We start from the raw sequence: 141,845 nt of genomic DNA on the forward strand, positions 1-141,845 counted from the left end.
ACCCTAGCTCGAATCAGGAAAAGATATTATTGGCCGCATATGGCTAAAGAGGTGAAGTCCTATGTTAAAAAATGCACAATTTGTCAAGAGAGCAAGCCCAGTAACCAATCGCAGCATCTAATTATGGGGAAGCAAAGAGTAACCACAAAACCTTTCCAAATAGTGGCCATAGATTACATACAGTCGTTACCTAGAAGTAAGTTAGGAAACTGCCACCTACTAATAGTGATGGATCTCTTTTCAAAATATAGTTTGCTGTTTCCGGTTCGCAAGATTTCCACAACCTCGGTGCTGGGATGGGAACACTCACTTGCGAAGAGTTACACTCACTTGCTGTTTTCTCAGCTCAGAAGCGTGCTATCAAGAAACGATGTATGGACGACTTTTGGCTTGTGGTTTTGTCTAAAAGTTTGTCGAATAGAGTACGGGTCGCAAACCCATACCTAAGTCGTGACAGAGCTGCGAAAGCGACTCTCCACGAGGTGAGTGTAATTTACATTCACCTCGTGGAGAGTTGCCTTCGCAGCTCCCTCACGTCTTCGATATTCGTGTGCGACCCATACTTTGTTCGGCAAACTTTTAGACAAAATCAAAAGGCAAAAGTCGTCCATACATCGTTTCTTGATAGCACGCTTCTGAGCTGAGAAAACAGCAAGTGAGTGTAACGCTTCGCAAGTGAGTGTTCCCATCCCTGCCTCGGTGATCAAAATTTTAGAGGAAAACTGGTTCCGTCGATACGGAGTACCCGAATGTTTGATTTCGGACAATGCTTCAACCTTTCTGTCGAAAGAGTTCAAGTCCCTGCTGGAGAAATATAATATTCAACATTGGGCTAATTCACGACATCATAGTCAAGCAAATCCCGTTGAAAGACTAAATCGAACCGTCAACGCTTGTATTCGAACTTACGTCCGGGAAAACCAAACCCTGTGGGACAGCCGAATCTCAGAAGTGGAACATGTCCTAAATACCACACCCCACAGTTCCACAGGATTTTCTCCTTATAAGATCCTTTTTGGCCACGAAGTCACCGGGAGAGGCGATGAACATAGGGTAGACAGGGATAAAGTAGACGTTTCGGATGCTGAAAGGCTCGAAAACAAGCTTAAAATCGATCAATCTATTCGAGACATGGTTGTCAAGAATTTACATAAACAATACAACAAAAACTCACAATATTACAATCTACGTAGGAAACATGTTGCTCCGGTGTACTCCGTTGGCCAAAAAGTATATAAACGAAACTTTAAACAGTCTTCTGCCATAGATAAATTTAACGCGAAGCTTGCACCGTCGTACATTCCTTGCATGGTCAAAGCCCGGGTGAGGACGAGTTCCTACGAGCTGACAGATGATGCAGGCAAATCCCTAGGAATCTTCTCCGCCGCGGATCTGAAGCCTCGAACCTGAAAACAAACAAGAATATTTACCAGTTAGATCTCCTGATTTTTGTCAATGAAATATTTACGTTTCAATTAAAATCAACACAGAATACTTAGCTGCAACTGCTGAAGAATCGTCCACTTTAAAACAGAAGTCACTCCGGTACTGCAGACTGGATACTGAAACACTAGAGAATGAAGAGATTAGAACCAATGTTTTGATTGCAGAATGCAATTTGAAACTGATTGGGGACGGAGGTCAATTACCTGGAACGGAAGTTTCCTTAATCCTCGGAATGTTTTTTGCGGTTGAAATCCCTATAAAACAGTACAAGTGCCATCAAAACCGATCAATGAATAACAAATACCGGATTTCGACCCGTTTTAGAGTGCTCAAACGAAGTAAACTTTTCGCGAATTCAGTAACAAATTTTGAAAACGACGTATAATCAATGGTGTAGCATTGATTATACGTCGTTTTCAAAATTTGTTACTGAATTGATGAAATTTTTGTAAACATAGGAGGCAATTGACAGATGAAGTAACTCACATTATGACAGATTGTTTAGCAAGAATCCTATTTTTTTGCTCTTTCCATGTAGAAAGAGAGAACCAAAACAAAGAAGAGATTGTAGTCAGTGGCTAAAATAGTTTGGTTTTACACATGGTAAAAACCGGCAAACAAAATGACCTTCTGTGTTGAAAACGAGTTAGCTGGTAAAGTTCTAGCAAGTTTTATGTCGTTTTCGTCCCGGTCGGGGAGGTATTGTAACCGATGGTTTCAAGCTTCAACTCGTAACTTTATCACGAGACATCAACAATCAATTTACCCCCTTAACTGCAACCCTGTGCTATGCTTACTGAGCTACAAGAAAGTCACTCTTTCTCCCAACACCCAACCCACGGTACCACTCACTATGAGGGAGTTTGTTAACAGCGGTGTGAACTGTGGCAAAAGACACTCAGCCGCAGGAGGCAGTCATAGGTAGGGCGAGGGGCATGGCACTGCCGAATACGAAATGCATGAACACGACGAATTCGGATTCGTTCGTGTGCCTTATGGAAAATAATTTTTTTTTAATTAATTTTTAATTATTGTACGGTAGCGAGCTTGGCAAATAGCACTGTAACGATTATTCTGTCCCAACCGCTCAAGCGAGTAGAAAGTGCGCGCCGGGAATTCAAACTACGAAGTACGCAAAAAGTGCGAGTACATGGTGGTGATTTTTTTAACATGTTTTTTTGTTCTTTAATCTGTAGGGCTAGTGCGGTTAGTACTTTCTTAAAGTAAAGTTAGTAAACTTAAAACTATCCAAGTACGGTTAAGGTGAGTTAGTGTATTAGAAGCTAAAAATGTATAGAAAACCTAAAATCTATTGTTCTTAAATCTAGGGTAAAGTGGCACATTATCGCCCAACACTTACCGTGCTCATCAAATTAGGATAGATCGTGAAAGAAAAAGGTAATTTCCATGCACTATTACAAATAAGCGGTTAATTGCGAAAAATAAAAAGCGGTTTGTGTGGTAGGTGTCAAAATTATGTGGCAAAATCTAATCGGCGTACATAGGTCCACGAGGGGCCTTTTTCTTTTATTTTAACAGCTTTTGTCTGGCGGAGACCATTCAAGTTGCCAGACAAAGAGACAAAAGGGACGGAAGCCTACCACGGAAGCGCCGATTTTTTTTTTTTGCCGATTGCCTTCAGAATCACCGCCATCTTGTCTGGAGGGCATAGGCCAGTAATCGCCATCTCGTTTGAAGAGCTTCGGGCCTAATCCCCTCGCTAATCCCACGATTTGGGCCAACCAGTGCCTGAATTCAGGACCATTCGACGAGTTTCAAACGACCCTCAACGTTTGCTGGAATTTCCCCATCCGGCTGGGAATTTCGCATCATCTTTCCCCCTCCTCTAAAGGAACTTCTGTGAGTTGAGGCCGGAAATCTGCGCTGTTACCCTAGACCACCTCCGGGGTTCATCGTCGCCACTAGAAATCGCCCGGTTTCGGAAAGCAGCCATCGCTAGAAATTTTCCACGTAAACCAAAACCCACGCAAAACCGCAAGTAAAATGTAAAATGTGACGTCACAATTAGAATAAGCTAAAACCCAAAAGTTTATATATTTGTAAAATTGTTAATATATGTATGTGCATGAGAAAATTGGGTTTTTCAAATTAAGAATAATGTATTGATTTTTTGATTTTATACGAAAGAGCACCTTTTTCTAAGCCAGTATGATTTTTTTCAGATTTTTAGAACTTTATTTTGATACCTAAATTCAATTACAAAGAGATTTTTTAAATCACCTTTTGACAGCTGGGCAACTGCTTGACAGCTCCACCCAGTACAAAATGCGACGAGGGGTGATTCGACAAATCGCTCCCATACAAACTTTAAATCGATTTTTAAATAGGTTCCCGGGCACCATAATTCATGAAAATTTGGATTTCGGCTCAGTTTGGCATGTAGATTCGGAATATGGAATTATCTCAACACCACTAAAGTTTAAAGGCATTTTAATGTGTCGAAAAATCTCACCACTGTGCTAAATTGGTCCCGTTTATTTTTTACAGTGTGGCTTTTGAGCGAAAGGTAAACCATAAGACGCTATCCGTGGGTGTTATCCTTCAGCAGTACTTATGGATATAGCCTCATTATGAGTTCCCGCTGGAGATGGATTTCTGAGTGTAGTTGAGTTGTTGTACTGATCCAGCATTCCGACCCTGTGATTACTGTATCCACTGAGCATAGTACCGGGGGGGTTACACATGCAGTTCCATGAACTGTTCTTTCTAGTACTACATACATAAACAGACGCTCATACATATATGTATACTTACACGGTTGTACGCCATTTCCCGGAAACCTATTTACCAAAAAGACGTCTCCCGGAAAATAGTGCCACACTATTTTTTTTTTTAATCTACCGTATGTGTTGTACATAAAATAATAATTAAATAATACGAATTTGGCAGCATTGATATTCGAAGAATATTCTTTGATTGGAAAAATGATGGATCATTTGTTGTATAATAGGGTCTGGGACCATTTGGGTAGGGGGGGGGCTATTTTGGGCACTTGCTGCTATAATTCAATCAAAGTTGAATCAATTGACTTGAATTTTCGAAATCAAGTCAATTGGTTTCAAATTGACTGAGTTATAACAGCAAGTGCCCAAAATAGCCCCCTGCTCAAATGGTCCCTGATATGTCCATTTAGTTAATTATTTTTAGAGTGCTTTTACTGTTTCTGTGATTGGGAAAAGGTTGTTTGATGCCAGGCTAAATGTGCCTCTTAGAAAAAGCTCTAAAAACTTGATAGTGGTAAACGGTTCCAGTTTGAAGGTTGCTGGAGAGGCGGTTGTTTTGGTTGAATTTCGAAATATGCAAAAGAATTTGAAACTTTTGGTATTGGACAGTAATCATGATTTTATTCCTCTGATAGGCAGAACATGGTTGGATGTTTTTTTTTCAACTGGCGCAATTTTTTCGTCAACTTAGTACCTGTTAATAATGTAGGGCATAAGAATGATGAATTAATGGATATTATTAAAGAACAATTTTTTGACATCTTTGTCAAAGACTTTTCATCTCCTATCAAAGGTTACGAAGCCGAACTGGTTTTAAAAACAGACACATCTATTTTTAGGAAAGCTTAGGGGCCGTCCATATACCACGTGGACAGCTTAGAGGGGGGAGGGGGATTGAGAGAAGTCCACGCTTGTCCATGGAGAGGGGGGTGGGGTTCTGTCAAATGTCCACGTGGACAGCATTTAAAAATAAAAAAAGCAAGCGTAACGTAATCATTTTAAAATTTCACTGGCCAAATTTCTAAAACAAAATATCAAAAATCCAAACACTTGTAAGTTTTGTATCAAGGATTTCGAAATAAAGCGTCAATCATAACAGTATTGAAGTGGGCTTGTGGATAAGGCTTTGGATCGCCAATTCGGATACGACGGGTTCGATTCCCGTTTGGGTTGGGATCTTTTCTCGACATCCCTGGGCATAGTGTATCATTGTCTTTGCCTATAGAATATACAAATACAATATACAAACTCATACAATGACCGAAAATCGGAATTTTCGACTATATGAATTTCTCGAAATTTCATTTCAATTTTCTGAACTATTTCAATATTATAAAATATGTGTGGGAGTTCTCAAAACTTGCTTATGCGAGGTATGTACTTCAAACGGAATCGCTCAAGTAATTTTAGTTCAGTGTATTATTTTTCCGCGGGATGGTCAAGCAATTTAACACAGCAAGCCCCATTTGATTTGACGTTTCGTTTCAGTTCCGTACTAGGATTTGGAATAAAGCGACGCTTTATTATTTCTTGAGCGATTCATTGCCTGAATTTTTCACGCATCGAGATAGGCCAAGAAATTTCTTGCAATCTACGTACTAACCATTACTTTGGCGAGTTAGTTTGTTTCAACTAAAAATCAGCATTACAATAAAAACCAATGTGAATAAACTAGAAAGCTGTATAATAGTCTTAATTTAGTTAACCATAAATTATATTTAATACATTGTTTACAAAGAACATTTTTACCTCAAGAAAAAAAAATCTCAAAATCAATTTCTACCACTTTTTTTTTCAAAAATATAGAATTTTTTTTTTCTGATGTCCACGTGGACATCAGGGGGAGGGGGGTAGGGGTCAACGAAAAGTCCACGCTTGTTCACGGAGAGGGGGGAGGGGGTACAAAATCAGCATTTTTCTGTCCACGTGGTATATGGACGGCTTTTATGACGTTCCCTATAGACTAAGGGATAAAGTTTTAGATTATTTAGATAGATTGGAAAAAGAGAATGTTATAACTCCGATACAAACAAGCGAATGGGCATCTCCCGTAATAGTTGTAATGAAAAAGAACGGTGATATTCGATTGGTAATTGATTGTAAGGTTTCAATCAACAAACTCATTATTCCTAACACTTATCCTTTACCTGTAGCTCAAGACTTGGCTCAAGACCTTTTTGCTGGATTGGCAGGATGTAAAGTATTTTTCGCACTTGATTTAGAAGGCGCTTATACACAGTTGCCATTAACAAAACGTTCAAGGAAGTTCATGGTGATAAGTACAATTAGGTCTTTTTATATACCGTCAAATGGGGTAACTTGCAACACTTTTCGACTTTGAAGCAACATCATTGAAAATCTAAACATTTCAAACATGCGGTAAAGCATCGTAGCATAGCATAGCATAGCATAGCATGAATACTTGCACAAATCTTGGGTGGAGTTGCAAAGTTGAATATATCCATTGACATTGCTGATGTCGCTACTATCTATAATGTCATAGACCCACTCAGCTCCACACACCTGGCCAAGTCCTTGCAAGCATTTATAAATCCCTTCATCAACTTAGAAAGAGCCCAGAACTGAAGCAGCTTCCAATAGATGAATGGATGTTGAAAATAGCGAATTTTCAACTTAAATGCAATTATATAACAAATGTATAACAGAGGTAGAATTATTCATAAATAAATAATATTGGAAAGATCTCACCAATTGTGGTCCGATATTCAGGTTCTTCACATGGAGTCTTGGCAGAAATATTTCTGATTTGCCTCATTTTTCTTCGAGTGAGACATGACACATGCGCAGCAACAGTATGTTTTCACACGCATGTTTTTCACTGATTTTCTTCATTTGTTTCTTCTTGTCTATTTCATTTCTACATATTCTAATGTAACTTTAGTAGCTTATCGGCTACGCCCTCGACCGACGACCGTGATTTCCAGAGCGATAAAAAAGGGTATTGCTGCGAACCAATCAAACTACGACAGAAAATCTAAAGCTCTTTCATAATCGATTTCCGGGAATTTTGCTACCACAAATAGATTTACTTGCCAGCGGTGGCCACTTGTAAATGTGAAAAATGTGAATTTTACTCACTACTTAAATACCTGCTTTTCAACAAATGTCATGACAACATTCGAAATAGAAGAAAACTTCACACATGGCCCGATTCAAGTACACAAATTCACAGCTCTGCTGCTGTCACAACAGCAGCTTATCCCCAACACTTTTTTCCAGCACTGCATTTACCCTCTTCAACACACACCCACATAGCCTAAACAATCGGAACCACTTTCTGGAAATTCAGACCAGTGGACACTTTACGGCTGGTTTCTTTCGTTTGTTTGCAAGCTGGGATCGGCCCGCGTTTCATGCACCGGAAAACGTCATACTCACGATGGATCACATGCACAATTTTTGATCGACTTTCACATTTCAAATTTGCTCGGAACCCTCTGCAAAAAAAACCGTTTTCCCAACATCACTCCGGCGGATTCCGTAACCGATATCGTAACTCGGTAGACTTAGAACCACGAAATTTGCTCTATTGGCCTCGATAATCGCGGACACGAAAAAACATGACAGCGAAAACAATTAAACACCCGCACGCGCTCCAGAATATTCGAAGGTTGGTATATTATTCAGAAAAATGCCGTGCAGCAACACTTCGAAGATCCATCAAATAAAAAAAAATACGTACCGCTATTGAATTATATTGTTTTGGCTCAAAACCCTGCGGCGCACCAGCGAAATGTTCACGGCGCACGGGCGCACCAGGGCTCCACGGCCAAACATGCGGTAAAGCATCGTGTACACTAATTACCACGAGTAGAATGCTATGCAGAACTTCATTTATTAAAATACGTTGCCACTTAAACAGGAGGTGTGAAATACATGCTTGTTGCAAGTTACCCCATCTGTGGGGTAACTTGCAACATATGACATGAAGCTAAGTTACACACTTAATTTTGATTACCGAGTTCGGTAATTTTTTGACGAGATTAAAACTGCTGAGCACCGAACTCGTTCAGCAAAAATGCATTGTTTACCTTTTCCATACGATTTTGACAGTTGTTTTACTGAACCTCAGTAAAATCGATTACTGAAACTACCGAGATCGTACTGCTGTTATTATGCGTTGCGCGAAAATTTGTACGCGCAAGCGCCCATACATCTCCGCCTGTAAGAAAAATCATTTTGGTGTTTTCGGCGCAGTATTCCTTGGCCAATTCGCGCACTTATTGTAGAAGACACCATAACGATTAGACATACCAGCGGAGGACTATTAACGATTTTGCACCATTTTCGCTCTCTATTTTCTTGCAACGGGTAATATAATCTCGTCAAAAAAGTACCGAACAGGCAATTCAGAAATAAGTGTGTAGCTACCATTAAAGTGCACTAATATTTTATTTCTTGATCATACTATAAGTTTTTGAAGTAATGCATGAAAATGCTTTGAAAAGATGTAAACTAACCAATTAAACTATTTTTTCCCTTAAGGGTTGGTAGTTATTATAAGTGAGAGTATATCGTTCCATAGCAGGTCTTAGTCCCTCAAATATAAAATATTTATGAATCTCATGACTCAGTACTAGTTACAAAATGTCAACAATGCTCAATGTAATTTGTTGGAAAGGTGAGTCATCATTTTCAGTATGAAGTGGTGTTTGGCTACTTCAGCTCAAATTACATGTTTTAAACACCCATTCAACTATTTACAAACTATAAAAGCCGTCAATTTGGGCATTCTATTGAAATAGTTCTGTCAATCTAGGTTCAGATTAGATTTTGGGGATTGTTTTAGAAGGTTCATAAACTGAATTAAACTTCCATTAAGGTGAAACATGAATGAAGTTTCAAAATATGAAAGTCTTTAACAATGTTTGAAAGACACGTGTAAAAAAAATGGTAAAATTGAGTGGATATTTGAAGATGAACACGTTATGTTATCAATAAATGATTCATTTCGATTATTTTTATCCAAAATATCCTAAAAAGAAAACAAATTATAGAATGTTTTATTGATTTCAACTGTTGCAAGTTACCGCATAGTGGTTGTCGAATATGATTATGTTTTTTTACACTACTTAGTCGATAAATTTATCAAACTTTAATCGTTCAGCTAAGCTTACTATTAGGTACACTAACTGCAAGCAAGGTCATCATACTTATCGCACTTACCATAGGAGAGAGGTAAAGCACGATTTTCATACTTGTTTTTATGGCATAAAATGGACAAACCGTTTTAACAGTGTAGCTGAACAATAAACAAAGAAACCAAACTGATTTTTTCACTAAAATGATCTTTGGTACACATAATTTTGATAACCGAAACGGTGAAGCATACTAGCATAGACTAATTTCAAGACCTCGATGTACCAAAGAAATCCATTTAATTTTCTGTGTCCAGTCCGGTACCCAATAAATATTCATTACCGTGTATTTTTTTCCGTGTAAATTGCCTTTTGTGTAAATTATATTAAGCGTGTTACACCGATCTGACCACTCAGAAAAAAATAAAGTCCTAAATGACTATTTTCTATGCAAAATGCCGCTTCTCCTGGGTTCATGCATAAAATGACTAAAGCACAGATAGTCAGAGCTGTACTAAATCGTGTTTAGTTCCAAAATGCATATTTTTTAGTAAAATGTTCAGATTTGGTATTCCGTTGAAAATGCATAATTTTTATGCATTTTGAATCTAAATTTTAGCCATTCTGATGGGCACCTGATAATTTAAAATAAAACGCTTGTTTTAGGCCGTTCGCAATGCTGTTTTATCTTGTATGGCGAGTTTTAAAAATTTTAAAACTCGCCATACAAAATAAAACAGCATTGCGAACGGTCTTAGTAAATTAGGCATGTTTATCTAAAAAAACGAGACAATAAGCTATTTATTTGAAGCCGTGATCAGAGACCCCATTAGTAGGGCATAAAAGCGCATGGAAAATGTAGAAAAATGCCATTTTCAAATCTGTTGGAGCACCCCTAGACACTTTTTGAGATGAGTTTGAATTTTAATAATATATGAAGGTTTGACGCGAGCTTTAGAAATCATCATAAACACTGTTTAAATACAATATCTTTGAAATGCAATTTTGTGCACCGCTGAAATTTTCACAGATCTGAGAAGTAACTTTGATAAAGAACTAGTCAAAATTTCAGCCTATTACGACATTCCATTTCATTGATACATATCCGGGGAAAATCAAATATGACTTATATAATACAAATCCTTGAAGTTTTCTCTTAATTAAATCACAAAAAGCTAGCCCCTATCCTTATCTTATCATAACAAAATAACTATTTTACTTTGATTTGACTTCGAAATGCTACACTTTTGATCTATATAATTGAATTCAAATTTTATAGAAGAAAATCCGGTCGATTTTTCAAATTACTAACGTGGTAAGCCTGTGTAAAAATAAAAATAAAATCTAATACATTTAATTTTGCGATCAGTACGGAAATAGTAGTTTACGCAACAAGGTGCAGAATGAAGATTTTTACAGCACGAGTCGTACACGACGGATAATTACGACGAGTGCTGTAAAAATCGAGTTCTGTACCGAGTTGCGTACAACGTTTTTTGCAATTTCATAAATTACCGCTTGAGGATAGTTTTTAACAAAACTTTTCCATCAAACTATCAGTAAGCAGTTCATAGTTCATAGCCTTGTTTAAGAATATCTGATCATAGCAGGTTATACTGTGTAGTTGTCACAATTTTTCAAAACTGCGTCCAGAAAGCATCAAGAAGTTGATCAAAACTGAAAACAGTGCTGTAATGGTTCATTACGCAACGCAAATCAGTGCTGTAATGAACCATTACAGCACTGTTTATTTAGTGTGGGAAAGTAGGCCTTTTCCTGTCAGATTTGCGTGAGGTAAAACAGCCTATTACGATGAGAAATTGCAAAAAAAAACGTTTCCGTGTTTTCGTGGGTTGTCTATATTCACTTAATGTTTCGAAGAACCTCCTAGCCAAGGTGGTAAAATTGATAACTTTATTGAATAAAACAAACCTATTTCAATACAATGAATTGAAGCTGGCATTGTGCAGAAAACATGGCTTGAGTTCACGACTGTTCAAAACAATACAACCCTAAAAAATTGCAAGCCAAAAATGAGAACATTCTCCATTTACTATAAGTAATAGTACAAGCACTGTTGTTTTCATCACATGTTAGTTAGTTTCACAATACAGAATGTGTATGTTGGGGCATTACCCTTTAAGACACTTTTATGAAATTAATTGATTTTTTCATGTAGTAAAATATTTCCAATCTTAATTTCAAGCTCAATAATGTCCTCCACGATTGTAATATTGCTTTATAAGTTCCAGCGGCATAGGGTCTGGAACCATTTGGGCAGGATCACCTATTTTGGGCACTTGTGTCTATGACTCTGATTGACTTGATTTTTGAGAAACGATCAGATACGCTAGTATCTGTGGGCTGGGCGGAATAGGTTCCAAGTGGACTACGCGTTCGAAGGAAGGAATTAAACGGCAAACGAAAGTAATTTGTCGGAAACGAATTATAAAAGCACGCGGTACTTGGAAAAGCTTTATTACTTATGACATTAGCGAAAACAAGGTTAATATGAGTTCAGGTATGCTCAGTTATATCGGTCAATGAGGTTTATGCTCTAGGTATGGCAGACGCACTGCCGGGAATGAGGGGTGCACCGTTGTACTCCTAACACTCCTCCTCAACGGTCAGCCCTCTGAAGTCCTAATCCGAGTGACGTTGAAAACCGATGATGTTTCACGGCTCCAAGTGGCTTCGTTAGCAAGTCGGCTTTCATCTCGTCGGTTTGACAGTACTCCAATTTTACGGTTCCTCGCTCACACAGGTCTTTGATGAAGCAGCGCTTTGTCTCCACGTGTTTGGATCTCTTGCTGATCCTCGCTGATTGCGCGAAAGCGAGACAGCCCTGATTGTCTTCGCGGACTGTTGTCGCAGTAGTCTCCTTCTCGCCTAAATCGTTCAACAAACGCCTCATCCAAAGAATCTCCTGGCATGTCTCCCCCAACGCAATAAATTCCGCCTCCATGGAGGAGAGGCTAACGCAGTCCTGGCGACGGCTCGTCCACGACACGGCGCCACCAGCAAAGAACGCTATAGAACCAGTCATTGATTTCCGGGTCCCTGGGTCTCCAGCCCAGTCCACGTCCGAGTACGCAACTAGATTGTTGGTCTCTGCTCCTCCCAGCTTCAGTTTCCAATCGGCAGTACCTTTTAGGTACCGGACCATCCGCTTGGCGGCCGTCCAATCGCTCTCGGTAGGCGCAGCAAACTTTCTGCCCGAAATCGACGCGCTGGCAGCAATGTCGGGTCTTGCACACACTGCTACGTACATCAGCGCCCCGACTCCTGCAGCGGAATCCAGTTCACCTTGTCGTCCATCGAATCCGGCACAGCTCTCCGTTGGTGCTGAGGCATGGTTTCCTCCTCCTCAAGCTTCAGAAACTTGGCGTCGCGGCTAATCGTCACCTTCTCCGTCTCGAGGTCCACGAAACGGTAGCCCTTATGCTGTTCGGAATAGCCAATGAATGTCATTTTTCGTGCCTTACTGTCGAACTTTCCACGCTTCGAGTCCGCAACCGAACACCTTGAGGTAATTCAGGTTGGGTTTCCGCCCAAACCACTTCTCGAACGGCGTGCAACTAACCGATCGTGACGGCAACCGGTTTTGCAAGTGGGCGGCCGCCATCACGGCCTCCCCCCAATACTTTTTCTCCAGCTTGGCATCGATGAGCATGGCGGTTGCCATCTCCTGCAGGTAGCGGTTTCTTCTTTCGGCGACTCCGTTTTGTTGAGGAGTGTAGGCGGTTGTGTATTCCGCCTTTATACCCTCCCGCACAAAGAAACTCTGCAAGCGCTCATTGCAGTACTCGCCGCCGCTATCTGACCTCACTACCTTTGGTTTCCTCCCGAAAAGTGTTTCCACGTACCTGACATACTCCATCAGCTTATCCGGGGCCTCGGACTTCTTGGCCAACAGGTACACAACAGCATACCTGCTGTGATCATCGATGACAGTCATGAGAAAACGATTGCCGCTCGGTGTGGGTGTACGCATCGGACCGCACAAGTCTGTGTGCACCAGGTCCAACACGTCCGACGTCTTCTTCGCTGCTGTCTTCGGAATCGGCGTTCTCGAGAGCTTTCCTTCGATGCACGGTTCGCAAGTCAAGCGAATCCCGCAGTCCTTGACCACCACTCCATTGCAGAGGTTCTCCTTGACCATCTTCTCCACGGCTGCCGGGTCCCGATGACCGAACCTTCGGTGCCATTGGTGTTGGCACGACTCATTGTGCTGCTTGCACTGCGCTTCCATCGCGGACTCCGAAATCCTCAAGATGAACAAGCTTCCACTACGGTCACCTGTGGCGACAACTTTGCCAGCGTTGTTGGCGATCTCACAGCCCTTCTGCATGAATGCAACGGAAAAACCTCTCTCGGTCAACTGTGCCACCGATAGCAGGCTGCTGTTCAGCGTTGGCACGTACAGGACGTCTGTCAGGGTAATTTCCGTCACGCCGCCACATCCACTCACACCGCTCAATCTGCAGTCACCCGATCCCAGTGACTTCACTGTGGTGCCATTCGCGAGGACCACGTTTGGAGTTCCGTTCTCCACGAACGATGTGTACAGCGACCTTTGATTCGTCATGTGTCGGCTAGCGCCGCTGTCGACCACCCAGCGGCTCTCGGGATGCTCGTCTCCAACAAGGAATAGAACCGCACTCGAATGTTCCGTGGTAGCTTGCTTCGCCTTCGGGTTGCCCTTCTGTTTTTCACGAGGTTTCTCCTCGCCGCTTTGCTTCTGCAGGTACAGACGGCAGTTTCGTCGCAGGTGTCCCTTTTTCTTGCAGAAAAAGCATACTTTCTCTGCCGCTGCTGCGCCTCCGCCGCTGCTAGTCTTCGCTTGGCTCTTCATGGCCCTTGCTTCTCCGGAAGATCCACCGGCGCGCTCCCTGCGCCGCTCGTATTCATCGAGCAGTTTGGACTTCACATATTCCACCGTCAATTCATCGTTCGGGCGACTTTCGAGCGCCGTCGCAAGTCCCCAGTAGGATTCAGGAAGGCCTCGCAGCATCATCGCAATCTTCATGGAGGTGTCCATATCGTGGCCGGCACTTTCCATTCGATCGAAAAGGGCCTCTATCTCGAACAGGTGGCTCTCAAGGTCTCCTCCTTCGCGCAGGTTCAGGTTACAGAGTCGTCTCAGCAGCGTTACTCTCGAGGTCACTGTGATCTTCTCGTGATGCTTCTGCAGCTGGTCCCAGAATTCACGGGCACTCGCTGCCGTCTTCACGAGGTTGTACTGGCTGTCCTCTATGCACAACCCCATGGTAGCCTTCGCCTTCTGGTCGTCTCGCGTCCACTGTGCTGTTTCCGGCTCCGGTTTGATGGAATCGATCACATACCAGAGCTCCTCTCTGGTGAGCAGCATTTCCATTCTAAACTTCCAGGATTGCCAGTTCTGGTTGTTTAGTTTGGAAAATTTGTTGATCGCATCCATGCTGCTGCACTCGCCTTGGCACTCGCGACGACGACGACGACGAAAACGTAAACAAACTTTTCCGGATCAACCGAACCGACCGAAGAACACTTTCGAAACGAAATTTTCGCACGGAAAAACGCAATTCCTTCGCTACTTCCACTGGGCACATAACCTGTGCGCTGGGCGGAATAGCCCGGTCAACCATTTCACAAATTTCGTGAAAGTTCTTTACCAAAATATAAAGAATAACGTCGACTATTCTTTACTGATTATTACTTTACATATATTCAAACAACTTCATCGATCGATAACGAAACATGAAAAATGTCCTTTATCGGTCAAAAGATAAAAACCTTTACCGAAACGTAACTTAATTTCGTTAAATTTCATGTTGTCGCTTGAACTTTGGTTTTCTTCGTGAATATTTATCGGAACATATTCAATTTCCGATATCAACGTAACTTTGCATATTGATATCGAAGAACAAAGATTAGTCACGACACTCCTTTACCGTTCTGTTCGGTATCGTTGGGTGAAGCTTAGTAAAGGTGTTCTGATATCTCATATGACAGGAGCAATGTTTTGGTTTTGCTCGAATTAGAAAAAAATAAAATGAAACCAAGGATAAATCAAGATGGTTACTCCTTGGATTTCTCCGAGCTCGAAAATACAATGGAAAATGCTTCCTAGGTCCGGATTAGGCCACAGCTCACCGGATTGCTCCCCGGGACAGCAACATCAGTAGAAATACATATTGGTAGGTATTCTGGTCGTTTTATTGGCAGTAGGACGCCACCGCCGTGTTGCGTTATTTCCGTTCACCGGCAAAACTCACTCCGTTCGGGAACCCTGTGAAAGATCCGAACTTTATTTGATTATAATTATGTTTTATTTGATTAATTATGGTTTCTCATTATGATGTTTATTCAGTTCGTCAAAGCCGGATACATTTTTTTAAAATTCTGTTGTGGCTTTTTAAACTGCTAAAGGCTAGTAATTTTTTGGGTATTTGAATGCATTTGGCCACCCATAATCATTGTAATACCGTGTGACTCAGTAAGTAACTATATAAACATAACATCTCCCAGTTCCTATAAATGTAAGTTCAATTCCCAATTTAGGAAATGATAACAAAAAAAATCATAATAAACATGAACAGGAAGAGTGGGTGGTGGGTGAGGTGGCTTTTTTTAGCTTTTTGAATGATTATGACAGGTCGGTAAAGTCGAGGGTAAAGTAGAACCCACTATTTTTAATATCGATGTGTCGTCAAAAATATTTATCAATCGATATCGAAGTAACTTGGTTGTTCCCGGTCAACCATTTCACAAACTTCGTTAAAGTTCTTTACCAAAATATAAAGATAAATGTCGACTATTCTTTACTAATAATTTCGTTACATATATTCAAACAACTTCATCGACCGATAACAAAACTTGAATAATGACCTTTATCGTTCATATGATAAAAATCGGTACCGAAACGTAACTAGATTTCGTGTAACTCTATGTTATCGCTAACGCTTTAGTTTTCTTCACGAGTATGTATCGGAATATATTCAATTTCCGACATCAATGTAACTTTGCACATTGGTATCGAAACACAAAGATTAGTCACGATACTTCTTTACCATTCTGTTTGGTATCGTTGGGCGAAGCTGAACAAAGGCATTCTAATACCTCCAATGACAGGAGCAATGTTTTGGTTTTGCTCGAATTGAAAAAAAAAAGAAACCAATATTGAATCAGGACCAGAACGGTTTCTCCCAGCATAGATTAAACGCTTCCTAGGTCCGGATTAGGCCGCATCTCACCGGATTGCTCTCGGGGACAGCAACGTAGGCAGGGAATGTATGCTAGTGGTAGGTATTTTGGACAGATAATGGCAGCAGGAAGTCACTCCTGAGGCCACACTGTGTTGGATGAGTTACGTTTTCCAGCAAAACTCACTCCCGCGCGCGGGGACCTTGTTTGTTTTATTGGCCAAATATGGTCCAACAATGATTCAGTTCGCCAATGGCGGGGTAATTATTTTTAATGATTCTGATGTGCATTTCGAAACTGCTAAAGGTTAGTAGTTTGTTCGAAAAATGAATGCATTTAATCACTCATATTCATAGCAATAGCTTGCGGTTCAGTAAATAAGTATGAACATGATATCTTCAAGCTCCTGTAAGTGAAGTTCAAATCCCAATTTAGGAAATAATTGCATAAAAACTCATGTACACATAGGAGGCGAGAGATGTGGGTTGCTATTTTTAACTTTATGACAAATTTTTTGTGAGTCGATAATACAGAACCCACTATTTTTGTATCGTTAAATCGATAACGTTTTTTATTATTCGTTATCGATGGAACTTCAATTTTATTTAAATTTCTTCAAGAAACGATGACGATCGCTATCGATTTCGAATATGAACGTCTTTAAAGGTCTTCATAAAGAAATGTAAAGGTATCTAAAGAAATGGTTGACCGGGATTATTTAAATTTCTTTATGAAACGATGTCGATCGCTATCGATTTTCGGTATGAACGTCTTTGAAGGTCGTTATAAAGAAATGTAAAGATTTTTAAAGAAATGGTTGATCGGGAGGTTCTAAGTGGACTACGCGTTCGAAGGAAGGAATTAAACGGCAAACGAAAGTAATTTGTCGGAAACGAATTATAAAAGCACGCGGTACTTGGAAAAGCTTTATTACTTATGACATTAGCGAAAACAAGGTTAATATGAGTTCAGGTATGCTCAGTTATATCGGTCAATGAGGTTTATGCTCTAGGTATGGCAGACGCACTGCCGGGAATGAGGGGTGCACCGTTGTACTCCTAACAGTATCTAGCTATCTAGTATCTAGCTATGTGCAACAAGTCAATCCAAACGACTGAGTTATAGCAGCAAGTGCCCAAAAAAGGTGCTCCTGCCTAAATGATCCTAGACCCTATTTGTTAGTAAAGTGTTAAATATTATCTATCCAGAAGCACTAAGGCGAGTTAATATAATTTATTTAGTCCAAATAGTCCAAATTTGTTTCAATGCACAGGTCATTGGAATTTGAATATATTTTCCGCATCGTATTTAATTTTTTAAGAACATGGAACTGCTTGATATCCACCAGGTCAGGTAATCTGGAACTGGAACGGTTACTAAGGTGCACACCAAATCATTGAAAAGCATTCTCATCCATATGCGATATAGGGTATTGGTTCCCTTATTAATCATGTTAATCATTTATATTTTTGTATTTTTTGTTAGAAGTGAGCACGCATGAAAACAAAAAGAACGGAATCAATCGGTGCCATAATCGCTTGTTTTCGAACAGGATGAATATGGGAGCGTGAGATTACTGATGGCACACATACCCTATAGATATTTAAATTTGGGCACGACTCGAAATTCGATCAAAACAAAATACTTCCTTGAATAAAGTGGACGAAGTGTATTTTGCCTGAATTGTGATCCTAATCCATCACATTCAAAATCGCAGTTTATTGGTATTTAAACATGATTATGAAAGTAACATTTGATATCAAATGTTACAATAAACTTTGTTCATTTTCATAAGCGACAAAACAGTTTTTAAAAACTGCAATTAGAACTTAAAATTTATTTGGAAGAGTTTTTCCTTAAAACACCCATTTTGACCAAAATGAATTAATCTAACTTTCTTCCTGTGAATCCTTTGTAATCATATCCTAAAATTTCTCGTATAGCTTTCCAAAATCATACTGAGTTAAATCAGATGTTTGAAATACAATTTTCATCTTCTTCAGTCAGAGACTGAAAAATACATTAACACTAGAAAATGGACGTCACATCTAGTGACCTAATGGAGAACTTGTAAAGAAACGTTTTCTCCTACTGGAGCGGAAATCCATTCAATATTCTGAGGCGTTCGAAGTATCCGAAAGACTGACGCTTCACGGAATTAACGCATAGAAGTTTTTTTTAAATGGATATGAATATGGGCGTGCTTTATGGGATTATATAAAAACAAAACCTAAAAGATTTTCACTATATAAGTCAGAGTTAAGCTTTCGCGGATATGCATCAACGAAACGGAATGTCGTATAGCGCATTTAGTTCACCACTGGACTACCCGGATAAAAACTTACCATAGGGTGTCTGGTGAAAACCATTCCTGCACCATACAGTGTACCAGCTACAATAAAGTGTATTGTTATGATATGGTTCGCTATACTATACATTTACATTGGATTTTTATGTAACAATATATTATACTGTTTTTTTTACGTTTGAACCATTCACTTTTCCGAAACATTATTTTTCCGTGAATTTTTAATTATTTCTGGTGTTTGATTTGAATAGGTCGTATGTTTGCTGTGATTCCTATATGCAGATTCAACCTATTCAAATCGAACACCAGATTTATTCAGTTTAAGATTTTTTCCGTGCTTTGTTTTGTTGATGTTTGTGACTTTTTTGATGCAAAGGAAAGTAAAGAGAAAAAAGTGAATAAGTTGAAACATCAATATAAAGTCAATAACATGTTTAAATCAATGGTAAACCAGATGTCCTAGGAACTGCAGGTCCAAGCAGGGGTCCAAGAGATATGGCAGGCAAGGTGTGTAGAGTGCGATGAGAGAAATACGAATGTAGGCCAACCCGGAAAGATGCAGGTCAGATTACCGTGAATCAGTGGATGAGTTCAACACTATTCTTGCTGTATTTGCATTTAGGGGAGTTTTCTCCTCTTCTCTCACGTGAACTTGCCTTCGACCACAATCGAATCAAATGCGATTGACAAACTTTATCTTTGACGTAGAGCAATCTTTAACATATGGACTGGAGTGAACACTGAAATGACTTTTAATATAGGTTCGTCTGCGGGTTCGCTTTTAACCTCGCTTTTAACCTAACTTATATTTGAATCGAACTTGACAGTTATCTCATGAGTTGTTATGTATTTCAAACTTTAGTCAAACTGGTGCCTCAATATTGCAATAACAATTAAGCACGCTGTAATGATACTTATGTACCTCGTCACCCACTTCATGCAACTACATTAGTGGTCTAATAACACTTGGCGCGCTCGGCATAGTTCCATCATGCCGCTCAAAGTGTTGCCACAAATAATGATAAGTTTGCAAAACCCGGTTATCTGGCTGGTGGGGCATGGGAGCCTAAGCTTCAACTGTTAATGCAATCAGAGACTACTCAGACTTAGACGTGGGCGATCCTAAATATGAAGGGTTATCCAAAACGCTCTGGAGAATTCCCAAAGCGCATTCTAATAAATCTAGTAAGCCTAAGGTGCCATTAACAGGAGGAAAATGACAAGATAATATAACAATATATGGCTTATGTAATGTAAAACAATACAGCATAACAAAAGAGAACCATTCCAAAACCATTTGATTAAATGTATAACCAGTAGTGAAATTACAATTAAAAACAATTTATTTACGGTACATTTTATTGTTTGAAACCATTCATGTACCATACAATGTACGGTATATTTAAACCCACGTATCAGTATTTTGAACAATTCATTAACAATAAAATGTATGGTTTTGCAAAAAAATATATATGGAGAAAAATATTTTTTTATATTGTTACGATACTTAACAACCTGTATAATATATTGTAAAAATCTTATTTACAATTCACGGTATGGTGTTTACATTACATCTAATTGTTTTTGTATTTTTTATTTTTACAGTGGTGACTATTGTAAAAATATGGTTCTAAATAGTACTGTTACAATACAACGTTCGGTTTTTCTACTGTATTTTTTATTCGGGTATCGCACTAGTTTTCACGAGTGCGAAAACGCAAATAAAAGTGCGCGATGGCATCAAATCAACTCGGTGTCTTCAGAGCACTTATTCAGCATAGATTGAAGAAATAGTGCGCTGAAGACATCAACTTGATTTGATGCTATCGCGCACTTTTATTTACGTTTTCGCACTTATGAAGACTGAGTGCGCAGTCCAGTGGTGAACAAAATGCGGTATAATAGGCTGAAATTTTGGCTAGACTTTTATCAAAGCTGCTACTAAGATCTGTGCAAATTTCAGCGGTGCAAAAAACTGTATTTCAAAGATATTGTATTTCAAATGTGTTTATGATGATTCCTAAAGCTCTTGTCGAACCTTCAAAAATTAATAAAATTCAAACTCATCTCAAAAAGTTTCTAGGGGTGCTCCAACAGATTTGAAAATGGCATTTTTCTACATTTTTCATGCGCTTTTATGCCCTACTAATGGGGTCTCTGATCACGGCAAAAGTTTTTTTTTTTGTCGAACAGTGTTATTTTGGTTCCAATGGGGACACTATAAGTGGATTCTCCTTGATGTTCCATCATCCTTCTTGAAGCGATGAGCTTTGCGGCAAGTTTGGGAGGAACGTTGATAATCCACGCAGTTTGAAGGCAGCCAAGCTGCTGTAAGCAGTTCCGATGTGGTCTTCCCACGATATTAACAATTTGTCGAAGTTTTTCTGTTGCTTCCGGTCGAACTGAAGTTGTGGAGTCCAGATCTTGGTTCGGGTTACAGGCACGCCAGATGCTCGCAGGGATCGGCACAGGCATCTGAAAATCTTACGGAGAAGCTGAAATGTTAAGCATCTTAAAGTTAATTCGTGTTTAATTACCTTCTCCAGGAAAATCTCGCTCACCATCTTTGGTACAGCCACAACTTTGAAAATGGAAATTTTGAAACTGACGCTCTAATTTTTATGCATCAACAAATACTAAACTTCAGATATTCATTACGTGCTTAAAAATTAAGCATCAAATGCATATTTTTCAGAATTTGCTGTGCATAAATGTAACTTAGTAGTTGGATGAATAAAATATAGTCATTTTGTAACTTTTCCAATTTCTGAGTGACAGTTCTGACAGTAATGGACTAAACATAAATTACGTAAAGTGGGTACCGAGGATTGTTCACAATCTGCGAACTTGACTGCGGAAGAAATCGCGACCATGACGCCGTTGATACAGGTTGATACTAGCTTTCAATATTATGAAAAAATAGTTCACATTTAATGTATGTCATACACGCTAACCTGAAACTACCCTTCGCCTGGGTCGATTCTACCCGGATTTTCATGTTGTTAGCAGTTGTCAAAATCTGGGTAACCCGAAGACCCAGATTTCTTGAATCTGGGTACAGATCTGGGTAATTGGCACTTTTGTTGGCTTGGGCAGACACAGCGCAAGTGGAAACGCAGACACCGGATTCGGAAGAACAACGAAGAAACTCGTTTTAACTCGCGTTACAGAAAAGATTGCTTTATTAACGTGTTCGATTATAAACGGAAGTTACAGTTATGGGAAAAATGAATTTGACACTTGTCTTTCTTTCTATTAACGTTGGCAACAGTGCTAAATGTGCTTACTTCTCAAAAGGTCCTATTCGTGATTCGATGAGGGATTGGACAGTGCAAAAGGAGCGACGATTGATTACGTTCTTCACTCCTCCTCAATCTCTGCTTCTCTGCAGCACAGTCCTAAGCGTTTCGAAAAGTATTGATGCTTGATTGGCCCAATCGGTTTCGTCAAAACGTCAGCGTTCATGTTCTCTGTCGGACAATACTTAAGCACTACCACCTCATTGTCGCAAAGGTCTTTCACATAGTGGCGCTTTGTTTCAATGTGCTTTGACCGCTTACTGCATCGTTCGGATGTCGCAAAGCTTATACAGCCTTGGTTGTCTTCCAGAACCAGCGTGGGCTGCGTCTGTATCTCACCCAAGTCCCTGAGCAACCTTCGGAGCCATACGACCTCCTGGCACGTCTCCGTCAAAGCCACGTACTCGGCCTCTGTTGTAGATAGCGTGACGCAGTCTTGTCGGCGACTGGCCCAAGAAACTGCTCCTCCTGCCAGGTATACCACATATCCCGTCGTAGATTTCCTTGTCGACCTGTCGCCAGCCCAGTCGGAGTCCGAAAAAGCAACCAAACCGTCTTGCTGCCCGTTTCCGAGCCTAAGTCGCCAATCCTTTGTTGCTTTGAGATACCGGACTACCCTTTTGACGGCTGTCCAGTCAGCCTCTGTTGGTGAACTGAAACGCCTTCCCAGGATAGCTGTGCTAGCTGCGATGTCTGGGCGAGCACATACAGCAATGTACAAAAGGGAACCTACTGCACTTCTGAACTTGGTGGTGTCTGCTAATGGCTTGCTTGCTGACTCGTCCTTGATGTAACCTATCTCCATAGGTGATTTGGCTGTTTTTGCTTCGTTGAGTCCAAGACGAGAGATCAAATTCTCAATGTTCTGCTTTAGGCTGAGACTGTAGATGTCACCGTCCTTATGTATTTCCAAGCCCAAGAAGAACTTAACGTTTCCGAGGCAAGTTACTTCGAAGTGTTGACGTAACTGTGCGTAAACCCTGTTGATCTCCTCCTCACATTCGCAGCCCACCAAGAAATCATCAACATAGACAATTATGTAGACTTTCTTCCCATTCCTTGTCGCTACGAACAAGCACGGGTCCGCAGAACTAGGCTTGAATCCCATATCGATCAACACACTGTTCAGCTTCTGATTCCAACACCTAGCACTTTGTTTCAGTCCGTATATGCTTCGACGAAGCCTACAGACCATCTCCTCCTTTCCGCGTTCCTCGTAGCCTTGGGGTTGACGCATGTAGATCTCCTCGTCGATCTCACCATACAGGTAGGCGGTGCGGATATCCAAATGCTTCAGCACCAACTTTCTTCTTCCAGCTAGTGCCAGCAGCGTCCTCAGTGTAGCGTGCTTCGTGACGGGGGCAAATACTTCGTCGTAGTCCACACCAAGACACTGAGAGAAGCCCAGTGCAACTACTCGAGCTTTGAACCTTGCCACTTCTCCTGACTAGTTTCGCTTAACCTTGTACACCCATCGACTACCAATAACCCGCTTGCCAGCCGGTAGGGGGACAAGCTGCCATGTACCATTGTCGAAGTGTGACTGCATCTCACTGTCCATGGCTTCCTTCCAAAATCCACTGTTGACACTGTTCACTGCTTCTTTGTAGTTTGTTGGCTCGCTAGCATCTTCAGTGACCTTACCGACCACGAAGTCGGATAGTCGCTCCGGCAAAACACCTCGGGTTCGACGGCTTGATTTTCTGGCTCGGTCTTCACGGCCTGAGCACTCATTTTCCTCCTGCTTCACATTCAGCGGATCCACTGCGTTCGGAACATCGTCCAGGTCGAAGAACTCTTCACATTCACTTGCCACACTGCTGCCATCTTCGGGAACATCGGGACCAACGCCTTCTTTGGAAGCTACGCCTTCCTCTGATTCCGTAAACCATTCCACTTCGGCTGGATCAGCAGATGATGCCTTCTCTTCAGATGATCCGTCATTGAGCTCGAGGAATCTGGCGTCACGGCTTATCGTTATTCTGTCCGTCGAAGTATCTTGGGCCTTATTGGTTACCTCTGCGAGCTTCAGCTTGTACAAGCATCCGGATCGATCTCCTACGACCACAGCCTTACCGATAGCATCTATTATCTTACAGCCACCAGCATCGAACACCGCAGTAAACCCTTTAGCAGCCAACCGATCAACTGATATGAGGCCACTCGTGAGGGATGGCACGAACAACACATCTTCCAGCTTCACCTCAATCGGCTGTCCGTCACCATCTTCACCCATGATCACCGCTTCACCACGACCAACCGTTTTCGCACTTTTACCGTCTGCCAAGATCACATTGGGTCCGTTTTTCTCACAGAACTTTGTAAAATATCGCTTCTCGTTGGTCATGTGGCAACTGGCACCACTGTCAATGATCCACGAACTCTTCTCATTATTGCCGACCATAAAGCACACACTACCACAACGCTCTTCGGTAACCTGCTTCGCGTTGGATTTTTCATCGGACTTCTTCTTGTCACTCTTTTCACCATTTCTCTTCTTCTGTTGCCACAGGTGGCAGTTTCGCCGTAGATGCCCAGGCTTTTTGCAATAAAAACAAACCCTGTCCGCAGCCATCGCCGGGGCACCATCCTTCATACTTTTCATCGCTTTCACTGCACTTCCCGAGTCACCCGAACGTTCTTTCTTCCGCTCGTATTCATCGAGCAATTTCGTTTTAACCAACTGCATTGTTAAATCAGCGTCAGGGCGGCTCTCGAGGGCCGTCACTAATCCTCCGTAGGAATCAGGTAGACTCCGTAGTATCATCGCGATACGCAAGGAATCTTCCAACGTTTGACCCGCCGCGGTTAATCTCTCGAAGAGGTCATCCAAAACCATCAAGTGACTCTCCTCGAGATTCAGGCTGCACAGACGTTTTAACAAAGAAACGCGCGACGTCATTGTGGTTTTCTCGTGATACAACCGTAAACTGTCCCAAAAGTCTTTAGCACTACTCGCGTCTTTTACGATTGCCAACTGATTGTCCTCTATGCATAGGCCAATCGTAGCACGGGCCTTTCGATCGTCCTTTAGCCATGCATCAGTAACGGGATTCACTCGCGGCTCACTCACGACGTGCCATAGTTCTTCGCGGGTCAGCAGCATCTCCATTCTAAATTTCCAAATCTGCCAATTGTTATTGGACAGTTTGGCGAAGGAGAATTTGCTCGCGTCGGCCATGTTTACGCGCACCGGCCGAACAAACCGAACACAACTTTTCACGTCAAAAAACTTCCTCTAGCTCCGGAATTTCACGGGGCCCACAACCTGTTGGTTTGGGCAGACACAGCGCAAGTGGAAACGCAGACACCGGATTCGGAAGAACAACGAAGAAACTCGTTTTAACTCGCGTTACAGAAAAGATTGCTTTATTAACGTGTTCGATTATAAACGGAAGTTACAGTTATGGGAAAAATGAATTTGACACTTGTCTTTCTTTCTATTAACGTTGGCAACAGTGCTAAATGTGCTTACTTCTCAAAAGGTCCTATTCGTGATTCGATGAGGGATTGGACAGTGCAAAGGGAGCGACGATTGATTACGTTCTTCAACTTTGTCACTTTCCGGCTTGAGAATATGGCAGCGGTCAGGAGAACGCTGGAAATTATGGATGTTTCCACGACAAATATGAGGATAAATGACGGAAAAACAGTGAAAATCTTCTGGAGAACTGTTTTCCTGCATCAGGTAAGTAAACAGCACGGGAATTGGCAACTTTTTATAAAAAATCTAAATTTGAAATAAATTAACAAAATCAAGGCCCCGGAGGAGCTGGGTACCGGTTACCCAGATTTTGCCACCAGCATCAGTAACCCAGATTTGAGTAAAGGTGCCTTTACTCAGATTAGAGTAACTGCAGTATTGCTCAATCTGGGTCGCTTTGACACCAATCTGGGTAACTGAGGGTTAGCGTGTAGTGTTGCAAGTTACACCGCTGTTGCAAGTAACCCCGTTTGACGGTACAATAGATTGCCTCAGGGGGCTTCCTCTAGTGCGTCTATTTTTCAGCAAATAATAAAGGGCATAGAGCTTGCTGACGTTTATTCACCTCTCTCTTTCAAGCTTGCAGGCGGGATAGGATTTGTTTTCATCGGGAAACCTTTCCTGATGACAACAAATCCTATTCCGCCTGTATGTTTGAAAGAGAAAGGTGAATAAACGTCAGCAACCTCTATTGATAATGTTCATGTCTAGTTGGATGATGTTCTCATAGCAGGTAAGAATTTAGAAGATTGCAGACGAAAACTTTTTATTGTTTTGGATAGATTGTCCAAAGCAAATATTAAGGTGAATTGAGATAAATGTCAATTCTTTGTGACTAGTTTGGAATACCTGGGGCATGTAATTAGCGAAAAAGGTTTGTCGCCGTGTACAGATAAAATTGCCACAATTAAAAATGCCAAAACACCAACAAACGTAACTGAGCTCAAATCGTTTTTGGGACTAATTAACTACTATAACAGGTTCATTCCGGGGTTGTCTTCCAAGTTACACTGCTTGTATAACTTGTTGAAGAAAGAAGTCATATTTATTTGGGATGATGAGTGTAACAAAACCTTTGAAAGTTCAAAGAAATTACTTCTAGAAACAAATTTTCTTGAGTTTTTTGATCCCAGAAAACCAGTCATCGTAGTTTCTGATGCTTCTGGTTATGGGTTTGGAGGAGTTATTGCACATTCTGTGGATGGATTAGAGAAACCCATTAAGGACTGTCCATTAAAGAAAGTGGACATCTGTTAACCAATAGTTTAGAGTTAAAACTAAACAAAAAAAATGTGAATTTTTGCTCAGTGTGTAAAAACATTGTTCACTTCGGCAATACATTCAAAGAAAACAGAAAAAGTAAGAAATTTCGAGCGATACGTCGTATTAGCTTTGCGACCAGCAGATTAATTCTGCACAAATGGTGTTCCTAAAAATTGTCGTTTCGAGCTAGGTGCTGCGAATAGAAACGGTTTTATTTTTCAAGCTAGCTAACACACACCAACACACTCCCGGCACACAGCTTGTAAACACGCACGAGCGTTCAATTTTCTTGCAAACACCTCTCTCAGCGCAGTTGTCAAACATGCCGTCGCGACGCTGTTCGGAAATGGTAAACATGATCAATCCACCATTATTCCAGTTTTGTTTTCGTGTGCAAAGTTTATTATTTTCCATTCGCGATGGAAATTTTGATGGATAGTTATTACAAAATTAGCTGAAAAGGGTTCAAAACAATGTTTATCCTTCTCCTCGCTTTCCAACGGATTGACAGCGGCAAATGGAGATATCGTGACTACAGTTTTGATTATATCCGCAGCACCTAGATAACAATACTCTTCAATCAAGCACACAGGTACAACAAGGTTTAACATAACCTCTATCTTCAATGTTTGGCTCCCAATGTTTGGCTCCCGCAGAGAGAGCATATTGAGTCAGTCCGCGATACTCAGGTTTCGAGAATTTGCTTACTAATACACACACTAAGATTTTTTCGCCGAATCTCGGCAAATAATTTGCCGAGATTGGCACCGCCGAGTGCTCGGCAATCATCTCAGCAAAAAATGAATTTACCGGGATCTCGGCAATCGCAAAACTGGCAGCTGTTACTTTTTTGCCGAGATTCTTAGTAAACCAAATTACTGAATCTCGGCAGTTTTTATTTGTTTTGATTGCGTTTAGAAAAGAAGAAGAAAAAGAACATGAACAATATTAGATTCAATGAAAAAGTAATAAAATCAAACATTTTCATCATATTTATTGCTTGACTAAGGCGTAAATTGTGAAATTTATTCTTTTATTGCCACTGTACCACACCGGAATTCGTCATCATTGTCCAAAAGGTTCAGGTCAAACACTACATGCACCAGGTCTCTCAACACAACTTCTTTCGTTCTGCAATAAAAAAAATCAGATTAGAACATTCATCTACTTACGTATAAACAATTTCTTCCTTTCTTACAATTTCCCGTTTTCCTTTAACTGGTTGGTAAAGGCAGCCGTATATTTCCGCGAATAAATTAAGTGAAAATCTTAGCGAAGACACATTTGATTCTGCCACTTCAAGTTCTGCAGAATTTGGTTCCGATGGTGCAATCCAAATTGACAGCTCTATTTATTACTGAAATTCGGCAATGCATGGAATAAATGCCGAGAACTCGGTAAAGAACATTACTGATTTCAGCATTTTCTTTGTTTGCTGATTTTCTCAGCAAATAGATCTGTCAAACTTTGCAACTTGAAGATGGTTTGCTGATATCTCAGCAAATTTGTTTGGTAAATCTCAGTAAAGCTGTTTTGATTGCCGAAATATCGGCAAAATCGTACATTGCCGTTCAAGATCAGCAAAATTTTCTGCCGAGCTCAAGAATCAAATTTAAGTGTGCACTTCCGGGACCGCAATTTTTTAACGCTAAGCAGGGGACAGATGTGCCGGATGATGTAGGGTACATCAGAACTGAAAAATTTGGGAAAAAGTTTTTGGTGTGGCAAGCCGATTGTTCATGTGGCATAAAGAGTTCTTCGTATTTCACAACGGGAACAATCAACGGTGAAAATAACAGAAAGGAATGCATAAAAAACGACTTCTACCCATCTACCGAAAACATACGGATCCTCTTTTGTTTTAGGCGGATCTGGCATCCGCTTATTACGCTTCTTCTACACTAGAGATGCTCAAGACGGAAAAAGTAGATTTTGTCGAAAAATGGCAAAATCCACAAAACTTGTCTGAACAGCGCCATGTGGAAAGATACCGGACAACAATTAAGGGGCATCTCAAGAAAGATGGAAGAGAAGCAAGCTCTGTTGATTGCTTCAAAAAAAATTGGTCTGCGGCACAACGAAAAGTTACGGAGAAAGTTGTGCAGAATCTTATTGGAGGTATCAAGAGGAAAGTCCGAGCGTTCTTCCGAAAAGCAAAGTAAATGTTCAAACTCACGTGAATTCGGCCACATGTATGTTCATTGTCATTTATAAAAAATAAGCTCATGAATTTGTTCGAAAATACATATTTTTTATTGAAAAACAGGTGTCCACTTTCTTTAATGAACAGTCCTTAGTTTTACGTCATTTTCACTAAACTCTGCTCAAAAGAAATACCCAATACTCCATTTAGAGGCGCTTGCACTAGTATGCACAGTCAAAAAATTCCATAAATTTCTTTATGGACAGAAGTTCACGGTGTTTACCGACCACAAACCACTTGTAGGAATTTTCGGCAAGGAGGGTAAGAATGCAATTTTTGTGACAAGACTACAGCGATATATATTGGAATTGTCAATATACGATTTTGATATCCAGTACAGGCCTTCTGCAAAAATGGGTAATGCCGATTTTTGTTCGCGTTTTCCATTGGAGCAGTTGGTTCCTCAAGATCTGGATTTGGATTGTATCAAGCACATTAATCTCAGCAATGATTGTCCAATTGACTTTACAAGTATTGCGAAAAACACCAGAGCTGATTCTTTCCTACAACGTATTATGACTTTCATACGCCATGGTTGGCCAAAACGGGTAGAGAATAATTTCAAAGATATCTTTGCAAATCAACAGGACTTGGAAATAGTTGAAGGTTGTTTGTTATATCAGGATAAAGTAATAATACCGCAGAATTTACAGAGTGAAATTTTAAAACTTCTACATGCTAATCATATTGGAATTGTAAAAATGAAGCAATTGGCAAGACGTTCTGTATACTGGTACGGAATTAATGCTGATATTGGAAAATTTGTCAGTGAACGTGATGCTTGTGCTAGTATGGCAGTGCACACAAGGAAGAACATTGAATCAAAATGGACACCTTCCACAAGACCATTTGGTAGAGTGCATATCGGCTTTTTCTACTTTAAGCATCATGTTTTCTTACTGATCGTAGACAGTTTTTCAAAATGGGTGGAAGTTGAATGGATGAAAAATGGAACATCGTGTTCAAAAGTTATCAACAATGGGCCTCCATTCAATGCTCATGATTTTAAGAACTTTCTTGAAAGGCAGGAAATAAGAGTTCTAAACAGTCCTCCGTACCATCCAGCCAGTAATGGTCAGGCACAGAGACTTGTACGCATTGTTAAAAATGTTTTGAAAAAGTTGCTTCTTGATCCAGAATACATGCATATGGAGTTGGAGGACCTGATAAACGTTTTTTTAATCAATTCTAGGAATAATAGTCTGACAATGGAAGGGTTCTTCCCTTCCGAAAAAGTTTTAGCATATACCCCAAAAGTGTTAATCGATTTGATTAATCCAAAACGACATACTAACAATAATAATATGCAAACTAAAACCAATAACGCCAATGATGAAACAAATAACAGAGCTATGGCTAATAAGACCAATGAGATTCATAAAGATCCTATGGATAATCTGATGGCGGGAGATATTTTGTGGTACTAAAACCATGATCCCCGCCACCAGGCTAAATGATTGAAAGCGCATTTTATTTATAAAACGTATATGTAAAAATATTTTGCAGATCACGATTGGAAACGACGTAACAACAACGGCTCACAGGAGTCAAGTCAAAATCGCTAAGGATGTTAACAGTGGGGCTGGTCGCAGGATGGTGGTACATGTTGATCCTCTTGTCGATAATCCAGATCCATTGCCACAAAGAACGAGCGACGAGGAGGAGCCTTTCCTTGGTTTCCCGGCGAGTTTCCCGGAGCACGAGATGGGAGGAGCCAGGTCGTTAACGGATAAACCGAGTCGAAAGCGAAAGATAGAGAGTGGGTTGGCACTCGATGGCCTGCCACAGCGTTTAAAGAGAACGCGAAGAAATAACTTAAGGAGTGAATTCGAGTACTTTTGAATGTAAACTAGTGATCTAATAATTTTGATAGATACCATTGGGAATAACTTTCTTATTTTTTTTTTTTTTGTATTTATAGTTGAACGAACAACCTCTATAAGGGGAAGGACTGATATGTCCATTTAGTTAATTATTTTAGAGTGCTTTTACCATAAAGGTAAATCGTGTAATGATCATACACTGCAAAAACTGCAAATATGTATTCTATGTGAAAATTCACATCGATCCAATTGACCTTCCCACTCATACATTTTATAACCTCAAATATGATCAACATATTTGTTGTCCATGCTTTAGGAGATTAGTTTCACAAATAGTTGGTATGTGTCAACACCCATAGCAAAAAATATGTATGAACACACATAATAACAATGCATGGCGTCTGAGTCAGCCGTCCGCGATGTGCAAAGTGAAAAAATGGCAACTGAAACGCGTTTACATTAAAAAAATACTGCAGGAGTTGCAGCTCCCAGTGAAGTTATTTTACTAAAATCATAGCGGCTATGTACACTGGAACAACAAAAAGTCTTCCTCAATCGCTGGAAATCGAAAAATCATTGGAAACTCGGGAATTTTCAAGAGTTTTCATAGTTCGAAACATCACTCGGAGCTGCAAAGTTGACCGATTGGTCACTCACTGGTGGTTAACAATCAACCAACATTTCCGTGCATTTCAGTGTCTGGATCTTTTCAAGGACGCTCTTGGCTTTGTTTTAAAATCAATTCTACAGTTTAATGGATCAAACTTGTAAAATTAATCCCCGGTAAAACTTCTATTCTCCCATATAAAAACCATATGAGCACATCTATTAATTTTATTTGTTATTTATTCTGTATTGTTTTTATGTGTAATCACACATCAGAACGATAAATATCAACAAACAGTTCGTTATTGACGGTTTCCCCCCTTATCGAACGCGACGATTTGAAACCGTCGCGGATGAAACCGTCGCCAGAGTCGTCGCAGCCAATCAGCAGGCGGGAATCTGACGTTTCTCCGATCTCACTAACACAAACAGCAGCAGAAATGGTGCTTGATTCGTTGCGATGATTCAGAAATGCCGACTGGAAGTTGGCAGCGCGTTTTGTTATGAAAGCAACATACAATATGTGTGTCACACATAAACAGTATTTGTCTAGGCAAATTGCAAAAATATATGTGTACGAAACATGAAATAAATATTTGCAGTTTTTGCAGTGTACTTATAATGGGTATATTCGGGATTGAGTGTACAACAAATGTCAAATGAGATTATATAGCAAAAGCCATCGAATGAGCCTCTGCACGAATTTGCCCTGTCCTGCTCACTACCACAGAAAATTTTGAAAACAGCGCGCACAGTAAAAGTCACATTTGACTTTTACTGTGCGAACTGTTTTCAAGTTTTCTGTGGGAGTGAGCAGTACGCCAGTTTCGTGCAGAGGCTCATAGACCGTCCGATCACTGTCGGGCTCTCTTGGATTCTAGACACCAATCGTGCTACACGCATCTCTACCAGCTCCGAAAACCTAGCTTCAACCAGTGTTCTTAACCTACCTTTTTCAACCGTATATTAAGTGGTTCTTCCGCGCTAGTTTACCTTGGCCGTTTTTCTAAATAGTAATACGTAAGACTAGTCCCAGGCCCTACATAGGCGGGTCGCAATTTTTGCATTGAAGAAAATTTTCACAAATCTGGAGCTCAATTTAAATAGGTCGTATGTGCTTTTGTCGATATAAAATTCGATCAGTTTATTTTAGTTATTGTATCAATATGGAAGATATTTTTGAGACTTTTAATGACGGAAAGGAAAGCTTATTTTGTGAGGATTCTGCTGTATGTATCAACTTTGTTCAATTTCAACGGTTTTCGCTACAATAAGTAAATCCAACTGATCTAATTTTTAATCGACAAAAGCACATACGACCTCGAGCTCCAGAAATAGTAAATTCCTCCTTCTTTTTACATAGGGTATCGCGCCACTTGGGCGGTGGCTTCTATATTCGTCTGTTTTCCACTATAACTCAGTCAATTTTGAACCAATTGACTTGAAATGTTGTACACGGGTAGATACTATACCTATCTCACCGCATTCCAAAAATTGTGTCAATTGGTTCAAATTTGACTGAGTTATAGCGGAAAACAGACGAAAATAGAAGCCATCGCCCAAGTGGCGCGATTCCCTAGGCTGTTTCTTCGAGTTATCTTTTAAAATAGTTTTCGCGTCAACCTGCCAATGTTTTCATCTAATAATTGCCCTTCTTTTAAACATAGGCTGTTCTTTCTAGTTACACTGTAAGGATAGTTGTTGGCATTCAACTAGTAATATCATCATAGGATATGTTCCCTTCTTTTATTAATATGTCGTTCTTTTGAGTTTATTGTTAAGCTGCTAACTTTATCTTCAAATATTCTTCTTCTCCTTTTAAACATTTCTGGCTTAGACTGAGACAAGACAAGATAATTTGCATTACGAAAAGATCATGGGCCGACCGGGAATCGAACCCAGTACCCTCAGTATGGTCTTGTTGAATACCCGCGCGTTAACGACTTCGGCTACATGGGCCAGCACAGGCATAGACGCACGCACAAATGTACATACCATTAACTAATAGTTCACGCTTCTTAGTATCATGAACTCTTTTTACAAACTCACACACAATCTTCTAATAGTTCACCCTTCTTATTTTCATGAAGAGTTCGAGAAAGGCCGAAACAGGTGAGGCTGAAATCACAAATGTTTGGATACATAAGGCTGAATCTCAAAAATATCAAAAGCCTGTAGTTGAAAATTGAAATAGTGATACGGCTAGTTTTCAATTGGTGTCGTTAATACAAAAGCAGTCGCTTACAAAACCGTTCTTGCAGTACTACGCTCATAAGCATAATATCATTCGATTTTTATACGCAGTATACAGTGATTCCCAGGTGTCACATAGTCGTGATAGTATGTCTCAAAAGAATAGACTATGCTAAAAAGAATGACAAATCTCTTATGAGAATATTTTCAACGACGTATGCATTCTAGAATATTCATTATTTTCTATCTTCAGCCTTTTCTTATTGCAACCTTAAGTAAGGCTTACATTGTTACAGCCTTATGTGCATTCAGCACTTTGAGATTCAGCCTTAAGCTATCAGTACACACTTTGCCAAGTGTGCTGATTTTTCCACACGCATAAAACAGCACTCAAATATCCACTTTATATTTTAGGTGTTAAGTCGATTTTAAAACTGATGTTTGCCTGTTGGTTAATGTTTCCGTTCTTTCGCATACATGCACAGATGCACAAACAAATTCGGGTCGGTCATAAACCACTTAGACATTTTGGAAGAGGGAGGTCTGGTCAAAGTCCACGCTCCATACAATTTTCGAAATTTTGTATGTTCAAAAGATTACAAGAGAGAGAAGGGGGATCTGACATGTTCAAATTTTGGTTTTCGTGGTTTATAAACGACCCCTTACACACAATAATCTATAATAGTTCACCCTTCTTAGTTCAATGAATAGTTTTTTTTTCGAATTGGTACAAACCGCGAAATGGCTGACCGCGAAACGGTGCACACCGCAAAGTGGTCCACCGCGAAACGGTATAGACCGCGAAGCGGCATACCGCGAAATGGTATCATCCGCGAAATGTCATACCGCGAAATGGCACACCGCGAAATAGGTTACCGCGAAGTGGTTTACCGCGTAATGTTATACAATCGTTTTTACGACATAACCTCTACTTTTAATCGCCAATAAGGCATTTTATGAGACGTTTCAAATCAGCTGTTTTTTTAATGTTTACCAGCTTTGAAGTCCAACCGGTGGGCCCATTTATTTACATTTTCGTTAGCATAACATGTGATACGGGCCCATCCAATAAACGGGGTTCATTTATCTGCAAAAATGCGTCAAACCGCCCACTATGGTTGTATACCATTTAACCGAAAACCATTTCGCGGAATTTTTTTTCGCGGTGTAACATTTCGCGGAATGAACCATTCCACCGAATACCATTTCGCGGAATGACTATTCGCGGAATGTACTGTTTCGCGGAATACCATTTCGCGGAATTTAATATTTTGCATATCATAGTGGAATAACAAATTATTTCCTCTGCTAAACTTTACTACACCCATTACCGATTCATGCGCAATCATAATTACCTTAGCTCAGTGATTGTATTGAATTATGTTAAATCTGATACCTCTCTGAAAAACATTTACCTTCTTTAATTCGTAAGGCTGTTCTTAAGAGTTCTGAACGTCAGGCCCTAGAACATTATGCCGAATGTGATTAGGTCAAATGTAAATAAGAGCGAATGGACATTAGGCGTAATGACCAACAAGTCATCGTTGTCACATAGATTGTACCTGCAAGCGTTAGCAACATCAGATTTTTTTCCTTCTTTAAAATAAGACTGTTCTTTCCAGTAACATTGTTGTTTAGCGACCGAATTGCTTAGTTTTTCATCATTTACCTTCTTTTTTATCAAGGACTGTTCATGTGTTGTGCAATTTGCGGCGATCAAATTGATAACTTTACAGAATATTTGACCTTCTTTTGATAACAGGCTGTTCTTTCAAATTACACTGTTGAAAATTTTGGCTGGCGATTAAACTGCTAACTTCATCTGAGAGAGTTTTTTTTTTCTTAGCTAACTTATGTGAGTGAGTTTTTTGGTAACTAGGCTGCTGACCCTACAGTTGAAAATTCATCCTTCTTTAAATCAATGGATGTTCTTTCGAGTTGCACTGTTAAGTTGTTAAATGGCGGTCCTACTGCTAACTCCGTATGAGATTTGTTCTTCTTCTTTAAATAAGTTGTCTTTTCTAATAAAACATGCTGGTGATGAAACTGATACCTACATCTGATATTTTTCTTCTTTTAAGAATAGGTTGTTATTTTTTAAGTTAAAGTGCTGCAGTGTTGTTTGGTGACCCAGAAACAAACTCATTCTTCTGAGATTCATCCTCCTTCTAATAATAGGCAAATCTTTCAAGGCACATTATCCAATTGGTGTAACATCTATTCAGCCCAATGATTGTTCGACTTAATGTCCATTCAGCGTAATATCCTTCGGCCTAATGTCCCAGCATCATAATTCTGGATTTGAACCTGCTTTTCAGCTTCCAGACATTCGCCCTTATTGATTGAAAGCGTTATACGTCAAAATGTTGTTATTAGTTGACCGATGACCGCGTAACCCTTAAGCTAAGTAGCAATCCTTAGTCATAACATTACCAGCTACCTCTGTTTTTGTATCTAACTAGCTTATAATTGTATAATGACTATAAAAATAACTCCCATTTTTGTGTCACAGGTTTATAAGTCTTATAAACATACACTGTTTTTCACAAATACCTATGCTGTTATTTTTATTCAGAAAATTTTCCTTCTTCTGATCACATCTTGTTCTTTCATGAGTGTTTTGTATTACTTTTTTGTATAACAACTGCTAAATAAATATTATAAGAGAATTACCCTTCTTTTATTAATAGGCTGTTCCTTCAAATTTGACTGTAATAAAAAATGACATTTCATTCGAAATGTTGATCAGTGCTGATTAGAATTTTAAATCTTTTCCGTTTCCGCGAAACGGTACATTCCGCCAAATGGTTTTCGACGAAATGGTGCATTCCGCGAAATGGTCCATTCCGCCAAATGTCATTCCGCGAAATGTTACACCGCGAAAAGGAATTCCGCGAAATGGTTTTCGGCGAAATGTTATACAATCGCCCACTATAATTAATATCCGTAGACCGTGGGGATGTTTTTTCATCTACTAGTGACATCATACAGCTCGGGGGATTCATACATGCCGCATTAGAAACCGAAACATCTCTGCCAGCAAAAATCTGATTAGCGCTCACCACATGTTATGCTACTTTTCGCGAAAACAAAAATATCAAATGTAAACACTAACAATGAGCGGCCCACCGGTAGAACGTCTCGTAAAATAGCTTATAGCAGAAACTGATTCAATGTAAAATGCTTGTTTGAACATTTCATGAGGTCAGTCAAGCCGATCAATGTTACCCCGCTGATCAATGATACCCCGTTTTACGGTAATATTTTTTTAGCCAACTTCAGTTTGCCTGAACGTATCGGCTACACGTATGCCGTTTTATTTTTCGCCCGCACCACTACACCATTCAAATGTTTCGTTTCGTCCGATCTCAGGAAAGAGGGGTTTCCATACAGATGAAGTTGCGGGGGCAGTGCTTGAAATTCAGTGAATATGAATGGTACGATCAGTCATCAGCGCCAACCACCCCTACGAACGAACACGCACAGGGAGCAAAGAGAACCCGAGCCAACCGCGACCACTATTCCTCATCGGTCGGTTGGCTGGTGAAGCATATCGACTGGTAACGATTATTTCTCACTTGCTGCGGTGAGGCTGAAGATGCGTAAATGATTCAGTGGATTTATGTTTTGCTCAAAACTTGTAAAAACAATCAATTTGTCCATAAGAGAATGATGGACGTGACTATTATAATCGATTTAATTCGAGTTTATGTCATTTGCACTGTAATAACGTGATAAAAATCAAGTATATTCATTGCCGTATACACCGGCGAAGAGAGAGATTCAGAGAGCCGCACGGCGCTGAATCGTCGTCCCTCACTCTCACTCATATTTTTTATTGCTCCCGCTCCCACTTGCTTCTGAAGCATGTTAGCCAATGAAGGCATATTGCTACCGCTTTGGGTTGAAAAGCGCCAGTCAAAGAAGCGCAAATTTTGATTCGTCTGCGGTAAAACGCTTCAATTTTCAAGCGCTGTGCGGGGGACTTCTCTAGGGAGCTGCATGACAAAAAAAAACACAGTAGAAAGGCAGTACCGTCAAGGCGCCATTCACCGTGGGGGCTCCATTCACCGTGTGCCTTCGAGTGTTTTTTCATTATTTCCATATTATGATTGAATGATATGACAATTTCCCTTCAATTTCACCAATACAACACTAATGTATTGTTACCATGCCATAACGCTTATTAGAAACATTTAAAAGTATCATTTTGACACTAAAGTGTGTTTACATGAAGCGGGTTTCTGCTGGTTCACTGCATTCATAGTGAAAAAAACGAAAACTGCGCTAAGGTGATTTAAGCGATAAACTAAATGTAGTAACGTTTTTATTCCACCAAGAAGCAATTAAATTCACATATCAGGTATGTATCTTGCATTACCGACGTAAGTTTAACAAGAAAGTACGATTACTCGTACTTTTTAATTGAAACAAAAAGGCACGGTAAATGGGTACCCTAAAAATCAATGGTCTCCATTCACCGTGCCCCATATTGTCCCATATATCTAGAAAAAATCGAAAATTTGAACAATCGTTTTTCTAATAAAATCTTGCAAGTTATTACTTGAAATGAATTTAAACGAAGAAAATTCCCTTGGCTGGGTTGTTTTGATCATTTTTAAACAAAGTAGAATAAAATTTCTCATACACGGTGAATGGATCCCTACTACCACGGTGAATGGTGACCTACCACGGAATTAGGCGACCTTACTACCCTTTACTAATTGTACTATATCACCAAATTTTGTGAAAATTTTCTACTTCTGTGGATATTGCTTTAATTTTATCCTATAATGAAGGCAATTAAAAGCGGCACCAACAATGTTTATAAGACTGGTGTCAAATGACAGCCCTTATTTGCCCCGAATCTTCTTAGATCCACGGTGAATGGTGCCTTGACGGTACGACGTTTGCCGGGACAGCCTGACAGATCTATATAAAAATGAGTCACGGGGTAGGATGCAAACTCCTGTCCAATTTTCATTCATAAATTCGGCTCGTAAAATGGACTATTGTGTTTTATGGAATTTTGAATTTAAATTACCTTACCAAATCAGGGACCTGAATAATTTCGGAGCGACAAAAAAAAAACAGAAGCGACTGAAAAATCTGAATAGTTTGCCATATAGTTTGTGATTTATTTAGACGCAGAATCTTTATAATGGTTTCATTAAATGAAAAAAAAATATAAATTATCAAATTATTTTAATGCTAGTCTTCAAATTGTTTCAGCTCATATTCCAGACTACGTCCCAAATTGGACTATCACACTTTTTTTTGGTACGCTTAAAAAGTGTGACAAAAGTGCACATTTGCCTCGGATCGTCTCGCCGTCTTCGGTGCACTTATTCCTCCATTTACAAGGAATAAGTGCACCGAAGACCTCAACTCGATCCCACGTGGCCCGGCGCTGCAATCACATCCAAAGTGTGATGCACACTATTGTATCAGCCCATTTTGGGGTGCAGTCAGCAATAATATTTTTTAGGATTTAGGCACTGAAAGTTGTATTCATTTATTTGTATGAGGTTATAATTGAACGCTTTTTACACACTGTGCACTACAAAAAGGCATGTCCTTTTTAATACAGAATCGCCCCCCAATAAGTGACTTGCCACACCCTTTACCATTACAAAGAAAACACATCCCATGCCAATGTATATTATTCCAGGCGACTCCTTGTTCAGTTGGTCCAATAGTTGCGTGGCAAAAATAACAAGTTTTTGCAAAATATGTATCATAACAGTTCAAGCAGAGCGGCATACTAGAATTAACATCAGGAACGTACTGTTGACCAGCAAGTGGTGCATCGCAATGATAGCAGCAGAAATGTCTAATGTGAAATGTTGCTCCTTCTGCTGCTGTATATTCCTTGGTAAAGATCAACTCGTCACATGCGGCACAACGTGGAATTTTCAGTATGTTTGCTAAATCACGTCCACAATATACCTGGCCATCGTGGAAAAAATACACTAAATCGGCAAGCAATTCATTACATTTGTAACATTTGAAGCACTGAGGATGCCAAGCTGCATTCGATCCCACTCTCTCAGCTTTAACAACTACTTCACCGAGGGTAATGGCTTTCAAACACCCACTGCAGGTAGCATGACTCCAAGGTAAAGATCCTTGATTTGAAGAATTCCTATTTTCTAATATAGCACTTCTCGATCGGAACTCGTCGTTTAGTTTAGGCTCCGTCTGACTTTCGGTTTGTTTGATAGGTCCTGGGTATGTGGAATAATTGGGAGTTGGCGGGACTGATTCGAATTTGGAATCATCACTATGGGCGATATGCATTTTTGACATTTGATCTGCTATTGATGACTCGACCGTTGGATTATGTTCAAATTCGATTTGCTCAAAGAGATGCGGCTCCGGGTGAGCAATATACCTTGCAAGATCTTTTCTGAAACTATCATCATTACGGTATTCATTGCGGATCATCATGATCGAGTCTAATAATAAGTCACCGGCAAAATTGATACCGCGATTGTTCAATCGTTGCAACAATGTGTCATATATTGGGCCATTGATAACAACACTTTCAAGAATTAAATGATCAATTCCTGTATTGGCGATCTTTTCATAGGTCGGACGCGATATTTTAGAGGTACATAATAGTTTATCGGTTTTTGGGATGTTTGAAGATAGATGCAGAGGCATGCTTAATTGCTTTCCGTGGTTCAGCGCATCTTGCAAATCCGGATTTGCCAATAGTGATGAGAGTATCGGATCTTCACATTGTGCAGTTTTAGTTGCTTGTATTGTATCAGGTACCTCAGCTGCAGTCACTCCGAATGAAGAGAGATCAGATCCTTTGACAAAATTTATTATATCTTTCTGAAAGCAATTTACTCCCTCGTAACTAATGAATTTCTCACGGAACATATCTAGCGACCGCAAAACTGAATCTTCAGCATAGTTTATACCAGACCTTTGTAGTTTTGAGAAAAGTTCATCATACAATGGGCCATTTATTACTGCGCTTTTCACGACTTCAGAATTTAGTTTTATGCTTTCCAGGAATGTTTTTGAAGCTGCAGGCAGGAGTGAACTACTTTGAAAGTCAGGTATCAAAGGTTTGCGTGAAATGATAAGTTTACATCCGTTAGTTGGTTTTTGTAAAATTGTCTTTAGAGCTTCGGAATCTAGAATACTAGCAAGAACGTTATCTTTCTTCATAGCAGCCAAACACTGGCGGGTATATGTGTTAGGCACTTTTGTATTTTTCGATGCATTTTCCTGTTGCTTGGATTGGGCAGAATATTTGAACGAAGATTCTGGTTTAGTAGATATATTTAGATATTTATTGATTTCAGCTTGAAATTTAGGATTGCGTTCATACTCTTTTCTAAATTGATATAAAGGTCCCATAATATTGCAACTGTTCTCAAAAGACACTCTTTGCAACTTTAAGGCTTTTATAACGTTGTCTATTTCTGATGCTTGTTCTACTGCGGTTCGAATGGCTTCTGAATTAACTTTCATCAGTTTCAACTTATACTTAATTTTGTCCGACAAATAAAGACTTGTATTAAAGTCTGGTTCTAACGGCTCACTCAAAATGCATATTTGTTGACCAGCATTTTGTGGATCTTCGAGAAGAGCTTTCCTCACGGGCTCCGAAGATAGAATATAATTCAAAAGTTTGCCCGTTGGACTTCTTCCAGGAAGTGACTGTTCAAGATCCAATAACTGTGGATGGTTAGCAACAGTTAATGAACGCTCTTGTTTGTCACCAATTCTTACTACGATTCCCTGTCCAACGCAATTTTTTTTTATTTTTTCGACATAGTGCACCAACTGTGTTGCTTCTTTTTCTGACAAATTATGACACAAAGCTGCATCCAGATCATGTGGAGGCACTTGGTACTCGAGCTGTTGCCTACGTTTCTTCGCCGCATTGCTACCAACTATTGGAATGTTTTGTTCGCCAATTTTGGACATATAGTCGGAGGCTAATTCGGCAGTAACATTTGGAGGAATCCAATCTAGTTGCACAAGCTTGTCAGCAAGTTCGGATATTTTTATATCTGCAAGAGAGAAAAATCAAACGAAAAATTTCATTAGAAAAATAAATAGGCACGTACAGTATCTAACTCTGTACAAAAATTCAAATCAATCGGTTTGAAATTGACTTAGTTATAGCGACAAGTGCCCAAAATAGGTACATCTGCCCAAATAGTACAAGACCCTAATTCATAGGTAGTTTAGAATAAATACATATAGGACACCTTCCATGCACGTCTACGCCAATGCTGTTCAAACTCAATTGTTTGACCCAAACTTTCCGAAATATGAAAATCCAAGTTTTAAACATAGTCGCTAAATGGCCTGGACGCAACTCGAAGAGGGAGATCATTTATTCGAAGGCGATTCTGGATATCGAAATACAGTGAAAGTTCGTTGCACTATTCAATTTCTTAGTCCAGTTGGTGACAGACCTAGTGAGGTGGGCTGAGTTTTCAGCTGACAAATAATCTCTAAAGAAAAACGAACACTGTTTGTATTACTATTGATTTATGATCATGTATGGCATTTTAAACTTAAGGTACCATCAGGGTACCAGATTCCGCTCATCTTAGGCCAGTTTCGCAGAAAAACATCATCTGTTGAATGACTGTTAAGCCAATTTGTAATGTTTTTCCATTTTCTGTTAGTTCAATCTTAGTGCAATCAGATATAAATCAAGACTTATGTAAAACTTTTCATAAAAGTATGATTTTATTACATTTGGTTTGAGACCAAAGTGGTCCTAATTCCGCTCACGAACAAATTTATGCCATCTTTTAAATAGACTTTTGCGGAAAAGTGCATTATTTTTGCAACTCTATGTTTTTACAATTATTTTTTCCTGTTCCGTAGGAGTGTCCTCCTCTCTCTCCTCTTCTTGGCGTAACGTCCTCACTGGGACAAAGCCTGCTTCTCAGCTTAGTGTTCTATGAGCACTTCCACAGTTATTAACTGAGAGCTTCCTCTGCCAATGACCATTTTGCATGTGTATATCGTGTGGCAGGCACGAAGATACTCTATGCCCAAGGAAGTCAAGGAAATTTCCTTTACGAAAAGATCCTGGACCGACCGGGAATCGAACTCCGTAGGAGTGTATAATAGGGATTAAACACACTGTGTACTAAAATCGGCAGATTTTACGACTTTGACGTATTTTTTTTGCGTGAGCGGTTATTGGAACACATGAAATTAGCTACAGCTTTTTTGGGCCCAATAGCCAAAAAATTCATTGTTTTGTTTTTAAAATTTTTGTTATCCGGTAAATATTGCATAAAATGGCTTTGCTCTCGTCTAATTTATATTGTCCAAGAATATCAGCACCGAAAAGAGTGTATTTATGCGTGTAAACTTGATTCTTGCAACAGTGAGCGGCTATTGCGTCATGAGCGGCTACTGGTACACTGACGGTACCTATATGGTTCTACTCAATTTAAACCGTTAAAATAAAAAATCTGTTATTCGTACACCTGGGCCCTGTAGCATAATCGGGCTAATAATATTAGCTACAAGTTACAAGTAACAATTACTAATATTACAAGTGCTAATAATTTGTGTTGCATAAAGGCTCAATTTTCCACTAATATTATTAGCACTTGTAATATTAGTGACCATGAAAATACAAGTTGTTTTGGTTCATTTACCTGTCAAAATTCATCCGACAGTTCACTATTAATTTGAAATGGCAGTTGATGTTTGTTTATATTCTGCATTTTCCGCGTAACATCCGGGAATAACTTCATTTTATTCCGAAGTTTTTCATTCTTTATACGATAGATGAAGAAAAACATATGCTGTTTGGATAATTTTCGGCCGCTCTGACGAAATATTTTTTTACAAAGTATGTCACTGCAAGTACCTAGATTTTTAGTAAAATGTCCCAAAGATTTAATAGTAATGGTTGAAAAACAATATATAAAGATTTAGCAACATGTATTATGCTTCTTGTTAAAATCCCAAGTGATCTGGGATGCAAAAATTGAGCTTTTACCTACTTTTATATGTCGCAACTCGATTCGATTTAGTGTATGTATATTGTAGCTCTTGATTAGCTTAATGATGCGCAATACAAGCAATTGATTCAAATTTATTTCGCATCTGCAACTTTACCTGTGCTTATGCAGTGACCATAATAACCATAACTTTACCAAGAACCTCCAATCAAAGATGGGTATTGTAGAAACTTTGGAGATCTTGAGAGACTCAGCAGAAATTATATTTTGGATACAAAGTGTACATCAACGCAATTTTCTCTTCAATGAGTTTCGAATACATACTGCCAAATTTAATCGTCGAAAACTGGAATTAAGGTTGACATGTTAGATAAATAATATCTTTTGAGTTCATCAAAATGGTAAATCGATATATTCAAAACTAAATATGACTTCTGCAATACTTTAAATCTAACTTGTAAATTATTTTACAAGACCTTTGAGACTTGTAATCAAAAGTACAAGTCATAGCTAATATTTTATACTTGTAGTTTGTTTATGCAACATACACTTGTAAATTCTACTAATAATATTAGTCCATCCGACTTGTAGTATTGGACTTGTAACTTGTACTTGTAGTATTTTTATGCAACAGAAAATTATAAGTTACAAGCTACAAGACTAATATTATTAGTAAAATTTTCATTATGCTACAGGCCCCTGGATAAATTTTATTCAATAAATATGAATCGTCGCTTCCTTTATTTTATTCCAAAGTCGCATTTCTCCTCCGGTGACCTCCACTCCAGGCAGTTGATCCTGCATTAATGGAAGAACCTTTCGGGTAACTCCAATGAATTGGCAATGATGCCCAAGGTGATATCTGGTGGAATGACCGGACTTGAGAATTGTCTAATCCTGGACCCGGTAGCACTTACGGCGATTAAAGCTCGCTCGGGACCTTCCTGCGTGAAGGCAATTGTTTTGTACAAATTCTGCAAACAGCAGGACGAATTATTTTCGCCTTCCTTTTGTGGAACCTCTCGCAGTCAGGCGGAATGAGGCTCATGCTGTTGGGTTCAAAGCGAATTCTGGAAAATAATTTAAATACATTCTATGAATTATACCACAAAAAAAAACAAAATAAGGTAATCATTCAAGACTTACCCCTTTATTCCATACCGCTGCACTGCCGTGAATCGCATATCAGTCCCATCTTTGCTGGATTTCCTATGCAAATGGGACAGGTATGCGATTCACGGCAGTGCAGGTGCTTTAAACTATTTACCGCAGCAGTTTTTTTGTTTTCCCTTAGCTCACGACTGGTCACACGAGTTTTTGCTTTTTTTTTCCTAAAAAAAAACTACAAACTTCGGTCGTTAGAAATACCAATGTGTGCAACTATTTGACAAACTGTTGAATTTAAGTGGCATACAGTGAAATAGGGTAAGGGAGGTATTTTGGACCCCTTTAGGAAGTGAATGAACAATTCAGCGGAAAAAGAAAGTTTCCACTTCAAAATATGGAAAATTTCAGTAGGCATTACGTAGAGCAACATGTTTTCTGTCGAAAAAGGCCAAACAGAACTTAAAATTGTTGTTGTAAATACAAGAAATATCAAAACTCCTGAAGGATCTCGGGCTTCTATTTTGGACCACCTGATTTTATTTTGGACCACCAAGTGCACATATTTTGGCCCACCAAATTAAACTTCAATTGATTGATGAAATGAAAGCCACCTCAGCAAAAATTTAAACATAGTTAAAACTACGTGAAGTTTACATCTTTTCTATTCATTTCTTAAGGCAGGGAACGTTCAAAAATTACGTAACGGTAAAAAAAAGATGAAATTTTGTTGCAATTGCCAGTATTTACGTAGTATGATGTTTCATAAAACATGTTACGCAAAACGTGTATTTATTAACCATTGCATGACGTCAGTCACCATGCATAAATTACGTAACGCTTCATAGAAGTGTGAAAGTCTAGTGATTTTGCTAAATATAAAGGTGTTCCACACATATTGTAATGAGTGCAAAGGCCTTCAAAAATGAAGTAATTCGCATGATTCGTAAATTGTCAAACATACATAACACATTGTCTCAGTCATCAACTGATTGCCGAGAAGGACAAATTTTCTAATCATCCAAACTTAACACCTGAAAATTTCAACTTGTCGAAAAGTTGTTAGGACACAAATCGAATCAAAATTTTTAACTTGGCGAAAAGTTGTTAGAACAAATCGAACCCACAACAATCTCATTGTAAAATAAACGTATCACAACCCAGATCACGGGAGGTCCCAACTTATTCTATTTATCTGTTTTTAGAGTACGTTACATTGGCATGAATATTTTCTCCCTTTAGAAGGAACTGGAGAGATGGATCTGACAGGTGGTCCAAAATATGTCCACATCTGATTATGTTGAACATATTTTGGCCATACCTCAAACCACAATTTTGGTAAATATTATCGCTCCACCGAGGTTAATAACAGTTTATTTTGAGTTCTTACAAGGCCCTAGCTACATTCAAATGAAATAAATATTTATTTGTAAAATTTAATACCTCTTCGAAACCGACTACAAATTTGTCACCTTCTTTGTTTTTGGTGCTTTTCCGTGCGTTTCATTGGAAGTGAAAACATTTTCTCTATTTTTGATACTGAACAGCATGTTTAACTGACATCCAAAATATAGGTCATCACATAGTTGAATACTTTTCGTGTTCCAATAAAAAATTACCAAGATTTAGTAGAGATTTTGTGAAAAATATCATAAAAGTCCCTAGGTGGGCCAAAATACCTGCCCGGTCCAAAATACCTCCACTACCCTACACATGTGTTGGTGTATTCCGCAAACATAACTACAAACAAATTGAGAAATGGTCATTCCATATTGCCATCATGTCTCACGAGTTTTCATGGCTATAACATTTGACAGTTTCTGCACAATATGGCATACTGTTACAACTTGATATGCGTTATGTAGACTGTTCTTAATGATCGGATGCTACGAGTTTCATAGTGTTCAACCGAAAAGCACCTGGGGCCTGTAGCATAATGAAAATTTTACTAATAATATTAGTCTTGTAGCTTGTAACTTATAATTTTCTGTTGCATAAAAATACTACAAGTACAAGTTACAAGTCCAATACTACAAGTCGGTTGGACTAATATTATTAGTAGAATTTACAAGTGTATGTTGCATAAACAAACTACAAGTATAAAATATTAGCTATGACTTGTACTTTTGATTACAAGTCTCAAAGGTCTTGTAAAATAATTTACAAGTTAGATTTAAAGTATTGCAGAAGTCATATTTAGTTTTGAATATATCGATTTACCATTTTCATGAAATTAAAAGATATTATTTATCTAACATGTCAACCTTAATTCTAGTTTTCGACGATTAAATTTGGCAGTATGTATTCGAAACTCATTGAAGAGAAAATTGCGTTGATGTACACTTTGTATCCAAAATATAATTTCTGCTGAGTCTCTCAAGTTCTCCAAAATTTCTACAATACCCATCTTTGATTGGAGGTTCTTGGTAAAGTTATATATTATGGTCACTGCATAAGCACAGGTAAAGTTGCAGATGCGAAATAAATTTGAATCAATTGCTTGTATTGCGCATCATTAAGCTAATCAAGAGCTACAATATACATATACTAACTCGAATCGAGTTGCGACATATAAAAGTAGGTAAAAGCTCAATTTTTGCATCCCAGATCGCTTCGGATTTTAACAAGAAGCATAATACATGTTGCTAAATCTTTATACATTGTTTTTCAACCAGTACTATTAAATCTTTGGGAGATTTTACATACTAAAAATCTAGGTACTTGCAGTGCCATACTTTGTAAAAAAATATTTCGTCAGAGCGGCCGAAAATAATCCAAACAGCACATGCTTTTCTTCATCTATCGTATAAAGAATGCAAAACTTCGGGATAAATGAAGTTATTTCCGGATGTTACGCGGAAAATGCAGAATATAAACAAACATCAACTGCCATTTCAAATTAATAGTGAACTGTCGGATGAATTTTGACAGGTAAATGAACCAAAACAACTTGTATTTTCATGGTCACTAATATTACAAGTGCTAATAATATTAGTGGAAAATTGAGCCTTTATGCAACACAAATTATTAGCACTTATAATATTAGTACTTGTAACTTGTAACTTGTAGCCAATATTATTAGCCCGATTATGCTACAGGGCCCTGATCGTGGTACAGTAACATTAACATATAGAGAAGACATATTGTTTGGAGTGAATTCCAAACTGTAATTTTCTATGCGGGATTTTTTTTTATTTTTTATTTTTTTTTGGGTTTTCAGTTAAAGCTGCGTGACAGCTTGTTTGTCAAGACTGAACCCGTAATTCAAATTGCATCTCTACAAAGACCAATGTTTAGACGGAATAGGCTATGTTGCCCAATTTAACATTAAATTTTACATTGTGCCCATGCTACATTGTGTAGATGTATTAGTCATGTCCACCATCAGTCATGTAAAGTCTATGAAGCTATCAGAATAAATCTTTATCCGCGGTACCTGAAGCACCAGGAATGTTTATACCCTTGCTATTACTTCTTGGAAATAACATAACACAAAATGCTGTTTATGCTGACAACTGTGCCAATACTATCTCCAAGAAATATTATGTAAAATGTATAATCGAATCAATTACGGTCAAATACCAATTGAAGACGAATAACCTTTACTGCGATAACACCTATGTGTTGAAATTAGCATTTCTTAATTTCAAAACCGTTTTACTCTCAGTGTAGGAAAATGCTGTCAGTGCCATGCTGGCAGTGACCACGTACGTACGTGGCCACGTGGCCCGGGTTGTAAGGGTGTGAACCATTTCGCTTGTTCGTTGAACTTTTAGTTAAAATCTGACACTTGGATAGTTATTTTGAAAATAACCCTACTCGCGAGCAGGGTTAGTCTTGACAGTTCGATAGTTATTTTTTGTTCGCAATTATTTGGCTGCGTACTGTATTTTGTTCCAAATAACTACTCCTATGTCAAATTTCAAATGGGCTACCGTCGTGGTTATTTTTTAACTTTTCGATGGCAAATAACTATCCAAGTGTCAAATTTTAACTAAAAGTTAAACGAACAAGCGAAATGGTTCACACCCTTACAGGCAAGGAGAATACATTTTACTAAGGTGGCGCAGATAAACATTGCAAACCACTGGTTGTCTCTTCCATTCTTCTGGTGTTCTTATGGAACTGAAATAGTGACGTCACTATTTTAGATGCATAAGAACACCAGAAGAGTGGAAGAGACAACCAGTGGTTTGCAATGTTTATCTGCGCCACCTTAGTAAAATGTACACGGAACCGCCAAACTACCCAAAATTGAGTTCTTTTGACGCAATCCCATAGTTCCGCCCAATAAGCCAAATTTGAGTAAATCGATTAAACTCACACTAGGTAAATTGCCTTTACCTCCAGCAAAAAAATATACTTAAGAGTAGGTAAATTCAACCCAAGACCCCCCCTCATTCAACTCAAATTTGAGTATACCTACATTTACTCAAAATTGGCTTATTGGGCTCAAGGACCCTCATTGGGTAGACGCATCTCTGTTTGTTTTTGATAACATCGGTGGGGGAAAGAGGGAAAACAACCTAATTTTGGGTAACTAGTTTATTCGATATACTCAGCTTTGAGTAAAATCGACCCAAAAATTAGGTAGTTTGATTTCTCCGTGTATTCTCCTTGGTTTACAGGAGTTAAAAAGCCAACTGTCAGAGAGGTGGCGGGCAGAGATGTCCATATCCTCAGTGTGGGAAAGAGAAATAGAAAATACACCACTCACGCTGTGCATCTGAACAGGAGCCCTTCTCTTATATGTGGATCCACCAATGCGATTCGGATGCGCGCAAGCTTGGTGGGTAGAAATAAATCTCTTAGCTCCCTGAGCACTAGGCCACACAACAGTGCGGCGAGAGCGATTTCAAATTCTCTTCGGTGAAAGTGTAAAAAATCACCCGGGTGCGCGCTCCAGTGAGGTTTTTGCGCCAGAGTGCGCGCTGCGGTGAAACGCCGGAGAGTTCTCGCCCCGGCGACACCATGGTGATAATTCGGTGACTGCTGGGTGAAAACACGGGAGAGCGCCGGAGAGCGATGCGCGCGAAAGAGTGAGCCACACTCGATCCAAGGCGGACGAGCAAGAGCACGCACTAGCGCTTGGTCTACCTACCACCCAAAACAAGAGAAACTGGCTTCTTGGTGTGGTGAAAAATGTTGCTATCCCCAGTGTGGTCGATAAACTGACGCCGCAGTGAATCGCTACGGTGAAATGCCATCTCTGTATGTGCTTAGTATGGCCAAGGTGCCCTTGCTGGCACCCTTTCAAAAAATATGACATGTTCAGGATAGGACATGCGAAACAAAATCGTCAATGTCCCGGGTGTCACGATCAAGGAACTTGTTACGCTATCGATGAATAAATTCGGTGCATCTGTGTGGCCTTCGCTCTGCAACTAATATTCATTCACATAGCGTGCGTCGACTCATACGCGAATAAGATGATCGTCATCCGCTTTTTGGGATGATTGCCGTATGACTGATTGGTCATTCGAAAACACGATTTTGGTAATTTGGACTGGATGGTCGGACAAATCAGTCGATTTCGGGATGGGGTTTTCGTTCAGTGTAGGAGTGCTCACGCACACAAATGCACTGATGTGCGACCAGGCTTATGCATCGATAGAGTAGTTAGGTTGTCATGCATTTAGTGGCAGGGCATGGCTCATGTAGCATTCAGATCGATTAATCGATTCAGGCGCTCACGCTGTTATGCCAGCTTACATTAAGTAAGTTTAATAAACGTTCTAATGAACTGTTTTTGTAGAGTTTTTCTCTCTGAAAGAACTCTCCTTTTCACTAAAGGGTCCTGGGACAAATATTTCAGGTGGAGATTTCCACAATATTTGTTCCATCAATTGCATCGTTGTTGTCCGCTTTGGTACTTGTAATAATTACATCTGGTGGAGATTTCCACAGTAATAATTACAAGAGGTTTAAGTCGGACGGTCCGGGCATCCACTAAATCTCATTTTTCAACAGGTTATGGGCCCAGGCAACGCGTGCCTGGAAATTTTTTTTTTTTTTTTTTGAAAGATTGAATCTGGTGGAGTTATCCGCATGAACATTTTAGAATGATTTAATCTGGTGGAGTCATCCGCATGGAAACTTTTGAATAATTTACTGTGGTGAAGCTATCCACATGATAATTTTTGACCGATTTATTCTGGTGGAGATATCCGCGTGAGCATTTTAACCAATTTACCCTGGTGGAGATATCTGTGTGAACATTTTTAACCGATTTACTCTGGTGGAGATATCCGCATGAAAATTTTTAATTGATTTATTGTGGTGGAGTTATCCGCGTGAACAATTTTGAATTATTTACTCTGGTGGAGTTATCCGCGTGAGAAATATTTTGATATTTGGTATCTGGTGGAGAATTCCGCATGGGCACTGTATAGTGCAAGATGTTTTTTTTTTGAGATAGTTGAATGCTTAGGAGTTTATGACGTCGGGCGGAGATATCCGTAAGTATTTTGACCTACTGTGAGGAATGTTGTTGAGCAGGTTTGCATAATGGACAACAGACTGAGAAGTACGATTCTACCAACATTCAATGGAGATGACAAACGTTATCCTTTTTGGAAAAAGCGTATGGAAAACTATTTCAGACTAGATGACTTACTTTATGTCTTTGAGAGAACTCCGTTGGAGGAGGAATATGCTTCGCCTGGTATCATTGCTTCTCCACAAGCAGAGAACCAGCTTAAGGTGAAACTGGAAGCATTTCCTCATTTTTTTGGTTTTTGATTTTTTATTGAATAACGAAGCAGTATTTTCAAAATCGGTTTTCGTGCACATGTAGAGTATGGATCAGGGTATCTTCTGAATTTTTTACGCTGTAGAAAATGTTTTTCGTTATTGCAGAAACCATTTTTTAGTGAAATTTTGTTCAAAAATGGTTTCTGCAAAAACGAAAAACATTTTCTCTCGCGTAAAAAAATCAGAAGATACCCTGATCCATACTCTACATGTGCACGAAAACTGATTTTGAAAATATTGCTTCGGTATTTAATAAAAAATCAAAAACCAAAAAATGAGGAAATGGATCCAGTTTCGCCTTAAGGCAAAAATGGCTAAGAGACTTAAAGATGATTTTCAAGTTGTTAATGACTTGATGTTTTGCTTGGATGACGAACCCATGGGGCATGTTTTGAACTGTGAATATGCCAAAGATTGATACACTTGATGAAGTATATTTGCCCAAAGGTGTGAATGCAATGCTTGGGCTGCGATCACAGCTTTACCTGCTTAAAAACAGGAAATTTACGACTCTAAAAGAATTATTTTCAACACATGAAGACTTGATTCGGCAGCCTAATCTTATGGGAGAAGAAGTTTCTCGCCAAGACCAAATCAATACTCTTTTGGCTGCTATTCCTGAAAAATTCAGTCATATTTTGGGAGCTCTTGCAGTTATGAGAAAAGACGACCTGATGAATATGACTTTGCTTCAGGTTCAGCGCATATTCATTGATGCTGACATCAGTGTATCCGAATTAGTTGATCAGCAACCAGTGGCTTATAGAATGACAAATGGTTGGAAGAAGGAAGCAAAACCAAAGCAGCAGCAACATCGCAAAATGCTGAGGTGCCACGAGTGTGGCAAACTTGGTCACATACGCCGCTTTTGCGATGAGTATTGTCATAAACCACAGGAGACAGCCCATGTGACGACAAACACTTCAAAGTATCACCAGCAGTGTGACGTAGCCAGTCTTGTGCATTATCACCATCATAACACAAAAAAGCCGCAACATCAACATTGCCCTTCTTCCTCCATCAACGCTACATCCGACCGTCTCTATGTTGCTAACGAACACATTCGAGACGAACGCATTGATACGGTGGCTGCCGCCGCCACGCTCTTTCTCTGCAAATCTCTTGAGTAGCCGAACGCTTCTTAACAGTCGTTCCGACGCAGAGCTATATCACTCACTGCTGGGTGACTCTCGTCTGAAAATGCCAGGATGAAGGTCAATTTGTTAAGTAGTATTGCATGGCGCAGCAAACACAAACATAGCACGCCCTATGAATAGAATGCAAAGCGTAGAACAAAAACTCGCTTCGGTGTTTCATCGTGTGGTTCGAAAACAAGAGTCGATCGCTGCTGTTGGATGTGGTTGACTCTGCATTGAACGAGGATTGGCTTGAGTGGCTTTTGCGTGAATCGATTATGTTTTGATGGACTGCGTTTGTCGTATGAAGTGATGGTTAGAGCGAGTGTCATTCGACATTGACCATCCTGAAACTGCACAACCCTGGACGTAGCCCTCACTACCAACGAAAGTTATGATTGCATGATGCGTGTGCCATTCAGTCTTATGGACACAGACACGCAGAATCGTGTCGGAGTGAAACGACAACGAGCCGGTCTTCCCTGGCTTCAGCAGTTGAAGGAAGATATTCAAATTCGGCATGATGAAGAGCAGGTTAAGAAACAGCGAATCTGCGGTGAGCCCTTTTGGGAACTACCGGTTGTCATGTCAGTGTGTACTCCATCCAACTTCGCCATGGAATCAGGGGAAGATATTTCTCAGGAAAGTGAGGCTTCGAGAGATTTGAATTCATCGAAAGGTGAAATAACAGAGGAAGCAATACGTCACAGCTGTTCATCAGAAGATGATAGTTCATCGATAGATGATGTTGGTTCGCCAGAAGGCGATGTTGGTCCACCAATAGATGATGATAGAGGTTCATCGATAGATGATGGTGAAGGTTCATCGATAGATGATAATAGTGGTTCATCGATACATGATTTTGGTTCACCAGAAGGTGATGGAGATTCATTGACGGATGATGTCGATGGTTCATCGATAGATGATTTTGGTTCACCAGAAGGTGATGGAGATTCATCGACGGATGATGTCGATGGTTCATCGATAGATGATTATGGAGGTTCATCGTTAGATGATTATGGTTCACCAGAAGGTGATGAAGGTTCATCGATAGATGATAATAGACGCTCATCGTTAGGTGATTATGGTTTACCAGAAGGTTCATCGACGGATGATGTCGATGGTTCATCGATAGATGATTTTGGGTCACCAGAAGAGCGATTCCAAGCAACAGCATCAAAATTAAGGAAATTTTTTAATTCATGATTTTCTATTGAACTGAAACTTTGCACAGTTTTTCAGTTCCATCTAAATCGCCATTTTTCGATATCAAATTTTTATTTAGAGCCACGACTAACTTTTCAAAAGGGTGTATGTGAAAATGGTTCAAAAATATTCAAAAATATGCACAGCAAAAACGGATTGTTCGATTGTTATGAATTTTTCAGCAAAGTTAGATAACTAAATGGTGATTTCTAAGAAAATATACACTGTGAAAAAAAATCTTTTTTATCATTGAAAAATATCATTTTTGTCACAAAAACTCAAATATCTCAAAACCCTATCTTTTTACCAACTTGAATTTTTTAGGGAAAACTGTCCATTGTATTAGCAATCTACCATAAAAATTTGGTGATGGTAAACTAAAAAACAAAAAAGTTATAACATTTCAAAAATTTCACAATTTTTACATTTAGTAAAAAAATAAATTTTCTGTGTAAATTATTTCGGCCGGAAATCGCGATTTGATGCTGATTTTATTGTTCAACAAAGTTAGACAACTATATGGTGATTCCTAAGAAAATATACACTGTGAAAAAAAATCTTTTTTAACATTAAAAAATATCATTTTTGTCACAAAAACTCAAATATCTCAAAACCCTACTTTTTTACCAACGTAATTTTTTAGAGAAAACGGACCATTGTATTAGCAATCTACCATAAAAATTTGGTGATGATAAACTTATTAACAAAAAAGTTATGACAATTCAAACATTTCACAATTTTCACATTTAGTAATAATTTTTTTTAGTGTAAATTATTTCGACCGGAAATCGCAGTTTGATGCTGATTTTATTGTTAATGGCCTTGCGTGAGTAAAACAAGTTGTTTTTATTATATATTATATCTATCTATATCTATATATATATAAAAATGCAGTGGCATACGTGGGACCGCGCATAGCTTGCAAACGGAAGGTCCGATTTTGATCGTCTTAGTTTTGTTCTGTTAGTTTTCACCCAAGGAAGGTTTATGAGGTGAAAAGCATGGAAAAAATGAGAGTTTTTGAAAATTGAACATCCATACTTTGTGACCGGGGGGACTTGGTCTTGGATAGAAACTTGAAACGTCAAAAAAACGCAGTAGGCAAGACAAAGTTTGCCGGGTACAGCTAGTATACATATAATATACTATGCACAGTAATGTTCCGATTTTATCACGCTCTCCGCGCATTGGTCGTTTATTCATTAATTTGCTGTTACATTTGAGGACAAGTGTTTTCCCTCTTCTTCAAGATGAATGTTGAAATCATGTTTTGCAACGTTAAAAATATTGAAATGGGTATAGATGTTGAAGAATATTTCAAAGCATTTTTGAAAAGGGGCGTAATTAAATTGTTTAAACAGATGTCGCTGATGGTACGGTGGCATGACTCTCTGCACGTAGCACTTCTGGCAATTTCTCAGTTGTTGTCGTTTTTGAACTTCCTGCGCCCTGCTTTACCGATGATATACAGATGGCTCGTTTGTCAAATTCTAGACGGCTGGACGTGCAAATGCGTGGACATTTGGGTTTATCTATGGTGCTTTCGGTGAGATTTCGTAACTCTTTTGAACATTTTTTTTTTCATCAAACGGTCTACAAGAGAGCGTTGAGTTGAAGACCTTTGAGAAAGCGATTGTTCATGTTGTTCGTTAGATTATAATAAACAAAATCACTTATTAGTTTTAACTGACTAGTTTGGTGTTGGTGGGTGGCTGAAGAAAAAATTCACTATACAATTTTTAATATCCATAGCGGTAGTATTTTTTTGCTTTTTCGTGAGCATTGTCATGGTATGTATACAGACAAACATACGTAACACTGACGAAATTTTCATTGACCACGCCTTTAACGATCATTTTGAATCTTGGTTGTAGCTTTCATAACCAGAAGAGCGCCCATCGTTTTTCTTTGCGTTTGACGTTTCACACTAGCGCCTTCTGATGACGATATTGCACAACGCAGTGTGTTCGGGTCGGAATTTCGGATCAACAAACCGTTTTTGAAAATCAGCCGTTTTACGTTATGGCAGATCAAACTGTAATTAATAAATTAACCGTATCGTCAATAATCATACAATTTAGCATTTCTTAATTCAAATGAGTAAACACTTACAATTTTAGTTTGTTTTCCTCCTCTAAACGGCTTTCCTTCCACCTTCCTATTCAGGCGACGCAATCACCTATTGAATCGTTACATTTGTGTTTTAGGCCATATCAAACAAATTCAAGAAAATTAAACTTACGAATTTTGTCCTTTTTAAATTCAGTTTAGGCCCACTGTGTAGACGGTCTCGTCCTCGTCGTGCGTGTCTGAGTTCTGTTATCAATATTATGTTTATATCTACTTCTTTTGATTTTCAAAATAATTTACCTAGTTTCAGAGTCTGCTGTCCAACCTGTCTTATTCCGTCGGGTCTCAATTGTCCAACCACTCCAACCTATACAACATCCGCGGCTCGAAAATAGATATTTGTATGTGATCGTCCAACCGAACCTGATCCGTATTTCGGCAACTGATCACCCACAAAACTATCTTTAATGCAAACTCCTTTCTAATCACTAAATAAACCTTTTCTCTTCTGTTTCTATTTTTTACCTCTAACATCCGCAATCGTAAAATGGAATCTTCCCAACTAATTCACTTTCTTCCTTTCTTTGTTTTTATTTACCTTATTATTTACCTCCTACCTTTGACAGCTATCTGTCTCTCTCTCCTTCTCATGTCATCTCTACTGTCACTCTGACACCTGTCAACCGACACTTACGCTCGCTGCCTCATCGTCCAAATCATGCCGTGTGGTAACCGGCGCTCGTGCAGTGCTGCCAGAACATTCCCCGGCCCGTAACTCTGTCCCGGAGGCCTCATCCGGCTCAGGGTTACCACAGTCTATCTCCATCCTGGCCAGCTTCACTGTTGCTCGCTTGTACCTTCCAGTGCTGGTACGCACCCACGCTTGACGGATTCTTCCGTCGCCGGACGCGATGACCTCTTCAACTACTCCACGGACCCAGCACTTCCGGTTAGCACCCTCGACCACGTACACTACCTCTCCAACTCGCAATGGCCTCGATTCGCCGAACCACTTTGTCCTCTGGTTCAACGATGGCACGTACTCCTTGATCCATCGTTCCCAAATTACGCTGGCTAACTGCTGCGAACGCTGGAACGCGTCCCGAAGGGCCTCCGCTGGTTGAGGAGGAAACCGCGTCACACACGGTTGGTTCGGAGATGCACCCCTCAGAAAATGGTTTGGAGTGAGTGCTTCTGCTTCTACAGACTCCTGCGACACGTATGTCAGTGGACGGGAGTTGATGATGTCCTCCGCTTCAACGATCGCTGTCTGCAGAATCTCGTCCGTTAACTTTCTTCCGTCATCAAGCGCGGTGAGCGCTTCCTTCACCGAACGTACCAACCGCTCCCAAACGCCACCCATGTGCGGTGCGGCCGGGGGGTTGAACGTCCACTTCGTCCTCGCGTTCGTCAGTTGGTCTGCACAGTCATCGCTGATGCCCTGCACAGACTCCACTACTTCCTTGCTGGCTCCTCGGAGATTCGTCCCGTTGTCCGAGAAAAACTCGACCGGCCAGCCACGGCGGCCGATGAACCGGTGTATCGCCATCAAACAAGATTGCGTCGTTAGTCCAAACGCCACCTCCAGATGCACTGCGCGTGTTACCATGCAGGTGAACAGCGCGATCCACCTCTTCTCCGTTCTGCGCCCTATGGTCACGTCGAACGGCCCCAGGTAATCGACTCCGACGTAGCTGAACGGCCGTAGATTCGGCGTTAGTCGCTGCACTGGCAGTGCCGCCATTCTTGGAATTTCCGGACGACATCGATATACCTTGCACCATACACAGGAAGCTGCCACTTTCCGAACTACAGCATCGACGTGGAGAATGTAGAACAGCTGCCGCAATTCATTCTTCACCGCCTGACGGTATCCATGGCCACTCCGCTCGTGGTAATGCTGAACGATCAGCTGCGTAATCCGATGGTTGTCCGGTAGAATCACCGGAAATCGTAGGTCGAACGGTAGAAATTCCGCCCTCTCGGTTCGGCCTTCAATCCGAATCAATCCATCCTCATCGATCATCGGAGTCAGCTTGTACAGCGGACTGGACCTCTCGATTGCTATCCATCGGTCCACCGATCGGTGGACCACAGCACTTTCAGCTCGTCGATGAAGCTCTCCGACTGCGCTACTTTTAAAAGACACCGCTCTGCCTTCTCATACTCCTCTTGTTTCAGTGGTATGCGAACTGACGCTCCTGCGGATGCCATCCGCACCTTCAGTTGGCCGCTTGTTGCTCGTAGCGTTTCAGCCGGCAGCCTTTCCTTCCTTCGCCTGCAGTTCGACACGAATCGATACACGCAGGCCACTGTTCGTACCAGAACCGTCCACTTCGAAAAGCGGCTCGCGTCCACGAGAACCGCTGGAACCTTCACATCGTGCAGCAGTAGGTGCACGCGTAACTCCTCCGTCGTGTTCGCCGGTGGCATACTCTTCCTCGGCCAATCTTCCTCGCTCTCGTACAGAAATTGCTGTCCTCTCACCCAAGCGCTGCTTGGCTTTGTATCCGGATCCTTGCCCCACTTTGTCAGCTGATCAGCTACGTTCAGCTTCGTGGGCACCCATCGCCAGTCTGCCAGCCTCGTCAGGCTCAGGATCTCTCCGATGCGGAAACCGACGAACTGCTTATACCGACGCTGATCAGATCGAATCCAGGAAAGCACGACCTCTGCATCCACCCAGAACGCCACTTTGGTGATGACGAAATTGTGGTTTTCACGCACCGTTTGCGACATCCGTGCAGCAAGCACCGCTGCCAGAAGTTCCAGTCGCGGAATCGACAGCTGCTTCAACGGCGCCACCTTTGCACGACTGGTCACTAGCGCGCACATCACTTCTCCTCGTACCATGGCTCGGAAATACGCCACGCATCCGTACGCTGTCTCGCTCGCATCCGCAAATATATGCAGCTGCACGTCCTGGATCTCTTCCGACCGTGCACTGCCAAAGTAGCTCTCTGGAAGCTTGAATGCTCGAACTTCGGCCAGAATTTTCGTCCACCGTTTCCATTTGTTGAACGCCGCATCGTCGACCACGTCGTCCCACTGACAGCCTGTCCGCCAAAGATCTTGGATCAGCATCTTTCCTAGTATTGTTACTGGCGCCAGGAATCCCATAGGGTCGAACTGCGCCATCACGATACTGAGCACGATTCGTTTGGTCGGGCGTACTCCTCCTCGAAGGACGGTTGAATACTCTGGTTTCGACGCGGTGGCAAAGCAGAAAGTGTCTTCGACCGTATCCCATACGATTCCCAGCACCCGTTCGTACTCCGTGCTCTTGTCCAGGCTAAAATGAACTGCTGTTTCCCTGCTTCGCTCCCCGAGTTCCTCCAGGACCGCATCTGAATTCGAAACCCAGTTCCTGATGTGAAAGCCACCGCGGGAGTGAACATATTTCACCTCACTAGCTCGCTGGATCGCTTCTTCCACAGTGTCCACGCTATCGTAATAGTCGTCGACGTAGTGACGCTTGACTATCGCTACGGCCGCTTCCGGATACTGTTCCGAATGCTGCTCGGCGTTCAGATTCTTCACATATTGAGCCGAACTGGGTGAGCACGTTGAGCCGAAAGTCGCTACGTCCATAACGTACACCTGCGGAGCTTCGTCACTGTTCGCCCTGAAGAGAAACCGCTGCGCCTGCTTGTCCTCCGATCTGATGCGAATTTGGTGGTACATTTCCTGGATGTCACCACCGAAGGCGATCGGACGTTCTCGGAAATGGCAGATCACTCGTGGCAGCGGAACCAACATATCCGGACCTTTAAGCAGCTCGGAATTCAAGGAGATCCCGTTCACCGACGCAGCAGCGTCCCAAACCAAGCGGACTTTGCCCGGTTTCCTTGGGTTCACCACGACGTTCAGCGGCAGATACCACGCAGTTCCCTGTGGTGTTTCCGCCAGCTCCACATCAGTTGCTTTGTGAGCGTATCCCTTCGACTGGTATTCCTCTATCTGCCGACACACGTTCTCCTTCAGCGCTGGGCTTCGCTCCAACTTCCGATCAAGTGCCTTCATCCTTCGGTCGGCCATAGGGTAACTATCGGGAAATCGCCTTTCGTCGCTTCGCCACAGAAGACCCGTTTCAAAACGATTGCCCACTCGCTTCGTCGTCGACTCGAATATCTGTCGAGCCCGCTTCTCTTCCGATGGCTCTGGTACGGCGAACGATGTATTCGGTGCTTCTTCCAACACGTATTGCTCCCGCATCATGTCATGGAGCTCCTGATTGCTCACTGGTGCGACGGAGTGAAGGTTCAGGTACGTCTGCACCATCGGTCTCCGCTTTTCGGAACCGTAAATCGTCCAGCCCATCTTCGACCGAACGGCGATCGGCTCATTCGGCTTTCCAACCCGTGACTCCAGCGGCGCGAACAGATGCAGATTATCCAGTCCGATGAGGATCGTAGGCACACCTGAGGGAAAGTCCTTTGCCGGCACTCCCGCGAGATGTGAGTATCGCTTGACCACCTCTGCGTACCGAATGTTCTGTTTGGGCAGCTGCAACTCTGATACCGTTCGCGTATTGAACAGCGGATACTTTTCCTTCGAGCCCTTCGCCGACATGGAAATCTCTACAGTCCGAGACTCGTTCTCAAACCGGTTGATATTGCCGGTCCACGTGACTATCAGCGGCTCGAGTGTTCCTTCTGCCTTCAGCCGTTTTGCCACTGCATCATCCACCAGCGTCGCCGACGAACCTTCGTCCAGAAACGCGACGGTATCGTACTGTCGCTTACCGACGTAGAGCGTCACTGACATCATTCGGAAGATAACCGTGCAGTCCGACTTCGCTTTTTGCAGCTGCACTGATTCTTCCACTCGGTGCAGTAGAGGATGATGACCGCCCCGGCAATTCCCCATCATACACCGGATCTTCGACGAACACCGACCTCCACTATGCTTGTTCAGGCAGATTCCACAAAGTTTCTGCCTCTCGACTTCGCGTAGCCGCTCCACGACGTTCATTCGTCTGAACTCATTGCAGTTACGGATGAGATGATCCGTTCGCTTGCATATCCAACATGGCCGGCTGGCCATCTCGCTGCGAGAACCTTCGCTCTGCTTCCGCTCGGATTCGTGCACATGTACAAACTCCTTTCTCCTCGGATTCTCTCTCTCAGGCCGCGCTCGCTCATTCACTGACAGCGTTGAGAACTCCGTCACCTCGGAGACGTCGGAAACGATGTCAGTTGTGAATCGAGTGAACATCCTCAGCGGACTGTCCACTCTGCCGCGCCTATACCGGACCCAATCCAGCTTGTAGCTCGGCGGCAATTTGTCGACCAGCTCCTGCACTAGCATCGGGTTGTTGAGGTGGTCGTTGAGCTGTGCCGCCTCGAGATGATCGCACAATTGCTTAACGGTGATGCCGAAACTTATGAAGGTTTCCAGCCGATCGGCTCTCGGCGCTGGAGCGTTTCTCACCTTCGTCAGCAGCGTCTTCAACAGCTTCTCCGGCTTGCCGAACAAGTTCCGTAAATCTGCAATCACGTCCGGAACTGAGTCTGGTAGAACCAGCCTGCTTCTCACAGCCTCCAGTGCGTCGCCTTGCAAGCAGTCCTGTAGCCGCTTCAGGTTCTCCAGATTCGAAAATCCGCACGCCGCCGTCGTGTATTCGAAGCTGCTAATGAACAGCGGCCAGACTTCTGCTTCTCCCCGAAACTTTGGAAGGTGTTGCGACACTGCTTTTCGAGCAGCTAGTTGCTCCCTGGAGATCCGACCAACGCTTGGCCCTGGCCCTTCAGCACCTCTGCTTCTCCGCAGACTGCTATGCCGGCTGCTTTCCGCTCGATCGTCTCGCTGCTCTCCGTAGATTCGGCCAACTCTTGGCCCCGGCCCGTCAACAACTCTGCTCCTCCGCAGACTGCCACGCCGGCTGCTCTCCGCACGAACGTCTTTAAACGACTCGTCGCTGCTGCTGTCGCCATCACTGTCGCTGTCCTCACTGGTGCCAGCTTCGAATTCCGTGATCACCGGCACTTTCGACATCGGCTTTGGCTTGCCAACTTGCGTCGAGCATCCCGCTCCGAATAGTTCGTCTCCTTTTGGGTACGCTCCCCGAAAATCCGCGGTCGACGGCTTGACGACTGCCGCCGACTGATCCTTCAGCCACTCCTTCACTCTCTTCTTCGGATGGTCCTCCGAAGCTTCACCAACAGCGCTCTCTTGGCCTTTCAGCGCGTTGACTCGGTTGACGCTGCTCGTAAACTGCCTCCGAATCGCTTCCCGCTTCTTCATAAACGCTTGCTCTGCTGCCAGTTGGGCGTCCAGTAACTTCTGTTCGTGCTCCAACTGCTGCTCCTCCATTTCGCGTTGAACCTGGAGTTCCAGCTCACGCATCTCCTGTTCTTGCCTCTGCTGCTCTTCCTTCCACGCCTTCTGCCGAGCAAGTAGCTTCTTCCGCGCCGCCATCTGCTTTGCAAAGGCCTTCTCCTTGGCGAGTTGCTCCTCTTCCAACTGCTTCTCAATCGGATCCACGTCAGAGCCAGCTCCCAGGTCGGACCCTCCATCGCTTCTTTGGCCGGACTTCTTGCTCCGCTTCTTGGCCGCTGCATCCGGAACTTTCAGCTGCTGCGCACTACTTGGGAGACACTGTGGGCACCGCCAATCACTGTTGACAACCCCTTGATCAACACCAGCGCAAGAAAAATGTGCCCAGTGTTGACACTTCCCACATTGGACCCAGTTTACGTCCTCAGACATCGACTCCGACATCGAGCAGAACAAACATTGCTCGGTCTTGGAGGGTGAGGAAGCCATTCCGAAGAATCCGATTTAAAATTTTTGATTTTGTTCGGGTCGGAATTTCGGATCAACAAACCGTTTTTGAAAATCAGCCGTTTTACGTTATGGCAGATCAAACTGTAATTAATAAATTAACCGTATCGTCAATAATCATACAATTTAGCATTTCTTAATTCAAATGAGTAAACACTTACAATTTTAGTTTGTTTTCCTCCTCTAAACGGCTTTCCTTCCACCTTCCTATTCAGGCGACGCAATCACCTATTGAATCGTTACATTTGTGTTTTAGGCCATATCAAACAAATTCAAGAAAATTAAACTTACGAATTTTGTCCTTTTTAAATTCAGTTTAGGCCCACTGTGTAGACGGTCTCGTCCTCGTCGTGCGTGTCTGAGTTCTGTTATCAATATTATGTTTATATCTACTTCTTTTGATTTTCAAAATAATTTACCTAGTTTCAGAGTCTGCTGTCCAACCTGTCTTATTCCGTCGGGTCTCAATTGTCCAACCACTCCAACCTATACAACATCCGCGGCTCGAAAATAGATATTTGTATGTGATCGTCCAACCGAACCTGATCCGTATTTCGGCAACTGATCACCCACAAAACTATCTTTAATGCAAACTCCTTTCTAATCACTAAATAAACCTTTTCTCTTCTGTTTCTATTTTTTACCACTAACATCCGCAATCGTAAAATGGAATCTTCCCAACTAATTCACTTTCTTCCTTTCTTTGTTTTTATTTACCTTATTATTTACCTCCTACCTTTGACAGCTATCTGTCTCTCTCTCCTTCTCATGTCATCTCTACTGTCACTCTGACACCTGTCAACCGACACTTACGCTCGCTGCCTCATCGTCCAAATCATGCCGTGTGGTAACCGGCGCTCGTGCAGTGCTGCCAGAACACAGTGTTTCGTGAAACATTTCCACCAGGTGGTGGTAGTGTGAACTGGGCGATGGATTTTCACTAAAATTGTTCTAGGCGTTTCGTCTGTTTGTCTGTGGTATGTACCTCTTATGCATTTGTTGTTGATGTTACTCGCATTCTTCCGATCATAAAGTCTGTTCTCTAAGAGGTATTTTTTTTTGCAGATAAACTAGACGTTTACGCGTATATAAAACTTTTTTTATACAGCTTTTGTCTTAAAAAAAGTTTAATTCCATTTTTCTTATAATCAACAGTTTTTCAACACTATCAAGGGATTTTTTCACCAGTCACGTACAATAAAAAGTATGACACTCTCAATATTTATGGTCACAACACTGGATCGCGTCTAAGTTTCAAATAGATACTAAAGTAATTATGAATAATCAACTCAAATATCATGAAAACAACTTGTTTAATTCAGGCGGTAGCCTTTACAATAAAATCAGCATCAAAATATAATTCTCGAAATAATTTACACAGAAAAAAATTTTTTTTTGTTACTAAATGTAAAAATTGTGAAATGTTTGAAATGTCATAACTTTTTTATTTATCAGTTTACCATCACCAAAATTTTATGGTAGATAGCTGATATAATGGGCCATTTCCCCTAAAAAAATGACGTTGGTAAAAAGATAGGGTTTTGAGATATTTGAGTTTTTGTGACAAAGATCATATTTTTTACCCTTCTTACACCCATAAGAAGGGTATAAATATCGCTCGAAAAACCGACTTTCGATCCGAGGCCCGGAGGGCCGAGTCTCATATACCAATGAACTCAGCTCGACGAACTGAGCAAATGTCTGTATGTGTGTGTGTGTATGTGTGTATGTGTGTGTGTGTGTATGTGCGTTACAAAAAAAGTCACGCACGTTTCTCAGCCGTCTGTCAACCGATTTGAGTTCTCTTGGAAGCAAATGAAAGCTACTACATCCTAGTAGAACGCTTTTGATTTTTTTTTCGATTGGACGTTTGGTTACCGAGATATCTCTCGAAGAGTACTTATGAGTCATACTTCTAAACTTTTTAAGATTTTTGACCAAGTGTATCATAATAAATATTTCGGCCGTTTGTCAATCGATTTAAGTTCTCTTGGTACCAAATGAAAGCTACAGCATCCTAGTAGATCACCCAAAAATTTTATTGCGATTGGACATTTGGTTACAGAGATATCTTTCGAAGAGTACTTAGGATTTATACAACTAAACTTTTTGAGATTTTTGACCAATTGTATAATAATAAATATCTTAGCCGTCTGTCAACCGATTTCGGTTACCCTGGCACCAAATGAAAGCTACAACATTCTAGTAGAACCCTATACAATTTCATTAGGATTGGACATTTGATTACCGAGATATCTTTCAAAGAGTACTTGGGAGTAATACAGGTTAACTTTTTGAAAGATTTTGGACCAAGGGTACCATAATAAATATCTCAGCCATCTGTCAACCGATTTGGGTTCTCTAAGCACCAAATGAAAGCTACAATAGCCTTGTATAAGGCCCTGAAATTTTATTTCGATTCGACATTTGATTACTGAGATATCTTACGAAGAGTATTTCAATAAATTCTTTCAATAAATTCTTTTTACCCTTCTTACACCCATAAGAAGGGTATAAATATCGCTCGAAAAACCGACTTTCGATCCGAGGCCCGGAGGGCCGAGTCTCATATACCAATGAACTCAGCTCGACGAACTGAGCAAATGTCTGTATGTGTGTGTGTGTATGTGTGTATGTGTGTGTGTGTGTATGTGCGTTACAAAAAAAAGTCACGCACGTTTCTCAGCCGTCTGTCAACCGATTTGAGTTCTCTTGGAAGCAAATGAAAGCTACTACATCCTAGTAGAACGCTATTGAATTTTTTTTCGATTGGACGTTTGGTTACCGAGATATCTCTCGAAGAGTACTTATGAGTCATACTTCTAAACTTTTTAAGATTTTTGACCAAGTGTATCATAATAAATATTTCGACCGTTTGTCAATCGATTTGGGTTCTCTTGGCACCAAATGAAAGCTACAGCATCCTAGTAGATCGCCCAGAAATTTTATTTCGATTGGACATTTGGTTTCAGAGATATCTTTCGAAGAGTACTTCGAATTTATACAACTAAACCTTTTGAGATTTTTGACCAAAAGTATCATAATAAATATCTTAGCCGTCTGTCAACCGATTTCGGTTATCCTGGCACCAAATAAAAGCTACAACATTCTAGTAGAACCCTATACATTTTCATTAGGATTGGACATTTGGTTACCGAGATATCTTTCAAAGAGTACTTGGGAGTAATACAGGTTAACTTTTTGAGATTTTTGACCAAGGGTACCATAATAAATATCTCAGCCGTCTGTCAACCGATTTGGGTTCTCTAAGCAACAAATGAAAGCTACAATATGCTTGTATAAGGCCCTGAAATTTTATTTCGATTCGACATTTGATTACTGAGATATCTTACGTAGAGTATTTCAATAAATTATTTTTTTTATTATATTCACTTGTTATCTTGCATTTGTTTTTGACCAGTGTATGGGAAATTATTTTTCAATAAATAATGCTGATCTCATACAAAGTGTATTCTAGCAGGTTATTGTTTTCAACAAAATTATAATTAACAAATTACAAATACACAGGAATTTTATGAAAACTAACAATATGTTAAATGAAAGCTTTAAATTTATATATTGTGGGAAAAATGCAAGAACTGTACAGCCAAAATAACTAGTTAATGCCAAAACTGATTAACTTAGTAGATGTATCATTTTTGTCCTTTCAACACCATAACCATGAATACCAAGTACTTCGGAGTTAATTTATTCGACTGATTAAGAGATATTAGACAAAGTGCATCTTGCTGATTTTTTTTTATCCATTTGTTAATCGATTCAAGATTATTTGGCAGTTAACAAAAGATACAATATTCCAGAATATGAAAGCTATTTTTTTAACATTCCATATAAGATTCTTGGAGGTATCTGGCATTACTGGTAAGTCCATGGTCTATGCTATTTTGGGAACCATTTCACTAGATGTCAAATCCACAATATTTTCTAGAACTTTTGGCCAATCGCACAAAATAAATTTGCTTAATACGCATAATACAACAATATTTTTAATAAGTGTAAGAAGGGTTCTGTTCACCATGGGTGGATTAAATCGGGTTTTTAAAGTAAAAAAAGATTTTTTTTACAGTGTATTTTCTGAGGAATCATAATTTAGTTATCTAACTTTGCTGAAAAATTCATAACAATCGAACAATCCGTTTTTGCTGTACAGCTTTTAGAATATTTTTGAACCATTTTCGCATACACCCTTTTGAAAAGTTAGTCGTGAGTGAATATGAAGGTTTAATATCGAAAAATGGCAATTTATATGAAATTGAAAAACTGTGCAAAGTTTCAGATATTTTTGAAATGGTCGCTCAGGATCGACTGACATGACTCCGTGGAATTCCTCAGAAGGTGATGTAGGTTCATCGACGGTCGATGTCGATGGTTCATCGATAGATGATGTAGGTTCATCGACGGATGATGTCGATTGTTCATCGATAGATGATTATAAAGGTTCATCGATAGAAGATTTTGAAGGTTAGTGGTTCATCGGTAGATGATTTTGCTTTACCAGAGGGGGATGGACTAGGGGATGGAAGTTCATCGACGGATGACGTCGATGGTTCATCAATAGATGATTTTGGTTCACCAGAAGGTGATGGAGGTTCATCGATAGATGATGATGGAGGTTCAACAATAGATGACGACAGAGGTTCATCGATAGATATTGGTTCGCCAGAAGGGAGTAGAGGTTCATCGATAGTGTAACCCGCGGTTACAATTTTGTACTACATTTATGTACACCACTGTGTTTTGCAACATTTTAATTAGTTTGTTTTTTATGATTTTTTATTTGAAGTTAGTTTTGTCAATTTAGGGAAATAAAATCGTATGTATTTTGTACCGGTGAGGCATTCGACCCCCAAGCTCCCCCACTCCAAGGCACACATCAGCAGCAACAAAGAGCAGAAACAATCGAGTGCGGTGTGTGGTTTGTTTTTGGTCGAGCCGATGACAATTGAACGAGAGAAGTAACGAAACCGTGTAGTGCGACGGACGCGTATTTTAACCCGTTTTAATTACGCCCAGAAAAGTGGTGTTTCGCGTCGAAAGCTGGAAGATTGTTCCCAGCAACGTCGGTAGTGATTCCACGAGTGGTTCACTAGTGAAATAGTGCCGGCCCACGGTTTCGGGTACGAAAAAAGTGCTGTGGAAGTGCAGTGCAAAAGGGTACCGGACCACCGCCATAGTGGGAAGCTAATTGTAAAGGAATTTTCGCTTCCCGGCGGTCTAGTAAAGTGTCCGAAAACCCACCGTCCTCGCTACACGGGCTCAGCCAGTAGAGCCAGTCTCGCCCGTGTAGCTAAACGTCAAGGAGGACGAAGACAGGTAGGTGTAAAGGGGCTCACCACCTGTGGTAGTTGATTGCGGTTACTACCAGAACTGTCTACGGCGAGTAGACAGTTCGGTGTTCATACACCATCGTCGCTAGGGGGGATCCGACAAAGGAGCCCGCTCTTCCCCCTAGCTAACTGACAAGGACGGTTGCTTCGGCAACCCCAGTGCCCAAAGAAGAAGAAGAAGGAGAAGAAGAAAGAAGAAGAAGGAAGGTGCTCCGCATAGACCGTGCGGGAGCGAAACAGCGACCACCACCACCACTGCAGCAAGGGCCCCAACTAGTCGACCGAAGCCAAAGTGCCAAAGGGGAGAAAGGGGCAAAACACTCCTAAGGTCAGATTAAAATATAAGTAATTAAAATTGCACAATTATATATTTTATCAATTAATTTCATCCGAAATCCAGAATTTAGTGGAGGTACCCTGCTTTAGGCCGCCCTGCCGGGTAACAGCGGGTAAGGGCTGAAAGCCTTTCCTTACAATTGGCGCCCAACGTAAATTTTGCGGAAAAATCTGCGATTTTTCCCACTGAGCGAGGGGTACTTCCACCAAAATTTGGATTTTGGGTGGAATAAACACAGTGGTGGGGATATTTTTCACAGTCGCGTGGTCGTTTAGTGTATTTTAAATTGTTGTTTTATGCCCTGAATCGGTTATTCGTCTCGTCTGCAGAACGAATTGGTGCATTTTGGGTCTCTTTGTTCTCAGGGCGGGATTTTTGATTCTCATAGGCCGATTTGGGGTAGCATTTGATTCAACCTGATAACTGAAAACCATTTTGGAACCGTCAGTAAGCACAAAAATTGGTTCCTCACCGTATTTATACTAACGAAACAGTTGGTAAGTTTTGATTTCGTCCACATTTTGAAAATTTGTGTTGCTCATTCGTCAAAATGCCGATCGACATGTTGACGTTGGGGGAGTTCAACGTCGCCTATTTCCATTTGCGTGCCGATCACTTAGAACCTGACGAAATTGACTTTGAATTGAACTCCCGCGGTGTTGTTATCCCTCCTGAATCGGGTCAATCGAGTTCCAAAAAGCGTCGTCGACTGCGAGCGTTATTGGTCAGTGAGCAGAAATGCTCCGAGACCGCTGTCCGCTCCTTTAAAGGGGATATTGACGCCGAATTGGAGCTTTGTCGTGGCAAATTTGAGTCCATGAAGGAAGATTTGGGGTACAGGTGTCCGAACAAGGAGGTTTACCGGAGCAGATTGCTCCATCTGGGTGCTCGGCTCCAAATCGTCAAAAACTATGTCGTGGGGGAGGCCAATAAGACCTTTGCAGATTTGTTGAGCGATGTGGTAGCCCTCCATAACTACCACTTCGCGAATAGTTTGGTGCCTCCTCTCACGCCAACCGAGGAAGACAAAGAAGATGATGGTGAGGATTTGCTGGCTCAAATTGCCGCGGGAAAGGATGTTTCACCGAAAGGAAACCAACTTCCGATCGTTGAAGCATCCTCCAATCAGGCGGTGGGCGAAGAAATTCGCGATGTCTTACTTGACATAAGGGCGGAGATTAAAAGGACGCAAGAGCAGATCAATCAAAGCGAAACTAGGACTGCATCTAGAGTTGATTCACTAGAAGATGTAGTCAGAAAACTAGGTAGCGGCCTTGCGTCCATTAGTACGATTGCATCCGAACTACAGAAAACTAACCGCGAAGTGCAAACACTTCCCAGGTAACCACTAAGAACTGTTCTGAGCATTATAACGGCCATTAAACAGCTTTTCAATGCTAAATAGCTCTATATAAGCATTCCTAATGCTTATAGGCACTATAACCAGTAAGAACTAAAATAAGCCCTGTAAGCCTATATAAAGCCTACAAGCTGTAAAGAAGTTTGTCAGTGCTGTCACAGGGCTTGGAGCACATGACGTTTATATCAATCAAAATAGATTTCGACCAAAACAGACTCGAGTCGGTCATGATCAATACATTTTAAACATCCATGTCGGACGGGATTGGCGGAACGGGATTATTTTTGTTGTTGGAATATTTATCGGAATGGTGTTGTTAAATAGATAATGGAATCTGGTTATGTTGATTATTCCATTTTTTTTTTTAATCAAGACAAACTCCAGCTCGTTTCCCTCTTCTTCTGAAACGTTTCCCGACAATTAAACATTTCTTCTCCTGCATCAATTCCTACGTTCATCAGCACCAAGCTTACCACTGAATCATCCTCATCCCATATCATTTTCAACCTTGGAAATGCCCAAACTATTTTGTTTTTCATGGTTTAAATACTAGTTTGATCACACCATTCTCATGGTGCATTGGTGGAGCAGATGAGAAAGGCAACGGACTTGGACTTGATCAGGAACCCGGAGGACAACAGCTAGAATCTGGATGAAGTAGCAAAAAAGCAACTTCAATGGAAGCGAAGGAAGTTAGAAAAGAACAGGAGATAAACAAAATATTTTTTCTTTTTTCTTTGTCTCACTTTTGACAACTTTCGCTCCAGAGACTAGGTACGATATTTTAAAGTTGGCCGTATATCAGCCGAATAATTCGCCAAAAGTGGCTTTTCAGCAGCTCTATAAGAGGATATAGAACCAATAAGCTCTGTTAGCCAGGTTCTACATTCGACTATAGAGCCGACTTAATGCCATTTTTACGGCTTGATGGTTACTTGGGTTCGCGAGAAGATTTCTGAGTTACAGGACATCGTCGACAAAATCATTCCTAACGTAAACTCCCCGAGTTTGCCGGTAGATACGCAAGATATTCGATTGCAACAAAGTCCCGTTCTACCGGATTTGCCTGATTTTGATCAGCAAGCGTTAGATGGTTTGGGTACTCCGGAGAACCTGCAGAAGCAAACTTCTGGCAAGAACTTTGGACTACCCAATCAACCTCTTCCTAGACGTTTTGAGTCCCGTAAGGTGAATAATTCTAAAAGTTTTGAGAATCTCGGACCTTCGCTCAATTCCCAGAACTTTTACCAACAACACACTCTTCCGAATTTCGCGCTTCCGCATCAGCCGGGAAGCTTAGCATCGGTAGAGTTCACCGGTTACCAGCGGCGGCCCCAACGGGTGGCCGATTGGAAAATCAGGAAGTACGCTGGGAATGACGAAGGAATGGGACTCAACGAATTTTTGGAATGTGTCCACCATTACGCTGAGTCAGAACAAATGTCCGAGGCAGAACTGTTTAGCTCGGCAATGCATTTGTTCACCGGTAACGCGTTGGCTTGGTTTCAAGCGATGCGTTCCCAGAAACGGTTCTACAACTGGAACCACCTGGTGTGCAAGTTGAAGGCGAACTTCGTGCACCCGGAACTTGATGCTGCGCTGAGGATGAAAGCGTCTCAGCGGCGACAGCAGAGGAATGAATCCTTCCAAGATTTTTATCTTGAGATGGAGAAGATCTTCCGTGCTATGCCTGCGCCGCTAAGTCCCCACGAGAAGTTGGACATCCTCAAGCGAAACCTGAGACCTGATTACAAGCAGGTTCTCGTCTTCAAGCCGGTGAACACATTGTCCGAGTTGATGCTCATCGGAAAGACCATAGATGCTTCCAAAACCTCCATTTACCAAAAAGTATTTGGAGTTCCCAAGGAAGTATCTACTATTTCAAGTAAGCCTGCATATGATGGTTATAGACAAAGCCAGCAGCAACAACAACCTCGTGACAATGGAAAGGGTACAAACCAAGGGTATTCTATAACAAGAATAGCCCTCCATCGTCACCAAAACGAAATAGACCTCCACCTCTTCGTTTTAAAGAAACGGGAGGTCGACGTGATATAAATATCCGAGAGAAGACTGGTACAATCCCTAAATCTCCACAGTCGCAACGAGAAGGCATTATAAGTTTGAGCTCCCTGGTAGACAAACATCGTCCGCCACACTTGGGAGTGTGTTACAACTGTGGGATTCAGGGGCATGAACACGAAAAGTGTTCTAAGCCCAAGCGTGTTTTCTGCGTACTGTGTGGATTTAAGGGATTTGAAGCTTCTCGGTGCCCTTATTGCTTGCAAAATGGGATTAGATCCAACTAAACGAGTCGGAAACCTAATCTCTGTAAGTCTTCAAAGATAAATTCCCGTAGCTCCTATCTGTGCCAATTCTTCAAGTGTTGTTTCCATTAAATTTTTCATAGCAAATTTTCCCAAATTGGTACAGTGAGAGTGAATATTAAATTTCACTTCAAATTTATAAACTTTTCAATTATTTTGATCCAGGCATCTGTTGCTTGCATATTGCTCAACGATGACCTGCAAGTAAACATCATATTCAGCGTGAGAATTGTGAGAAAATCTAGTGGAACACCAGAGTGAGTGTCCGATTCCTGAATCTTAGCGGCAGCCCAAGACTGTCAAACCCTGGCTTGACAACTACGGTTGTCACCACTAGGACACACTGGTTAGTACACTATCTTTAATCACAATACTCACCTGAAGAAGGATGGTGTCGACCACAGCCTGGTTGAGCCGTTGGAGGGAGACAGCAAATTTTCCCAAGCCAGCGTGAATATAAAATCTCCTAGGAGCTCCTCGGATCCACCATATCGACTTCACCAGGTTGCTCACTTGGGAGCTTCCGAAGATCGATGGATCCGGGAGCATCACGCATCACTTCACGCTGGCAATCATCTTCTTTCCTCAGGAGCCGACACCTAAATCTCCCGGCACCTGACAACTCTTCGAGGTTGTGAACCTCTAGGGTTCATCACCTCAAATTCACTATCAACACCCCAACTAAATCTTCCTTCTTGCCGGAAGGACTCAAACCACGACCGTGGATCCATTCGGGAGGTCATCTATGTATGCGCACCTGTACACTAGAATTATCTTCAAGTTCATTTCCCGCGCATAGATGACAACACCAATTTTAACCTTTTTAATTTGTTTATTCTTCGTTGTTTTTATCTGCCAGAATCAGGGAAATTCAACTGATTCCCTACGGAATCAGTTCGTAATTGATCTGCATTCACGTTCGGTGTCTTGCTCAAGTATCCTTGGGAAAGGAATTACTTGTAGCGTAAAAGACAATACCTTGCGTCCATTGCCCGTTTGTTTTGGTATTTTGTGTGCTGTATGAGTGAGAAAATGTATTGTATGAGTGAAAATAATGAGAGTGTATGAGGATGAATGAAAGTGTGAGAAATGGCGGGGTGTTCATTCAAATGTCTTGTGTGATTGTGTGTACGCGTAGGCCAGTGATTGGGATGTATGAGTGATACACTTTGGATGAATGTGGATTGAATTAGAACCCCATCTGTGGAGAAAGTATGGATACCGTCAGGACGGGAATAGTGGACGTCAAAAAAAAAATAACTTGAAAAAACAAGACCACGACAACCGTTCCTCTGCTACGCTACTTCCAACCGGAGGCTAGCAGGGTTTTAGGCAGTGTAGAAAAAATTCAGCACAATGATGTTCAATTTGTGTGAAAACGAGCACAAATAAACAAACACAGTTACCCATAGACACGAGGCCGAGAATGAACATGACAAAGAGAGACGAGACAATGAAAGCGGCGTCTTGTGGTGTCATCCACTGTAATTGAAGTTCAGTTCAGCTGAACTTCAGCTCGATGAATTCGAATATGAATTGAAATTGATTTATTATGGTTTAGGCATACAAATACCGATATGTTACCATAATTCAATGCATTATAGTTACTTTTGGTGAGTGATGCAAAACTGCATTTTTTGCTTCTGCATTGTGCTTAATTTAAAATAATCAGTTGAAATTGAAAATACTGACTTTGAGTATCAGTGGGTGATTGAAGTTCAGCAGACAGCGGTCAAAAGAATTTCGAAAGCATACATTTCCGAGAACGCCGCTCGGGTTGTCAAGACGACTATCAAAACAAAAACAAATCAACGACGCTGGCGCCGCTGGGCGTCGGTGGAGACGACCGTATTTTGACAATTGTCGTCACTGGTTTTAGGAAGTCAGGTTGTTTTGAGTGTTATTCCGAATTGGTCTGGGGGAGTTGAAGATTCTTAGCTCTCCCATTGAGAACCGGATGTGTCCGAGGGTGGTCTGGTGCCGTTAATAGCGACGGGTCCCAGTCCTTGTCTGCAGAACTACCACGAGACGATGTACCGATTTAGCTTTTCCCTTTTGTTCGGTCGTTCCCTGATTGTGTCTTTGTTACATTTTAATCTGTGGAAAATGTCTTTGTTTGGTTAGGTTAGGCAGATTTTTTATTTACATTTTATTATTTATTTTTATTTATTTCCTTGTTAATTTATTTCATTTTAATTCGTTATATATTGTTATCGGTGTTAGGCGTTAGGGTTAGTTAAAAAAAAAATGGTTTCCATTTTTTTTTCTCCTCGGTGTGGGCGAGATTGTAACCCGCGGTTACAATTTTGTACTACATTTATGTACACCACTGTGTTTTGCAACATTTTAATTTGTTTGTTTTTTATGATTTTTTATTTGAAGTTAGTTTTGTCAATTTAGGGAAATAAAATCGTATGTATTTTGTACCGGTGAGGCATTCGACCCCCAAGCTCCCCCACTCCAAGGCACATATCAGCAGCAACAAAGAGCAGAAACAATCGAGTGCGGTGTGTGGTTTGTTTTTGGTCGAGCCGATGACAATTGAACGAGAGAAGTAACGAAACCGTGTAGTGCGACGGACGCGTATTTTGACCCGTTTTAATTACGCCCAGAAAAGTGGTGTTTCGCGTCGAAAGCTGGAAGATTGTTCCCAGCAACGTCGGTAGTGATTCCACGAGTGGTTCACTAGTGAAATAGTGCCGGCCCACGGTTTCGGGTACGAAAAAAGTGCTGTGGAAGTGCAGTGCAAAAGGGTACCGGACCACCGCCATAGTGGGAAGCTAATTGTAAAGGAATTTTCGCTTCCCGGCGGTCTAGTAAAGTGTCCGAAAACCCACCGTCCTCGCTACACGGGCTCAGCCAGTAGAGCCGGTCTCGCCCGTGTAGCTAAACGTCAAGGAGGACGAAGACAGGTAGGTGTAAAGGGGCTCACCACCTGTGGTAGTTAATTGCGGTTACTACCAGAACTGTCTACGGCGAGTAGACAGTTCGGTGTTCATACACCATCGTCGCTAGGGGGGATCCGACAAAGGAGCCCGCTATTCCCCCTAGCTAACTGACAAGGACGGTTGCTTCGGCAACCCCAGTGCCCAAAGAAGAAGAAGAAGGAGAAGAAGAAAGAAGAAGAAGGAAGGTGCTCCGCATAGACCGTGCGGGAGCGAAACAGCGACCACCACCACCACTGCAGCAAGGGCCCCAACGAGTCGACCGAAGCCAAAGTGCCAAAGGGGAGAAAGGGGCAAAACGAAGGTCAGGTAGATTAATTAAAAGAATATTGCAAAGTTTATTTATTTATATTTTATTATTTAATTTCATCCGAAATCCTTAATTTAGTGGAGATACCCTGCTTAAGGCCGCCCTGCCGGGTAACAGCAGGTAAGGGCTGAAAGCCTCTTCTTACAATAGTTGATGGTTTACCAGAAGGTAGTAAAGATTCACGGCAAGGTTGTTCATCGGAAGTCGATAATGCTTCACCAATAGGTGGAAAAGGTTCGCTAAAAGGCGGTTCTTTGGTAGATGGCAAACGAGCTTCATCGAAAAATGACAACCTAGGTTCGTGGATAGATGTTAACAGAGGTTCGGCCGTGAATTTTTACGAAGCAATCCGTTCAAAGCTTACAGCATACAGAGCTTTACAGGGATATCTGGTTTCAAAGATAAGAACAGATACTTGTTTTACTTTAAATATCTCAAGTCAATTTCAGAGTGATCCTCGTGAACACCACTGGACAGTTCTCAGCCTTCGTTATCATCAGGGAGCCAAAACGTTTGGTGTTGCATACCATCGAGACAAGGATACCAAACCGTTGGCAGGATATGCCGATGCTGACTATGGCGGCGATGTGGACGATAGGCACTCCATTTCCGGAGGTAGTGTAACCTGGCTTGGCAACCTGGAGTGCAACCAAGCAATTTGGTCGAACTTACTCCAACCGAAGAAGAGCTGATTGCTGTGTGTGCAGCGGCCAAGGAAAGAATATAGTGTAGGTAACACAGAAGAACAAAACACATAGATGTAAGGAATATTTATACTCAAGAATTGTAAAGAGAGCAAAAGCTCATGCTGGCATATTTATTTTCAAGTGAGTAAATAGAAGAAATCATTAGGAGCTCAAGTTTCAAGAAATGTTAAATAGTTTGAAATTGAAGAAATGAGGGGAAGTGTTGAAATTAGCATTTCTTAATTTCAAAACCGTTTTACTCTCAGTGTAGGAAAATGCTGTCAGTGCCATGCTGGCAGTGACCACGTGGCCCGGCTTGTGGCCCGGGTTGTTTACAGGAGTTAAAGAGCCAACTGTCAGAGAGGTGGCGGGAGTGCTAGGAGTGCTCACGCACACAAATGCACTGATGTGCGACCAGGCTTATGCATCGATAGAGTAGTTAGGTTGTCATGCATTTAGTGGCAGGGCATGGCTCATGTTGTAACCCGCGGTTACAATTTTGTGCTACATTTACGTACACGTCCGAGGGTGGTCTGGTGCCGTTAATAGCGACGGGTCCCAGTCCTTGTCTGCAGAACTACCACGAGACGATGTACCGATTTAGCTTTTCCCTTTTGTTCGGTCGTTCCCTGATTGTGTCTTTGTTACATTTTAATCTGTGGAAAATGTCTTTGTTTGGTTAGGTTAGGCAGATTTTTTATTTACATTTTATTATTTATTTTTATTTATTTCCTTGTTAATTTATTTCATTTTAATTCGTTATATATTGTTATCGGTGTTAGGCGTTAGGGTTAGTTAAAAAAAAAATGGTTTCCATTTTTTTTTCTCCTCGGTGTGGGCGAGATTGTAACCCGCGGTTACAATTTTGTACTACATTTATGTACACCACTGTGTTTTGCAACATTTTAATTTGTTTGTTTTTTATGATTTTTTATTTGAAGTTAGTTTTGTCAATTTAGGGAAATAAAATCGTATGTATTTTGTACCGGTGAGGCATTCGACCCCCAAGCTCCCCCACTCCAAGGCACATATCAGCAGCAACAAAGAGCAGAAACAATCGAGTGCGGTGTGTGGTTTGTTTTTGGTCGAGCCGATGACAATTGAACGAGAGAAGTAACGAAACCGTGTAGTGCGACGGACGCGTATTTTGACCCGTTTTAATTACGCCCAGAAAAGTGGTGTTTCGCGTCGAAAGCTGGAAGATTGTTCCCAGCAACGTCGGTAGTGATTCCACGAGTGGTTCACTAGTGAAATAGTGCCGGCCCACGGTTTCGGGTACGAAAAAAGTGCTGTGGAAGTGCAGTGCAAAAGGGTACCGGACCACCGCCATAGTGGGAAGCTAATTGTAAAGGAATTTTCGCTTCCCGGCGGTCTAGTAAAGTGTCCGAAAACCCACCGTCCTCGCTACACGGGCTCAGCCAGTAGAGCCGGTCTCGCCCGTGTAGCTAAACGTCAAGGAGGACGAAGACAGGTAGGTGTAAAGGGGCTCACCACCTGTGGTAGTTAATTGCGGTTACTACCAGAACTGTCTACGGCGAGTAGACAGTTCGGTGTTCATACACCATCGTCGCTAGGGGGGATCCGACAAAGGAGCCCGCTATTCCCCCTAGCTAACTGACAAGGACGGTTGCTTCGGCAACCCCAGTGCCCAAAGAAGAAGAAGAAGGAGAAGAAGAAAGAAGAAGAAGGAAGGTGCTCCGCATAGACCGTGCGGGAGCGAAACAGCGACCACCACCACCACTGCAGCAAGGGCCCCAACGAGTCGACCGAAGCCAAAGTGCCAAAGGGGAGAAAGGGGCAAAACGAAGGTCAGGTAGATTAATTAAAAGAATATTGCAAAGTTTATTTATTTATATTTTATTATTTAATTTCATCCGAAATCCTTAATTTAGTGGAGATACCCTGCTTAAGGCCGCCCTGCCGGGTAACAGCAGGTAAGGGCTGAAAGCCTCTTCTTACAATAGATGATGGTTTACCAGAAGGTAGTAAAGATTCACGGCAAGGTTGTTCATCGGAAGTCGATAATGCTTCACCAATAGGTGGAAAAGGTTCGCTAAAAGGCGGTTCTTTGGTAGATGGCAAACGAGCTCCATCGAAAAATGACAACCTAGGTTCGTGGATAGATGTTAACAGAGGTTCGGCCGTGAATTTTTACGAAGCAATCCGTTCAAAGCTTACAGCATACAGAGCTTTACAGGGATATCTGGTTTCAAAGATAAGAACAGATACTTGTTTTACTTTAAATATCTCAAGTCAATTTCAGAGTGATCCTCGTGAACACCACTGGACAGTTCTCAGCCTTCGTTATCATCAGGGAGCCAAAACGTTTGGTGTTGCATACCATCGAGACAAGGATACCAAACCGTTGGCAGGATATGCCGATGCTGACTATGGCGGCGATGTGGACGATAGGCACTCCATTTCCGGAGGTAGTGTAACCTGGCTTGGCAACCTGGAGTGCAACCAAGCAATTTGGTCGAACTTACTCCAACCGAAGAAGAGCTGATTGCTGTGTGTGCAGCGGCCAAGGAAAGAATATAGTGTAGGTAACACAGAAGAACAAAACACATAGATGTAAGGAATATTTATACTCAAGAATTGTAAAGAGAGCAAAAGCTCATGCTGGCATATTTATTTTCAAGTGAGTAAATAGAAGAAATCATTAGGAGCTCAAGTTTCAAGAAATGTTAAATAGTTTGAAATTGAAGAAATGAGGGGAAGTGTTGAAATTAGCATTTCTTAATTTCAAAACCGTTTTACTCTCAGTGTAGGAAAATGCTGTCAGTGCCATGCTGGCAGTGACCACGTGGCCCGGCTTGTGGCCCGGGTTGTTTACAGGAGTTAAAGAGCCAACTGTCAGAGAGGTGGCGGGAGTGCTAGGAGTGCTCACGCACACAAATGCACTGATGTGCGACCAGGCTTATGCATCGATAGAGTAGTTAGGTTGTCATGCATTTAGTGGCAGGGCATGGCTCATGTTGTAACCCGCGGTTACAATTTTGTGCTACATTTACGTACACCACTGTGTTTTGTAACATTTTAATTTGTTTATTTTTTAATAATTTTTATTTGAAATTAGTTTTGTGAAAATGTAGGGAATTTAATTCGTATATATTGTATCGGTGAGGCATTTGACCCCCAAGCTCCCCCACCACATGGCACACATAGAGCAGCAACAAGCAGCAGAAACAATCGAGTGCGGTGTGTGGTTTTTTTTTGTTTTAGATTGAGGAGATCGTTACGAACCGCGAATAAAGTGCGACGCGTTTTTGGTGACCGTTTTTTCCACCCGTGAAAAGTGCCATTTAGTGCCTTCCGGGAGCGTGTTCCGCCAGTGGGAATACTCCCAATAGTATCCGGGAGTGATCGCGTGTGATTCCCGTCGAAGTGCCGGCCCGGTTCGTGAACGGTAGTGCAGTGCAAAAGTGCAGTGCTTGGGTGTAGGACCACCGCCATAGTGGGAAGCTAATCGTCAAGGATTATTCGCTTCCCGGCGGTACAGTCAAGTGTCCGGAAACCCATCGTCCTCGCTACACGGGCTCAGTCAGTAGAGCTAGTCTCGCCCGTGTAGCTAAACGTCAAGGAGGACGAAGACAGGTAGGTGTAAAGGGGCTCACCACCTGTGGTAGTACTCCGTGGAGACTACCAGGGCTGTTCACGGCGAGTGGATTAGCCCGGTGTTTTACACCACAGCCGCTAGGGGGGATCCGACAAAGGAGCCCGCTCTTCCCCCTAGCTAATTATCAAGGACCGTCGCTTAGGCGGCGTTTTATTGCCCAAGAAGCGTAGAAGAAGAAAGAAGAAGAGAAGAAGCCCCGCATAGTCCGTGCGGGAGCGCAGGAGTAAGAAACGACCACCGTGCCGACCACCACCACTGCAGCAAGGGCCCCAACGAGTCGACCGAAGCCAAACAGTGCCTAAAGGGAGAACGGGGCAAAACGAACTTAAGGTCAGATAGAATATAAGTATTTAAAATTGCAAAATTATTATTGTTTTCATATTTAATTCCATCCGAAATTCAAATATTAGTGGAGGTACCCTGCTTTAGGCCGCCCTGCCGGGTAACAGCAGGTAAGGGCTGAAGCCTCTCCTTACAATGTAGCAAGAGGTAAGTCGGACGGTCCGGGCATCCACTAACTCATATTTTTCAACACTATGTTGGTAGCCACCTACAGCACTGGCGCCATCCCCAATGATAGACACTAGTTTTGAACATGTCATGGGCTTCCAATGATACGAGATACGAAAACAAAATAACTATTAAAACAGAGCCAATCCGTTCATTTGTCCTATCGGTCTTACCTAGATAAACCATGTCATTTTCTCTGCTAGTCATACAAAAGTTACGTCCTTCAGCTTAGAAACAATCAGTTTTTGTCCAAAATGTCACGTCGAACGCATTGACGTCAATAAAATGTTTAAGTATGGTCCACTGCACGAACTTGGGCTGGCCCGCCCACTCCCAAAGAAAATTTGACGTTTGAGCGGTGTCGTCACCACTCAAAAGTCAAACCATGTGAGAGAGCAAGCAGGCCAGTATAAATTCGTGCAGTAATCCATTGTTCGCACGTTAGCTTCGAATCTATCAGCACTATTAAGTACTGCAACTTTCCTTTCCTTCTAGTGAATTCACTAGATTTATATAAAGAGAATATTACTGGATATCATTGTAATAATGAAAAAGCAAATTTGTTTTGATAAAATTAATAATTTAAATACATTTAATTATTGTACTGAAATTATAGTAAATTTAGTAGTTAATCAAAATCAACCAAAAAAGTTGGGAAAGAAAGCCCAAACAGCATTTTCAAGTCTACTGGCAATAAAAAGGTTTCAAAACCTGTCACAAAACCTATAATATTTCTACTAGAATTTGTAACGATCTTCAAAACCTTCTCAAATCTAACCGACATGGAACTATTGCTTGAGTATAGAATCTATTGAGCCCCGACGGTCCCTCCGTGTTTATCGAGCATGTCTGATGAATATGCCAAAACATATGATCAGCCATACTCCATCTGCAGCAGCCCGTTCGTGATGAACCGTTGGAGGCGCATTGAAGTGTTAAAAAGGTGATATGATTCACTAAAGAATACTACATTACAATAACCTTCACTTTAACCCTCTAATACCCACCCCCGCCTTTAGACGGGGTATAGTTTGAGCATTTTTGTAATTTTTGTTTCGTGGAAAATCAAAATTTTTATATTTTTGGCTGATATTTAGGACTGTTTTGTATATCTCAAAATAGTTTTTGGTGTATTTTAAAGCGTGTTAACATTTTTTTTAAATCATTGAAAAATTGATGTTTAAGTCACCTTCTAGAAGGTATTTTTAATTTTGTATTAAATCGCTACAATTAACACATTTTTAATTTTTCTCAAATCATTCTATCGTAGTTTTATAGTTTAAGGGAATCGAATACACCCTAAAATTATTTTCCCTAAAATTACACGGAAAATAAAATTTTCTTTGAAAAAAAAATTAAAATAAAAATATTTCAACAATTATCATAAAATCTCAAAATGTTTTCATCTCAAAAAATCCGTACCCCAAATAGGCTTCCAGGAAAAATATAAAACTGTGGGGATGTTCAAAAATAAAAATTAGAAAAATCAAAAACTGAAATTCACGAAATCGAGAATTAAAAAGAATCACCTTCCAAAACATGTTTAAATCGATTTTAGATGACGAAAAATGATATTTAGATCAAAATCAAAAGTTTGGGTATTAGAGGGTTAATAATACCGTCAAACCCTGCGAACTTGGCCAGGGGTAATTTTCTATGCGGGAATTCAAGGCTAAAAAACTATTGCGACCTATTCAAATCGAGCTCAAGAAGTTATCGTTTTAAGTTTAGTTTTGTGAAAAAAAATATGTATTTTTTGTAGTTGTTCGAGTAAAACAAAATAAGAGTGTAATGAGAACACTTGTTAATCAAAAATCGGCACCAACATTTCAAAAGGGCGTAGCTGCATTTACAACCAAAGCCTTCTCACAAAGCTGTGAAGCGTATCCCATCCCTCTCGAGCAATCCACTAGCACAAATAGAAAGATAAAATCCTCCTCTTTCGATTAATGGATGTGAATTGCGTGAGATAAATGAAATACGTTCCACAGCTCTGTGAGTAGGCATTGATTGCAAAAGCAGTTACGCCCTTTTGAAATGTTGGTACCGAAATGTCCAGCACAATCCTACACTGAAATAATTCGTAGAACCTATTTTATCAGACACCACACATAAATTGTGCACCTAGTCTGACACATTCACTTCAAATGAATCGTTATACGTATCATTTCATAAACAGTTCCGATTGATAAACCTCCTAATAAAACTAAATGTCACTTGCGCATATCGGAGTTATATGCACATAAGACGATCGATACATTAGCTGTACATATAACTTTGGCCAGGTGGAAAAGCAACATTGGCAGATAAAGTGGAACACGTTTTGCAGAATTCCGCAATCCCAGTAAGTGAGCTTCGTGGTCGTGCGGCTAGCGGCGTCGGTCATTTGGGCGTTATGAGTTCGATTCCCGCTCCAGCCTAAGGAAACTTTTTTTCAACATATGAAGGATATTATTGGAGTTGCATATACATTGGCGCACTCAGCCCACGGGATAGAAGCAAAATGCATGGCATATAACAATATCATGGCTATCTGAGAGTCATACCACATGCGTCGCATATAACTCTCACTTCCCATTTTCAACCTTAGATTAGATTGTTGTTGAAAAAAAGTTTTGAAATCGGTTGAAAAACGGCAGAGAAATGCCTTGTCAAAGTTGGACTTCCGACTTTTTTTGGACCCTTGGTAGTTCGCGGGAGTTTTCACCCCCTCTGTAGTTTAAGTGTTAAGTGTTCATGCAAAGTGATGGTTGCTCTAAATACACCGTATATCTGCATGCAATAAGGCGTCAGCACCGTGGTTACTTGGGTAGTCTGTCGAAAGATTTGTGAAGATGTTGCATAAATTCCGCTTTATCGCCGACTTGCGTTGGGAGATCGAAAAACTCTCCAGGCAGTTCGCGGAAGTTTTCACCCCCTCTGTAGTTTAAGTGTTAAGTGTTCATGCAAAGTGATGGTTGCTCTAAATACACCGTATATCTGCATGCAATTGTTGGGAATCGAACGACTACCCTACTTCATCGGACCGACTCACCAAGCAATCTGCCAACACTGTTTATTTCGAACGGTACTTGCTGCCGTGCTTTTGTTTTTCTTAGTTCTTAACCTACTGTATACAAACGAAGAAGTGAATTAAATCTGTTCTTGTTTTCATTCTCCAAAATCGAGTTTATTAGTTTTCCGGTGACTTTTTCCCATTTTGCCAAGTGATCCCACGGACTCTGCGGTGGTTTAATTCATCAGGTTGTGGGCCCGGTGTTGGAAGGTGGAGAAAAAGTGGACTTTTCGCGTGAAAACTGTGTTCCGGGAAGAAATTTTTCCGACGACCTCGTGTGTGGTGTGAATAAAAAGAACAATGGCGGACGGTCTAAAAGTGTCTTTCACCAAACTGAACACAACCAACTACGTCTCCTGGAAGTACCGTATGAAGACGCTGCTTGAGCAGGAGGAAGTTTGGGATGTTGTTGATTTGGCCAAGCCGGATCAGGTTGACCAGCAATGGGTGAAGGACGACCGAAAGGCGCGAACGACGATTTCTTTGTTTGTGGAGGACAGCCAATTGCGGTTTGTGAAGAAGGCTGAGACGGCGCGGGAAATGTGGCGAAATCTCCAGATTTACCACGAAAAAGCCACTATCGGGAATCAAGCGATGCTGCTCCAGCAGCTGTGTTCGTTGAACCTCCCCGAAGGCGGCGACGTCGAGAAACACATCGAGCAGATCGAGAACCTTTATGAGCGACTCGATGTGGCGGGTATCGAACTGGGAGAGCTGCTACGAATTATTATGCTGCTGCGTAGCTTGCCACCGTCGTTTAATAGTTTCGTTACCTCGCTGGAAAATCGACCGCAGGAGGACCTGACTATGGATCTGGTAGTGGCTCGGCTCCGAGACGAATGCCAAAAGCGTGGCGGCCAGCCGGGTGGTGGTTTGAAGGAGGAGAAAGCACTGCGTACGGACGTTAAACCGAAGAACGAGAAGAAATGTTTCTTCTGTCATCAGGCGGGGCATTTTCGCCGGAATTGCCGCAAGTTCCTGGAAGCGAAGAAGAGTGATGGTTCAAAAGAATCGAAGAAGGCGACGCCGGAGCAGCAGGCAAAGCAAGCGAATGCGGAAAAGGTCTCGAAGAAACCAAGTGTAAATAGTGCTGTTTGTGGGGCGGTGTGCTTCGCAGTAGGTGATGCACTTCCTGGCGCGTGGGTCGTTGACAGTGGCTGCACTTGTCACATGACGAACGACCGCGGATTTTTCACCGAATTCAAGAGCGACGTAGTCATTGAAGTAACACTGGCAGACGGCACGGTCACAAAATCGGCGGGCTGCGGAAGCGGAGTTGTTTTCGGCGTGAACGGGGAAGGATCCCGTATTGCGATTACGTTGGACTACGTCTTGTTCGTTCCTGCACTCGAAGGCGGATTGATTTCCGTACGCAAACTTGCGCTCAAGGGATTCGATGTCATCTTCAAGGTGGGTGGCTGTGAAATCAAATCTGCTGATGGTGTTGTGGTTGCTGTAGGAGAAACGCGCGTCAACCAATATGTGCTGAAGACTTCAGAAGCGAGAATGGTGGCGACCGGAAATCACACCGCGCAGTGTCAACACACTTGGCACCGGCGTGTCGGCCACCGGGACATAGACACCGTGAATCTTATTCGATCAAAGGAACTGGCGGATGGTGTGGACGTTAAGGACTGCGGTGAACGGTTTATCTGTGAGTGTTGCCTGAAGGGAAAGCTAGCTCGCAATCCCTTCTCACAGGTAATTGAACGGAAATCGCAGCAACCTCTCGACATTGTCCACACGGACCTCTGCGGTCCGATGGAAAACCCGACACCCAGCGGCAACAAATATTTCATGACTATGATCGATGATTATAGTCGGTTCTGTGTCATGTTCTTGCTCAAGAGGAAGAAGTTCGACGCAAAATCAAGGAAACTCATCTTCGTCGGTTATTCGGAGCACCACAAGGGCTACCGATTCTTGGACTGCGAAACCGACCGGATCACCGTGAGTCGCGATGCGCGGTTCATAGAATTGGGCAACGGATCAGAACAGCAGGAGGAGCGAGCGAAATCGGATGCACCTGCGGATCCGGAGGTAGCTGAGCCGGAGGCACAAGAAGAACCGAATAGTGAGAGTGAAGTGATTATTGGACAGAATAAGGGCATCGAAGTGGCGGAAGAAGAGCCTGAAGAACCCGAATCGGTGTACGAAGATGCGAGCACGCACGAACTCGAAGAAGACGATGATGAAGAAGACTTTTATGGGTTCGAACCGTGGTTCGAACAAAATGAAATGCGACCGCTGAGGAGAGACGATCGGCGCACTCGCGGTGTGCTGCCGTCCCGATTCGGCGATTACGTTGTGGGACAAGTTTCTCACGAAGAAGAACCGAGTGATTACCGTGAAGCGATGCGCATTCCGGATTGGCGAAGTGCCATGCGCGAAGAAATGGAAGCCCACAAAGTGAATCAAACCTGGAGCCTAGTGAAGCTACCCGCCGGTAGGAAGATCATCGGGACGAAATGGGTTTTTAAGCTGAAACGCAATGAGGCTGGGGAAGTAGCAAAACACAATGCGCGTATCGTGGCGCAAGGCTACTCGCAAAAGCTTGGAGTGGATTATTCAGAGGTGTATGCTCCAGTCACCCGACAAACGACGCTGAGGACGCTGCTTGCAGTGGCCGGAAAGAAGGGATTGCTGCTGAAACAGTACGATGTTAAAACAGCGTACCTAAACGATACCGTCGATGAGGAACTGTACATGCGACAGCCTCCGGGATTCGAGGTTGCCGATTATGAGCTGGTGTGCAGATTACACAAAAGCATCTACGGATTAAAGCAGTCCGCTCGATGTTGGAATAAGGCGCTCCACACCGTGTTAGTTGAGCTTGGGTTCGACCAATGTAACTCCGACCCCTGTCTATACGTTCGTCGCTCGGGAGGAGCTATCGTCTACCTACTCGTTTATGTGGACGATTTGCTGATGGGGTATACGGATGAAGCGGAGATTGACAACATCTATCGAGAACTGCGTAAGAGATTCGACATTACGGCACTCGGATCAGTGCGGCACTTCCTTGGTCATGAGATCGGCCGAGATGGTGCCTACTATACGCTGCGACTAACTGCATACATCGATTATTTGGCCAAGAAGTTTGGGATGGAGAATGCGCACCCGGTGCGTACGCCAATGGATCCAGGATATACGACTTTGAATGAAGGGAGCAAACCATTTGCCGACAAAACGTTGTACCGCAGCTTGATCGGGGCACTGCTCTACCTAGCAGTGAACGCCCGGCCGGATCTGTCGATCAGCGTGGGCCTGCTGGGAAGAAAGATAAGCGAACCGAACCAGAGCGATTGGAGTGCGGCAAAGCGTGTGCTGCAATATGCGAAGACAACGAAGGAGCATAAGCTGAAGTCTGGACCAGGCAGTGATTGGAAATTGGTCGGATTTTCCGATTCTGACTGGGCAGGAGATAAGCGTACAAGACGGTCGACAAGCGGGTACGTTTTCTTCTATGGCGGAGGACCGATTTGCTGGATCAGCAAGGGCCAGCCCTGCGTGGCCCTATCGTCACTCGAAGCAGAGTACAACGCACTAGCGATGACATGCCAAGAAGCTGTATGGCTGCGACGCTTGCTGGGTGACTTCGACGAATGCCAGACCGGTGCTACGACAATATATGAGGACAACCAGGGTTGTCTCTCGTTCGCCCAAGCCGAGCGCGCCAGTGGCCGCGTGAAACACATCGATACTAAGAGCCACTATGTGAGGGAGCTGTGTGAGCGGAATATTATGCAACTAGTCTACTGTCCTACTGCTGAGATGGTGGCGGACGCCCTAACGAAGCCTTTGGGTACGTCGTCGCTATCGAAATTCGTGGAACGAGTAGGGCTATCGGCCTGATGGGCTGGTAGTCATTCAGGAGGAGTGTTGGGAATCGAACGACTACCCTACTTCATCGGACCGACTCACCAAGCAATCTGCCAACACTGTTTATTTCGAACGGTACTTGCTGCCGTGCTTTTGTTTTTCTTAGTTCTTAACCTACTGTATACAAACGAAGTAGTGAATTAAATCTGTTCTTGTTTTCATTCTCCAAAATCGAGTTTATTAGTTTTCCGGTGACTTTTTCCCATTTTGCCAAGTGATCCCACGGACTCTGCGGTGGTTTAATTCATCAGCAATAAGGCGTCAGCATCGTGGTTACTTGGGTAGTCTGTCGAAGGATTTGTGAAGATGTTGCACAAATTCCGCTTTATCGCCGACTTGCGTTGGGAGATCGAAAAACTCTCCAGGCAAACGCAACGGCTGACCGTACACCAAATCTGCTGCTGAACATTTGAGATCTTCTCGATATGCACTTCTAAGGCCCAGTAACACCAGCGGCAACTCCTCACTCCAACGTTTCACGTTCTTACGCTTCAATGCTGCTTTCATTGTACGATGAAAGCGTTCCACCATCCCATTGGCCTGATGGTGATACGCCGTCGTTTGAATATGGTGAGTGCCCAGAATGTACGTCAGCTAACGGAACAGGTCAGATTCGAATTGACGACCCTGGTCAAACGTTATAGTCTCTGCGGTTCCAACCAGTGATATCCATCCCAAAGTCAATGCTTTAGCGACAGTAGGGGCGTTCATATTTGATGATGGAATACCTTCAGGCTATCGAGTGAAGCGATCGATAATTGTTAGCACGTAACGATTTCCATCCAATGGAGGTAGTGGTCCCACGAGATCGATGTGTATATGGCGGAATCTAGACTTCGGCATGTCGAATGGTACGTATGGCTACACACTTAAAACTGATTCTCGAGCTCGGCAGAAATATTTGCTGGTTCATAACGACAATTCATAATTTTGCTGACATTTCGGCAAACAAAATGATTTTGCCGAGATTGTTCAAAATATTTTACCGAAATAACAGCAAACTGCATGAAAAATTGGTATAGTGACAGCATTTTTGGCTGATTCTGGCAGTGATCACGGATGTTGCCGAAAACAGTAAACGAGATTACCGAGATATCAGCAATCATGTCATCCTTTGCTGAGTTTTAGTAATACAACTGTCATTTTTGCAGCCGCCATGTTTTGGCAAAGAAAAATAAATCAGCGGTGGTGAGTGGTGCTGAGGGCACATGAAGTGCATCTTTTATACGAAGTCCAAATGTGTAAGAATCGTAAGAATTAAAGACAATCTATAAGTAAACTATTACTAATTTTCTTCATATTCAATTTATTCTAGAATCGCAGTAACGCCTATGCCTATGTGTCGCTGTTTGTCAAGGAGCCGTTAGTCTTTGAGGAGTATTTCAACACATGAACCAATCTTGAAATGATAGGAGGAACCCTGAGAGGAATGAATGCTTGCATTGTAATTGTAATTGCTCAGTCCACACCCAGGCCGACAACTGTCAGCCCATCTGTTTGTAGGCAGATGTGGACCTACTAAGCCTCCCCCGTTAACATGTTAACATGTGTTAACATGTCCTATAGTATACACCGAATTAGCACACCGGGATCTTCCACAGGCAGGCGCTGGCGTTACCAGTCCCAACAAGTGTCAGATACATTAAATAGCGGGGGTAGAGGATATAGGAAGATGTGGTAATAGGATAGGAAGAGGCAGAACATGAAGAGATAGTAGAGAGGTTTGTTTGTTTTGCTGAAACGAGAAAAAGAAAAAATGATAAAGAACATTAGCGATATCTTCATAGATTATGATTTGATCGATAATTTCTCATCTATTTTGTTTCCATATCGTAGCATCGGTGACCATTTTCATCGCCTTTCCCATTTTTGTTAGGGCCATCTCGCGTTTTTTCGTCATGTCCTCTTTGCCGGTTGGCGACGTTCGGGATGTAAGTAGAAAAGCATGCATTTGATATGATTAGTACGACAGTAGGGTAAGGGAGGTATTTTGGACCCCTTTAGGAAGTGAATGAACAATTCAGCGGAAAAAGAAAGTTTCCACTTCAAAATATGGAAAATTTCAGTAGGCATTACGTAGAGCAACATGTTTTCTGTCGAAAAAGGCCAAACAGAACTTAAAATTGTTGTTGTAAATACAAGAAATATCAAAACTCCTGAAGGATCTCGGGCTTCTATTTTGGACCACCTGATTTTATTTTGGACCACCAAGTGCACATATTTTGGCCCACCAAATTAAACTTCAATTGATTGATGAAATGAAAGCCACCTCAGCAAAAATTTAAACATAGTTAAAACTACGTGAAGTTTACATCTTTTCTATTCATTTCTTAAGGCAGGGAACGTTCAAAAATTACGTAACGGTAAAAAAAAGATGAAATTTTGTTGCAATTGCCAGTATTTACGTAGTATGATGTTTCATAAAACATGTTACGCAAAACGTGTATTTATTAACCATTGCATGACGTCAGTCACCATGCATAAATTACGTAACGCTTCATAGAAGTGTGAAAGTCTAGTGATTTTGCTAAATATAAAGGTGTTCCACACATATTGTAATGAGTGCAAAGGCCTTCAAAAATGAAGTAATTCGCATGATTCGTAAATTGTCAAACATACATAACACATTGTCTCAGTCATCAACTGATTGCCGAGAAGGACAAATTTTCTAATCATCCAAACTTAACACCTGAAAATTTCAACTTGTCGAAAAGTTGTTAGGACACAAATCGAATCAAAATTTTTAACTTGGCGAAAAGTTGTTAGAACAAATCGAACCCACAACAATCTCATTGTAAAATAAACGTATCACAACCCAGATCACGGGAGGTCCCAACTTATTCTATTTATCTGTTTTTAGAGTACGTTACATTGGCATGAATATTTTCTCCCTTTAGAAGGAACTGGAGAGATGGATCTGACAGGTGGTCCAAAATATGTCCACATCTGATTATGTTGAACATATTTTGGCCATACCTCAAACCACAATTTTGGTAAATATTATCGCTCCACCGAGGTTAATAACAGTTTATTTTGAGTTCTTACAAGGCCCTAGCTACATTCAAATGAAATAAATATTTATTTGTAAAATTTAATACCTCTTCGAAACCGACTACAAATTTGTCACCTTCTTTGTTTTTGGTGCTTTTCCGTGCGTTTCATTGGAAGTGAAAACATTTTCTCTATTTTTGATACTGAACAGCATGTTTAACTGACATCCAAAATATAGGTCATCACATAGTTGAATACTTTTCGTGTTCCAATAAAAAATTACCAAGATTTAGTAGAGATTTTGTGAAAAATATCATAAAAGTCCCTAGGTGGGCCAAAATACCTGCCCGGTCCAAAATACCTCCACTACCCTAATTGTGATTGCTCAGTACTTCCAGCCCATTTGTCCGCAGTACATATCATCCCGTAAGTCCTACACAGAATTAGAAACCCGGATTTTCCACAGACAGTCCCAACTAGTGTCAGATAAGTTCAATTGAGGATAGGAAGCGGCAAAATGAGATAAGACAGTAGAGAAGGTTCGGTTCATTGGTAGCTGTGTTCATGTGATGTTTGTCTGACTATTTTCCGTAAGTGTTTAACTCTCCACCCCAAATTTAATACCCGAAAAATATCTGATCAGATGTATAGTTTCGCAATTCTATGTCCACATTGAATTGCTTTTGTTAATACATCTTTTACCAAGAAGGAATAATGTTGTTTACTGTTATAAAATAATTCAGTTAAAGGGCAGCTAATGTATTGTAATCCAAAATAAACCTACAGAAAATCACTCAATAGAAACGTAACTCTAGTTCAACTAACTACACAAACTAAAAAGTGTTATTATATTTTACCAATAATTCATCCTAATCTTGACCCTAACATAGTTATGGCATGCGCTTAGTGTAGGTGGACGCCGCTTATGATTTTTGTTGAACAATGACAAAAAATAGTGTTGTTTCGACAATAGTCACATACTATGCCCTACGACATTGACGATTCTATTGTCTATGGCTCACCTATTTCGCGCCACCCAGCAGGGACTTGGTCTGGTACCCAGTTCAGTATATCCGCTCCACGTAATGTACAGCACCTCTTTTGATTTGTGATATATTACGCGGAACATTACTCTCTTCATTCGGATAGTGACTATGTAACCCATTGGTTCAAAAGCCTCCATCAAACATGAAGCGACTAATCGGAGACTGAAGACTCTATACCAAATTTGGCTCAGAGACAGGTAATCAGTGAGGTCAGTTTTTCTCGTTTGTCCGAGACGATCGATACGTATTAAGACAAACTTTCCACTGCATCTGCCAGCAATAATCGGTGGTCGATCAACATTCCGAGTACCCCAATTTACACAAGAATGCCAAGGATCACCGTCACCGCTCATGCTTTACAATACAGCTGGAAAAACTAGAACAACACCTGGCCACAATGATGCATAAAGCACTAAAGCGGACCGGAAGTGTATGTGAGCCAGCCCCACCACCCTGAGAGGAATGAATGCTTGCGGCTAAAGACACTATGGACTTATCCACCGATGAACCGAATTCATCACGGTCCGAGAATTTTGACACTAGAGCGGGGCCGTTCCAATCAGAATTGGACGATTCTGATTGGAACAGACCCCGCTCTACACCGAGAAAAATTTCTACTCAATGACTGAGTTGGCCTTACTCAGAAATCGAGAAATCCTTTGTTTTCTTACTCAGTTTCGGCCAAAAGTGGGACAACCCATTGGCAATGGGTTGTCCCACTTTTAACGGAAACTGAGTAAGAAAACAAAGGATTTTTCGATTTCTGAGTGAGACCAACTCAGTCACTGAGTAGAAATTTTTCCCTGTGTAGTGTCAAAATTCTCGGACCGCGATGAATTTGGTTCATCGGTGGATAAGTCCATATGCAAAGACTAAAGACACTGTATGCCAAAGACACGAAATCTGATGATTGTTGCTATTGATGATGATTATCGCGTGATGACGATGATGCTGTCGAGCAATGCTTTTAAAGTGCGTTTGACAGGTCTCCTGCTCGATTGGAATGACATTGACAGCAAATTTGGAATTCCAATTGGAACATTTCGTGTCTTTGCATATAGTGTCTTTAGCAAAGACACGAAATGTTCCAATTGGAATTCCAAATTTGCTGTCAATGTCATTCCAATCGAGCAGGAGACCTGTCAAACGCGCTTGAAAAGCATTGCTCGACCGCATTAAAGACACTGTATGCTAAAGACACGAAATCTGATGATTGTTGCTATTGATGATGATTGTCGCGTGATGACGATGATGCTGTCGAGCAATGCTTTTAAAGTGCGTTTGACAGGTCTCCTGCTCGATTGGAATGACATTGACAGCAAATTTGGAATTCCAATTGGAACATTTCGTGTCTTTGCATATGGACTTATCCACCGATGAACCAAATTCATCGCGGTCCGAGAATTTTGACACTAGAGCGGGGCCGTTCCAATCAGAATTGGACGATTCTGATTGGAACGGACCCCGCTCTAGTGTCAAAATTCTCGGACCGCGATGAATTTGGTTCATCGGTGGATAAGTCCATAGTGTCTTTAGTTACAGCATAGGAACACACCTAATGCCGTTGGATTAAGCCCAAATCAACACCTTTTCGCAAGGGACACTCGAAGTGGAATTCCTCTTATTACGGGCAAATTGCAACCTCCGTCAGCAGCGAACATCAAGCAAAAAATCACCGACAAGAGACAAACCATCAAGGCAAGTTACGACAAGCGAGCGAAGGAATTACCCGAGTTGTGTGAAGGTGACAATATTAGCGGAGCCAGCATTTTCTTTTTTCTTACTCACTCTTCCAAACATGCAAGCGAAAGAGCGAGATGAAAGAGGGGGCAAGCTGCCTCATCTTCTATCTTTCTCTTTCTCGTGTATGTTTGGGAGAGTGAGTAAGAAAAAAGAAAATGCTGGCTCCGCCAATGGGTGACAATGTCTATTGTCGTTTTCGTTTTTGCGGTGGTGCTACACCGCACAGTGGGAAAAATTGAACCCGAAACACGACTAAATTCATTTTCTCAGCTGGGTAACGGGTTCTGCCAACGGCTGAGACCATTTTCGCTTGGAAAAAGTGTGCTGAATCGATTGGTGGGGGTCTCGTTGGCCGGAGGCCTCACCCTGGCCAACTGGAGGGCCGAAATCAATCCGAGTTCCTTACGGAAAGCAAAATCATTGTCATCCAAGAATACTTTCGCACCCGATATTTATTCTGATGCCGCAAATCAGAAGTTAACCGCACTCCGGATAATATCAGTTGCATATTATGGTCCAATTGTGGTTCCGGAACAATTCGGGACAACCCGGAACATTAGGGTGGGGCTAATTTTAAAAAATCTCTCTGGGATATGATTTCCCAAATGGAAATCGATCGACTAGTAGAAATAAGTAAGCTGTACAAAAATGAGTGATTTTGGTTGATCTTTAGGGGTGGTGCAAAGGGTTTAAGTGATTATTTTTCCAGAGCAAACCTTTTAAAAACATTTCAAATTAAATTTTCAAACATAATTTATCTAGTCTGAATCGGTGATTTTAGAACCCAATTGGATTCTGAATTGTGCAATTTGTGCTCAAAATTGCGATATCTCTACTGGTTTCTGAGTTTTTTTTAAAAAGGCCTTTTTTTATTTTTTTGGGTTAGATACCAAAATATGATATTTTTTTTTTCAAACATCTCGGAAACTAATATAACGCAATTTTGAACACAAATTTGGTCCAACTGGGTTGTAGAATCACCGATTTAGTCTGGAAAAATTATGTTTGAAAATTAAATTTGAAACGTTTTTTGAAGGTTTGCTCTAGCAAAAATTTCACTTAAACCCTTTGCGCCACCCCTAAATATCATCCGAAATCGCTCAGTTTTGTACAGCTTTCTTATTTTGACTAGTTGATCACTTTCCAGTTGGGAAATCATATCTCGGAGAGATTTTTTAAAAATTAGTCCCACTTTACCAGAACATCCGTATAAGCGGGTATACAGAAGACTTACTCTAATAGAAGTTCTAACACATTACACATTTTTAAAAACTTTTCAGTTAAAGTTCCTGTTGCAATTCATGTATCAGAAAAAATCTAGGAGCCATTCTGATGGAGTTCATGATAGAAAATTTAACGAATCTGTGACAATTTGTTTGCATATTTAAAAAAAAAGATCAATTCCTTACATTCATTGCTTCCAGGTATTTATATTTTATTAACTATAAACTGATTTACAAATTGGAAATATTACAAAACTTAAGTTTAATTAACCCTGTTAAAACCTGGAAAACTTACAGAATTTAATTTTGTCTTATGAGTATGAGTAGATACCCTGGAGATGCTTCTGGAGAATTGGCCAGGGTTGCTTCCATAATCTTTCTGCGATACTTTCAAATTCCTTATGGATTTCTTCCAGATTCGTTTTGGGATGCTTCCTGTTTCCTCCTGTGATGCTTTCAGATTTCTAAATGAATGCTTCCAGAATCCTTGAAACCTTGAAGTGGCCCTTCCAGATTCCTTTTAGGATTCTTCCAGAATTCTTCTGGGATGGTTCAAGACTAATTTCAAGAATGTTTCTAGAATTCCAGATAGATTTTGGAAGCATACTAGATGGATTCTGGAAGCAACCCAGACCGTTTCTGGAAACATCTCATAAGGAATTTGTAGGCATCCTTGAAGCAACTTGAAAGCATCCCAGAAGGTTTCTGGAAGAATACCTGAAAGATTTTTGAAGCATTGAAAACGAAATTTGAAGAAGGCATTTTAATGGATTTTTGAAGCATCCCTGACGAATTTTAGAAGCATCCTAGAAGGAATCTAAAAGTATCCCAGGAAAAGTTCGGGTGCATCCCAGAAGAACTCTGGAAGCATCCCAGAATCTGAAAGTATCACAAAAAATCTGCAAGCAACAAAATCTGCAAGCAATTCTGAAGGCATCCCAGAATGATTCTGGAAGCTTCCCATTGGGACCAAATTTGTGTTCAAAATTGCGTTATATTAGTTTCCGAGATGTTTGAAAAAAAAATATCATATTTTGGTATCTAACCCAAAAAAATAAAAAAAGGCCTTTTTAAAAAAAAACTCAGAAACCAGTAGAGATATCGCAATTTTGAGCACAAATTGCACAATTCAGAATCCAATTGGGTTCTAAAATCACCGATTTAGACTAGATAAATTATGTTTGAAAATTTAATTTGAAATGTTTTTAAAAGGTTTGCTCTAGAAAAATAATCACTTAAACCCTTTGCACCATTCCTAAAGATCAACCAAAATCACTCATTTTTGTACAGCTTACTTATTTCTACTAGTCGATCGATTTCCATTTGGGAAATCATATCCCAGAGAGATTTTTTAAAATTAGCCCCACCCTAATGTTCCAGGTTGTCCCGAATTGTTCCGGAACCACAATTGGACCATAATATGCAACTGATATTATCCGGAGTGCGGTTAACTTCTGATTTGCGGCATCAGAATAAATATCGGGTGCGAAAGTATTCTTGGATGACAATGATTTTGCTTTCCGTAAGGAACTCGGATTGATTCCGGCCCTCCAGTTGGCCAGGGTGAGGCCTCCGGCCAACGAGACCCCCACCAATCGATTCAGCACACTTTTTCCAAGCGAAAATGGTCTCAGCCGTTGGCAGAACCCGTTACCCAGCTGAGAAAATGAATTTAGTCGTGTTTCGGGTTCAATATTTCCCACTGTGGCACCGGTGTAGCACTTTTGCACCGAAAGTGTTCGTTTTTGATTTTCGTGCTGCACCGGTGTAGCACTTTTTCTGCACCGCTCATGATAGTGCAGCACTCAGAAAATCGGGAGTGTAGCAGGTGTACACCGCGTCCACCAATCAGCGTTTGCAAAGTTGTCAATATTTTGGTTTTTATACACGCACACCAATGCAACTACACCAAAAACGTTCGTTTTTTCAGCGAAAAGTGTAGCACGAAACGGTGTAGCACCGCCGCAAAAACGAAAACGATATATGTTCAGCGCCGGCCGGATTTGACATCAGAGTGGGAGAAGGCTGTTCTCCTGAGGAAGCTACCAGACAGGTCTTGCAAGCTGCAAACGCCGGATGGAGGAATATACCGCAGAAGTGCGGTACATATCAAACCTGGTAACAATCGTCAGAAGCGGCCAATGGAAAATGGAGAACCGAAAACATCGAAACCAACAAATCGTGTCTTCGAGAGATATGAATACAATAAGCAGCAGCCATACATCGGGGAAGAAGCAGATAATTCGAGTGAAGTAATCAATCAAGAGGACGAACCACGGGAAGAGTACACGAGAGATGAGACGATGGTGCAGGAGAACAAAATCGACGGAAGACCTAAACGGGAAATAAGAAGACCTGCACGATTTTCTGAGTTTGTATAACTTTGAAGTTGTTTCTTTATTTTTGGTAAATTAAACTTTCAAAAGGGAGGGGGGTGTTGTATTTAGCATACCTCTGTATATATAACCTTGGAATAAAAGAGTCATTAACTAAAGTGACCAGATGATCAGAGCTCGAACGCGGGACATTAATTTGGAAAGATGCATAGTAACGTGAAAACATGATCTACTTTTTTTTTGTTGACGAATACGTAACGATTTTTTTTTTGTTCTTAGAATATGCCCAACTAACAATCACTCATTTAACAGGCACTATTATGACGAATTAGTTCAGCATAATGTTGAATAACATTTGAATTATTTTCACGTTCAACCTATGTTCGGGTTTTTTCATACAAATTTGGAGAAGTTATAAAGCATCATGTTGTGCACCAACTTAATTTTTTGTTGTTCAAAGTGTTTTACAAATGTACAGGAAAGCTGTTATTAAGCTTTGGCAAAAATGACTGAAAATAAATAAAATGCAAAAATGTTGAACTCTCACGAGACTTATTATTTGCTCTCATGTTGAGAACACCTATTATGAAATAAGAATTACATATAAAATTACCTTAATCCGGGGGATTAGAACTCGAGACCTGTCGATTGCCAGCCGCATGCCTTCCTATCTGCACCATCCTAGAGATGGTGAGATGCAGCACCCAAAGCAAAACATTATCTTCCCATGACTCAATAATGATCACTCCTGAACTTGTGTTCAGCAGTGGTGAATTAGCACAGCACGTGGTAATCAACTGAACAACGCCTTATACTTCAACAGCTGTTCAGCCCAAAACACGTGTTTTCCATTCTGATTTCGCTGCCAGTATTTTTAACGCACGGTGAGAAAACTTGTATCAAATGCGGCCAAAAAGTGTTGGTCCTTATTGAAGATATTGTTTCCAAACGTATACTAATTGCGAAATGAATATGTTTTTATTTATATTATATTTTATATTATATTTATATATCGATCTTTATAAATGTATGGCAATATGTGGTGCGGTATCAAGTGCGGTATGGTCTTGGACATGGTGCATTCACGACATCTGTTCAAGTAATCTGCTCATTGACCAATCCAAATGCCTGTGTGGTAGTGGTTTGTGTTCAGATTTCCCGTGTCAATCTATCTGTAAGAACTTTGTAAACATCTTTTGTTCTCACGTATATGGATAGGCTTGCAGTAGGTTTCGTGAGACATTTTTTGGACAACTCAATACTCAGTCAAAGATCCGTTAGAGTAAGGTGGGGCAAAAGTTCGACCTTAGTTGAAAATTCAATATTTTTCAAAAAACCAAAGCAGATAAAAATGAATGCATACCGTTTGATGATTCAACCATTAATGCGCTAAAAGTCTGCTGAACAAAGTTACATCAAATGTCTTTTCAGTTTAAAGTTACAGCACGTTTTGTAAGTGCGCGTCCAATTCGAACTCTTGCCCCACCGCTGGGGCAAAAGTTCGAATCTAGTGTTTGTCGGGTTTAGCTAATCGTAATACAATATTTTGAAACTTTAGTAATAGGAATACCTGAAACCAATTAATATGTGATGTTGGAACTGGAATACACTTCAAAGTTCGACCTGGATTTCAACCATATCAGGGTTAAATTTACTACATCAAAAATTAATAGTTTTCCGCCAAATTCAGATAAAACAACTTTTTTTTTTTAACTTCGATCTAATTTTCCCACTAATTCCATCATTTTTAGAGATAATATGTACATTTTGCACAATTTTAGGTTTTTACCTAAAGTTGCCACATGACTCGAACGCATGCCCCACAATTCGAACTTTTGCCCCACTATGTGTAAAATATGATTTCCAAATCTTTTTTGCAAAAAGTTATACATGCCAAAGCATCTTCATAATATACCTAGTTTTGCCCCAAAATAAAAGATCGAATTCGAATTCATAACAATTCCATTCCATGCGTTGAAAGAACCATCGCAAATTTTTCGATCAAAAACCAACATTTACTCATAACTTTTCGAAATATTCATCAATTTTCATAATTTTTGGAGTGAAAGGCTCTTATTCTAATAGGTTTCGAGCAACCTTGACACCCAAAAGAAAAAGTTTGAATTGAGCTCAAAAACTTCAAAAGAAACTCTTACCCCACTCGAACTTTTGCCCCACTTTACTCCAAGCATTTTTTTTTATTTATGTTTTTGTCATGATATATTGATATTATGTTCAACAAATAGTGCATAAGGATGTTTTGGGATACTTGAAATGTGTCGACTTCTGAATGCTGTTTGGTTATCTAGGTCGAGAGCATTGAAATGTATCGATCCAAGCGTCTCGTGCAATCGAACTGCTGCGAAAGATAAAATATATAATAATCAAGGTACAAGATATCTTGTTACAGACAAATAATAATAAAGAAATGCCTCATTTTTACGTTGATAACGTCTCTTGGCACTCAATGTTAAACTACATAATTCTATTCTGCTTTTTTTATGTGATTCGTTTAAAATATTGATTCTTTAATAACTTGGTTGTCTAAACAGTTTTAGCCATGATTTATCCCATAATCCGAACAAAGTTCCGAGTCAAACTATGACGGGCTGAAGGCGTTTATTTGACAAGTGCAAAGCACATTGTTCAGGAACATATGCTTATCGATACATCAGCTTAATAAGATGCAGACAAATGTTTTGTTAAACTCTTTTGTTAAGGAATCAATGCTTGTCGAATAAATTTCTTGTTAAACTTTTGAAAAGTGTTTTAATTTATCATTGTTGATACCGATGAGGAAAGTCAAACATTGACTACTTTCTCAATTGAAAAATCATTTAAACAGTAATGTGTTCAGCAGGGCCCATATAGCCGAGGCGGTAAACGCACGGGTATTCAGCATGACCATGCTGAGGGTGACGGGTTCGATTCCCGGTCGGTCCAGGATCTTTTCGTAAAGGAAATTTCCTTGACTTCCTTGGGCATAGAGTATCTTCGTGCCTGCCACACGATATACGCATGCAAAATGGTCATTGGCAGAGGAAGCTCTCAGTTAAAAACTGTGGAAGTGCTCATAGAACACTAAGCTGAGAAGCAGGCTTTGTCCCAGTGAGGACATTACGCCAAGAAGAGAGAGAGAGAGAGAGAGAGAGAGTGTTCAGCATAATTTTAGTTCAGCAATCATTACCATTATTAAGCAACAATTCAGCAAGCATGCTTGTTTGTGACTTGCAATTGTTAGTTGGGTGAAGCACTCATTCCTTCTACCAAGCATATCTTTCTGCGTTGTGAGCTTCGCAGAAGTGGGACAAACTCATAAACATTGTTTCTACAGTCTTCAAAAGCAACCTGATAATTGAATCTAGCTGTCAAAAATGGTTTTAATATTTCAACTCTCAATTGCTTTCAAAATTAAAATTAAGGTGCTTCGTACATAACTGAAACAAAAATCGTTTATTACAGCATTTTTGGCTGACAAGCATGACGTGAACTCTACAATTTTTTGAGGTTATTTTTACCCTCAAATTGCCTGAAAATGTTAACCAATCTAGCTTCTGCTTGTCCAATTTTGTCATTTGCTTACTGTTTTCTTAAGTAGCTTGGATGCTTCTCTGTCAACATTGATTAACTTATTGGATGAATTTAATTTACGAGCGTACTCGTACCAGTCAATGAAGGTTTTGATATCCACCCATTTGAAAAAAAAAATAACTGTCAAAATAAATTTCCAATAAAAGTTTACTATACTGGGTTCGGAAAGATTTTAACTTCGGGCAACGAATTCCCTCCAGATTTTTCATCTGACTGTGCGCAGTGCGCACTTACATAGTTTTCTGCCCTGAAGTTTGAACTTGAGACAGTTTCGTCTATTACTTTTGTAATTGTACTCTTGTAACTCTCTATTTTCTTCACCGAACTGTAAAATGATGCTGTCTGACTGTGCATAAAAATCAACCAAATATTCGATTTTTTTTCTTTTAAAATAAAAAAATGCTAGGACTTTTTTATCGCTCGATAAAAAAAGCTTTCAATAGATTAAACTTTACTGTAACCCACAATCTTCATGTACTTTCTCGCCAAAATCTTTCAGTTTTTGAACTCTGATGTTGAAAGTTCCGTTAACCTTCTTTGTGCATTAGCTTGCGCGCACCTCGCTGACCTAGTGCACGTTTAGGGGTCATAATGACCCTAACACACGAAGAGGGTTAATATGTTTGATGTGATTTGTGCTTTGTACAAAACCGGTTTGACTATTTTGGCTTTGAAGTTAGTACATACAATATTTTGAATGCTTGTTGAATTTTTTTCAAACGCGGGACATTTTTACGATTTGAGACGAACGCGGGACATTTCGCGGGACATAATTTGTCGCGGGACATTTGGTCAAAATGCGGGACTGTCCCGCGAAACGCGGGACGTCTGGTCACTTTATCATTAACATAAGTGTGAAATCTGCTAACTTGCTCCCAACAATCACCCAGCATACTGCGCACTGTGAATGCACGACCGATTACTTTGCGCGCCTACTTAGGACTGTGTTGAGTGCTTGAGTGGATAGAGACTATCACCAGTACAGCAATGACAGCTGCTGTTTAGGCTGGCCCAAACTATAGGCTGGCCCATACCACACATCTCCCCTCTTCTCTCATATAAAAAATGTTAAAAACAGTGAATAATTGAGGAATAATGATGCCACATTTTTGCACGGCAGCTGATATGCTGAAACATTTAGAAAAAAATCATCCCAGGCATCACATATAAAAAAAAGATCCATTTAAATTCTATCAACTACAGTCCCGATTCGCTGTATGATTTTTTTGAATTCCTTATATCACTACTGTTAAAATAAACATGATTATCAACTGCGGCTCATAGAGCATTCGCGCAGTTGCTATTCCCAAGAGAGCGACTGACATCAATGTACCCAGACGCTATGACGTCATATTTTCTATTACCACATGTTATACCTTGGTTATACCGTCTATGTTTAAGCAATCCAATTGATTTTGACTGCAAATAATCCCATTGAGAGGGAACAGGAATACCATCTACGTGCATTATTCATTTTTTGAGACACTGGCTTCATCAGCAATTTAATTAAACATAATCGCGCTCATCATTTGACAGAACATCATATTGTTGCATTATGGTCACCTTTTTCCTAGGCTGAATTCATTCAATGCATGGTCATCCCGAGAAACATGAAATATCTTTTCGTTATGCGTGGTCATCCCGAACAACATGCAAATGCTTTTTGTTATGCGTGGTCATCCCGAGCTACACGCGAATTCACATTTTCCTCAGACTGACTTCATTCAACGCATGGTCATCCCGAGCAACATGCAAATGCTTTTCGTTATGCGTGGTCATCCCGAGCTACACGCGAATTCACCTTTTCCTTAGACTGAGCTCATTCAATACATGGTCATCCCGAACAACATGTAATTCTTTCCTCTATGCGTGGTCTTTCCGAGCTACACGCGAATTCACCTTTTCCTTCGGCCGAATTGATTCAATGCATGGTCATCCCGAGCCACATGCAAATTCTTTTCGTTATGCGTGGTCATACCGAGCTACACGCGAAATCACCTTTTCCTTAGACTGAATTCATGCAATGCATGGTCATCCCGAGCAACATGCAAATGCTTCTCGTTATGCGTGGTCATCCCAAGCTACATGCGACTTCACCTTTTCCTTAGGCTGAATTCATTCAATGCATGGTCATCCCGAGCAACATGCAAATTTTCCATTACTTTTAACTGATTTGAAATCCATTACGTATTTTGCATACATCCTAAAGTATTTTACATACGTTCAAACATCTAAATTGCAATGTTTTTAGGTGAAAAGTCCACTAAGTGCCATAATTTACAGTAATCGCACTTTTGCGAGTCAAAACAAAATATCAACAGTAATGCGATGTTTTCTCATGCACTTCGATGTTTTCCAAATGCACATTCGCAACTACTGACAGGCTGAAAGCTATATTAAGTGCCATATTGCCAACTAACATACTGTGGTTCTGTTCTTTAACTTATTCATTGCATCATCCACAAAAACATCAAAAATAGAACGCATTTGATACTTATCGAGCTGACGTTATGTAGAAGGTAACAATACCGGGAACTTTTTCATATTTTCAGATTCCGCATAAAATGTTGCACTACATTATTGATTAAAAAAAACCTCGGTCCGCATAACTCCAGAAATTCCAATACTGTTCGTACTGTTCATATATTTTCACAAAAGTATTGTACAATTCAAAACCAGTGAGGGTACCAAACCGAACAACTTATAAAAACTCCATTTATACCTCTGAATGCTTCCGGAAAATTTGGTTTCATGGTTTTGATGGTATCCGTGTTTTCTCATAACTTTAATCTTTAACCAAAAAATTTGAAACCCAAAATGTCACAATTCTGGTGTTTTAGAACTCAAAATTCATTCGATGTTCAAATGGAGTTTGTTTGTAAAAGACGAGCTGTCCTTCTAACTATTGAGCTGTCACCACATCAACGGGAATCTAAGCTGTTTTGCTTATCTGACTATCAAAACAAAGGTATTGGACTGCAAAAAAAGTTGTACAACACCTGGAGAAATGTGCTCTTTCGACCAAGCTATAGAAAACAAAAGTTTTTCAATCGCCAATCAACCCAATTGTTGAAATCGTATGGAAACAGCCGCGGCCACCCATGCACCCTAGTGCACTTTGAAAATGAACCACTCAGGCACAAAGAAAAGAAGTGTCGAAATAAACAAAACATAAACTTGCCGAATTTTGTTTAATGTTTGCCGAGCAGAATAGTTTTGATCCGGGCTGCTAAGTGTCAGCCTCTGTGCCTGTTTTTTTTTTCAACCGAAAATGAACAATGACAACAACAATGACAGGCAAACCAATACGGAGAAAATGAAAAAAAAAACAATATATCGCAATTATAAAGGCCTGTCGAAAAATTACCGCTCTGGTTTTGATGCTTCGGCGGTCCGAAATATCACACCCTCTCCTTCATTCTTTTTCGGTACCCCACAGATTATGTGACATTAAACCACAAATACGAAAACCGACGTCATCCGTTGCGACTGTTTAGATAACCAACACAATCGCGTTTAATGAGCACTTTTTTTTACACAATTGTTTCTGACAGCAACCTTAGCTTACCTTACCTTATGTAACGTAAACACGAAAGCAAACCGATCAGCAAACCAGACGCTCTTCGCCCTTTCCAACAGGGAGGGAGAAAGCAAGTCGAACCCAAACAAACCACACCTGGCCTTCGTCTATCGAGCGGGCCGATTCCCAGCACGGAGGAAGTTAGGCGTTCGACACTGTTAGGCATTTGTTAGATATGTTGCTCATCGAAAATTTCTGGAGAGCATAAATCATAACCTCGAAATTATGCTCAGTGTTCGATTCTGTCGCGCATTGTTGACAGTTGCCTGAACGGCAGTTAAAAAAATAACTTTGTTGATTGCGGCAGCGTTCGTCGGTCGGGAAAATGATAAAAATTGCGCGTTTCAATTAGTTAAAACCGTAACAACCTGGTAAGAACCATTTCAGTCGTTCCGTCGTCCGACCCGTCAGCTCCTCGCCGCTGCTACTGGCCAATAAGTCCGGTTCGTTCTCGTCGTACCGTTGCCGGAACCAGTCATCTCCAAAACAGTGTCCGATTCCGTTAAGTTTGGCCTCATCGTGTCGGTGAGTCATTTTAATTTTAATTTGATTTATTTTCCATTTAATTTTTATTTAATTTTTATTTAATTTTAAATAAATTTAAATCAAATTTTAATAAAATTTTAATTAAATTTTCATTAAATTTTATTAAAATTTTAACAAATTTTTAATAAAATTTTATTAAAACTTTAATAAAATTTAAATAAAATTTTGATAAAATTCTAATTAAATTTCAATTAAATTTCAATTAAATTTTCATTTTTTTTTTAAATTTTAATATGTAAAATTTTAATAAAACTTTAATAAAATTATAATAAAATTGTAATAAAATTTAAATAAAATTTTAATAAAATTTTAATAAAACTTTAATAAAATTCTAATAAATTTTTTATAAAATTTTTTTGAAATTAAAAAAAAAATAATTTTATTTTAATTTAATTTTAATAAAATTTTAATAAATTTAATTTTAATAAAATTTTAATAAAATTTTAATAAATTGAATTTTAATAAAATTTTAATTTAATTTTAATCTTATTTTAATTTAATTTTAATTTAATTTTAATTTAATTTTAATTTAATTTTAATTTAATTTTAATTTAATTTTAATTCAATTTTAATTTAATTTTAATTTAATTTTAATTTAATTTTAATTTAATTTTAATTTAATTTTAATTTAATTTTAATTTAATTTTAATTTAATTTTAATTTAATTTTAATTTAATTTTAATTTAATTTTAATTTAATTTTAATTTAATTTTAATTTAATTTTAATTTAATTTTAATTTAATTTTAATTTAATTTTAATTTAATTTTAATTTAATTTTAATTTAATTTTAATTTAATTTTAATTTAATTTTAATTTAATTTTAATTTAATTTTAATTTAATTTTAATTTAATTTTAATTTAATTTTAATTTAATTTTAATTTAATTTTAATTTAATTTTAATTTAATTTTAATTTAATTTTAATTTAATTTTAATTTAATCTTAATTTAATTTTAATTTAATTTTAATTTAATTTTAATTTAATTTTAATTTAATTTTAATTTAATTTTAATTTAATTTTAATTTAATTTTAATTTAATTTTAATTTAATTTTAATTTAATTTTAATTTAATTTTAATTTAATTTTAATTTAATTTTAATTTAATTTTAATTTAATTTTAATTTAATTTTAATTTAATTTTAATTTAATTTTAATTTAATTTTAATTTAATTTTAATTTAATTTTAATTTAATTTTAATTTAATTTTAATTTAATTTTAATTTAATTTTAATTTAATTTTAATTTAATTTTAATTTAATTTTAATTTAATTTTAATTTAATTTTAATTTAATTTTAATTTAATTTTAATTTAATTTTAATTTAATTTTAATTTAATTTTAATTTAATTTTAATTTAATTTTAATTTAATTTTAATTTAATTTTAATTTAATTTTAATTTAATTTTAATTTAATTTTAATTTAATTTTAATTTAATTTTAATTTAATTTTAATTTAATTTTAATTTAATTTTAATTTAATTTTAATTTAATTTTAATTTAATTTTAATTTAATTTTAATTTAATTTTAATTTAATTTTAATTTAATTTTAATTTAATTTTAATTTAATTTTAATTTAATTTTAATTTAATTTTAATTTAATTTTAATTTAATTTTAATTTAATTTTAATTTAATTTTAATTTAATTTTAATTTAATTTTAATTTAATTTTAATTTAATTTTAATTTAATTTTAATTTAATTTTAATTTAATTTTAATTTAATTTTAATTTAATTTTAATTTAATTTTAATTTAATTTTAATTTAATTTTAATTTAATTTTAATTTAATTTTAATTTAATTTTAATTTAATTTTAATTTAATTTTAATTTAATTTTAATTTAATTTTAATTTAATTTTAATTTAATTTTAATTTAATTTTAATTTAATTTTAATTTAATTTTAATTTAATTTTAATTTAATTTTAATTTAATTTTAATTTAATTTTAATTTAATTTTAATTTAATTTTAATTTAATTTTAATTTAATTTTAATTTAATTTTAATTTAATTTTAATTTAATTTTAATTTAATTTTAATTTAATTTTAATTTAATTTTAATTTAATTTTAATTTAATTTTAATTTAATTTTAATTTAAATTTTAATTTAATTTTAATTTAATTTTAATTTAATTTTAATTTAATTTTAATTTAATTTTAATTTAATTTTAATTTAATTTTAATTTAATTTTAATTTAATTTTAATTTAATTTTAATTTAATTTTAATTTAATTTTAATTTAATTTTAATTTAATTTTAATTTAATTTTAATTTAATTTTAATTTAATTTTAATTTAATTTTAATTTAATTTTAATTTAATTTTAATTTAATTTTAATTTAATTTTAATTTAATTTTAATTTAATTTTAATTTAATTTTAATTTAATTTTAATTTAATTTTAATTTAATTTTAATTTAATTTTAATTTAATTTTAATTTAATTTTAATTTAATTTTAATTTAATTTTAATTTAATTTTAATTTAATTTTAATTTAATTTTAATTTAATTTTAATTTAATTTTAATTTAATTTTAATTTAATTTTAATTTAATTTTAATTTAATTTTAATTTAATTTTAATTTAATTTTAATTTAATTTTAATTTAATTTTAATTTAATTTTAATTTAATTTTAATTTAATTTTAATTTAATTTTAATTTAATTTTAATTTAATTTTAATTTAATTTTAATTTAATTTTAATTTAATTTTAATTTAATTTTAATTTAATTTTAATTTAATTTTAATTTAATTTTAATTTAATTTTAATTTAATTTTAATTTAATTTTAATTTAATTTTAATTTAATTTTAATTTAATTTTAATTTAATTTTAATTTAATTTTAATTTAATTTTAATTTAATTTTAATTTAATTTTAATTTAATTTTAATTTAATTTTAATTTAATTTTAATTTAATTTTAATTTAATTTTAATTTAATTTTAATTTAATTTTAATTTAATTTTAATTTAATTTTAATTTAATTTTAATTTAATTTTAATTTAATTTTAATTTAATTTTAATTTAATTTTAATTTAATTTTAATTTAATTTTAATTTAATTTTAATTTAATTTTAATTTAATTTTAATTTAATTTTAATTTAATTTTAATTTAATTTTAATTTAATTTTAATTTAATTTTAATTTAATTTTAATTTAATTTTAATTTAATTTTAATTTAATTTTAATTTAATTTTAATTTAATTTTAATTTAATTTTAATTTAATTTTAATTTAATTTTAATTTAATTTTAATTTAATTTTAATTTAATTTTAATTTAATTTTAATTTAATTTTAATTTAATTTTAATTTAATTTTAATTTAATTTTAATTTAATTTTAATTTAATTTTAATTTAATTTTAATTTAATTTTAATTTAATTTTAATTTAATTTTAATTTAATTTTAATTTAATTTTAATTTAATTTTAATTTAATTTTAATTTAATTTTAATTTAATTTTAATTTAATTTTAATTTAATTTTAATTTAATTTTAATTTAATTTTGATTTAATTTTGATTTAATTTTAATTTAATTTTAATTTAATTTTAATTTAATTTTAATTTAATTTTAATTTAATTTTAATTTAATTTTAATTTAATTTTAATTTAATTTTAATTTAATTTTAATTTAATTTTAATTTAATTTTAATTTAATTTTAATTTAATTTTAATTTAATTTTAATTTAATTTTAATTTAATTTTAATTTAATTTTAATTTAATTTAATTTTTATTTAATTCAAACTCAAATTCAAGTTTAAATTAAAGTTAAAATTAAAATTAAAATAAAAGTTAAAATTAAAATTGAAATTGAACAGGCTCAGAGTTTTTTTTATTGAATTTGTTTCGTCCAGCTTTCATTCGAGGCAAGAGTACGGTTGTAGTAGTGAACGTCGACAAAAGTTCACTACTACAATCATACTTCTTGCTCGGATGACAGCTGGAATGAAAACAAGCAGCATAAAATTTATGCCTAACATTTGTCTAACAGCCCATAGTAAAACATGTCTAACGTTAGTCTAATGTTAGACTAACAAACATATTTCGAATTTACAACATGTCTAACAAAAGTGTGTCAGATCTGTCTAATTTTAGACTAACATTAGCCAAAAGTGAGACAAAAAGTTAGCCTAACATGCTGGCCAGTTAGTCTCACATTAGGCTAATGTTAGGCTAACCCTCCGTACTGGGTTCAAACACCGCATTGCGAAACACACCCTCCAAGCAAAACTCGATCATGCACGAGCAGCATTTCCAGTCAACACCAACACATCCACAAAAGATGAGCAGCTGGCTCACCCTGCTGCTTCCATTACTCCTGCATCACACAACCAAGCCGACACAAACCATTTTTTTTTCGGATGCGCTTACGCCTAATCCGTTCCAATTCTAATTGGTTAGGCATAAATTTTATGCTGCTTGTTTTCATTCCAGCTGTCATCCGAGCAAGAAGTATGATTGTAGTAGTGAACTTTTGTCGACGTTTACTACTACAACCGTACTCTTGCCTCGAATGAAAGCTGGACGAAACAAATTCAATAAAAAAAACTCTGAGCCTGTTCAATTTCAATTTTAATTTTAACTTTTATTTTAATTTAATTTTAATTTAATTTTGATTTAATTTTAATTTAATTTTAATTTAATTTTAATTTAATTTTAATTTAATTTTAATTTAATTTTAATTTAATTTTAATTTAATTTTAATTTAATTTTAATTTAATTTTAATTTAATTTTAATTTAATTTTAATTTAATTTTAATTTAATTTTAATTTAATTTTAATTTAATTTTAATTTAATTTTAATTTAATTTAATTTTTATTTAATTCAAACTCAAATTCAAGTTTAAATTAAAGTTAAAATTAAAATTAAAATAAAAGTTAAAATTAAAATTGAAATTGAACAGGCTCAGAGTTTTTTTTATTGAATTTGTTTCGTCCAGCTTTCATTCGAGGCAAGAGTACGGTTGTAGTAGTGAACGTCGACAAAAGTTCACTACTACAATCATACTTCTTGCTCGGATGACAGCTGGAATGAAAACAAGCAGCATAAAATTTATGCCTAACATTTGTCTAACAGCCCATAGTAAAACATGTCTAACGTTAGTCTAATGTTAGACTAACAAACATATTTCGAATTTACAACATGTCTAACAAAAGTGTGTCAGATCTGTCTAATTTTAGACTAACATTAGCCAAAAGTGAGACAAAAAGTTAGCCTAACATGCTGGCCAGTTAGTCTCACATTAGGCTAATGTTAGGCTAACCCTCCGTACTGGGTTCAAACACCGCATTGCGAAACACACCCTCCAAGCAAAACTCGATCATGCACGAGCAGCATTTCCAGTCAACACCAACACATCCACAAAAGATGAGCAGCTGGCTCACCCTGCTGCTTCCATTACTCCTGCATCACACAACCAAGCCGACACAAACCATTTTTTTTTCGGATGCGCTTACGCCTAATCCGTTCCAATTCTAATTGGAACAGACCCCGCTCTAGTGTCAAAATTCTCGGACCGGGATGAATTTGGTTCATCGGTGGATAAGTCCAGAGCGGGGTCGCTTCCAATCAGAAGTGAAAGATTTCCAATCAGAATTGAACAATTCTGATTGGGAACGACCCCGCTGTAGTGTCAAAATTCTCGGACCGCGATGAATTCAGTTCATCGGTGCACTCGTCTAATGCGGGCACTGTTTACATAAAATGAAACATTCATGAACATCCATGAACATGAACTTATCCACGATGACGTCACACGTCAACTAACAGCATGCTGTGAAGCGGTAACTGCGGGCCGTGTTTACTAAAATCACTGCTCACATCTTGCATCCGGCGAGATCCGGTGAACATCCAGTGAACTTCCGGTCGCTGGATGTTCATGAATATGTCATTTTTTGTAAACAGTGCCCGCAGTTACAGATGAAAAGAAGAAGCAATCCAGAGGAAAAAGAAGACCGTGGAAAAGTCCATAGAAGAAAAGAAGAATCAACTCGGGAAAAAAGAAAACCGTGGATAAGTCCATACACTGAAATAAATTTTGTTGTTGTTTCCACCGAATCCATGGTAAAATTAAGAACTGTACCAACAATTTTCAACCGAATGCAAAATTCTGTTAATTGTACTGAAACATTGTCAATATTACCATGCGTGAAGTACCATTGACTAAAAACATTCTTGATGTTACTATTTTGACATTGTATTTTTGACCATGTTTATCTAAGACGCGCAACATTCAAGTCTACATGGTCGAAATTACAATGCCCAAATAGTAGAACCAAGAATGTTCTTAGTCAACAGTAATACACGCATGGTAACATTGACAGAGTTTCAGTAAAATTAACAGAATTTTGCATTCGGTTGAAAATTGTTGGTACAGTTCTCAATTGGGTTGTTTAGTGAATAAAATATTGCTATTTTCTGTAGCCTAATCGAAAGAGCTAATTTTTCTGAGTATAACGTGATTTTATTGGATTCCAATACCTTTGTTTTGATGGTTTAATTAACAAAACAGTTTTAATTTTCGTGGATAGAATGACAGTTGAATCGATAAAGTGACAGTTCGACCCGAACAAAAAATTTTGCCCATACAAACTTTGAATGCATTTTAAAAATAGTTCCCGGACTCCAAAAATTATGAAATTTTGGAATTCGGCAAATTTTTGGGCGGAGAATCAGATTATGAAATAATCGGGATACCCCTAAAGAACCCAATTCTACCATAGAGATAAGTGACATTTCAACACACGAACACTAGCGCAAATTTTTCCTCACACAAAAGTGCACGCCGATTGAAAGGCTATTCAGATTGCATATGCAAATATTACCCAATCGAATTGGGTAAAACGGGTAAATAATGATAAAACTAACGTCCGGGGTAAGAGTGCAAATATTTTCCTCGCAGTTTCACAACTACATCTACAAAAAAGGCACGCATACATTTGAACGTGATTACCTCTATGGATTCGGTAGAAACGACAACAAAATTTATTTCAGTGTAGAATAAAAATAAAAACTAATAAATACTTACAAGCCGGTTTGGAACGTATTGCACCGAGAATTTCGAACTGCGCCCATCCAGAGATCAAATCATCTTTACAATCATGCTGCTCTTTGCGGCATTTACAGTTGCGACAGACTTTTCTCCAGAAATGTAAATCCAGTCCAGGGCATTTACTTCCTGTTTATTTCGAATGAAAACAAAAAAAAATATTAGGCACAACCTTTAGACGAATCCGCCGACACAAAGTTTCTTACCACAGGACATACACGGTGCACCATTGCCACTTTCATGTCCAAGTTTGGCTTTTATTTTTTCGCGTCTACTTTCCAATTTGATTAACCATTCTGGAACGGAAGTCTCAATTTCAAGCTCATCCATGGTTGATTTAAATAAGTAGAATAATTAGTAAAATAAACATAACTTCAAGCGCTTCAAGCCACTAAATCCAAACAAAGAAACCTCTCCATGCAAGAACCAAAAATGCACGAAATGGACTTATCCACGGTCTTCTTTTTCCTCAGGATTGTTTTTTCTTTTCTTCTGTAACTGCGGGCACTGTTTACAAAAAATGACATATTCATGAACATCCAGCGACTAAAAGTTCACTGGATATCGCCGGATGCAAGATGTGAGCAGTGATTTTAGTAAACACGGACCGCAGTTACCGTTTCACAGCATGCTGTCAGTTGGCGTGTGACGTCATCGTGGATAAGTTCATGCGCGATGAACTTGTATACGTCACACGCAGTGTAGACGAGTGCACCGCCCGCCGAAAGTTCACTCGGGCAGCGAATTTTGACACCACAGCGGGGTCGACTCTCAACAACTTCTACCCAGCTGAAAATTTGTTTAAATTATTGCATCTAGTTTTCGCGGTGAAGTTGCAAAAATATTGGCTAGTGCATTAACTATATGCATGTGCATCACTTTAAATGAAAATTCATGTAAGAAATCGAAGAAAAAAATTATCAGCGCATTTTGGTGATGCATCTCTGAGTAGAAGTTGTTGAGAGTCGACCCCGCTGCGCTGTCAAAAATTTTCAGGCTCAGTGAACTCAATGTTCATCGGTGCACTCGTCTGTTGCCACATTTAAATCTGTATTTTGCCTTTCAAAAATCTTTATGGACTTATCCACGGTCTTCTTTTTCCTCAGGATTGTTTTTTCTTTTCTTCTGTAACTGCGGGCACTGTTTACAAAAAATGACATTCGCCGGATGCAAGATGTGAGCAGTGATTTTAGTAAATACGGACCGCAGTTACCGTTTCACAGCATGCTGTCAGTTGGCGTGTGACGTCATCGTGGATAAGTTCATAGTCTGTATCACAACCTTTTGTCAAAAATCTGTAAGAAATCTGTAATATTTCGCGAAAAATGTGTTTAAAATTCTGTAATTTTCTGAAAAATCTATAAATTGCATGGTACACACTAAGATCAGCTCGGTATAAGCTATTTTACGAGACGTTCTACCGGTGGGCCGCTCATTGTTATTGTTTACATTTCAGTAACAAATTTTGAAAACGACGTATAATCAATGTTACACCATTGATGTTTTTGTTTTCGCGAAAAGTAGCATAACATGTGGTGTGCGCCAATCAGATTTTTGCTGGCAGAGATGTTTTGCTTTCTAATGTGGCATGTATCAATCCCCCGAGCTGCATGATGTCACTAGCAGATGAAAAAACATCCCCACGGTCTACGGATATTAATTATAGTGGGCGGTTTGACGCATTTTTGCAGATAAATGGACCTCGTTTATTGGATGGGCCTGTATCACATGTTATGCTAGCGAAAATGTAAATAAATGGGCCCACCGGTTGGACTTCAAAACTGGTAAACATTCAAAAAACAGCTGATTTGAAACGTCTCATAAAATGCCTTATTCTGCCAATCTTTTTACTGAGTTCTCAACAGCAGATTTAACTCGGTACGCTCGGTTATTTTTTTTCGGATATTCTGTAAATGAGTTTCCGAGCTCAGCTAATGAACTGTCAAAAGTTACTGATGCACTGTAAATATCGTTACTGGTAAACGGTAAATACGATTACCGAGTGTACCGAGATAAATCTGCTGTTGAAAACTCAGTAAAAAGATAGGAAAAGTACTGAACTCAGTGAAAAAATTACTGAGCTGGAACATCTGAATCTTAGTGTGTAGTTGACTCAATTTGCTCCAGAAAATTTGGATTTTTTTATGGTAAAGATACATAACAACCCCCATTTTCTATTGTAAAAGTGACATTTACAATACATGCTATGGTGGAAAACAATAGAGTCTGTTGTTACTCTATCGTTTTAAACAATTGAATTAATGGAAACTACCATTCATTTCAGCGTATTGTAACAATACATTCTGTTGTATCTCTATGATCTTTTTTATCAGGGTAGGTAAATCTCATTTGATCGCTGCAAAAATTTTCCCCCAGTGGTAAGTTATTTTCACCCAGCGGAGGCCTTCCCTAATAAAAATGTATTATATACTGGCGATTGGGTGAATGATTGTATCATTCCGTGTATGACCAAGATGATAGCCCGAAAGGGTTGTTAAGCACGTTTTATCATATTTTTCTATTAGGGTTATTTGACGTAAATTTGGGTTTAGTCAAGATAACCCAAATTTGGCTTCTTCCACGGAGCCGCACGGATATGTCGGTGCTTCTCTCTTCGTTTTTGACAACATTCGTGTTGTAACAGGATAAATACGGGACAGGCCCGGTTCGACTGCGAAATTAAAAGAAACGATACGATACCTACGTCTCCGGTACGCCTGTGCCGTGGGTATCCTGGTCCCCGGGTTCGGTAACAGAAGAGAAGCGGATCTCAACAGCTAACTAAAACGGAACTGAACCTAAACAGGACTACTTTTCTGGCACGAACAGATTGACCAATGCCCTAGAAGTTAAAGCTACAAATCCGCTTAAGCGCCAACACGCCTTTCAGCGTGATGCGGAAATGCGCGTTGTAAGGTCTGCCCGGCTAACTTGCTCAGGGCGGGTCTATCGATCACGGTACCTAACTCAAAAGACTCCCAATCCAATATACTTGACGTCACCAAACGCCTAACGATACAAATCGAGTTTGGTTGTTTAAAAAAAACGATATTGCTTTGTATTCGTACAGATGGTGTTAGGTTAGAGGGTTAGTTTGTGTTCTACAAAGGTTTGATTAAAAACTAACTTCTTTCTGACCTTATTGTAGTTGGTAACTGCTGCTGATGCTATGCTGCTGACGCTGGAGGCGAGCGGTTCGAGGGAGGCGCACGATGCTTTACGTGAGGGGCGATTCACTTATGTATTTTCGACGCAAGCTGATGTATTGAAAAGCGAATTTGTGTATTTTTTGTGAATTTTTATGCATTTTTTGTAATAGTGTAATATTTTGCACTTTTTGAATTATTTTGTATTGATGTGCATTTTGTGATTTCAAACCGATTTAAAATGCATTTTTCGAAAAAACGCATTTTTTCATATTTTTCCAATTCCGCATGTTTTGTTGTGATTCATTGTTTGTAAACGAAAAAAAAATCCCCCGCAGTACTCGCACAAACATTTTCGTGTGATGTTTTTCTTTTGACGTAAACTACGTCTTACGGGAAGTACAGTGACGATTCGTTCGTTGAGAGCTCGTTAGATGGGCTGTCTCGATGGTTGAATGTTCACTGGTTGGGGCAAAACCCGACTAAAAAGCACTGTCAATGTCAAAATAGACGAGTGCACCGATGAACTGAATTCATTGCGTTCCGAGAATTTTGACACTACAGCGGGGTCGTTCCCAATCAGAATTGTTCAATTCTGATTGGAAATCTTTCACTTCTGATTGGAAGCGACCCCGCTCTAGTGTCAAAATTCTCGGACCGCGATGAATTCAGTTCATCGGTGCACTCGTCTATAGATGTCAAAACGAGTTTGACGTCTGAACGCCGTCGCATCACAGCTCCTGTATACAGAACGTTTACGCAAGTATGTGAGTGTTCCGTGACGTATTTCTCGTCACTTGCGTGTGTCTAGAGCATTTTGATCAGTTGTCAGTTGCCCCAACGAACGAACACGATTCGCTAATCGGGGCGCAGTCGTGACCCAACCAGCGAATCCGGACTGTACTGGGTGTAAAATGAAAATCTAAAATTTTGCGACCGTCACGAAAAATTGATAGGTTTTGAGCGCTAATAACTCAGCCGTTTCACGACCGATTTTCAAAATTTTTGCACCGATAGATCACAAATTTATCTACGCGTTGAAATAATTATAGCTAACTATTGATTTTCAACAGCAAACTATTGAAAATTTGGGAAAAGTGAACCCATGTTTTATCCAGCCAATCACGTGCGAGCACAAGTTTGCGATTTTTCGTCGAGCACCACCCAGTATAAAAGATTACTGCTTCTTCCCATCTTCCTCCATTCTGCATCGATTCCTCGAGGGGAACGCATCGGAGGAGAACAGCTCAGTAGTTTGCATTTTCGCTGCTCAGTATACTTCCACATGCCGAGCACGGTGGTTGCCGACGGTCGCGCGTCGTCGTGCCTGGCCTGATGCGGTACAAGTGGAGCTGCTGACCAGTCCAAAGGGGAACGCATCGGAGGAGAACAACCATAGTCATTCCGAGCGCGGTGGTAGCTGTCGGCGGTTGTGCGTGCGTCTTCGCGTCGGAGTGCGCGGCAGCACGAGTGCGACCACACAGAGCAGTTTCTCCGTTTGCATGTTCGCTCAGTATTCTGTGACATGCGGAGCACGGTGGATGTCAACGGTTGTGCGTCGTCATACGCGGCGTGCGATGGTAAAATTGGAGTAGCCAGCCGGATGAGGACTTTTCATCGTCGGATGGAAATGATGTAAATTAAAACAGCCCTTCTGAGGGCTATAAAACTGTCCCACAAGAGAGAACGGATAATTTTCCAGGTTACGGTTTCTAGTGAAATTACTATGAGATGGCTGTTATAAATGGAAGGAACAAAATCAGTAAAATTTGTACGACTTGATTGAAAATTGGTCCATTTCTTCAACTTAGAAAAATGGTAACTTTGATGAAGAAAATGAGCATTGTTAAATAGTGTTGCCAAATTTGATTGAATAAGTACTTTAACCGTTTAAAATGTGCAATACTTGACCATGATATTAAATTATTATTTATAAGTATTAAACTTTTAATAAATCTACACGGAGAAATCAAACTACCTAATTTTTGGGTCGATTTTACTCAAAGCTGAGTATATCGAATAAACTAGTTACCCAAAATTAGGTTGTTTTCCCTCTTTCCCTCACCGATGTTGTCAAAAACAAACAGAGATGCATCTACCCAACGGGGGTCCTTGAGCCCAATAAGCCAATTTTGGGTAAATGCAGGTTTACTAAAATTTGGGTTGAATGAGGGGGGGTCTTGGGTTGAATTTACCTACTCTTGAGTAAATGTTTTTGCTGGAGGTGAAGGCAATTTACCTAGTGTGAGTTTAATCGATTTACTCAAATTTGGCTTATTGGGCCGAACTATGGGATTGCGTCAAAAGAACTTTATTTTGGGTAGTTTGGCGGTTCCGTGTAGTCTACCAATTTGCAAAAGTATGATTTGCATATTAAAATGAATTTGATGAACATTAATCAAACCAATATTGCAAATAAATCCTATGGCATCACTGATTCTTACCCCTCTCTCATCGAACCAACCACGTTCGAGAGGGGAAAACGAACCGCCTTGCCGTATAAAAGCAAACTGCTTCTTCCCATTTTCTCTTAGGCTAGTAGTACACAGGGTCAAATATTTGACAAGGAAAGAACTCAAGAAACAACATCAGTTTGACACTAATGAAAATTTGATCGAGTCAAACAAGATGTTTGAGCATTGGTTTCTTTTCGGACAAATATTTGACCCTGTGTACTAGCAGCTTTATTCTTTGCCAACTCTTTGACGGGAACGCATCAGCGGAGCGCTCAGTTTACTTCCTTCAGTATGCTTTGGTAAGCCGATCGCGATGGTCGAAGGCGGTTGCGCGCGAGTGCGTCCGCTTTCGCATCGTCACGTTTTGCACAGCATCGCCTCGCAAACCCACCATCAGAGGCAATGCCACCGTCACCGTTCTGGATTTCGCAATCATAACTAGGGGCCATCCATTAAGTAAGTCACGGTTCTAGGGGGGAGGGGGGTTTGTGAAAGTGTGACATGCAATGTATTAGGTATAGCAAAAACCCGTACGAAGGCTGGAGGGGGGGGGGTCGAAAAATCCCAATTTTACCGTGACGTACTTAATGGATGCTCCCCTACCGAATTTCACCTTTAGTAAGCAATTAAATTTAAACAGCCCTTATGAGGGCTACAATTCCATATTTTCTGCACGAGTTGATTCCAAATCAAGTGAAGACATGCAAATGCCGACATTTTAAAACCATCTACAGTTCGGACTCGATTATCCGGAGTCGGGTTCTGATGCTACTCAAACATATATCCGGGGAACGAAATGCTCTATAAAGCTGAAATTTTGACATTTTGTCACTTCAACTTTAATAAGTTATCAGTCCAAATTTCAGCTTCTTACAGCATCCGTTTGCGAGATATTATTTTGGGAAGCGCCAGAACTCGACTCCGGATAATCGAATCCGACCTGTACTACGCGAGTGCGGTAAAATTGCATGACCACGGCACTAGGCTACCACGGCACTGGAAATCTAAAATTTTACGACGGTCACGAAATTATTTCAGATTTTGCATGCTAATAACTCAGCCATTAATAGTATTATTTTCAAATATTTCATATTAATCGATTGGAAATGTATGTACGTACCATTTATGACAAATAATCAAAATTATTGATTTTCAACAGCAAACTATTGAAAATTTGGGAAAAGTAAGCCGATGTTTTAACCAGCCGATTGCGTGTGAGCACATTTTTGCGTTTTGCCGTCCAGTTAAATTCTTCTCATCTTCCATCATTCGTTCATGACCTTTCTAGAGGCTGCCATTGACGGAGGGCTAGCCAGTTTCTCCATTTGCGTTTTCCAATGTTCCTCCACAAGAATGAACCGAATAATTTTCTAAGGAAGACGAAGCGCCGGGTCACAAATAATGTCAAAATCGGCACAGTCTCAAAGCCGGAGTAGCGGAGTAGTGGAAATATATTTGCTTCTTGTAGCATCCATGATACACTCCATATAAATTTACGAAAGCGAGCATTGGGCGAATATGTTTTCGTGACTATGATTTGAATCGAAAAATGTTCGAAGTGTTACGTCTGTTTGTCTGTGATAGTACACTAAACAAAATGCAACAGCATTGTGCGGAAATTAAACCGTGTCTTTTCATCTGGTCGTGTCTCTGAATTTAGCGAGTGCGCTTTCTTCTTGCGCTACCATCAACGCAGTGTATAAGGGATTTCCGCCGGCTTCGCTTAGGCTTCAAACTGTGGATAACTGACACTGAGGAAGATTACAAGTGGTAGTCGATACGCGTATCTGTCAAAGGATAAGCAAAATAGGGCGGAATTAAAAGGTACAAAACTTATTACACTCATTTGAAGAGGGTATTTTGCTAAGAGAGTTCGAAAAGTCGGTACAAGTTCAAACTATTTTGTAATTATCTCCAATACCGGAATTCTCAAACTTGCAGAATTTACCTTGTTTCTTATGATATGATTATTTTTATTGATTCAAACTATTGATTCAACCAATAACAAACTGCTTTACGTAGTTTATGTCATGCGGTTGTGTCTTGTACACGCCCCTCTAATTGTTTGTATTTAGCCTGTCTGTAGAGATTATTAATAATATTATTGGTAATCTGTGTGAGACTTCAGTCCGGCATTATAAATCTCACAAAAATCCTTCTCTGACCGAGAAAGTTTGTTCAAAATAAGAGCTCAGCGAATCCTCGCTCCAGAACTCCAATCCCCATCAACCATCGCCGCTCCGGAACTCCAGATCCAGAAGCCTGCCTCAAAATTTGTGGAGAAATCTGTCAAGGAACTGGAAAGATTGAATACTTTTTTGTCTATCCGACCGAAATCATTTCCAATTTGGATTGGACTGTGTAAAGGAGTTTAAGAAGAATCGACTGCGAAGTGACCATGCCATTTCGATCATCGGGTATGAGCAGGGGTATGAGTCAATCTACCGTGCAAGCATGCAGGTGCAGGACTTGGCCAGCTGGATAGCGCTCGGTTTGTTGACAAGGCGATTAAGACTCCCCCTTCCTGCGGAGTGCTGCAGTACGGAACAAGCCTCCTAGTGCAAGCATTCCGTTTCTGACGAACATGGGGGATCAACCCGCCAAACTGGAAGCCCGGATCTATGGCCATGGCTGCGAACCAGCAGCAATCAATGCAATTCTTCAACGCTACAAGTTAGCTATAATGTATCCATAATTTGATCAAATATTTATTAAATGCACTATAGGCTCTTTTATGTTTCAATTTTGGTTTCAATAGGGTCCTAAAATTAAAGACGAAATCTCGCTTATATTGAATAATACGATCAAGCATGGTATTCTAATCGGAATTGTACTTTACTCGAACTTGAAAAACAAAGGAATAATGAGAAAATTCGAAATAAGTAAAATGGTAAATAGTTCTACTTTGACATTTGAGGACAACCTTGTGTGACTGAGCTCGACATTTTTCGCACTGGGATTTCAAAAATGTTCCTATAGACGAGTGCACCGATGAACTGAATTCATCGCGGTCCGAGAATTTTGACACTAGAGCGGGGTCGCTTCCAATCAGAAGTGGAAGATTTCCAATCAGAATTGGACAATTCTTATTGGGAACGACCCCGCTGTAGTGTCAAAATTCTCGGACCGCGATGAATTCAGTTCATCGGTGCACTAGACGAATGCACCGCCCGCCGAAAGTTCACCCGGGCAGCGAATTTTGACACCACAGCGGGGTCGACTCTCAACAACTTCTACCCAGCTGAAAATTTGTTTAATTTATTGCATCTAGTTTTCGCGGTGAAGTTGCAAAAATATTGGCTAGTGACGGCAGAGTCGAGGTGGAAATGCAGCGGAATGGCCAACGGGAATTCGGAGCACCGACGGAGAAAACTAACGCGCGGATTGAACAAACTACAAAACGTATTTTATTGATCGATTCGGTTTTACATCTAATCGTAACGGGTTTCTGTTCTCAACTGACTAAACGTCAACAAGGGATCAATGTGTGTCTGAATGATAAAGGTATGTTAGTCGAAAGGGAATCAAGGGTAATTATAGATGAGGTATGCATTGCCCATTCGACACTCCCCCTCAATGATAACTCATCCCTTGTCCTCCATCAAACCGAGTTGTTTCGTGAACTCCCGGTGTTTTTGTGGTCCAAGCGGCTTTGTCATAACATCTGCCAACATACGATCGGTGGGGCAGTACTCCAATCGTATTTCTCGCTTCTCGCATAGTTCCTGCACAAACCGCTCGCGTGTGTCGATGTGCTTGCTTCGGCGACTCTTCCTCTCGGACCGCACGAACGACAAGCACCCCTGGTTGTCCTCCTTCACGAGGGTGGGTTCGTGTTGCACTTCTCCTAGGTCACGGAGCAGTTGACGGAGCCACAGAGCTTCCTGGCACGCCTCGCTGAGGGCCAGGTACTCTGCCTCCATGGAAGATAAAGTGACGCTTGACTGGCGGCGGCTTGTCCAGGATATTGTCCCGCCTCCGAATTGGAAGACTATTCCAGACGTGGAACGTCTGCTGCCGACGTCTCCCGCCCAGTCGGCGTCGGAGTAGCCGATGAGGTCCTGTTTGCCGTCTCCTCCTAACTGCAGTCGATGAAACTTGGTCGCTTTCAAGTAGCGGAGTGCCCGCTTGGCAGCTGTCCAGTCGCACTCACGGGGTTCGTTGAACTTTCGTCCAAGAATCGCAGCGGTTGCTGCAATGTCTGGCCTTGCTACGACTGCTAAGTACAAGAGTCCACCTACTAGGCTACGGTACGACGTTGGGTCCTTGAACGCTTCTCCGGTATCAGCAACCTTCAAGTAGCCGGCGTCCATCGGCGACTTGGCCGTCTTACACTCCTCCATCCCGAACATGGTAATCAGCTTCTCGATGTAGTTGCGAAGACTCAACTTGTAGACACCTCCGACGTGTTGAACCTCTACGCCGAGGAAGTGGCGTACCTCCCCGAGACACGTCAACTCGAAATCCGCTTGCAGGCCTTCACAGATCTTCGCTAACTCGCCTTCGGCCGTAGAAGCGACCAAAAGGTCGTCTACATATACCATCAGGATCACCTTCGCTTTCCCGTCATCCTTTACATACAAACACGGGTCCGCCGCGGCAGCTCGGAACCCATTCTTCGTCAACACTTCGTCCAAACGTTTGTTCCAGCACCGAGCTGATTGGCGTAAACCATAAATGCTACGTTGGAGCTGGCACACATGGTTCTCCTTACCTTCGGCCTCGAAGCCGGGCGGTTGCCGCATCAGGACGCTTTCCTCGAGGTGCCCATAGAGATACGCTGTCTTTATGTCCAAGTGGCGGACGGACATGTTGTGGTTCGAAGCGATTGTTAGAAATGCCCGAAATGTTGCCTGGCACGTCACAGGAGCGAACACGTCGTGAACGTCGACTCCGGTTCGCTGGGTATACCCCTGGGCAACCAGCCTTGCCTTGCACTTCACGATTTGGTTGTTCTCGTTCCGTTTTACCTTGTAAATCCACTTTGAGCCGATAACTTTCTGATCCTTCGGCCGCGGAATCAACTTCCACGTGCCGTTCCGTTGATGAGCGTCGATCTCTTCATCCATCGCCTTCCGCCAAACCCGATCTTGCATGGCCTCTCGATGATCAGTCGGACCTTCCACTGCGCACGCAGCGAATCCAACGGCGTATTCCAAATCGTATTCCTCCAAATATCGTGGTCGTGTTCCTTGAGTGATCCTCCTGGAGCGACGAAATCCGGAACTGGGTTCCTCTTCTTGATCATTAGCTTCATCACTTTCTTCGGGATCCACAGTATCTCGTGCCTCTTCGTTGGCATCTTGTTCCTCCTTCTCTTCTTTGAAGGGAATTACTTCTTCTTCCGGGGTTTTCTTCGGTGCGGCTACTGGTACTCCCACCGACGATGAGCCGTTCCCGAGCTCAATGAACCGGGCGTCACGGCTCACGGTGATTAAGTCCGTCTCCAAGTCCACGAAGCGATAACCTTTCTGCTCGATCGCGTAGCCGATGAAGGTGAGCTTAGTAGCCTTCCTGTCCATCTTCTTCCTCTTCGTGTCGGGTACGTGAACGAAAGCTTGACTGCCAAATACCCGGAGATGACCAAGTTCTGGCTTCTTTCCCCACCAGAGTTCGTAGGGCGTTTTCGGAACGGAACGGGATGGAAGCCTGTTCTGTAGGTAGGTGGCCGTGAGAATAGCCTCGCCCCAGAAACGTTTCTCCAGTCCTGCGTCAACTAGCATACTCGTAGCCATCTCCCCAAGCGATCTGTTTTTGCGCTCAGCTACCCCGTTCTGCTGAGGCGAATAGGGGGTAGTGAACTGGGGTCGGATTCCTTCGGCTTTGTAGAAGTCACGCAGTTCCTTATTCACGAACTCTCCCCCTCCATCCGAACGCACCACGCACGGTTTGCGCCCAAACAGGTTCTCGACCCATTTGACGTATTCCTTGATGTGGGCGGCGGCCTCCGACTTATGGCGAAGAAGGTATGTTACCGTGAAGCGGCTGAAATCATCCGTAATAGTCAACGCGTACCGATTACCGCTAGGGGTGGTGCAATCCATCGGCCCGCACACGTCCGTGTGTACTATGTCCAGTACCCGAGACGCTTTTCGGTCAACCACCGGAGGAAACGGAAGCCTGGCCGATTTGCTCTCCATGCAGCACTCACACACCTGTCGCAACCCGCAATCACTCACTTTCATACCTGTCGCCAAATCCTCCTTGACGATTCTCTCCGCAGCAGCCCAGTCACGGTGGCCGAGCCGTCTATGCCATTGGTGCTGGCAATTCACTTTGTGGTGCCCCTCGGTTGCAGCCATTGACGCCTCTGCGACTCGCAGGTAGTACAACCCGCCGTGGCGACCCCCAGTCGCGACAACGGTACCGCCAGAATCAATAATATCGCACCCATCCGTATCAAAACTCACCTTAAAGCCTTTTTGGGAGAGCTTACTCACGGAAATGAGGTTCGTCGAAAGAGCAGGAACGAACTTCACCTCGTTGACGTCGATCTTCTGCGTGTTGCCCTCGCCGTCGACGCCGTATACCACACCGGATCCTTCGCCCTGGATCTGCGTCCGCTTTCCATCCGCCAGTGTGATAAAACCACCAGCGAACTGCTTCAAGGATCGGAAGAACGATTTGTCGTTGGCCATGTGGGCGCTCGCCCCACTGTCGATGACCCAGCTGCTATGGGTCGCGTCCGCAACCGTGAACGCAACTCCTCTCGAATCGTTCTGTGCAGCCTTTGCCTTCGCGTTCCTGTCCGATTCCGGCTTCGTCGGATGCCCGTCCTTCTTCTGCTGGTCCGCCAGCAACTTCCGGCAATTGCGCTTCAGGTGTCCAGCCTTCTTGCAGTAGTGGCAGGTTCGAGTTTCGTTCCGTGGCCTGCCCTCTGCGGATCGCATCGCCTTTTCCACCTTCACTGTCATGCCCTTCCGTTCGAGGTGGCGGTTGAACTCGTCGACCAGCTTTGCCTTGACAGCATCGAGGGAGATATCCTCATCCGAGCGGCTGTCCAGCGCTGTCACCAGACCGTCATACGAGGGAGGAAGACTGCGGAGCAACATGCAGATTTTGGTGTCCTTGTCCAAATTCATGCCTGCTCCGTCGAGGCGGTCGAAAAGATCATCAAAAACTGCCAGATGCTTCTCGACGTCGCCGTTCTCCGCTAGGTTTGTGGAACACAAACGCTTTAGCAACGACACGCGGATGGATCGAGTGGTCTTCTGGTGATAATTCTTCAGGGCACAGTATACATCACGGGCGTAGGTGCAATCCTTGACCAGCGGGAGCTGGCTGTCGTCGATTAACAAAATCAACGTCGACTTCGCCTTCCGGTCGTTTCGCAGCCAAGCAGTCGTGCGATCCGGCTCCTCCGGAACATCTTCGCTGATCACCTCCCAAAGATTCTCGCGGCACAGCAGCATCTCAATCCGGATCCGCCAAGTTTGCCAGTTCGTCCCGTTGAGTAGGGGAATCGAGAACTTTGTATCTGCCATCACACTTTCGCACTGATGCACTTTTCAAAAGTCACTCAAGTTTTCTTCGAGCTCGTTTGTTTACACGAGCAGGGAACGCAACGGAAAACGAAACGTTTTTCACTGTTTGCTCGGAACACTTCTTCTCATTCGATGAGGAATCACTTCGTCTCTTTCGCACTCGCGACGATTCCGATTTCAATCGTCCGGATCGTCCAGACTCTCGCGACGAAGAAAACGCGCACCCGCGACGCAACGCAAAAAGCAATTATCCGGCTCGCCCCGGCCGAATCTTTCCGTACGGCGAATCTTCCGTGGCCCCGGCCGCTGGGCACATAACCTGACGGCAGAGTCGAGGTGGAAATGCAGCGGAATGGCCAACGGGAATTCGGAGCACCGACGGAGAAAACTAACGCGCGGATTGAACAAACTACAAAACGTATTTTATTGATCGATTCGGTTTTACATCTAATCGTAACGGGTTTCTGTTCTCAACTGACTAAACGTCAACAAGGGATCAATGTGTGTCTGAATGATAAAGGTATGTTAGTCGAAAGGGAATCAAGGGTAATTATAGATGAGGTATGCATTGCCCATTCGACAGCTAGTGCATTAACTATATGCATGTGCATCACTTTAAATGAAAATTCATGTAAGAAATCGAAGAAAAAAATTATCAGCGCATTTTGGTGATGCATCTCTGAGTAGAAGTTGTTGAGAGTCGACCCCGCTGCGCTGTCAAAAATTTTCAGGCTCAGTGAACTCAATGTTCATCGGTGCACTCGTCTCTCGTCTATGGACTTATCCACCGATGAACCAAATTCATCGCGGTCCGAGAATTTTGACACTAGAGCGGGGCCGTTCCAATCAGAATTGGACGATTCTGATTGGAACGGACCCCGCTCTAGTGTCAAAATTCTCGGACCGCGATGAATTTGGTTCATCGGTGGATAAGTCCATGGACTTTTCCACGGTCTTCTTTTTCCTCTGGATTGCTTATTCTCTTCATCTGTAACTGCGGGCACTGTTTACAAAAAATGACATATTCATGAACATCCAGCGACCGAAAGTTCACTGGATGTTCACCGGATCTCGCCGGATGCAAGATGTGAGCAGTGATTTTAGTAAACACGGCCCGCAGTTACCGCTTCACAGCATGCTGTTAGTTGACGTGTGACGTCATCGTGGATAAGTTCATGGACTTATCCACGGTCTTCTTTTTCCTTAGGATTGCTTCTTCTTTTCTTCTGTAACTGCGGGCACTGTTTACAAAAAATGACATATTCATGAACATCCAGCGACCGAAAGTTCACTGAATGTTCACCGGATCTCGCCGGATGCAAGATGTGAGCAGTGATTTTAGTAAACACGGCCCGCAGTTACCGTTTCACAGCATGCTGCCAGTTGGCATGTGACGTCATCGTGGATGAACTTATCCACGATGACGTCACACGTCAACTAACAGCATGCTGTGAAGCGGTAACTGCGGGCCGTGTTTACTAAAATCACTGCTCACATCTTGCATCCGGCGAGATCCGGTGAACATCCAGTGAACTTTCGGTCGCTGGATGTTCATGAATATGTCATTTTTTGTAAACAGTGCCCGCAGTTACAGATGAAAAGAAGAAGCAATCCAGAGGAAAAAGAAGACCGTGGAAAAGTCCATGGACTTATCCACCGATGAACCGAATTCATCGCGGTCCAAGAATTTTGACACTAGAGCGGGGTCTGTTCCAATCAGAATAGTCCAATTCTGATTGGAAACGGCCCCGCTCTAGTGTCAAAATTCTTGGACCGCGATGAATTCGGTTCATCGGTGGATAAGTCCATAAGTTCATCTGACATACACGGTGAAAAAAAATCACTCAAAGTATGTGTTTTAAGCTAGGGACGAGACAAAAGGCTAAAAAAATAAAAATTATATATTTTCAACTATGGTTCATAAAAACGTCAAAAAATGAGTAAATATGTACACTGAAAAAAAAATTATAGTAAAATTAACTGTTCGGCCATGTTTAATTTTACTATGCCTAAAAATAGTAATGATGATTATGTTTTTAGTGATGACTACTATGTTTTTCTGAAAATTACCATGACTAGACAACTAGCCGAATAGTGATCAGTACTATGCAACGTAGTTAATTTGATAACTACTTTCGTGTTTTGCAGAACTATTTTAACGCTTGTATATACTGCTATGCATAGTCAAGACAAACATTATAGTAATAATAGACTTTGACAAATATTGAATATAAAAATCATCTGTTTGTTGTTTTTTCCACGGTGTGTTATTTAATAATATTGTGATTAAAATCAATAATGATCGCTAAATCTGTTTATCAGGACCCGCATGAGTCGCTGGCAAGTGCAACCAATCTCTAAATCAATATTTTTTGCTTTGAGATGCCCTGGAAAACCTACTTCCGAACGAGCAAGGAAGCTCGGAGTGCATACGGACACCAAAACGACGGCCACTGCCTCGGATCTAATCAATCAGCAGACTATGGAGGAACGGGCGGATGGAGGTGGAAGTAGCACCGGAACTAGACCGAATCTGTTGAGTACGGAAACGTTCCAGCAGAAGTTTTGCGTCAGCAAACTGGATTCCATGGCGTTGAGAAGTTTACTTCGTCGGTAGTATTACGACCGCGGGGAGACGCCAGCAACCTCGCCAGCAACTTTCACGTCGTGGCGGACAAGTCCGGAATGTTGCTGTTACTGTATACGGTTTTGCTGACGAAGGTAAGATCTCCAAATTCTCTGAGGTTTTTAGTTAATATGTGTTTTTCATTTGCAGGGACTCAAAATGTAGATGAAATGACGAATATCGATACACGCTACGTACGGTAGCGGCAGTCGGGCACTGATTAGGCTCATATTGGTCGGGCGGACTGCGGCATCATCCTCCAGAAACATAATCCGAGCCGGATAACTACTCTGGGAGCGGGGACTTTAACAGCTCCGCTAAAGATGGCCAAGAAAACTTCGCCTCATCATCCCCGGAAAATTATTCTTTAACCATTTAAGATATTTGTTTATATTAAGTTTCATTTGATTTAAAATAATAAACTTATCTTATTTGATTTATCTACAGTGTTTGTTTTTAACGTAAACAAAAATGGATGACGCTGCTGCTGCTGAACTACGTGCATAGTAATTTAAACCATATTACGATAGTCAAACTTAATATGCCGCTTGACACACACATGGTAAAATGAACTATGAAAACATATTCAAAAATACCATAAAATGTAAATAAAAAGTGACATGGTAAATTGAACCCTGCACATGGTAGTTTCAAAAATTAATTATGGTCTACCAAAATCAAGTAGTAAAAGTGTTTTAATTTCACCCTCGTTTTGGTCACCGTTACCATGTCCCTTTTTTCAGTGTACTCTTGAACCATATATTGTGGTTTAAAACAAGAATCCCGATAGGACTTTAGGAGCCTATTCAACATCCTTGAGCAAAAGTCAGTATGTTCCAGGGTATGTTTAAAACTAAATAAAATAAATTCACTATTCCGTGAAACCTAACACAAATCAAGAAATTACATACATTCAATTCAAGTTCCTTTGCTGATCTCAAATTCCTGCTACTTCATGGTATCCGGTAAAACAAAAATAATCGGCCGTTTTTCCAGTATCTCATTTTTGGCATCTGCATCTTCCAAAATTGGGTCAACTTTCGAAAGAGAAATAGTATTTTTGATCTAGTAAGAGTATGTGCACAATGATAATAAACTCTCGAATAAACTCATAAACTCCAGAGTCTGAATCCAGAATGTAGTTTGATGCCGGATTCCTGACTCAGCATAACGATAGAATGGGTTCCAACGGAATTAATTTCCTTCCAGATAAGAATGCCATAATAAACAGCTTCAAAGTGGCTGGTGCTCCTCGATGTTTGAAAATATAAATATATTCTTGGAATTAATCAAAACCATTACAATTACATGCATTTTTTTGCATTTTACTATGTATTTTATCAAGTTTGTGCATTTAAGAAGAATTTGCAATATTTTTGCATTTTCTAGGTATTGACGCATTTATGCACTTTTATTTCGAATTGAGGTATTTTTATCGAATTTAGTGTATTTTTGATGCATTTTTGTATTTTTCGTGCATTGAAGTATTTTTATGCATTTTATTGAATCGTGTATTTTCAATTCAGTAATTTAGCAGAGTGAATTGCCCCTCGGCTTTACGCCGATGGGATCGGCAGACTGAGGAGGTGGGTCTAGCCGAAGGCGGCGTACGATGCTTGACACCGATTGGCTCGGCGGGCTCTTGGACGCTCTAGACGGCGGTTCACGCACTGATTCACACCTCACGCGACGGCCACACAACTCACGTGACGTTGGATGGTTTTCAGAAAATCGCTTGTTTGGCTTCGGTGATCACCTATTCACACTTCACACTGCACAACGTGGTGCGTTGCAGCGGGGCTAGCGCGATGGCGCCGGTGAATGCTCGCGACCGGAGGGTCACGTGAGGTTCGAAGGTGCAGCGGGGAATCACTTACACGAGTACGGGCGAGTCCCCACTTGCTCAGGGTGATGGCTTGGGCCCCTACGGGGAGTGCGTCTTACGATACTCGTGGGACGCGTGGCAGGACGATGACGCCACCGACTCGGAGATGAACCTATCCGCTGGGCTTCCGGTTTCTCGTGACCGTCTCGAACCTGTCCGGGATAAAAACCTTCGTTTCGAAGGTTTTCGCCTTGCGCTTCAACCGCTCGATATTCACTCGGTTGAATTCTATTCCTTTTTCTTTGGATGGTATAGCACTACCCTGAAACTGACTATGCTTCACTTCTTCTTCCACTATCTTCGACTACTATTGATCACTTTGTATTCTGCGAACTTGCACACTTGCTGGTTGATTTTGGAATCATCAGCTTTACTAAAGCAAGTATTGAGTAGACCTCTGATGATAATGGGGAGGAATGGCATCAGCATGTGGCGCATTCCTATTGGCTAAGCCAGTAAATTAATTTGGGAGAAATTTGAGCGAAGTGTTTTCAATTGCACAAAATTTGCAGTAAACGATCCGCGTTCATTGGTTCGTGCTCGAGCTAAAAATGCAGTCGGACTAAATCGGACGTTACGCTGAGTAACGTTTTCTTAATCCTGATTCAATTAAGAAGCGATTCAAGCTAGCTAGCTTCGAACAACTTCTACGCTTCGCTACGCGATCGGTTACAGTGTGGGGTGAGGGAGAAAACAACCCAATGCTGAGTAAAAACTATAAGCTGTTTAGCCAAATTTGAGTTTTTAGAACTTATGCCTGGTTTAGACGGTGCAAGTGACTTGATTCAAGTCAATGGAAAGTTCCAATTGAACGCGAATTGAACGTGTAAACACCACCATTCATCTCACTTGATCAACTGACTTGACTTGAACGCAAGTTGAACATGTTGAACTTTTTCAGTCAAGTCAAACGAAATCATCTCACTTGCCTCATCTAAACCCGTGATTCATGTGAGCTGAATTCAAGTCATCTGTCAAATGAGATGAATTCAATTCAGTTTGCTTACGCATTGCACGAATTGAATAATGTAAACATTTCCTTCAACTGAAATGCATTCAAGAGCATTCAAGTAGACGTTCAAGTCGTTTGCTCAGTCTAAACACATCCTTCAATTAGATTGAACGCATTTGAGAAGTTTGCAAGTGAAATGCTCGTTTCAGTTGATCAATGTACACACTAAGATTCAGATGTTCCAGCTCAGTAATTTTTTCACTGAATTCAGTATTTTTTCCATCTTTTTACTGAGTTTTCAACAGCAGATTTATCTCGGTACACTCGGTAATCGTATTTACCGTTCACCAGTAACGATATTTACCGTGTTTCAGTAATTGTAACCCGTGGTTACAATTTTGTGTACTTTTGTCTTTACGTGCATTTCACCCACCTACACCACTGTGTTTTGAATCATTTTTATTTGTTTGTTTTTATATTTACCTTTTATTTGATATTTATTTAGTTAGAATGTAGGGAAATTATATCGCACTTATTGTATCGGTGAGTCATTTGACCCCCAATCTCCCCCCTCATTGCACACATCGACAGCAGCAGCAGCAGCAGCAGCAGCAGAAACAATCGAGTGCGGTGTGTGGCTGTTTTGTTTTGATTCGGGAGATCGTTACGAACCGCGAAACGCGACGGTCGCAATTTGGCTCCCCGTTTAATTTCGACCGGGAATAAGTGCAATAAAATCTCCGTGTCGTTTTTTTGGCTGGATGGTTGTTCCCAGCAACGTCGGGAGTGCGCTTTAAGAGTCCCCAAAAGTGCCGGCCCGCGGTTCGGGAACATTTTAGTGAAGTGCCAGTGAGTAGTGCTTCAGGGTATAGTGGATCGCCGCCATCGCGGGAAGCTAAACGTAAAGGAGACATTCGCTTCCCGGCGGTTTAGCCAAGTATCCCAAACCCACCGTTCTCGCTACACGGGCTCAGCCAGTAGAGCCAGTCTCGCCCGTGTAGCTAACCGACAAGGAGAACGAAGACAGGTAGGTACAAAGGGGCGTACCACCTGTGATAGTCAACTGAGGTTGCTATCGGGGCATTCTACGGCGAGTAGTTTGTCCGGTGTTTAATCACCACCGTCGCTAGGGGGGGTCCGATAAAGGAGTCAATCTCCTCCCCCTAGCTAATAGTCAATGACGGCTGCTTTGCAGCCTATAAGTGCCCAGTGAAGAATAAGAACGAGAAGAAGAAAGAAGAAGAACGAAGAAGCTCCGCATAATCCGTGCGGGAGCGAAGCCAGCGACGACCACCACCACCGTTTTGCAGCAAGGGCCCCAACGAGTCGACCATCGAGAAGTGCCTTGGGGAGAACGGGGCAAAACAGGTCAGGCGTAGAATATAAGTTTATGTTGCAAAATTTATTTATATTTTATTATTTAATTTCATCCGAAATCTGAATTTGAAGTGGAGGTACCCTGCTTTAGGCCGCCCTGCCGGGTAACAGCAGGTAAGGGCTGAAAAAATCTCCTTACATAATTTTTGACAGTTTCTTAGCTGAGCTCGGTAACACATTTACAGAATATCCGCAAAATAAACAACCGAGCGTAGCGAGTTAAATCTGCTGTTGAGAACTCAGTAAAAAGATGGAAAAAATACCGAGCTGATCTTAGTAACACCGCTAGCCATCATGGTTTCCCATTGCGGAAATCATCATGGTTACAGGTCGCAAGCCCTGGCAAAGTGTGGAACGTTTTGATGGCTGTGATCCCTGACCATCATGTAATCAAAATCCCAGGGATACTCAAGTAACCATACTGCTGGGTAGTGGGGGTTGCGTATGTGGGGTGCATATATTGACAAGCATTGCTATGGATCGTTAGGGCTGAATAGGAGCGAGGATGGATCTACGATTGCGATTATACCTACTGGCATAGTCGTGGTTTAACAGTGGTGGTGGTGGATCTACGAATTGCGATTATACCTACTGGCATAGTCGTGGTTTAACAGTGGTGGCGCCGCTTTTCACTTGTGTTCGGCCTTGGTGGTTTGTTTGGGCAGTGCGGGTAGGTCTGTATGTACTTCGTACGTGCAGTGCGTACGGCTTCAGCATTGTGGTTACTTGGGTAGTGTAGGATAATTGGGTTTGGGACTGAGGAGGTCGTCATTGATTCTGCCGACACCATTGAGTGCTCATTGTTGGCGGTTGTGTTGGTGACGATTTCTTCAGCTTTATAATCTCATTTATACCACGCACAAACTTTGGGAAGAGGGACTGCTTTGTAATGCAAGAGAGGGATTTAAACTCTGCGTTACGGGTTGGGTGAGGTCATGCAGATAGAAGCAACCCAGGTGATCGTGCGGCTCGGGTCGTGATGGATGCATGAGTGCAGTGTGTGTGGTGTGGGGTGCGCTCCCTGTGGGTGCAGTTGAGTCGGGGTTGTAGTGGAAAGAGACCCTTCTCTACCCTAGATCGGTTTCGGTTGTACGGGCGGGGTAGTGTTTGTCTCAGCGGGGTAGCGCGGACGTCAACCACGAATAGATGTGCCGTAGCCCACATGAATTTGACATGTTTGGGAAATTGACACTTTTGGGCACTCTGACAGATCTGGGAAGTGCACGACATCTGCGAATTAGTCATTATCATAAGTTATTACTTAAGTAAAACGTGTAAAACTAGCAAAAGGTTACGAAAATTTTGGCGTGCAATCGTTCGAAATTACACGACAACGCGAAGATAGCAAATAAATCAGTAAGAAATTGTGTAACGCATCAGTTTTCAGCACAAACAATTTTGAACGTGTTTTTGTTGTGAGCTACGGGGATTTTGCCTTTTGCTGGCCCCCTGGTTTGTCTCATTTGTGACGTGTTGTGCGTGATTTGCGGCCCGAGCTGCGTGGTTACTTGGGAAGTATTGTGCTCTGCAATCTAGATTTTGGTTTTAAGATGAAGCTATGGCTGGGCTGTGCCTCGGATTTGTTGGGCGCAGGTCGAGAGAGCTGGTGGCGGTTTGTGTTGGAGGGTTTGCTCGATTGGTTATTCACTGGTGGTGGCCAGTCGATCGACTGTTCACGCAGCCTGTCATTTGGTTCTTGGGGTTTGTGCTCTCGAGGTTCGGGGCGTTGCTTCATTGTATCTTCACTTTAATACTAATATTCCTTGTTTGATTAACTGACTATTATTCCAGGCGCTTAACTCATTCTATTTCATAGATTGCCAGATTTGAGGGTAATGGTTCAATAGGGTGTTAGCAATCAGAGTGGATTAGAACGAGTTGGCGCCTACAATACACCAACACTAACACACATACACCAATACTTACACGCACACATGCACCTACAACTAGCTGTAAAAGACCAGTGGGCGGGACAATGGTGCCTACCCAACAGTTGTAGGTGGGGTGTTTGGCTTAGCTACATGACTTGGTCCGGCAAGCCCATAAACATCAATTGGTAGACGTATTGCCTAGTGAAAAGACAACGCAGATGGGCGAAAGCCAGGGGATGCGTTGATAATAGCAGAATAGCAGAATAGCAGAAAAATACCGAGCTGATCTTAGTGTGTAAACCAGGCATTAGGGAAGATTCAAAAATTACGTCCATCGTTTTTCGGGATTTCTAGACCCCCCCTCCCCCCTCTGTCACGCAATTTCCCTATGGACTTATCCACGGTCTTCTTTTCTCTCTGGATTGCTTCTTCTTTTCTTCTCTAACTGCGGGCAATGTTTACAAAAAATGACATATTCATGAACATCCAGCGACTGAAAGTTCACTGGATGCTCACCGGATCTCGCCGGATGCAAGATGTGAGCAGTGATTTTAGTAAACACGGCCCGCAGTTACCGTTTCACAGCATGCTGTTAGTTGGCGTGTGACGTCATCGTGGACAAGTTCATACCCAATACACGTACCACAGACAAACAGACGTAACACCTTGAACGATTTTCATGGAAATCCATCGCCCAGTTCACACTACCATCACCTGGTGGAAAAGTTGCACGAATCACTGTGTTGTGCAATATCGTCAACAGAAGGCGCTAGTGTGAAACGTCAAACGCATAGAAAAATTATGCGCGCACCTCTGGTTGTGAAAGCCACAATTATGAAAATTTAAAATGATCGTTAAAAGCGTGGTCGATGGAAATTTCTTAAGTGTTACGTCTGTTTGTCTGTGCACGTACTGTCACACTTTTCTAGACCCACCCCCCCTCCCCCAAATGTTAGACGTAATTTTTAAACGTTCCCTTATTCTTTGGGTTTAAATATTTTTCAGTGTACAGAATTCTATGAACTTGTCCACGATGACGTCACACGCCAACTAACAGCATGCTGTGAAACGGTAACTGCGGGCCGTGTTTACTAAAATCACTGCTCACATCTTGCATCCGGCGAGATCCGGTGAGCATCCAGTGAACTTTCAGTCGCTGGATGTTCATGAATATGTCATTTTTTGTAAACATTGCCCGCAGTTAGAGAAGAAAAGAAGAAGCAATCCAGAGAGAAAAGAAGACCGTGGATAAGTCCATAGTGGTAATCACGTTCAAATGTATGCGTGCCTTTTTTGTAGATGTAGTTGTGAAACTGCGAGGAAAATATTTGCACTCTTACCCCGGACGTTAGTTTTATCATTATTTACCCGTTTTACCCAATTCGATTGGGTAATATTTGCATATGTAATCTGAATAGCCTTTCAATCGGCGTGCACTTTTGTGTGAGGAAAAATTTGCGCTAGTGTTCGTGTGTTGAAATGTCACTTATCTCTATAGTGGTTTCGCAGCGCGGCGTCACGAACACTAATACAAATCTACTGGTTGAAAATATAGATAGAGTAAACATAGATCCGTGATGATGAATCCATCCAAACGAACTGTCAAAATCTGTATCCAAACGAGCATGACGTCACGATTTGGACAACATCAATGGAGCGCATGACGTCATATTCAACTGTCACACTCTTGAAAATTACTACTTACACGCTTGAAACATTTTAGTCAGCGGTGTCCGCGGATCTATGTTTACTCTACTATCTATAGTTGAAAATATACCCATTTGATTTTGCCGGGAACAGCTGATTTTTGTTTACTATTTTCAATCAGTAACTCAGGTAGTGTTTGTGTAATGCAACGTGTACGTACACGCAACACCACTAAAAGCAGAAACCACTATAGTGGTAATCACGTTCAAATGTATGCGTGTCTCTTTTGTAGATGTAGTAGTGAAACTTGGGGGAAAATATGTGCACTCTTACCCCGGTTGTTAGTTTTATCATTATTTAGCCGTTTTACCCAAATCAGTTGGGTAATATTTTCATATGCAATTTGAATAGCCTTTGAATTGGCGTGCATTTTTGTGTATGGAAAAATCCAAGCTAGTGTTCGTGTGATGAAATGTCACTAAATGTGACTAAAATGTTTCAAGCGTGTAAGTAGTAATTTTCAAGAGTGTGACAGTTGAATATGACGTCATGCGCTCCATTGATGTTGTCCAAATCGTGACGTCATGCTCGTTTGGATACAGATTTTGACAGTTCGTTTGGATACAACGGACTTTTCCACGGTCTTCTTTTTCCTCTGGATTGCTTCTTCTTTTCATCTGTAACTGCGGGCACTGTTTACAAAAAATGACATATTCATGAACATCAAGCGACCGAAAGTTCACTGAATGTTCACCGGATCTCGCCGGATGCAAGATGTGAGCAGTGATTTTAGTAAACACGGCCCGCAGTTACCGTTTCACAGCATGCTGTCAGTTGGCATGTGACGTCATCGTGGATAAGTTCACGGATTCATCATCACGGATCTATGTTTACTCTACTGAACTTGTCCACGATGACGTCACACGCCAACTGACAGCATGCTGTAAAACGGTAACTGCGGGCCGTGTTTACTAAAATCACTGCTCACATCTTGCATCCGGCGAGATCCGGTGAACATCCAGTGAACTTTCGGTCGCTGGATGTTCATGAATATGTCATTTTTTGTAAACAGTGCCCGCAGTTACAGATGAAGAGAATAAGCAATCCAGAGGAAAAAGAAGACCGTGGAAAAGTCCATTGCTTATCCAGAGAAATCTTCCAACCTGGCGGAGTGAAGAAGACAAAGAAGACCTGTTCCGCAAACGTCAAACTGCTGCACACTTCAAAAAGTATGCACACAACCTTGAAACAAAAATAAATAGTTGAGAATCTAAATTATGTTTAATGGCGTACAGCTGCATACTAAAGTGCTAAAACTACACCTAATATAGTTTAGAAATAAGTTACATGTTGTGGCAGCAATTGCGATTACATAAACCATAAATGAAACAATTTTCATTATTTTTGAATTTTATGGCAACCAAGTGAGTGAAAGCTTTTTAGCGTGAACCGAGCACTTTTGACGTTTGCGGAACGACTGCGGCGGTCGAAACCACCGCAACCCCGTTGGATTTTTTCTATTTTACCGCAGTATCCACGGTCTTCTTTTTCCTTAGGATTGCTTCTTCTTTTCTTCTGTAACTGCGGGCACTGTTTACAAAAAATGACATATTCATGAACATCCAGCGACCGAAAGTTCACTGAATGTTCACCGGATCTCGCCGGATGCAAGATGTGAGCAGTGATTTTAGTAAACACGGCCCGCAGTTACCGTTTCACAGCATGCTGTCAGTTGGCATGTGACGTCATCGTGGATAAGTTCATGGACTTATCCACGGTCTTCTTTTTCCTTAGGATTGCTTCTTCTTTTCTTCTGTAACTGCGGGCACTGTTTACAAAAAATGACATATTCATGAACATCCAGCGACCGAAAGTTCACTGAATGTTCACCGGATCTCGCCGGATGCAAGATGTGAGCAGTGATTTTAGTAAACACGGCCCGCAGTTACCGTTTCACAGCATGCTGTCAGTTGGCATGTGACGTCATCGTGGATAAGTTCATAGACGAGTGCACCGATGAACTGAATTCATCGCGGTCCGAGAATTTTGACACTACAGCGGGGTCGTTCCCAATCAGAATTGTTCAATTCTAATTGGAAATCTTTCACTTCTTTGAACTTTCGGTCACTGGATGTTCATGAATGTTTCATTTTATTGAAACAGTGCCCGCATTTGCAGAAGAAAAGAAGAATCAACTCGGGAAAAAAGAAAACCGTGGATAAGTCCATGGACTTATCCACGGTCTTCTTTTTCCTCAGGATTGTTTTTTCTTTTCTTCTGTAACTGCGGGCACTGTTTACAAAAAATGACATATTCATGAACATCCAGCGACTAAAAGTTCACTGGATATTCACCGGATCTCGCCGGATGCAAGATGTGAGCAGTGATTTTAGTAAACACGGACCGCAGTTACCGTTTCACAGCATGCTGTCAGTTGGCGTGTGACGTCATCGTGGATAAGTTCATGAACTTGTCCACGATGACGTCACTCGCCAACTAACAGCATGCTGTGAAACGGTAACTGCGGGCCGTGTTTACTAAAATCACTGCTCACATCTTGCATCCGGCGAGATAGACGAGTGCACCGATGAACTGAATTCATCGCGGCCCGAGAATTTTGACACTAGAGCGGGGTCGCTTCCAATCAGAAGTGAAAGATTTCCAATCAGAATTGAACAATTCTGATTGGGAACGACCCCGCTGTAGTGTCAAAATTCTCGGACCGCGATGAATTCAGTTCATCGGTGCACTCGTCTATCCGGTGAGCATGGACTTTTCCACGGTCTTCTTTTTCCTCTGGATTGCTTCTTCTTTTCATCTGTAACTGCGGGCACTGTTTACAAAAAATGACATATTCATGAACATCCAGCGACCGAAAGTTCACTGGATGTTCACCGGATCTCGCCGGATGCAAGATGTGAGCAGTGATTTTAGTAAACACGGCCCGCAGTTACCGCTTCACAGCATGCTGTTAGTTGACGTGTGACGTCATCGTGGATAAGTTCATAGTGAACTTTCAGTCGCTGGATGTTCATGAATATGTCATTTTTTGTAAACATTGCCCGCAGTTAGAGAAGAAAAGAAGAAGCAATCCGGAGAGAAAAGAAGACCGTGGATAAGTCCATGAACTTATCCACGATGACGTCACATGCCAACTGACAACATGCTGTGAAACGGTAACTGCGGGCCGTGTTTACTAAAATCACTGCTCACATCTTGCATCCGGCGAGATCCGGTGAGCATAGTGAACTTTCAGTCGCTGGATGTTCATGAATATGTCATTTTTTGTAAACATTGCCCGCAGTTAGAGAAGAAAAGAAGAAGCAATCCAGAGAGAAAAGAAGACCGTGGATAAGAAGACCGTGGATTAGATAAGGTGGCTTCACACTCTTCGCTTCTCTACCTATTTTCTCTGATCAGAACTAGTAGTACAGTTATCCATTTGGTCCATCTCTGCTCGGCATTTTGGTAAATTACTTGGCCGTTACTTGTTGTTGTACCTAAAATGAAATACTATTTTGACCTAAGTATAGCGCATTTAGTTCACCACTGGACTATCGCACTAGTTTTCACGAGTGCGAAAACACTAATAAAAGTGCGCGATTGCATCAAATCAACTCGGTGTCTTCAGAGCACTTGTTCTCCATAGATTGAAGAAATAGTGCGCCGAAGACATCAAACTGATTTGATGCAATCGCGCACTTTTATTTACGTTTTCGCACTTATAATGTCGCAGTTCGCAGTCCAGTAGTGAACTAAATTCGGTATATATATTTTCCCAAATTGTTTTATTTCGGGTCAGAGAGAATGAAACACGCGTGTGCTACGTTCTATGTACTAGCTTTATTACTCTTAGAGCCGATGCACACGGGCGGCGCGTCCACGCAGCGTGCACGCAAGTGCGTCCTGAGTTACACACAATCAAATGGGGTGATGCACACGAGAACGCAACGCTACCGCACCGCAACCGCGCCGCACCGTGTGCGGCACGCAATGTCAACGCATGCCCCACAGGAACGCTGCGGCGACGCAGCGTGAATTCACGCGGCGTCAATTAACGCTCGTGTGCATCGGCTCTAAATGGTTTTGACAAAAGAGGTCGGAGATAGGGATGTCTACGAATTTACTATTTACTGGGTTAATCCATCTCCGCCAGTGTTCCCAATATTATAACATCCTCCCTTTATTAAAAGAAACATCTCAAAACTAATAATGAAATCATTTTTCAACAATATAATCTTTGAATCTGGTTGGTAGCTTCGTTGTACGCTTCGGGCGCATAGCCGCCGCTGACGGCGGAATTCGAGCCGGAGACGCCATTGGTGCTACTTCTCTCGGAGCCGTGTTTTCGTGATTTTGCGGGGGCTCATCCACAGTCTGAAGAGAAGCAGCATTTTGGTTCAAGGGTTGTTCTTGTGCGGTTGTTTTCACTGAATCATTCATCGAAGTAGCCATGGAGTTTGTAGCTGTAGGGTAGGTCAAATCTTTTCTCGCAGAACAATTTTGGAGCCCACCTTCATCGGACGTAAAAGTAGAAGCTGGACTGTTGATGACCTGAAGGCTTGAAGAAGGTTCATTACGCGGTTTGATATGGACGGCATCCCGGCGATATGACGATCCACCACATAGGATCGATCGGTCATTTTCTGTGCCACAACTGCTGGACTCCAAGTTTTGCTGTTATCGGGATCAAGCTGTACCAGGACTGGCTTTCCAACCTGCAAGGAAGGTAAAGAACGGGACTTGCGATCGTAGTAGTATTTTGCTTTGCGTTTATTCTCCAGAATAGTCTCTGGAACGAAAGGAACGACTCGAGGAAAGTATTTCTCTTCGACTGCCGGAACACCACACCTTGTGCTACGGGAGAACAATCTACATACTGGACTGCTTCCAATGTGGTTCGGTATGTTCCTCCAATGCAGTAACACGTACCACAAATCTTGACCTGTTTCCTCTGCTTTTCGTATTAGGCGCTTAGCAATTTTCACCGCGGCTTCTGCCTTGCCATTGGCCTGCTGGTGGTAAGGCGCCGAAGTAGAATGTTGGAAATTCCAAACTCGTGCCATCTCTTCATTTCCTCATTGACAAAATTAGTCCCGTTGTCCGTAACCACAATTTGCGGAACCCCATGACGAGCGAAGTTGATTTTGCAAGTTTCGACCAAGCATCTAGCGGACATATCTTTCAAAATATTCAGCTCAAAAAATCTGAATAATGGTCGACAGTTACCAAAAAATTTCTCCTTCTGTTCTGGTAATCCACAAAGAAGACATCCATTGAAACTGCTTGGAAAGGATATAAGGGAACGGGCAAACTTTGCATCGGGGGTTTCTGCTGACTCGGAGCGAACTTTGAACAAACAATACACTCTTTCACAACGTCTACGATCTGTGAACTCTGTTGGAGAAAATGCAACGGTCGTCCGGTATTCGACCTAATTGCCGACACCCCTGTTGTGCATGTTTTTGACACACGGAACCGCCAAACTACCCAAAATTAAGTTCTTTTGACGCAATCCCATAGTTCGGCCTATGGACTTATCCACGGTCTTCTTTTTCCTTAGGATTGCTTCTTCTTTTCTTCTGTAACTGCGGGCACTGTTTACAAAAAATGACATATTCATGAACATCCAGCGACCGAAAGTTCACTGAATGTTTACCGGATCTCGCCGGATGCAAGATGTGAGCAGTGATTTTAGTAAACACGGCCCGCAGTTACCGTTTCACAGCATGCTGCCAGTTGGCATGTGACGTCATCGTGGATAAGTTCATGGACTTATCCACGGTCTTCTTTTCTCTCTGGATTGCTTCTTCTTTTCTTCTCTAACTGCGGGCAATGTTTACAAAAAATGACATATTCATGAACATCCAGCGACTGAAAGTTCACTGGATGCTCACCGGATCTCGCCGGATGCAAGATGTGAGCAGTGATTTTAGTAAACATGGCCCGCAGTTACCGTTTCACAGCATGCTGTTAGTTGGCGTGTGACGTCATCGTGGACAAGTTCAGTAGAGTAAACATAGATCCGTGATGATGAATCCGTGAACTTATCCACGATGACGTCACATGCCAACTGACAGCATGCTGTGAAACGGTAACTGCGGGCCGTGTTTACTAAAATCACTGCTCACATCTTGCATCCGGCGAGATCCGGTGAACATTCAGTGAACTTTCGGTCGCTTGATGTTCATGAATATGTCATTTTTTGTAAACAGTGCCCGCAGTTACAGATGAAAAGAAGAAGCAATCCAGAGGAAAAAGAAGACCGTGGAAAAGTCCGTTGTATCCAAACGAACTGTCAAAATCTGTATCCAAACGAGCATGACGTCACGATTTGGACAACATCAATGGAGCGCATGACGTCATATTCAACTGTCACACTCTTGAAAATTACTACTTACACGCTTGAAACATTTTAGTCAGCGGTGTCCGCGGATCTATGTTTACTCTACTATCTATACCCAGCACGGAGGAAGTTAGGCGTTCGGCACTGTTAGGCATTTGTTAGTTATGTTGCTCATCGAAAAATTTTCGAGAGCATAAATCATAACCCCGAATTTATGCTGAATGTTCGATTTTTTCGCGCGTCATTGACAGTTGAGCAAATGGCAGTGGAAAAAAACTTTGTTAGTTGCGGCAGCTTAAAAATCGCGTTCGTCGGTCGAGAAAATGAGAAAAATTTGCGGTCTCAATTAGTTTAAATTCGTAGGAACCATTTCAGTCGTTCCGTCGTCCAACCCGTCAGTTCCTCGTCGCTGCTGCTGGCCAATAAGTTCGGTTCGTTCTCTTGGCACTGTTGCCGGAACCAGTCATCACCAAAACAGTGTCCGATTCCCTTAAGTTTGGCCTCATCGTGTCGGTGTCGGTGAGTCACTTTAATTTTAATTCAATTTCAATTCAGTTTTAATTTAATTTTAATTTAATTTTAATTTAATTTTAATTTAATTTTAATTTAATTTTAATTTAATTTTAATTTAATTTTAATTTAATTTTAATTTAATTTTAATTTAATTTTAATTTAATTTTAATTTAATTTTAATTTAATTTTAATTTAATTTTAATTTAATTTTAATTTAATTTTAATTTAATTTTAATTTAATTTTAATTTAATTTTAATTTAATTTTAATTTAATTTTAATTTAATTTTAATTTAATTTTAATTTAATTTTAATTTAATTTTAATTTAATTTTAATTTAATTTTAATTTAATTTTAATTTAATTTTAATTTAATTTTAATTTAATTTTAATTTAA

General features: G+C 40.5%; 6 protein-coding genes across 6 annotated transcripts in view; 2 read left to right on the forward strand and 4 right to left on the reverse strand.

The window, feature by feature from the left end:
- LOC109405099 (unconventional myosin-XVIIIa) overlaps nucleotides 1–30,921 on the forward strand; it is a 1,227,991-nt gene extending 1,197,070 nt beyond the window's left edge. The window contains exon 18 of the mRNA XM_062861173.1: nucleotides 30,538–30,921. The gene's annotated coding sequence lies outside the window, so the exon portion shown is untranslated. The remainder of the gene's footprint in view (nucleotides 1–30,537) is intronic.
- Nucleotides 11,910–12,560, reverse strand: LOC134290598 (uncharacterized). Its single transcript, XM_062857764.1, has one exon. It carries the CDS (start codon nucleotides 12,558–12,560, stop codon nucleotides 11,910–11,912), a length of 651 nt encoding a protein of 216 aa, XP_062713748.1.
- Nucleotides 30,922–38,767: 7,846 nt separating the features above from the next.
- On the reverse strand, nucleotides 38,768–114,075 carry LOC134292215 (uncharacterized). The gene is made up of 2 exons (XM_062861189.1): nucleotides 113,849–114,075; nucleotides 38,768–41,689 (listed from the first exon to the last, which is right to left on the reverse strand). The coding sequence occupies exon 2, from the start codon at nucleotides 41,601–41,603 to the stop codon at nucleotides 39,183–39,185; it is 2,421 nt and encodes an 806-aa protein (XP_062717173.1). The 5' UTR covers nucleotides 41,604–41,689; nucleotides 113,849–114,075; the 3' UTR covers nucleotides 38,768–39,182.
- Nucleotides 49,648–58,023, reverse strand: LOC134292220 (uncharacterized). Its single transcript, XM_062861197.1, has 2 exons — nucleotides 56,188–58,023; nucleotides 49,648–56,133 (listed from the first exon to the last, which is right to left on the reverse strand). Exon 1 carries the CDS (start codon nucleotides 57,911–57,913, stop codon nucleotides 56,567–56,569), a length of 1,347 nt encoding a protein of 448 aa, XP_062717181.1. The 5' UTR covers nucleotides 57,914–58,023; the 3' UTR covers nucleotides 49,648–56,133; nucleotides 56,188–56,566.
- LOC134292214 (uncharacterized) lies at nucleotides 57,952–63,227 on the reverse strand. Its single transcript, XM_062861188.1, has 3 exons — nucleotides 63,093–63,227; nucleotides 62,965–63,038; nucleotides 57,952–62,901 (listed from the first exon to the last, which is right to left on the reverse strand). Exon 3 carries the CDS (start codon nucleotides 62,653–62,655, stop codon nucleotides 57,952–57,954), a length of 4,704 nt encoding a protein of 1,567 aa, XP_062717172.1. The 5' UTR covers nucleotides 62,656–62,901; nucleotides 62,965–63,038; nucleotides 63,093–63,227.
- LOC134290599 (uncharacterized) lies at nucleotides 71,405–78,492 on the forward strand. The gene is made up of 2 exons (XM_062857765.1): nucleotides 71,405–71,669; nucleotides 78,278–78,492. The coding sequence occupies exons 1-2, from the start codon at nucleotides 71,405–71,407 to the stop codon at nucleotides 78,490–78,492; spliced, it is 480 nt and encodes a 159-aa protein (XP_062713749.1).
- Nucleotides 114,076–141,845: the final 27,770 nt, after the last annotated feature.

This window comes from Aedes albopictus, chromosome 3 (genome assembly GCF_035046485.1).
Source record: "Aedes albopictus strain Foshan chromosome 3, AalbF5, whole genome shotgun sequence".
Classification (NCBI taxonomy): Eukaryota; Metazoa; Arthropoda; class Insecta; order Diptera; family Culicidae; genus Aedes; species Aedes albopictus.

Coding starts and splice junctions, on each gene's coding strand:
- LOC134292220 (XM_062861197.1), bottom strand. CDS start 57,913: ATGATCGATGAGGATGGATTGATTCGGATTGAAGGCCGAACCGAGAGG.
- LOC134290599 (XM_062857765.1), top strand. CDS start 71,405: ATGCCTGCGCCGCTAAGTCCCCACGAGAAGTTGGACATCCTCAAGCGA. Junction 71,670..78,277: donor ACCTCGTGACAATGGAAAGG/GTACAAACCAAG, acceptor ACCACTGGACAG/TTCTCAGCCTTCGTTATCAT.
- LOC134292214 (XM_062861188.1), bottom strand. CDS start 62,655: ATGGCTTCCTCACCCTCCAAGACCGAGCAATGTTTGTTCTGCTCGATG.
- LOC134290598 (XM_062857764.1), bottom strand. CDS start 12,560: ATGTACGTAGCAGTGTGTGCAAGACCCGACATTGCTGCCAGCGCGTCG.
- LOC134292215 (XM_062861189.1), bottom strand. CDS start 41,603: ATGTCCAAAATTGGCGAACAAAACATTCCAATAGTTGGTAGCAATGCG.